The sequence below is a fragment of the Trichosurus vulpecula genome, chromosome 3 (assembly GCF_011100635.1).
Source record: "Trichosurus vulpecula isolate mTriVul1 chromosome 3, mTriVul1.pri, whole genome shotgun sequence".
Lineage (NCBI taxonomy): Eukaryota > Metazoa > Chordata > Mammalia > Diprotodontia > Phalangeridae > Trichosurus > Trichosurus vulpecula.
In genome coordinates, this window is record NC_050575.1 from 419,194,016 (window position 1) to 419,338,194 (window position 144,179).

A 144,179-nucleotide genomic window follows, 5' to 3' on the forward strand; every position below is an offset into this window, starting at 1 on the left:
TAGAAGGTAAGACACAAATTTGTGGAGATAGCTGGACCTTTTGATAAGGACAAACATGCTAAAGACATCTTTCCTGGGCCGAGTTCATTTCTTCCGTTATTTTTGGTTGAGAATTTCTAGCATCATTGCAAAAAGAAACTGCCAATACTTTTGAAAAAGTGTTCTAGTTGGTCTCTTTCAGGTTCTCCCCACTCCAATCCAGCTTTCACTTAGGTGAAAAAATGATTTTTTTTCTAAAATAAAGGTATGACTATGTGACACAATCTCCATCTTCATTCAATAAACTGCAGTGCTTCGCTCTTAATTCTGGAATAAATATATACTACCTGGAACTTCACTTTCTACTTTTCCAGTTTTCTCATGTTTTATTCTCTAATACTCAACCTAAAGTCCAGCCAGATTAGCCTGTTATTCCTCACTCAGGACATTTCATGTCCTCACACTGTGGTTTTCCCCTGCTGTCCTCTGTGTCTACAATGTTTTTTTTTTTTTTCCCTCACTTGAAACTTCTGGCTTCCTAAGCTTCCTCTAAGACTTGACTCAAATCCCATCTCAGCAAGAGGAATTTCCTGGTCTCCACCACTGCTACTATCTTTCCTCAAAGATTAGAAGATCAGTTAGACATTGGTCCTACTTTCCAGTGCAGCACAATGGTGACATACAGATACATCACGGTTACATGCTCCCCCATATTCAGTTCAACTCCTGCTGCTCAGGTCAAAATCTAGATAACCTCACTTGTCCCTCATCCCAACACTCTTACCTTAGCCTCTGGCTAGGATGCTTCCTAGACCCAGGTACTGTTTAACTGGTGGGATTCAAATAAACTAACAACTGGTTCTCCACAGAACCGAGCCAAGGTGCTGCCACCACCGCTGACATGGTGGGTGCAGGCGCTGCTCTGCTAATAACCAATTTGCTGAACTCAACCTAAAATTAGGTACTGGTTGTGCTGAACCAGTGAGAACAGGCTGAATCCCACCACTACTCTGTTTCCTTCTGTATCCCTGGTATATGACAGAGAGCTATGTTTGAGTCCCCTCCAATGTCACAGTCTGCTATTTCAGTTAATCTCCTGGAGCATCCTCACTCCCATTGACATTCCCTTGTACAATTATCTGGGAGGAAGTTGGTGGCCTCAGGACTCAACCCACAGATGGTAATAACCCATCTCCTTGTTCAGCCCTTATGGAATGGAAAAGCTCAGTGGTACATTGCTTTGATTTTGATGAATCTCTTCCACATGCCATACTTCATCATTAAAGATATTCTCAAGAGAACTGGGTTTGGGTTCATTCTTTCATGTTGCTAGCTTTCCCAGAGTAGGTCAATAGATGAAATGTCAAAAAATCTCTTTGAAAGAAAGGATTTTTTCACAGATTTCTTGGGAATGGGTGGGTGAACTAGTATTCTGTAAAGCATCCAGGACAACACCATGAGTATAGACCTGGCCTTAGTCAGGGAAAATCTGGGTTCAAAAATCTTAACTCTGATACATACCGGCTGTAGGACGATTGACAAATCACAATTATCTCTCAGAGCCATTACTGCTTTTTGTAAAACAGAGAAAGGGCTACCCAACACTGATAGGAGAATATCCTCACCAGGACCTTTCTCTTCCCACCAGTGAGACCAGTGGTCCATCCCTAAATCAGACTAGCACATTGATTCTATGTTGTTTGATTGATTAATAAATAGCTCACCTGAATAAAAATAAATAAATAAATAGCTCATATGTTCACTGACATATCACTTCCCTCCCAAGGCCTTTTCCAGGTGTCAAAATTCTCCTGCATTTCAAAGTTACTTTGCATTTACTTTGTTTATTTATTATTTTTATTTCCTTAATTTTACATTTTTGCTACAATCAAATGTAAGCCCCTTGAGGAGAGGGGCAGTTTTTTTGTATCTTTGAAATTTAAAATCAACCTCATATAATTGCTAGCTGTGTAATCTTGAGCAAGTCTCTTAAGCTCTATGTGCCTCAGTCTCTTCATCTGTAAAATGGAGATAAGACTAGTACTTCTTTTCCAGGGTCGTTGTATGCATAAAAATGCGGTTATATTGTGAAGCCTTTCTCAAAGTTTAAGGTACTATATAACTGTCGATTACTACTATTTTTTATTATTATTGTTGTTGTTAGCTGGGAGAAGTTCGAGGTTGTCTCTCTTCAAGCAGGCTGCTTAGCTTAAGGCCAATAAATCAAGCTTCTAAATATTACAAATGCCTTTGCATAATATAAAAGGCACAAGGAAAGGAACAGGAAATGAGAATCCAGGATAAGCAGAATTTTTTCATGTGGGGAAAACAAATTATAACCTTTCATAATTAAATTAATGCTCATCAACTAGAGCATTGCAGTCAAATTTATAAAATAACTTCCATAAAATTGAATACTCCCTATGATGCCTTGGAGTCATTTTCCAATCCTTTGATAATTTCACAGTGATTTGCAAAAGGCTTTTACTCTTTTAATGTGACTATATTTCACATTATATTCCTTGATAAAATACCAGGCATTTCTTCAATTCAATCGATTTGGTGGGCAAAGAATCCTTTGGAATTTTATTGAATTTGACAGTATCTTTGACAGTTCACAACATTCTAAAGTTTTCTGAGTGACACATATGTTGTGTTGTACCTCTCAGAACCATAAAACATCAAACCTGGAAGGAGACAATACAGAACAGACTGGTAGAACTGGGAAGGCCCTTGCAACAGAGGAAAGAGGCTGAAAGAGACATGAGAGCATAGAACAAAGAAGGCCAGAGCTGGAAAGATCCAAAAAGTATAGAATGTGAGAGCTAGAACATACCTTAGAAAATATAACAGAGAATGTCAGAGCCCAGAGTCATTTTAGAATGTGCAACTTAGAATGTCTGAGATAGAAGGTCCCTTAGAAAAGCCAACAGAGAATGATAGAACTTCAAGGGACCTTAGAACAAAAAAAAGCACACAGAATCTCATATCTAGGAGTTTACCTCAAAGCATTTAGCACAGTCCTTTCATTTGGAAGCAGACACGATACTCAGGAGGAATATCCATCTTGCCCACCCTCAGCCCTAATTGGTAATTGTCAGTCAGTTTCAGGGCAGCCCCAATCATCATACTTTGCTTCAGTCTCTCATTCCTTCTCTTCTCTGGCCACCTCTTCCCCAAAGCCTTCTCCTCTCTTCTCAATCTCTGGAGCCTCGAACTTGGATCCAATTCACTCAGTCATTGTCTCTTGATGGAAACTGTCATTTTGCTCCCTTTTGGTCCAACTTAGCATTCCTGTAACTTTTCAGACCAAAGTGACTTTTCCTGGCCACCTTTCTCCTATACAAAAAGGAGAGTCTTTAAGAACAGGAATGTCTTTGCTGTTGAATACTGCCTCCCCTCCCCCCACATAACTGAGTATGTTGCAGAATTCACATAAAAAATTTAAAAATTCTTTTTTATTCATTCATTTGTTGAAACAAGGGAAACTGAGGACCAAGAAGGATTATAAATGTGATTCACATGACAATGTCTTTTCATGACAGATTTGGGACCTAGCCCTAGACTTTTGCACCTTTTGATTCCACCAATGAGAAAACCAAGGAATGTCAAAAATTGCCTTAGATATTCTCTTTAGCTCAGGTTTAAATCAAGGCTGGCATTCATCATCCTTGCAACAGACAAGAGATGTAATATTTATCAATCACCCTCTTTTAGCCTGTTCCTATGATCTTGGCTTTTTGGGGGAGGAGGAGAAAGGTTTTTTGTTTTTTATTTTGATTTTGTGATGTTGCTGTTGTTGTTTTGAGTTGAACTCTCCTGGCGAGTAAGAAGAAGTACAATTTGTCCTAAGATCATTCTGTTTGAATAGACCCAACCTGGCTATGAATAAAATAGCTTCCAATTGTCCAATTCAGCCACTGTGTAGAGGAATAACAAACTGTAATCTCTGAGGCAGACAATGCTTCATGATCACATCAGGGAAGGCCTTTCTGGATGTCCCTCAAACAATCCAAAAGCTCTATGCTCTTTGTTTATCAAATTGTGTGTACTGGGGAAACCCTCCCTGGCTATCTCCATATGCTTGAGGCCCGCTTGCTACTAAGTTGTCCTTAAACATAGTCGGCTGGATTTATTAATACTCTGTACCACACAACAACTCCTATACTGAGAGAATCAGAAAGATAAATGAGTTGCAGTTTCTGCCCTTAAGGAATTTACAATCTAATAGGATAATATGTAGCTTTTCTGTAAGACATGGAGACTGATACATTTGATATGAATTAGAATGCAATAAGTAAAAATTCTGGGAGGTACCCATCAAGGTATACTCCAGAAATTAGTTTCCTCAGGACTAGGTGAGAGAAGGAGGGCAAGACAAAGAATTTCACGAAAAAGACGCTCAGGTTTTAGTAGACTGCAAGGGCAGCTAGGTAGTACAGTGGGCAGAGCCCTGGGCTTGGAATCAGGAAGACCTCCTCATGAGCTCAAATCTCACCTCAGATACTGACTAGCTGTATGGCATTGGGCAAGTCACTTAATCCTGTTTTCCTCAGTTAACAATCTGTAAAAATGAGCTGGAGGAAAAAAATGGCAAACTACTCCATTATCTTTGCTAAGAAAATCCTAAATGGGCTCATGTAGAGTCAGACATGACTGAAATGACTGGACCACAACAACAAAGATCGAAAGAAAGCCATAAGCAGCAAGACTTTTAGCCACATTAAGAAAGTTCAGGTAGGAGGAAATGCTGGCCATGCTTTCCGCAGTTCAGATCTGAGAATATCTGGAGAACTAAATTCAGTTCTGGATACTTTGACTATCTTTTAGGGAATGCATTGATAAGCTGCAGATCATGGAAAGAACTGCAAACTGCCCAATAAGTGGCTTAAATTTGTGCTATATACAGATCTCTTGAAGGAATTTAGAATGTTCAATCTGAAGAAACATAGGGGTAAGACATGGGATTGGTCTTTTAGTATTTAAGACAATATGATGTAGAAAGAGGATTAAAGCCTTCCTCTGTATTGCAGAATTAAGAACAATTGGTCTGACTAGCAGAGACCTAAATGTAGGTTTATGCCTAACAAGCAGGAGTATCTAAATGTGAAAAGAAGCATAGGGAGAAAACATCTCACCTCCACTGTCCCCTTCTCTCCACTACCCTAAAATAGTCGCTTAGCATCTCTCTCCTGGGCTGCCAGCTTTTTAATTGCCCTCCTCTCTCCGCTCCACTCCATCCTTCACTCAGCTATCAAACTGATCATTTTAAATTAAAGTTTTATATCAATCTCTCCACTCCCTGCCCCATTCAATCAACTCTTGTTCTTCTATATTAACTTCTAGTATAAAATTTAAAATCTCTCTGGTCCTTAAATCCTATACAACTTGGCTCTTCCCTAATATTCTAATCTTTTTTTCCACTTTATCCTCCTCCTCTTTCTTTTCCTCAACAAATCACTCTATCTCTGGAGTCCTTGCTGTTGTACTGACTGTTCTCTATGCCTAGAATGTTCTCTCTCTGCACCTCATCCTCCTGATTTCTCTCCTGGCCTCCTTTGATACTCAGCTGAAGTCCTTAAACCCTCTGCCTGATGAAGCCTCTGCTCTAAAACCTCTCTTCTCTCTTAGATGATCTTCCATTTTTCCATTACATATTTCTACTATGGATATCTGATTGGTTCATGGTGGAGGCATATTGCCTTCCCTCATTACAAGTGGAGCTTCTTGAAAGCAGGGACCATGATTTTGCTTTTCTTTGTATTGCCTAACCCTTACTTCAATGACTGATATATAATAAATATTCACAAATGCTGATTGGCTAAGCCCCAGAATCTTTAAACAAAGGCTGAATGACTGCTTGTAGGTATGGTTGGATTCTGTATGATTCAATCATGCCCAACAAATATTTGCTAGATACCTACAATGATTGATTGATTGATTGAATGACTACTATGGGCAGGGAATAGTATTAGACACCAGAAATGTAAAGAAAAAAATGAAGAGTTTCTTAGTGTCAAGGAGATTATATTCCACTTGGGGATATGATATAACCTTTGTTCAGCTATGAAGTGGGCAAGATTACTCCTTAGGTCCTGTCTACCTGGGAGATCATAGTATTCTTCATGAGTTTAGTTGGGAATGTGAAGCTGAAAAGTAGGGTTTGAGCTGAACCTCGGCATATGGTAGTTGTTCAGTCGTTTTAGTTATGCATGAGTCTCTGGGAACACTTGTGGGCAAATTATCTTTGCCAAGAAAGCCCTAATTAGGATCATGAGGAGTTTGACCCAACTGGAAAATGACTGGAAAACAAAAGCTGGAAAAATAGACTGGAGTGGTTTGCCACTTCCTTCCCTAGCCCATTTTACAAATGAGGAAGCTGAGACAGTTCAGTGATTTACCTATGGTCACACAGCTAGTATGTGAGGCAAGATTTGAATTCATGTGTCCTTGATTCCAGTAATTTATGCACTGTACCACCTACCTAGCTGACCAAAATATTGAAAAGGTGACAGTGGAAATAAGGAGGGCAGAGGGCAATCCAAGTAGGGGATATTTGAGCAAAATCATGGCATTTGTGGGATATTTTAGTGTGATGCTTAGCATTTAGTACATTGATTGGTATGTAGTGAACACTTAATAAATTCTTGACTTACTGAGGTTCTGGTTATGTGTATGAATGGAAGTAATCAAAGATATATTAAGAACACTGAGCATTGTGCTAATCTAAAAGGATAGCAAAAAAATCAAAACAAAAAGTGCCCAAAGTCATTAAAAGTCCCAGATGCAAAGAACATCTCAGTGGAAGAAATGTGAGAAAAGTAAGAGGTCACGGCAGTCCTCTGGAAAAAAGAAAAGTACTGAGGGAGGAGAAGGCAGGATAAGAACCCAAAGTTAAGAATTTGTATAGCTTACATGAATGAAATAAATGCATGGCTGTTTTTCACAATATGCTATGTTATTCCATATTCTATTTCAGCTCCATGATCCAGTTCCCACCCTGGTACCTTGGCCTCCTGATTGGGAAAATCTCACCCTATCTAACCCAACTGATAGAGAACTCAGTGCTATCCAGCCATCTCCATGCTGCTGTGGGCCATGTTCACCCTCTACCAATAAGCTCATCCACACTAACTGCTTTCTACCTCAAGCTCTAGGAATGTCAATCAAATCAACACTACCATTCCTGGAAAAGTTGCAACAACCAAGTTTCTTGTGACTCAGCATGTCCAAAAGAGAAGACATTCTTCACACACACACACACACACACACACACACACACACTTCTTACATGCAAAGAAGCCCCAATTCCCTAAGAGTGGGAACACCTCTCAGACCACAAATCCTGGTCCCAGCCCATCCCTTACAAGCATCATTTGCAGAAATAAGTCCTTCCCAAGAAGAATAAGCTGTGACCACTGGATGCAGACCAGCTGACCCCTATGGGGAAGGCAAACCAACACAGTAGAATCAGAAAGCACCTTGCACAAGAGACAAGAAGCGGAGTGGACCAGTCAAGGCAAATCACCTTCCTCACCTCTACCAATGCCTCCTCTTAAGCTGTAATGGAGAAAGTCCAGTATCTTGAAAGCAAGAGCAGTAACAACAGTGTTTCAGGCTCCCAGTCTTGTATCCTGTCATTGTATCCCAGTCTGTCTCCTCACAGTTACAACTGAGGGGACCAATCATCTTGGGAAAAGGGCGCTACCATCCTCATCACCACTAAAGGAAAGTTTTTTCACTGACCCATAAAGCATCACTTTCTACTGTACCATTAGGGCTCTTAAGAGATCAGAACTTACATCCCTGATCTGATATATCCCAGGTGTGCAACCCTGGATAAGCAACTTCTCTAAATCTCAAAGAGGGGGCGGGAGGGAAGAAGTGGGAGGAGAGGAAAGAAGAGAGGGAGGGAGGGAGGAAGAGAGAGAAAGGAAGGAAGAAGGGAGGAATGAAAAAATAAGAGAAATTTCAATTATTTTCATTGAATGCTATCTTATCTATCATGTATTTATATATATATATATATATACATATACATATATATATGCATATGTATATATACATAAAGTTTTAAAAAGTAATTTGATTTGGAAGGGAGGACACTAGCATTGGGGGTAGAGTTGGAGAGATGAGGACTCTGTAAGAAAGAGGGAAAAAGAGATTCTAGGTGTAAGAAATGGGAGGAGGAGTTTTGTATCCACAGAACTAAAGGTGTGCTTCCCCGCCCTCCCCCATGCCAGCTTTAGCAGAGACCAGTCCTCAAGGTAGGTCAGGTGAGAGGTCAGAGGCTTGTACCCATGTGCATACTTTTTGAGAAGGCAGTCTGGGGAATTAGAGAGGCCAAACCCACTTGAACCTGTTCAAGCTTATCTAGGGTCTGGTCTTGGTCAAGAATCCAGGCCTACTGATTTGCATCATTTGCATATGTTAAAGAGGGAAAGTAGGGGAAGTAAAAGAATATAGTTTAATCCTAAACTAAGACAAGTAAAATCTAATTAACTTCACTTTTGCTTCTGTATCCTTATTATCCTATTTATATAAACTATATAACCTAGGAAAACTATGTAAAAAACAAAGATTGTAAACTACCCATGACTCTAGCAGGAGTGGAGGGAATGGTTCCCCTGCTCCTGCAGCTGTATCAGTGTGAGTGTTCCCTCGAGCACTACACCCGCTCTCCCGGGGAGCGTAATAAAATGCCTTCCTTTGCCCACTCTGGTCCTGAGTTCTTTGGGTGTGAATGGGCAAATCACATGGGTTTTCCTAAGGTCAAGTGAAGGGAAGCAACAGGCAGCGGAAACTCGCCAGGCTTACTCCTGGATCTTGTCTTGGGGTGTTCTATGATTCCCACTGTGGTGTTAAGAGGGCTACCACTCTGGATTCCTTTGGGGAACCCTGTGGTCTGCACGGCCTTCTTAAGGGGACATCATTTGGGACTTCCGGCCCTGTCTCGGGAGCCTTGTGATCTTACTGCCATTCTAAGGGGCCATCACTTGGGTCTTCCTTAGGGTCTGACCTCTAGGAGGCCCTGTGATCCCCACAGATTAAGGGATGGCTACCACTTGGTCTTCCTCTGGGAGTCCTGTGGTCTGTACAGCCTTCCCTAGGGATTATCACAGGGTTCTCCTTCAGGACTTTGGCCCTGCCTAGGAAGTCCAGTGATCCCCAAAACCACATTTCTCACATAGGTAATCAGAAAGACCAATCTTTGATGTCTAAATGGTTCTTTGAATGTCTTTCTAGTTAAGGAAGCTGAGGCATGAAAAGCATAACTTAATGTTATAACTTGCCTTTCTACAATAATTTAAACTTCACAAAATTCCTCAATAACACATTGTGGGGGGACATATTACTTTGCTAATTGTATAGTATACAATTTGTGATTCAGAGAATTTGCTTTTCCAAGGTTGCAAAGCTGGGGTACATCAGAGCAGGGATTTAAGTTTAGGTCTCCTAAGAGCCCTTATGGTACGGTAGAAAATGACATCTTATGGGTTAATAGAAAACACATTCCCCTAAAGAACTAGAGTTCAGACCACCCTCTCCCACTCATGACCTGAGTCTGCTTTAGCAAATCCCCTACCTTTCCTGGATCTCAGACTCCTCTTTTCTTAAATGACAGACTGATGATGGCCTCGAAGATGCCTTCCAGGTATAGGTTCTATTGCCCTATGCCACTGTGGTCCATTAAATTGACATCCAGTGGATATGAGGACACAATGAAATGAAAAGACCAAGCAAGTTTGTGACAGATCACAGATGTGAAGATCCTGGTCTATTTGTGAAGCCTAGAACACCTCCTCCCCTCCTTCAGTCCTATGCTCCTTAGCTCTGTACAGAACATCCTTTCTTGTTGAGTGGGAGATGTGAGAAGATTCAAGTTACAAACTTCATATGACAAGTGAAAGTAAGATGGGAGAAATGACTTCATTTTAATCAAAGGGGTGGGAGTGGAGTTGAGTGGCATAAACTGTGTTGCCTTAATTGGCTCTTTATCAGGATTATTCACTAAGATTAATTTATCCAAGTAAGTAATAAAGTGGCCCAGAAGTCTTAATAAATGAAACTGATTAATAGAAAGACTAATGGGCAAAGCCTCATGTTTATCACCATAAGAAAAGTGGCTGATGATTAGAGATTTGTAGAGTCATATAAGGCAATTTCCCAACTGTTCTCACATAGGATTGTAATAGTAATTAAGGTGGGACTTTTTGCTGTTCTCTTAAGTGCCTTTAATGAATCTGGCCTTTGTTTGAATGGGGCAGATAAAGTGGGATCTTTTTGTCTTGGAGTATTTCTCTGCACTGAGACAATTGGGAGTCATTGATTTGTTTATGATGTGATACAGGGGATGGGGAACTTTCCCACACCCAGCCTGGATGAGGTCAGAGCCCTCAGGGCTCTGAACCGGATGTAATTGAGGACAGCTTGGCATTTGACTTTTGAGGGCACATTCATGGAAGGAGACTCTAAGCAAGCCATAATTGCCCCTGGCTTTGTAACCCAGACAGATAAAATGTTGGTGCTTCTCTGGTAACTATGAATTGTGATTTGAATCAGACAAGGTCTGTCTGTTGATGTTTGTAATTTCTATTTGTATTTGCCTTGAAGTTCAGGGCATTGATCTTTACCCCCTGAACTAAGTGAATGATATACATATGTTTGATTAAACTGAGATTAACCCCTTAAAGTTGCTTTCCTCAGAAAAGCAGATCAAAGAACCTGTGTTGGCAGCTTTCTGTGTGCTGGTTGTTGGTGGGTCTTACACCCCTACAGCAGCTGCTAGCAGATTGTTGCTACAGGTCCCTGGTCTACCATTTTGAGTTTGAAAGGGTCAGATCTTAGGATCATAGGTTGAAAACTTATAGGAATGTCAGAGGCCACACTGTCCAATACCCTCATGTTAAAAGTAAGGCTCAGTTAGGTTAAATAATTTGCCCAAGATCATAGAAATAATAAGTAGCAAATTCAAAATTTGAACCCAGGTCTTTTTGGCTCCAAACTTACTTATCTTTCCAGTGTGCCACACTGCCTCCTAGTCTAACACTTCATTTTATAGAAGAGCTGATGTACAATCTCAGAGAATGGGAGGGAGAATTGGCTTTCAAGGTCATCTAGTACACATCATTTTACAGAGGAGGAAACTGAGACTCAGAGAAAGGCAATTACCTCACCAATCCACAGCCACTGATGGGACTGACACTTAAAGCCAGGTCTCCTGCTTGCCCATTCAGGGCTTTTTTACCCCACCAAACCATTCTATCTCTCTCAAAGTCTGTGGGGTCATTTGCTTCAGACTGAATTCAGGGAAAACACTGCCTGCTGAATATTAATAAGGCTAACACTCTATATAAAACTTCTTATTATTTTCCTGGCCAAGAAGTTCCTTTGAGTGACTGCATGGGGAGCTGGGCAGCTTTCCTTTTTATTCTCAGCACATTTCTCAGAGAAGGGATTTAGCCCCTACATAATTAGTCCCTCAAAAGAGAATATTCTGTCCTTTACCTTCACTCCAAATAAAGGCTAGGACTTTGGTCTAAGACTTCCTATCAGGAGGTTTAGAGATCTCCCTAAATGCCTAAAATTTCTGTCCACTTGTCTCTCATCAAGAAACTATTAAGACATATATCCCAGCCTCCTTCCCCCTTATCATGCACGATGTTAAATGATGATTAGCTCTGCCTATAATCTGCCCCTGTATTAATGTGGAGGGCTGACCGTCCCCGGAGAAAAAGGATATTGGGGATTCTTATCACAAAGTCCCAGTGAAGTTGTGGAGGGACATAGAGGTGAGAGTAAATGAAGCCACTTAGAAAGAGGGAAAGAACTGTTTGACCTTGAAGGTTGCTCTAGTTTGAATAATGGTTTATGTCTGCCTGAGGATTGAGTTCTAAAATGACAGTACTGGGGGGCTGGCTTGAACATTTGAAATGAAGATTAAGTTTAAGAACTTTGTCCTGCTCTCATTTCTCTCTCTCTCTCTCTCTCTCTCTCTCTCTCTCTCTCTCCCTCTCTCTCCTACACACACACATACACACACACACACACACACACACATACACACACACACACACACACCTCTGAGAAATTAAGACTTGGAAAGGAAACTTTGAAAACCACTAATTCACATTACAAACTCGTCATTTTATAAAAGTGAAAACTAAATTCAAAGATTCAGCCTATTAATCAATTCATGTTTATTAAGCATGTACTCCGCACACTGTGCTAAGTGCTGAGGCTACAAAGAAGGGCATAAGGCTGTCCTTGCCCTCAAGGAACTTACCATCTAGGCGGAGAGAGAACAAAGAAACAATTCTGTACAAACAAGCTATAGACAAAATGAACAGGAAATAATCAACAAAGGGAAAGAATAGAATTAAGGAAATTAGGAGAGGCAGAAGGTTCAAGTTTATCTGGGACTTGAGGGAAGTCAAGGAGCAAAGGAGGCAGAAATGAGGAAGAAAGAACACAGTTCCAGGCACAGAAGACTTGAAATTAGGGTTCTGAAGAGGCCATATAGTAGAGTAGGAAAAGAGCCTGGGAGAGTCAGTGAAAAGTGTACTGGCTCTGCAATCAGAAGGTCAGAGTTCAAATCCTCTTTTGTCCTTTATTATCCATGTCTCCTTCAGCAAATCATGTATCTTCCCTGGATCTCCAATTCCTCCATCATCAAATGGCCCCATTCGTGGTGTCTCAGTTCCCTCAACATTCTAAATCCGTTGTCTCACCCTTTGCTGACTTTTCTCTTTTCTCCACCTCCCAGGACCTCAGGCTACCACCGTCTTCATAATTCAGGGAAGAGAGAGAGAGAGAGAGAGAGAGAGAGAGAGAGAGAGAGAGAGAGAGAGAGAGCGAGATCAAGCAAAATCTCCACAACGCATTTCAAGGGAGTGCTTATTCAACCTATCCTTGAAACTTTTTGTTGAAGAGAAACTCATCACTGTACAAGGAAGATGATTTCATTGCTGGGGAGCTCTGTCAGAGGCAAAAGTGTGGTTTAACAGCCACTTGAGTCAATATGATCTTGGGCTTCATTGAGAGAGATACAGCTTCCAGGAATAAGGAAGTGATAGTCTCTCTGTCTCTGCTGTACTCAAGTCATATTTGGAGGATCTTGGTATCCTCTGGGCACTTCAGTTTATGAAAACATTAATAATTGCAAAATGTGCAAAAGCAGAAACCAGGATGGTGAAAGGATTTTTTGCAAATAAGCAAGAATAGAAGGAATCATACTTGTTTAGAGAATGTGGTTGCTCTGGGTAAGTAATTACAATTAAAATACTTTAGAGAAGAAAGAGGAAGGGGCAAAGCTAGTTCCTTGCATCAGTTGAAGAGAATATGAAGAGTTAAATCCATAGTCAATCAAGCATCAAATATTGAGGAAGGAAGTGAAAGACATTTAGAAATAGAGCACAGTAGATTTGGGGAACATCATCATATAATTGAACATACTTGCCATGATCATTTCTTATTGTACTAAATTAATATAACTATTGGTTCTTTTGCTACTTGCATCTTTTCATCCGTAAAATGACCAATGCTAATGAAGAGGAAGAAGGTGAAAGTAAGCATGAGAAACTTTACAATGTTCATGATGATATTGTGATAATACTGATGGTGAGGAGGAGGAGAGTGGTAAAGATGATTGCTAAGGATATAGATGTGATGATGTTGTTGGTGATGGTGGTGATGGTGGTGATGGTGATGATGTTGGTGATGAGAAAGTCAAGGATGAGTAGCATGGTAGTGATGGGGAAGGTGATAATGATAATTGTGACAAAATAATGAAGATACAGAATATGATATGAAAGAGAATAGTGATGACTGATGATTTAAAGCATGGTGATGATAGTAATGATAAGGAGAAGAATGGTGAGGATATTGATGGCAAACAGGACAAGGATGAGAATGATGGTAATAATTTTCATGACTTAGGTCATTATTGTGATAGAGATTAGAAGGAGAAAGAGGTAGATGGGGAGCAAAGGAGGAGGTTTCACATCTATGTATATCCAGCCTTAGTATCTCTCCATAGCTTCAGTTGTATATCACCAACTGCCTGTTGCACAGGTCAAACCAAAGATTCCAGAGACATATCAAACTCGATATGTTAAAAACTAAAATCATTATCTGCTCCCTCCCAAACAAACCATCCCTTATAATCTTTCCTATCTGGGCAGAAATTATTACTATCCTTTCAGTTTAAATTGGATAATCTCAGCATTATCCCTGTTTATTTTCCTTCACACCATACATCCAAATCAGTTGCTGAATCTTGTCACTTCTAACGTAATACCTTCTCTCACATGTAACCCTTTCTTCCTATGCACAGAGCTATCACCTTAGGTAAAGCCTTCTCTCATCTAGGGTTTTTAGCTGCATCCTAATTGGTCTTCCTGCCTTCAGTCTTTCCCAATGCAGTCCACCATTCACTCCTGCCAAAGTAATTCTCTTTATCCTCAGATATTATTATGTGATTTCCCCATTCAGACAATTCTAGTAGCTTCCTATTGCCTCTAGTATAAAATATAAACTTCTAGGTTAGGTTTTAAAGCCCTATACAACCCTGCCCCAACATGCATTTCCAGCATCTTTGGATGACATCCTCACTTCTGCACTTTGTAAATCAACAAAACTAGCTTTCTCTCTGTTCCTTAAATTCCACAGTGAAAAGGCAACCAATTAGAATTGATCAGTTTTTTTGATTTTTTTTTATTTTTAAAATTATTTTTTTAATTTTTTTTAAAAATTAAATTTTTAGTTTGATTAAGCTCCTTTCTTTAAAAAAAGTGAGCCAGATTAACATGGATAGTTGTCTCTTAAGTCTAGGTTACTTCTAGATTTAGTGACTAGATTGATAAGACTTTATCGTTTAGTAGAAGATAATTTAGAGGAATAAAATAATCATAAGATTATAAGTTTTTTGGAGAGGTTGTTTCTCTTTCCAGAAGAAAGAGAGGCTTATGAAAAAGTATGTTGCATTTTCTGGCAGCTGGAGAAATATTAGCTAGATGTTAAGTTCCTCTTTCCAATCTTAGTGGATAAATTCCTTTTTTTGAAGTAGATTATAAGTTGAGTAATGGAAACTTCTCAGCTGGAAATTGGTGAGGAGTGGGGGTAACTACTGATTATACTTTTCTCTTTCCCAGTACTCCTTCTGGTTACTATAAGGCAAGAACTGATGGTGTAGAATTAAGAAAGCCCAGGAGGAGCTAACTGGTCAGGTGACTTGTCTTGTCCAACTTAATTACATTCAAAACAAGTTTCCTATTTTTTTATTCCTCTTTTCTATTATAAAAATCAGTTCTGTACATCACTCCTGGATATTGAAGGGGTCAGGTGACCTGATTTGATATGCAAATACTAGCTTTGCGAATTAAATCATAGATACCTCCATAACTTTGTTTATTGTGTTTTCAAATGCTGCAACCCATTTAGAAATGCTTGGGCGATAGATGTATAGCCCATCACAGCATTCCTACAGGAAAGCTTTCTTTCTGGATAGGTAGGACCCGGCCAGAATTTGACCCTAATGGCAGACCCCTCCATAAGCCAGGGTCACCTCCTCACCCAGAGGACAGAGGGAGGAGAATGTAAGGCAAACCCAGCTCTCTAAGGAATATGTTAGCCCCACACTGATAGAACATTCTGATATATCTAGGATCAAAAAGTTAGCTACTTTCTCATTTCCCTCTTTATGTTGCAAAAAGATAAAAAACAGAGATTCATATCTTGGTGAATAAAGCTGAGGCTTTTTTCATTTCATTTTTTTATCTTTGTCTTTCAAAGTAAATAAGATACTTCATTTTATCTTTCTCTTCCCCAGGCCCCCATTTTCCAGTGCAAGGCCCCCAGTTACAAGGCCTTTTCTTTCATTTTCCAGCTTGGCCCCAGCAGAAGAGACCTAATAGCTTTTTCAATTTTCACTTGATAAATTCATAAACCCATACGGACTTAATCATTTCTGCCTATTATTTGAGAATAACACATCCCTTTAAAAGCAAATCTTTAAAATGAGAAATAATCTTCATAAAGGACTTTTCATAAACATTTAACAAGTCTCAGGATTGGAGATAGAAGCCCATAGAGGTTCATTGCCTGATGCAAGGTTGCACAACTAGGACCAAGTGAACCTTGAACTCTGGCCTCTGACCCTGATAAAATCATGATTTTCTCCATTTTGGCATGCCCCTAAGATCGAAGCTTTTCAGAACATAAAACAGGCCAGCTCACATTTCTCTCACAAGACACACAATTGTGTCTCACAAAGGCAGCAAAGTGGTATCATGGGGAAAGCCCCACTTCTGGAGTCCAAAGACCTTGTGTATGTATCTTGCCCTGGGCCTTATTCTCTGTGTGACCTTAGCCACTCACTTTGGCTCATAATTCTAGGAAACATGTACTTGACTTTGGAAAACGGGACAAAATTACTCTCATATCAATGAAATGCCCAAATTCCTACATTATAGCTATTCATTGCTGTCTGTGTCCCTACCCTCACCAGTAAAATCTAAAGACCAGACCTGCAATTGGAGTCATATAGGGAATTCCCAGTTCAGGAGCCCAATGGGGATAGAACTTTATGTACAGTCTTAGAGACTCACCTAGAACACAGAGAGGTCAAGTGACTTGCCAAGGGTCATGTAGTCAGAGGTGGTCTCCAAGGTCAGCTCCCTACAAGTTACATATTTCTATGACTTTTGGCATTTGAAGACTGGTGAATTCATAAATGCTGAAAATGAACCTTTCAGTTGACCTCTGGTTTTCTCAGAAGAGGTGACAATGTTGATATTGATCACGACGTGGGACCTTACATCCTTGTGGAGCTAATGAATCTTGTCCTTTAAAGGTTTTACATAAAATACAAAGCAGTAAAAGAGGAAGTGCTCCATTTAGCTAACTTAGTGAGAAAGAGGGCAGAATCTCTATGAGGAAATAGATACAGATGTAAATACACACATATATGTGTTTTTGTATATATGTGTGTGTATGCTTACATACTTATGTATTTGTTGTTTAGGAAATTTGATAACTTCAAATTGATTTTGAGATTGCATGAATATAGGATTGGGTAGGGGCTACATTTAGTCCCCACCCCACCCCCTTTCTCTTTTATTCTTTAAAAGAAAAAGGATGTGTAGGGTAGCAGAAATATTTAAACTTGTACAAAGACCTGTGTTCTAGTTCTGAATTTGTTCTCAATTACCTTGTGACCTTTGGGAAGCTACCCTTCTGGGCATCTCTTTCCTCATCTATGTGCCTACCCTTTGATCCAGCAATAGCACTGCTAGGTCTATCTATCTATCGATCTCTCTCTCTATCTATCTATCCAAATATCTATCTATATCTATATATCAATATATATCTATATCTACATATCTATCTATACCTATCTATATCTATATCTATCGATCTATGTATATGTGTGTGTGTGTGTGTGTGTGTGTGTGTGTGTGTGTGTGTGTATATGCCAGAGACATCCAAAAAAGGGGAAAGGACCAATTTGCAGAAACATTTTTATAGCAGCCCTTTTTGTGGTGGCTAAACATTCAAAATCAAAGTGCTGCCCATCAATTGGAGATAAACAACCTGTGGTTTATGATTGTGATGGAATATTGTGCCATGAAAATGACAGGCAGGAAGATTTCACAAAAACCTGTAAAGATTTAGATGAACTGAACCACAGTGAAGTGAACAGAACCAGGAGAACTTTGTGCATAGTAACAGCAATATTTTTTGAGGAAGAATTGTGAATGACTTATCAGTTCTCAGAAAAACAATGATCCAACACAGTCCCAAAGAACTCATGATGAAGCATATTATCAACCTCTAGAGAAAGAACTTATATTGAATGAATAGAAGTGGCAGCATGCTTTTTTTTACTTTCTTTCATTTTTTCTTTTATTAAAATCATCTTGTATAAAATGACTAATGTGGAAACGTTTTACATAACTGCACATGTATAACCTATATCTTATTGCTTACCATTTCATGGAGGTCTAAGAGGAGAAAGGGATAAAATTTGAAATTCAAAACTTTAAATTAAAATGTTAAAAATTGGAAAAAATTACACCAGACTACTACTCAAAAAAAATGAAATGAAATAGATCAAGTATTCTCACCTACGGCTCAGGGGAGAATTCTTAATCAAACAAGGGGAAGAGAAAATCACAAAATATTAAATAGATCATTTCAAATTGAAATGAAATTGAAACACATTCTATGAAACAAAATCAATACAACCAAGACAAGAAAGGAAATAGCCAGGTGGGGGAAATATTTGTATTAAATATTTTTGATAAGGGTCTGATACGCAAGATATATAATGAACTAACACAAAATCCATTCCACAATAGACAAGTGATAAAGGATATGAATAAACATTTCACAAAGGATGAATTTCAATTTCTTACCAACTAGTATGAAAGATTGTTCCAAATCGCTGAAAATCGAAATGGAAACCAAACAATGCTCAGGTTCTACTTTTTCTACAACAAACTGACAAAAAAGAGGAGCAAAAATTATACCGACCTATATAGCTACTGTAGAACCAGAGAGGAACAAATATACATGCATATATACACACATATATGCATACACACACACACACACACATATATAAAATTTTATCTCTTTAACCCATTTCTGATGAGAGTAAGCTTCCAGAACTACCAGCCCCACTCCCCCATCTAAATCCTCTTTGTCAGTTCTTTCTCTCACACATCATTTGTATAAGATAACTGCCCTTTTAACCATTTCCTAAATGGTTACTTTTTAGAATCACATAATACTCAGGTCTACCCCAATCTTTCTTTTGAATTATCCCATTATGAATAACAATCTTAGACATATGTTTTACATTTCCTCATATAAAAAAGTAAACAGTCTGCCCTTATTGAATCCCTTGTAATTAGGCTTTGGTGTATGCCTTATATTTCTCTTGGATCTTGTATGTCAAATTTTCTATTGAGTTCAGGTTTCTTTTTTTGTTGTAGTTTCATTTTTGTTTGAGGTGGGGGTGGTTGGCAACAAAATCCTGAAAGTCTGGCAATTTGTTGAATACCTTTTTTGTTTTTACTTCAGAATTTTGCTTAACTTTGCTGGGTATATTTTCAGCCACAACCCCATTTCTTTTGCTCTTCCATATATAATGTCCCAAGACCTGTGGGTTTTTTTTTTTTAGTGTCACTGCTGCTAGATCTTGTGTTATTCTAATTGTGGTCCCACCATATACGAAATGTTTGCTTGCTTGTTTGTTTTTTTTTTTCTCCTTTTTGCTCATAGTATTTTTCACCTTGATCTGGGAGTTTTGGAATTTGACTATAATATTCATACAAGTTTTCCTTATAGTATCTTTTTCAGGTGGTGGTTGGTGGATTTTTTTTCTATTTCTAATTTACATTTTGTTCTAACACCTCAGGACTATTTTCTATAATCATTTCATGTATTATTGTTTCAAGATTCTTTTTTTATTGTAGCTTTTAGGTAGTCCAATTACTCTTATATTTGCTCTTCTTGATCTGTTCTCCAGATCAGCTTTTTTTTTCTTCTGAGATGTTTCACATTCTTTTCTTTTTCTCATTCTTTATATTCTGGTTTATTATTTCTTGCACTCTTATAACTTCCCTAGCTTCTCTATGCCCAATCCTAATTTTCAAGAAGTCATTTTCTTCTTTGAGATTTTGGATGTTTTTTCCAGCTGGTTGACTTTCTTTTCAAAGTCTTGTTGTTTTCCTTAGATTTTTCTTATTTTTTTTCCCTTAACCTCTCTCATTTTATTTTTTAGAGACTTTTTAAATTTCTTCTATTCTTTTTGGTCAGGTAACTATTTGACATTGCTCTTTGGGGTAGAGGAGGCTTTTTTGATCCAGTATGTCATGAAGATGAACTCCCAACTTCTCTATTCCCATAGTACTTTCTATAGTCAAGTTCTTTCCCCTTTGCCCGTTCACCTTTTTTAAAATTATTCATAGCAGCTTATTATTGTCAGAGTCTTTCCAAGATAGGATAGTGACTCAGCAATCACATCCTCTGGTTCCTCCATTACCCTGGTATTTTGTTCATTTGGACTAGGTGATGTCAACCCATTGAGGTATTCTCTTACTATTTTCAAACTTATATTGAGTATTGATTCTCTCTCTTCTCCATCCTTTCTAGTCCAAAAATTATTCTCCTTAGAAGAGGAAATTAAGATTGGATAGTACTAATTTCTCTCTATCAATAGTTATTTTATGTCTTCTACACAAAACAAAAGTCTTATTCTTTCCTTTACCCTTTTATTTCCCTTAATATAGATTTTTTTAAATGATCTTCAGTACCCCATTCCATCCCCATTTAATTATGTGTCTTAGCAATTTTCCAATACTGTTTTTACAGGACAATGTCTGAGGTTGAATAGCTAGCAATTTTAGCAGCCTCACTTTGAAACTAGATCTCCTGAAAATAGGTCCAATATTTTGCCTATCATTCCTCACTACTTGTAAAATCAGATTTAGCTAACATCGACCTCTTAATACCTACACTATATTGAATTCTTCAGATGATATTATTTGGTTACAAATTATGGGATGCTTAAGTTACATCCAAATAAAAATTTCTAGTCACTCCAGGACCAAAGGAAGGATACCTGGTAGGTTTCAGTACGAGGCAGCATACTGAGGTGGAAAGAATGACGGAACTTGGTGGAACATGGCTTTAGTTTTTTTTTTTTGTTTATTTGTTTGTTTTACCACTGGGTCAGAGATTCACTCACTAGGTGCTCATAAGTGATTGTGATTTACTTCAGTTTTCTCATATGTAAAGTAGTAGTAGTAGTAGTAGTAGTAGTAGTAGTAGTAGTAGTAGTAGCAGCAGCAGCAATTGTAGTAGTAGTAGTAACAACTGCAAAAAAAAATAATATGTAAGTTAAGAATTCTTCTGAGGCTAAAATATATACTAATCATTAAACACGAAACTATTGAGGAGAAATCTTTGGCTTTGTATTTCAAGAGAATTAAAATCATCCTGAAATCAAAATTCAATGGAAAACCATGTGGTTAAAGCAATTAACATCAATTATATATCTTAATATAATCTTTCAGAATATTTAAGTGTGTATTGAAAGATTTTGAAAGTATACTAAATATCCTTAAAATATTAATTAACCATAGGGCCCATTAACCTAAAGCAGCTATGGAAAGACAAACACTTATAAAAAAGGAGGAAGAAGATTTATGTTCTCCGAGTTCATGAGAAATGGATTAAACACAGAAATAATGTTAAAACAATTCCAAATGACTTCACCTGTGAAAATCAAAGGACATTAACAGGTACACAGGCTTGAGACGTCACCTATAAGCAAAAAGGGTCTCCTTCATAAAGGAAGCTATGAAGTGGCTCCATAAATAAAAAGTAATTAAAAGTTCCTTACCTCATTTTATTTTCACAAAACAACCTGATAGTTATTATCGCCACTTTATAGGTAAGAAAACTCAATCAAACATCAGACTTACCAAAGGGCATACAAGTGGAAAGTATCTGAGACTGAATTTGAACTCAAGTTTTCATAAAACTAAATCCAGTGCCCAATCCAATACACCACGTAGCTGAATAATAATAATAATAATAATAATAAGGAGGAGGAGGAGGAGGAGGAGGAAAAATCATACATGTTCTTATGTATGATTTCTCTCACTATTGAAATCTTTTGTTTTAAGTTATTTCCTCTACTTACACAGAGAGATGACTGGCAATGTACTGGAATATAAACAGAAAGAGTTACCTACTCCACTGAAAAGTTAAATGGTATCTGAAATATTTAAAGAGGCCACAAAAGAGATCTTCCTTTTACCCAATTCAGGACCAAAATGGCATTGATGATATATGTGGTACCTAGAAATTAGATTAACTTGTATCAAATTTTCCCTCTTTCTTTCATTTTTTTTCCATCTTTCTTTGTTTTTCTCTTCATTTCTTTCTTTCATCGGTTCTCATAAAATTATCCAAAATATGAATACAAGTAGATAGGTAATGTGCATACAAGTGGCAAAGGCCTATTGATCCAAAATTTGGAATACTCCTGTCAGCAAACCAAGCCAAGCCTGAGCCCATTAAATAAGTGGCAGGGCACCAATTCTCCTGTCAGTGGTTTCTTCAATAGACTCACCTTAGTGGAGAAATTAGACCTAAATGACAAATCCCAATCTCACTGTCTTGACCCTTCTGCTAAGCAGACCTTCCATTTTGCCAACTCCTTCCAAGCAAGAAGAAATGGTGGTGACCTTCCTTCCTCTTGAGCTCTGTTTTTTTTCTGGCCAGCACAATGCTGTGGCGTGGCCCTGCAATTAGAAGTAGGAGGAAAAGAAGCATAACAGTGATGTGGGAGGACAGGAACCCTCTATGGAATATATTTTCATGGCCCTGACTATAAAAAACTCAATTGCTAGCTGACCAGGAAAGACAAGATGTCTGCAATTTCAGATACAACAAAGAAATAGGTGAGAAAAAAGAAACTTTCATTATCAGCTGTGGGTTGTTGCTGTTGTTTTCAACTGAGAGAATTTCCCCAAACTTTAAATCACAGAACCATAAATCTTTGGATCTAAAAAGGACTTCTGGATCTAGAAAATGCAAAGTGAGAACTGGGAAGCACTTCAGTATATTGAATGAATGTATACATAAATGCAAAAAAGAGTCCATGAATGAATGGATAAAAAGGGGCTTTAATATGATTTTATGTGCTTTTTAAAGCCTGGGAATACAAGGGATTTTGTTTGTTTTATGAGCCATCCCATTCTCTTGGGAAGCTCGAAATGATTTGAATCCTTTAGATGACAAGGTTCAGCCATCCTTCAGTTTAATTCCAAGATAGATGGTAAGGCTGGTGTCAGAGATGGGATGGTTCTTAGAACCTGGCAAGTCATTTCATTTAAATGTATTTTCAATATCTCCCTGGGCATTTTCTCCTAAATCACAGGTGCCTAGTGAGCTGCCTTGGTGAAGGAAGCTGACTTTGTTGATAGAATCATTGATCTTTGAAGCTTTGTGCACATACAGAAGCACACTTGCCTTACATTCTCCTCCACTAAGTTCTCATGGTGAGAAAGTGACAGGTCTGTGATTAGGGGAGAATTCTGTCCAGGTCATACCTATCAGAAAAGGAAGCTGTCTTGTAGGAATACTGTCATGAGCTAGGTATGTATTGCCTGAGCATTTCTAAATAGTTTGCAGCCTTTGAAAATAAATTTATGCCCAGAGAGATAGAGATGAAGAGAGAGATACAGAAAGAGTGACGACAGAGAGAAGTGGATAGACCCAGAAACAAAGAGTAAGAGACAATTTTATCTCTTAAAATTCTACTTATAAATGGTGTTGAGATAGAAAGTGACTTTCCCCAAGGTTACAGAACTAATAATTGTCAGAGGCAAGGGTGAAAGCTGGGTTGGTCTCTTTGCTAAACTAAGCTGTTCGGATTACTCTTGATAGAATAGATTGGTTGCTTTAGCTCATTTAAATTAAAATTGCCAGGGACATTTGTGTGTGTGTGGATAGTTAGCTGGCACAATGGATATAGTACCAGCCCTGGATTTAGGAGGACCTTCCTTCAAATCTGTTCCTAGACACTTACTGTGTGACACTGGGCAAGTCACTTAACCCTGTTGGCCTCAATTTCCCCATCTGTAAAATGAGCTAGAGAAGGAAATGGCAAATAACTCCAATATTTTGCCAGGAAAACCCCAAATAAGTTCAGGGAGAGTTGACAATGATTGAAATGACTCAACGACAACAACAAATGTTGTGCTTCAACATTTTGAATGCTGCACAGTTCATGGATGTGGTGGCTCTCTCTGTTTTATGACCAAAAATGGACATCACTCAATGTGCCTACATCCAAGCTTAAGTATCCCAGTGCTTGTCAGGCTGGTCCTCAGGAAACAGGCACAAAGCCCATTAAGGGTTTTGAAGCCACAGCCATCTCTGTATCAGTGATTCTAAGATCTTTATTTTTTCACCAGATTGATTCCACAGCACTCCACCTCACCCATTCTTCATTCCCAATAGGCTTCTTTGTTTGCTGTTTTCTCTAGCCAGCATCCCATCACACATCTTTATGCAGCTTGGTGGCCCACTGGAAAGAGCACTGAGCCTGGAGTCTGGAAGAAGAGTTCAGCTCTAGCCTCAGATACTGAATTACTAGTTATGTTACACTAGACAAGTTGCTTCACCTCTGTCTGCCTTTGTTTCCTCAACTGTAAAATGGGTACAATAACTTACATCCCAGTGTCATGAAGATTAAATGAGATAATATCCATATTAGACATTAGCGCAGTGTTTGGAAAACAGTAGGTGTTTAATAAATGTCTCTTTTCTTCCCTTTACACAGGCTGTTCCCACCCCACCCCACCCCATATCTGGGAGACTCATTCCCTTCCCTTCTGTCCCTTGGAACTCCTGGATCCCTTTTAGGACGGCTGCAATAACCACTCCTTAAAGATACTTTTTGTGATTCACTTCACTGTTATTCCATTCCCCACACTCTTCACACTAGGTATTTTGTGTATATATTTTATTTACTTGTCTGCAAAGAGGAAATGGAATGTTTATGTTGAATCTGATGCCACAGTAGAATGTCAACCCTGTACAGCAGAAACTACCTCCCTTTCGTATTGGTATCTCCAGTTCCAAACACTAGATCTGAAATATAGTAGGTGCTTTTTGCTTTAGTTAGTTAATTGATTGTCATATGCGTGTCTTCCGGATTCCAGGGTTAATCATCTATTCATCCCACTGGGCTATTCAGTCTGCAAAGGATGCTGTGGACAGCAGAGCTAGTTGTGATGTCAGTGCCTTGGTTGTGGCACCATCATTTTGAAGCTTCTTGATGTAATGGAAAGAGCACTGGGGTGGTGGACTAGGGCTTGAGACCTGGAACCACTGTTGGCTCATTGTGGGACCATGGGGAAGCAGCTTAAATTCCAAGATCCTCAATTTCCACAGATCTGTAAAATGAGGGGTAAAACTAAGTGATCGTTCAGTCCCCTCCCAGACCAGATGCAGGGGCTTTAAATACTTAGAAAACTTGAGTACAAAACAAAGTGAATTAGAAAGTTGAGTTTTCAGATACAACAAATATTCTCTCTCTCTCTCTCTCTCTCTCTCTCTCTCTCTCTCTCTCTCTCTCTCCTCTATGCCATTCTTTGTTTCTATTTTTCTCCTTGTGTCTCTCTGTGTCTTTCTTTCTGTCTCTCTGTCTTTGCCTGTCTGTCTGTCTGTCTGTGTCTTTGTCTCTGTCTGTCTCAATCTGTCCCTCTGTCTCTATCTCTATTTCTGCTCTCTATTACACTCTCTGTTTCTATTTCTCTCTGTCTCTATTTCACTGTCTGTCTCTATGCTTCTATCTATTATTCTCTGTCTTTGTCTCTCTTTGCCTCTGTCTGATTGTCTCTCTGTGTGTCTTTCTCTCTCTCTCTCTGTCTTTGCCTATCTGTCTCTGTCTCTCTGTGTCTTTCTCTCTCCCTCTGTTTCTGTCTGACTCTGTCTCTGTCTCTGTCTCTGTTTTTGTCTCTATCTCTCTCTGTCTCTGTCTGCCTCTGTCTCTGTCTTTATCTCTGTCTCTCTCTCTGACTCTGTCTTTGTCTCTGTCTTGTGTCTGTCTGCTGTCTCTCTGTATCTTTTGTCTCCCTGTGTGTCTCTGTCTCTTTTTCTCTGTCTCTGTCTCACTGCCCTCACCCTCTACTCTCTCTCCCTTTTTGTCTTTAACTTTATTTATGTCTCTTTTTTCTCTGTTTCTGCTCTCTATGGCACTCTGTTTCTATTTTTCTGTCTCTATCTCACTGTCTCTGTTGCTATATTTCTATTTCCTATATTTGCTATTTTTCTATTCTATGTTTCTGTTTATTCTATCCATCAGTTTCTGCTGTCTTTATCTAACTTTCTGCCTCTCTCTTTGTTTCTGGCTGACTCTCTCTGTCTCTGTTTTTGTCTCTATCTCTCTTTGTGTCTCTGTCTCTGTCTATCTCTCTCTTCCTCTTTCTGTCTCTCTCTCTCTCTCTCTCTCTCTCTCTATCTCTCTGTTTCTCTCTTTGCCTCTGTCTGACTGCCTCTGTTTTTGACTCTCTGCCTATCTCTATCTCTCTGTCTCTTCCCCTCTGTCGTTGTGTCTCTGTCTTTGTCTCTATGTCTCTATGTTGCTGTCTTCATCTCTGTCTCTCTCTGTGGCTCTGCCTCTGTGTGTCTGTCTGTATATCTGTATGTCTGTATATCTGTCTCTCTGTCTCTGTCTCAGTCTGTTTGTTTCTATCCATCAATTTCTGTCTTTGTCTCTGTCCTGTCTCTGTCTCCTTATCTCTCTTTCTCTGTCTGTCTCTGTCTCTCTGTCTTTCTCTCTGTCTCTCTGTCTCTCTCTGACTCTATCTCTCTTTCTCTCTCTCTCTCACACACACGCGCACACACACACACACACACACACACACACACACACACACACACAGAATTAGTTCTCTATGGCTATAATCCATTTCTTTCTTCTCACCATAATGGGACACGGTAGCATCATCAAACAGGAGAATGAACATTGTGAATGATTTGAAATCAGAGTTCGTAATGAAAGTACCATCTCATCCTTAACCAATATGACATGGGATTTTTCATGTTTAAGACAATAGTTAATGGGGCAAATCAGAGGTGTCAAACTGTCCAGAATAGATTGACCAACTTGAACATAAACATGCCTGAGATTAGTATGTAATTGAATCCCAACGATGTATTTTTATGACTCCAAATGCATGTGTATTTTTCATAATAAGATTACATTATATCCTGTCAGATTCTGTTAGATTCTGTCCCATACAATTTTTTTTTTTGAAAATCCCTTGGAAAGGCTGAATGATTCTGCGTCAGCCAAGTGTTACAAATGGCTGAGGTGTGCCTGTGGGGGAACAATAAGCGGTGCCACCAGCCAGCACCTGATACATGATGAATGGCTCTTGTGGTCAATGCAGAATGGCCCCAGAGGCCTGGCTAAAGTACTCCTGGACTAGAAAAGTCAGTCCCCGCAGCCTCCAAACAAGGCACCTGGAGAAATGGAGATAGCAATGGATACGGGATCCAGAGGACCCTGGCACAAAACCTGACTCTGCCAGTTAGTAGCTTTGTAACATGGGACAAATCACTAAACTTCTCTGGGCCTCAGTTTCCCCCCTATAAAAGGGAAGAGTTATATTCTATGATTTCTAAAATCTTTGCCAGGTCTAATTTCATGAGTCTAATATCTTTAGGTTCGCATAATAGTTTCTTCAAAGAAGAGGGGAAAAAGAATTCTGAGAGGTAGTTAACATATTGTTATCTTTATTTCAAAGAAGAGGAAATGTGTAGAGAAGTGCCCTGATTTTGCCGTTGGTGGACATTTGAAAGATGCCAAAGTCAAGCCTCTGGTCCCTCCAAGGCCGTTGTTTTTCTCACTCTATTATCCTGGTGTGTCAAAGTTGTAAGACGACTGAGAAATAATTTAGTTTATCCAATACTTGGACTGAGATCCTTGCTCCAGCATCCTGGAAGAACACACATTTTTATTTAAAAACTTCTGTTGCTGTTCAGTTGTTTCAGTTATGTATGGCCCTTTGTGATTCCACTTGGGGTTTTCCTGACAAAGATACTGGAGCGGTTTGCCATTTCCTTCTCCAGTACTTTTTGCAGATGAGGAAACTGAGGCAAACAGGGTTAAGTGACTTGACCAGGGTCACACAGAGAGCAAGTGTCTGAGGCCAGATTTGAACTCAGGTCTTCCTGACTCCAGGCCAAGCACTTTATCCATTGCACCTCCTGGCTGCCCAAAAGACTTCTGGGTTAGGGCTTTTGTTGATAAGTTGTATCAGAGAAGTCTAAGGAGAGAAGTTGTGACTACATTTATAATTGAATACACATCTTCAAAGAGTTCAAGGAAATCGCTTTTAGATCTTTGTCCTCTGATACATTTTCTTAGAGCCTAAGCCAGATGTTACAGAGAAATTAGAGGTACATGGAGTATTTGGGAATTTGTTTCCTATAAAATGTAATACAAATTAATTACTGCTCTAAATTATTTTGCTCGTAGCATATATCCTTCCTCTGAAATCCTTTTAATCCTTTCGTCTCAAATGTGGGTCTCAGCCAGTTAGCATTAGAAAGAGATGCCTTTGCATAACCTTGGACAAGTCTCTTTTTTCCAAGTGCTAAAAATTAAACCAAGCAGCTTAAGTAAAATAGACAATATTTTAAGACTTTAAGTTCAAATGAAGTTGCTGACTTGTAAAGGAAGTTTCCTTACAGGAGTGTTCTTCATAACCATGAAATCACAGATCTAATCTTTATCCTCCAGGAGCTCCCTTGTATCATTCACTAAATCATTCATCTCGCCAAGCAGAAAGTAAGTTTACTGGGCGTCTTGGACAATAGATATGAAGCACAAACCTCTAATAAATAGTTCATAAAATAGCAGAGTCTTCTTTGGTGCTACCATGAGCAAAGTCATCCTTTCTCAAGAGACGGCATTGTAGAAGGCAATATTTATAGACTGGAGGAGGCCAAAGGGTCAGCTCCAGAGCACGAACCAGTGCCAAGAAAGTTCTGGAGTGGCAGAGGTACCCACTAGAGGATCTCTGTGATCTGTGATGAGGAGAAACAATAGTGAGGATCCAGAGAATAGGAAACTGACCTATAAACTGAGACATCAAGGAAAAGGTGTGGCATCAATCATTGGGACACAATAATGGATGGTAGATAATAAGATCAATACTATAACTACTAATACCAGTATTAACTATTATTGTATATATAATTAACTATTATTAAATAGTTCAACTTTCTACTGAAATGCAACCAATCATGACATAGTGGATAGAGAATTATTTTCAGAGTAAGAAAGACCTGGGTCCGAGTCCTTTCTCTGAGACACCCTGACTGTGTGACCCTGGACAAATCAATTAACCTCTCAGTGCCCCCAGGCAACTCTCAAAGAGTATAATTTGCAAATCAGGGGCCAAGCTGAAGAGATAGAGGGAGTTTCTCCATTTGGAGATTTTCTATACCAAGGTAATCATAAATTTAGTCTAGTTATTTAGAAAAATAAAAACAAATTTTTCTTCACATTAACCATGAGACATAGTCAATCAAAAGATGATTATGCCTCTTTTGAGGATGAAGAAACCACAGCTCAGAGAAAAGTGATTTTAATTTAGGTATTTGTCATCCCCTCCTCAAAAGTCTTTTCTGGCTACCTATTGCCTATGAGATAACATACAGGTCTTCAGTCTAGGACTTTAAGACTGCCATTATCTAGCTCTCATCGACCTACTTAGTCTTAGGATATATTATTATCCTTCATTGGATTTTCCATTCCTGTCGATGTGGCCTAATAGCCACTTTCTATGATGGTTTGTGTCTTTGCCAAGATCGGCATAATATATACTTACTGAATGACTGACTTATTGACTGTCCCTCAGGCATAGAGTCTACTCCCTCTGATTTCTACCTCTTAAAAACTGTAAGTTCTTTTCATGTGCAGCTTATGATGCAATCTCCATGAGGCCTTTTCTGATCTCCACCAATGCTAACGTCTGCTCCTTCAAATTTCATTTTGTTCCATGAATATAATTTCTGTTTCCTTGACTGGGCACAGGAGGCTGCCTTCCACTAAAAAGCAGGGACATGGTGACTTTGTTTTGTATCTTCACCACCTTGGAGAGACCCCAGGGTTCTCTTCATTCCTCTACTTGTTCAACTAAATAAAGAAAGTGGTAAGTACTCTCCCTGCTGACTAAATGTGTACAATCTTAAAAGGTTTGACATGGAACACCACACTTATAAAAAACTATAGCAAGTACCCTAGACATATTATGTGAATAGGGAGGACAAAATCAGATAATTTGATTTAACCACTTAATAGGGGATGTGAAAGGGAACACTGGAAGCTAAGATTGAAATACTAGGTTAGAATAAGAGCTGAGTCAGCTCTAAATGCTAAAAATTTAAGGAGCTTTTACTATAACCTATTGGCAATGGAAAGTCAGTGGAGATTTGTGAGAAGAGTCTGATATTTTTAGAGGCAACTGGGTGGAACACGGGGATAGAATGGACCTCTTCAACTCAGCAAGACCCGAGTTTAAGTCCTGCATTACACACTTCCTAATTGTTTGACTCTGGACAAGTCATTTAACCCCTCTTTATCTCTTTCATCATCTGTAAAGTAGGGACAACAGAAGCATCTGCCTCACACTGTATAGTATTTGACAAGCTTAAAGCACTACATAACTTCTTGATTATTATTATCATCATTATTGTTATTAATATTAATATTATAAAATAGTAGGATCTGTATATTAGGAAGAATAATTTGAGATATGGAAGGGGTGCCTTAAGAAGTGAAGTCATCTGCTAGGGGTGGGAATAGGGTATAGCATGTTCAGTTGGTCATAGAGGAAGAATAGAAAGTAGCTAATAATTGTTAAAGTAGCTAATACTTTCTCAAGTAATAGAGGAGAAATTTTCCAATAGCTAGAGATTTCTTAGAATATTATGGGATACTTCAGTAGATGGTAGATTCCCCCTTCTTGGTGCTATTTAAACAATGGTAGGTGATTCTCTGAGGATATTATAAAAGGGTCTTTTTCATTGTTTCTTATAAATTTGTTTTCAGAAGATGGTGGCTGGAAAGCAGGGACTTGCCTAAGGCTCTCCCCCACGACACCCCAAACACCTATAAAATGGCTCTGAACAAATTCTAGAACTGCAGAACCCATGGAATAGCAGAGGGAAGCAGGGTTCCAGCCCAGGACAGCCTGGATGGATGCTGGGTAAGATCTATCTCACCTTGCTGGGAGCAGAGCAGCAGAGCAGAGCCCAGAGTGGGCTACGCCCAGACCAAACAGAGTGGAAACTGAGTGGAACAGGCTGTAGCACCCGGAATCAGTGAGCTGTGGCAGTTGTCAGACTTCTCAAGCCACAAACACCAAAGACAACAGAGAAGGTTAGTGGGAAAAACTCCTGGGACAGAGTGAAAGGAGTGTGCAGTGGGCCACCACCCCAGGGGCAGTTGATGAGGTGCAGGTCTGAGGCTGCTTACAGAGCTACAGCTGCAGTTGCTTCCAGCCGCAGGGCCAGCTGCTGGGAGGAATTAAGTGAAAGATCAGAGCAGGAGTGCATAGCCTGCTTAGATCTGAGTCACAGTCCAGGTTGGTGGTTCTTGGGGGAGAAGAAGCGCTGGTGTGGCAGAGCTTGCTGCGTAGGAATAGCTCCGAAAACAACAGCACAGTCCCTCAAGTTTGGGATAAAGTAATTTCTACTCCACAAGCAGTCATACCCTGACAAAAAGCTCAAGGGTGAAGTAGTTGGTTGGCAACATGGCCAGGCAGTGAAAACTCACTCATATTCAGACTCAGACTTTGGAATCTTTCTTTGGTGACAAAGAAGACCAAAACATACAGACAGAAGAAGTCAACAAAGTCAAAGAGCCAACATCAAAAGCCTCCAAGAAAAATATCAATTGGTCTTAGGCCATAGAAGAGCTCAAAAAGAATTTGAAAAAGCAAGTAAGAGAAGTAGAGGAAAAATTGGGAAGAGAAACGAGAATGATCTGAGAAAACCATGAAAAACAAGTCAATGACTTGCTAAAGGAGACCCAAAAAGTACTGAAGAAAATAACACCTTAAAAAAATAGACTAACTCAAATGGCAAAAGAGCTCCAAAAAGCCAATGAGGAGAAGAATGACTTGAAAGGCAGAATTAGCCAAATGGAAAAAGGAGGTCCAAAAGACCACTGAAGAAAATACCACCTTAAAAATGAGATTGGAGCAGGTGGAAGCTAATGACTTTGTGAGAAATCAAGATATTATAAAACAGAAACTAAGGAATGAAAAAATGGAAGACAATATGAAATATCTCATTGGAATAACCACTGACCTGGAAAATAGATCCATGAGAGATAATTTAAAAATTATTGGACTACCTGAAAGCAATGATCAAAAAAAGAGCCTAGATATCATTTTCAAGAAATTATCAAGGAGAACTGCCCTGATATTCTAGAGCCAGAAGGTAAAATGGAAACTCGAAGAATCCACAGATCACCTCCTGAAAAAGATCCCAAAAAGAAAACTCCTGGGAATATTGTCACCAAATTCCAGAACTCCCAGATCAAAGAGATAATACTGCAAGCAGCCAGAAACAATTTAAGTATTGTGGGAACGCAATCAACATAACACAAGATCTAGTAGATTCTACATTAAGGGATCAAAAGGCTTGGAATATGATATTCTTGAGGTCAATGGAGCTAGGATTAAAACCAAGAATCACCTACTCAGCAAACCTGAGTATCATGCCCCAAGGCAAAATATGGATTTTCAATAAAACAGAGGACTTTCAAGCTTTCTTAGTGAAAAGACCAGAGCTGAATAGAAAACTGGACTTTCAAACACAAGTATCAAGAGAGGCATGAAAAAGTAAACAACTAAGATAAATCATAAGGGACTTACTAAAGTTGAACTGTTTGATTTACATTCCTACATGGAAAGATGATGTGTATAATTCATGAGACCTCAGTATTAGGGTAGCTGAAGGGAATATAGATATATAGGGAGACAGAGGGCACAGGGTGAGCTGAATATGAAGGGATGATATCTATAAAAAATCAAATTAAGGAAGGAGAGAGAAATATATTGTGAGAGGGAGAAAGGGAGAGATAGAATGGGGTAAATTATCTTGCACAAATATTTTCAGTATTTCTAATTTTTATTTAATTGGGGATTTTCAATGTGTTCTTTTTCTAGCTTTTTCAGGTGCATGCCCAGTTCATTGATCTCCTTCTTTATTTTATTCATATAAACATTCAGAGATGTAAAACTTTCCCTAAGAACTGCTTTTACCACTTCTCATAAGTTTTAGTCTGTTGTCTCATTGTTGTCATTCTCTTGAATTCAGTTATTGATTGTTTCTATGATTTGTTGTCCGACCACTAATTCTTTAAGCTTAGATTATTTAGATTCCAATTAGCTTTTAGTCTATCTTTCTATGGCCTTTTATTACAAATAACTTTTTATTGCATCATGGTCTGAAAAAGATACATTGACTATTTTTGCCTTTCTACGCTGGATTGTGACATTTTTATGCCCCGGTAAGTGGACAATTTTGTGTATATGCTATGTGCCACTGAGAAAAAGGTATATTCTTTTCTATCCTTATTCGGTTTTCTCCAGAGGTTTTCTAAAATTCTAGTCACCTCCTTAACTTCTTTCTTGTTTATTCTGGGGTTAGATTTATCAAGTTCAGAGAGGGGGAGGTTTATGTTTGCTGTCTATTTCTTCCTGTAAATCCTTTAACTTCTCCTCTAAGAATTTGCATATTATACCACTTGTTGGACTTATGTTAAGTAATGATATTGCTTCTTTGTCTATGGTGCCTTTTAGCAGGATATAATTTCCCTCCTTATCTCTTTTAATTAGATCTATCTTTGCTTTTTCTTTGTCTGAGATTAGGATTGTTATCCCTTTTTCTTTTTTTTTTTCAGCTGAATCATAATATATTCTGCTCCAGCCTTTTACATTTACTCTGTGTGTATCCCCTGTCTCATATGTGTTTCTTTTAAACAACATATTGTAGGATTATGGTTTTTAATCCTTTCTTATATTCACTTCTGTTTTATGGGAGAGTCCATCCCTTTCACATTCTGAGTTATGATTAGTATCTGTCTCTTTTTTCCATCCTATCCCCCATTTATGTTTTTATTTTTCCTTTCTCCCTTACCCAGCTCAAAAGGGTTTTGCTTTTGACCACGCCTCCCTCTATATTCCATTTCAGAACCCCCTTATCTTACCCTTTTCCCCTTGATACTTCTTCCCTCCCTTCTAACTACCCCCTTTTTTCTTTCTCTTTCCCTCCTCATGCCTTTAGGACAAGTTTGATTTCTATGCTTATCAGAGTATGGTATTCCCTCCTTAAACCAAATCCAATGAGAGTAAACGTCAAAGATTGCTCTCGTTCCTCTTTTCTTTCCCTCAACTATAATATGTTTTTGTGCCTCTTCATGTGATGTAATTTACCCTTTTTTTGATCATCACATCAGTTAATTTATACTCACACCCTCTGTCCATGTATATCCCTTTTGATTGTGGTAATAACTATAATATTCTCAAGATTAATGTATATAGGTAGATAGATATAGATACATAACATATACAAAACAAGATAATCACATATAATAATGTAAACAATTTGTCCTTATTGAATAACAAAGTTTTTTTCTCCATTTATGTTTTTATGTCTCTCATGAATTTTGTATTTAAAGATGAAATTTCCCATTGAGCTCTGGCCTTTTCATCAGGAATTTCCTTATTTTATTGAATACCCATCTTTTTGCCTGAAAAATGACACTCAATTTTGCTGGGTAGTTGATCCTTGGTTGTAGGCCAAGCTCTTTTGTCTTACAGAATATTATATTCCAATTCCTTCAGTCTTTAATGCAGAAGCTGCCAGGTCGTGTGGGATCCTGACTGTAGTTCTGTGATATTTGAATTGTTTATTTCTGGTGGCTTGCAGTATTTTCTCCCTGACCTGATAGTTCTGGAATATGGCTACAATATTCCTTGGAGTTTTGAATTTTGGACCTCTTTCAGGGGGTGATGGGTAGATTCTTTCAATGACTATTTTGCCCTCTGGTTCTAGGACCTCCAGGCAATTTCCCTTGGTGATTTCTTAGAAAATACTGTGCAGGCTTTTTTTTTTATCATCACTTTTAGATAGACCAATAATTCTTAGATTATCTCTTCTGGATCTATTTCCCAAATCAGTTGTTTTTCCAATGATATATTGTATGCTTTCTTCTATTTTTTTCATTCTTCAGATTTTGTTTGATTGATTCTTGATGCCTCACACAGTCATTAGTTTCTACTTTCTCAATTCTAATTTTTAATGAATTGGTTTCTTCATTTAGCTTGTGTGCCATTTGGCTGATTTCACTTTTCAAGGAGTCATTTTCTCCAATTGAATTCAGAACCTCCTGAACCATTTTGCCAATTTTATTTTTTAAAGATTAGTTCTCATCAGTGATTTTTTTTTCATTTTTTCTTCAACCTCTCTTAATTGGTTTTTTGAATCCTCCTTGAGCTCATCTGTGAAAGGTTTTTGGGCTTGAGACCAGTTCATAGTCCCTTTTGAGCTTTCAGATGTGGGTATAGAATCAATGTTTTCCTCTTCTGAATTCATATTTTGATCTTCTCTGTTCACATAATATGATCCAATGGTCTTCTTTTTTACTTTTCTAGTTTACCTCTTCATGGTGGTTGCATTTTTACTGGCTTTTTAAGTAGATCTCTGCTTCTGGGGCACAGGAGGCTCTGACCCAAGCTTCTTGAACAGGGAACTGGGGGCCAGGTGACTGGCTTTGTGTACTGTGGCCTCTGGTTATGTCAGCTCGAGGCTATATAATGCTGCCACTCACCTAGTGCTGAGCTGGAGCTGGCTGGTGTGTGCCAAGGTCAAGGCCAGGAGGTGTCTTTCTGAATTGTCCCAAGATTGCACTGAAGCTCCCAGTGTGAGGTGTGGGGGAGGGGTGATCTGGCTGCTTGAAGTCTCCTCTTCCCCTAGGGCTGCGTTATTGCAAGGATGGTCTCAGCCATTGTCTGTCCTGGTGTCTGCCAATTCCCCTGGCTGTGTGAAGAAACATCTGGGGTTCTAGTGTTGGCACTTGTTAGCTCCACCCCTTTGGGGCTCAGGAGCACCCACTAGTCTGCTGAGATGGGGCCTGCTGGGACATTTTTCTTCTTGCACTGGTCTCCTTCCTCCACCACAGGAGGGGCCATCTTCCCAGCCTCCCAATCTATAAGACTACTGACCCCCCACTTGTGGCTCTTCTATTCCAGGGTTTTCCCCAGGTCAGTATTCTCTGGGTGAGGAAGGGAGGGATGAGAGCCATTTCACTCAGTCATCATGGATCCCAGAAGTTCAAGAAGATGAGTTTCAAACCTTTAGACTGTGGTCCAAAAGCCTCAGGAGTAGCTGCTGGCCCCTCAGGCTCTGTGCTGCTGTCTAACCTACCTCTGACAGACTCCCATCTTTTGCTGAGAGGCCTGAGGATCTCCTCTGCAGCTGGTAATTCAGCCCCTGACTTGCTCCTGCTCCCACTCTAATATGGTTTAGTTCCACGTGCCCAGCACTTTCCCAGCCTGGTCCCCTCTATTTTATTTTCTAATTCCACTTTCAGTTATGATACTCTTGATTCCCTTGACTCTAAGTCAGCTGGCTTTTATGCCTCATTTGAAAACAGTCCATGATGATGGGGCTATTTGACAAGAGAACATTTAAATTCTTTTGAAATGATTTCCTTTATTTTATTTTATTTTTAGTTCTGGAGCAAGAAAATTATATCCTTGATCTCATTTACACACAATGGTGCAATGTAATGCTATGTCATTAAAATTCTAATAATCCTAAATAATAAGAATTGGTTTTATGAGCTCATTAATTCCCCACAGCTCATTTATATGTACTCTGAAATTTCTGGTTGCAAGTTGGGGCCATGGAGTCATTGATTTTTCTAACTTCACTACTGATATTGAGGGCATAACCATCCTCCCAGTCACTCTGGTTCCCCATTTTGGTGACATCTTCAGATCCTCACTCTCCATCACCCCCATATCCAATCTGTTGTGAAATCATGTCATTTTACATCCACAACATTTCATATCAACCCCTTCTCTCCACTCACACTACCACCACCTTGGTGAAGGTCCTATTCATCTTATGCTTGGATTATTACAATCGCCTTCTTGGTGCCTACCTGGACAAGTCTCTCCTCACTCTGGTCCTCCTCCACCCAGCTGCCAAAGTTATCTTCCTAGAGTACAAGCTTGATCATGTCACTTCCTTACTCAGCAAATTACAGTGGCTCTCTATTACCTCCAAGATCAAATATCAAATCATCTATTTGAAGTTCATAGCCCTTCACAGTTGGCCCCACCCCAACCTTGACAGTCTTCTGACATTTTACTCTCTTCCATGGATAAAATAATACAAATCTTCTTGCTGCTCACCCACAATATCAACTTCCTATGTCCATGTGTTTGCACTGACTTCCCCATGCCTTAAATGGGTTTCCTCCTCACCTCCCCTTATTAAAGCACCTAACTTCCTTTAAGACTCAATTCAAAATTCATCTTCTGCAAGAGATCTTTTGTTCTCATTCAATTGCTTCTCTTTTCTCAGTTCAAATCACCTTCCATCTATTCTGCACAAGTTTTGTACGTCAAATGGGGCTTTAGCACACAGGTACAAACACCATTGATGTGCTAAGATTACATCTTCCACCTGGATATTTTGGGAGCTCTTTTACTGAATATGTAGAAATGGTACTGATCCACCATGTGGTTGAAAGCAGTCTCTTTTATTGGCTGCACAGTCTTCAAAGGGACTGAATCAGCACCAGTCAGGTGTTTTACTTTACTTATTCAAGGGAGGAAAGGAAACAACTCCTTCACTCATAGTTAATGAGAATATGAGATCAGGAAAGATCTTAGATGCTCTTCCTCCCCTCCTCCCAAGACGATCTGGCCCTGGAGAAAGAGAACTGCACCTTTGACTTTTTTTTTCATATTTGATTTAATTTGTCTTTTGCTGTTGTTATTTTTGTTTCAGTACAGGGAGTGGAGTCTCCAATCTAGCCTGAAGGCTTAAGACACTGTAAATAGGGAATCCATTGCTGTAGATCTGGAGTTGCAATAAGGCCGGCAATGGAGCCAGACTCTGGTAATCTGATATGACCAGCTCATGCAAAAATAAAAAGGGAGGTCATGAAATGTTCTGTGCGGGTAAAAGCAAATAAATCATTTTTTTCCTTTTCTTTAGGGAAAACAGAAATCATTAAGAAGAGTAATTTGCATTAAACTTGGGCAGGTAGGCTGGAGCCAGATGTTCAGGACTTTAAATAACAGACAGAGGCCTTCAAATTTAATACTGTAGACAAAAGCGAGACACCAGAACTTTTTCAGCAGAGGACTGACACCATTTCAGAATGACAATTTGAAGTCTGTGAAGTGGCTAGATCAATTGTTGTTGTTCAGTCATTTCAGTCATGTCTAACTCTTTGTGATTCCATTTGAAGTTCTCTGGGCAAAGATATTGGAGTTTTATTGCTGTTCTCGTTTGTTCTTGTTTTTTGTTTGATTGTTTGTTTTTCCCATTTCCCTCTCAAGCTCATTTTACAGAGAGGAAACTGAGGTAGAGTTATGTGACTTGCCCAGACTCACATAGCTAATGAGTATCTGAGACTGAATTTGAATTCAGGTCTTCCTTCCTCCAGGCCCTGCACTCTGTCCACTGTGCCACCTATTGAAAGAAATTGGAGACAAGAGGATTATCTCAGACTCTTCAAATAGTTCATGTGAGAAGCAATGAGGACCTGAATTAGGACAATGACTATGTGAGAACAGGAGATAGATGTGGGTAATGAAATAAATTATAAACTTGCCAATTAGAGGGAATGTGAGGTTGTTGTTTGTCCTTCATTTTTGAAGAGGACCAATGACAACACAGGGTGATGTCTTGACTTGTGCATGAATTGGATTTAAGTGAGGCTGAATTGCACAGTGTCATCAGCTTCACTCTGTCCTTCAGCATCACTGAAGTTTCATGGCAAAACAAAACTCAAGATGACTGGTGATGATCCGGGCTGCAGTGGATAACCTTGGCATCCCTGACGTCTGATCAAGCTTTACAGCACCTACTTCAGCCACTTTAATGATGGTTGGAAAAAAATTGTTCTCATTCACCCATTCTGCCAGAGAAGTCTTCACATGCTTGGGCTATGCATTCCCTTAACTCACCAACAGATTTGAGACCCCTTGGTTACCCTCAATCTGGTTAGCTCATCTGCCAAAGATTGTTTACTAGGGTGTGGCTGCTATGCATGCTACAGCTTCATGGAGCCACAGGTGAGAAGTGAGTGTCAGGTAGACACTGTAGGTAAATGAACATCCCTGAAAAGGGCTCAGTAAGCCTTCACACTGGAGGTGTTAGACTTCCTTGAACACCTTACACATCCCTGGATAGGAGGTGCAGAGAAAATGTATGAGAAGGAAGAATAGATCACACTTAGGTTGCAAGCTTGGTTGACTAGGAGAAGAGTGGTAATTTGAACATTAATAAGTAGCTTCAAAAGAGAGGAGGGTTTTAGGGGAAAGACAATTCTTTATTGTATTGTATTGTATTGTATCACATCACATTGCATTGTATCACATCATACCATATTATAGTATAAGATATCATATTATGGTATAGGATGACCCAGGATGCGATGGGAGACCTTGGCCCTTTTAGGTTAAGGCCTTTTCAGATGCTCACTTAGAGTGAGGTAATGCCCATTCCGTGAATAGGCCTCTTTATAAGTGAGTCAAGGGATGGCCCCTTTAATTAGAAAAAAGAAAAATAAGTCAAGTTGGGAGGGGAAGACCCTCAGGGTTGCTGTTCCAAAGAGAAACAGTTACCATTGACATTCACTCTAAGCCATGAGGGCTCAAAAATACAGCCATTCAATGGAGCTTGGGCAGGGAGACATTGTGGTCATTCTGATGAATATCTGGTCACTGGATCCAGATGGTTCTGGAGGAGAAAGTGAGGCTGATGACCTTGCACAGCACTCCATCACTCAAATCAAAGTCAGCTGCGAGTCATGTCATCATTTCCCTGATGTAGTGGCCCTCTTTGAGAACAAATGACAAACACAACAATGGTATGGGGTATCATATGTTATAATATCATATCATATCATATTCTATTCTATTCTATTATAGGATATGTATTTAATTATGTAATATAAGCATTTCATATTGATCTAGGGAAAAATACCATTATTAGTTCATTTGTTACATCAGCTTTTAATAATTGTGTTTTGTAATTAATATAGTATTTAGAGAAAGAAGAGAAACATCTCTAACTGCTTTTTGGTAAAGGGATGCAACTTTTTGACACTGACTGGAAGCTGAATCAAACAGAGTTATATGGAAGGAAAAAAAGGTAATGTGGTAACAGAATTTTCAGGAGCCTTCTATAATTTGACATTGACCTTGGTAAGGAAGAATAGCATTGAGCTTTGGACCTGAAATATGTGCTGATCTAATCTCCCTTCCTCATTCTCTTCTCATCCATGAACTTCTCTGTTCCATGCTCTAAGGTCCTACTAACTTTGGCATTCCATGTTTTATGTTTTATGGCCCCTCCCAATTCTTACAGTCTGTGTTCAAAATCTACTTCTTTATCTGATAGTCTATGTTCTATATTCCAAGATCCCTCCAAACTCTTGACATTTATTGTTCTATGTTCTAAGTCCATCCACCCACTTCCATTCTGAGATTCTGTGCTCTATGTTCTAAGGTCCCTTCAAACTGACATTTTATGATTTAGATCTAACTGTGTGCATGTGTGTGTGTGTGTGTGTGTGTGTGTATGATAGACTCCTTTGGCCACTTGTTGAAGCCTTTGAAATGATTCTCAAAAAAATATTTTGAATGAATTAAATAAAATACATAGGACTACAGAAGTAAACATTTTTATCGAAATAAGATTTTCATTTTTTTAAATCATGAACCCCAAGTTAAGACCCTCAGGCTTCTTCCTACTCTGAAATTCTCTGATCTATGCTCTCATACTGTTTAATCTAAACTCTACATTTTCCACCTCCCCTGGTACTAAATAAAATAAATGCTTTGCACAAAATATATTTTTAATGAATTTTCAATGGATTAATTTGAGTTAAATTGTATTGGACTGGGTGGGAAGGGAGGGTGAATTTTACAATTGAAGGGATATTACCAAAAGGAAAGAGTCAGTCTAGTGCAAAAGAAAGCACACTGGATTTGGAGTCAGAGAACTTGAGTTTGAATCTCTGCTTTACCACTTCTTATCTGGATGACCTTGGGTAAGTCATTTTGCTTTTGTAAGCCTCATTTCCATTTTTTTTTCTAAATGAAGGCTCTGAAGTTGATGACTTAAGACCCTCTGGGTTCACATCCTATAGGGAAATACCCCAAGAGAAGATTCTGATCATGAAATAAACCTCCCTTTAACCTGCCAGAGGGAATGAAACCTTGGTTGCCTCAGTACAGTCGATCCTGTTGATTAATTAAGAAGTCAATGTTCACCCTCGAGCAATTTGCCTTTTATGTCTGTTCTGCATCATTTCAGTTGTTTAACCCTCATAATTGTCAGCAGTGAAGAGAAGCAAGGAGTGGGAGCTTAGCAAAGCTGGCCCTTAATTCTGCAAATCGTGTTTTAATTAGACGTCACAGGAAATAAACGCTCGGGGACAACAAAGCATCAATCTACAGGAAGCTCCTGAACAGCCTGAGCTAACCCACGGTGTTTTGCTCATTACCCAGCACACTGGCCCATTTATAATCCCCATCAGATGCAGTATCAAGTCCATTTCATTAACAGGGGTCCTTTTTATTTTTCTGCGTGATAAATATCACCCTGTTGCATGTGTATGTATGGAAAACAAATGACTTTCACACTAAGCTCTATTGATTGCTTCCTGGAAGCATCTGTGCTGAGATTTTTTTAAATCAAGTTCTTTGAGATGAGGAGAATTGAATAATTGTCATACATATAACATTCGACAAATTCTAGCTCTTGGATCTGGGCAGTATTTTAAACTGCCTTTCCTTTCCCCTCCACTCAGTTGTCAAGTACCTCATTTATTTTTCTGCCTTCATTCTCTCTACTTTTCAACTTCTGAAGCCACACAGCTACTAAAAAACAGAGCCAAACCATCATAATCCCTCACTCTAAAGTAATCAGTGGTTCCCTTTCATCTCTAGGATAGGATACTAAATCTTCATCCTCTCATGTATAGGCCTCCAAAAAGAGGACTGTCACCTACCTTTCCAATTCATGTGATTCACCTTCATGAAGTCTCCCTTTGAGTTTACCTGGCCTGCTGGCCATTACCATACTCCACCTGCTTCCACATCTTTGCACAAGGAGTCCTCCATGTCTGGAGTGCAGAATGCATTCTCCTGCCCTGTATTTTTTTTAATCATCTCTAGCTTCTTTTAAAGTCCAATTCAGGCAATGCCTTATTTACTCTAGTCCTTTCCTGATAGCTCTGTAGCTATAAACAATCTTTAATTCTTTAAATTACTTTGTTTTATTTTTGATTGTTTGTCAACTCATTTTTGTACATTTTTGTTTCTTCCTAGTGAAGTAAGAAAATAAACACATGTTTATTAAACACTTATTTTGTTGCAGTTGATGTATTAAGCAATCAGGATATCAGGACAAGGAAAAATAAAGCTCCTTTCCCTAAGAAACTTACATTCAAATGCAAGAAGACAACACAAAAAAGGGAGCTGAATATTCAAGGGGGAGGAAGGTAGGACATGAAGATACCTTGCATGGAGGCCGTGGTTTTAGAACCTGGAAAGTCAGCTACCTCAGAAGAAGGAAATGAAGCCTGGCAGTTCTGGGGCTCTCCACAAAATTGAGGTCCCAGAAGGAAATGACCAATGGGAGAAAAGATTCAATCTGACAGAAAGAAAATCCAGGGGAAGAAGGTTCCTGGGATGTTTGGATGTCCCAGGATCAGGAGACCACAAATACTGAGGAATCCTCTAGGATGAAGTAGCTGAGGCCATGACCTGGAACCTCTATGAGGAAAGCATCAGAATGAAGATAATGATAGCAGCTACATCCCAGGATTGTGGCAGGGATCAAATGAGATTGTCTAAGCTTGGAGCTAGTAATGGGCAGCTAGGTGATACATTGGGTAGTACGTTGGGACTGGAGTCAGGAAGAACTGATTTCAAATGCAAACTAAGACATTTCCTAGATGTGTGGCCTTGAATAAGTTACTTAAACTCCATTTGTCTTACTTTCTTCATCTGTAAAATAGGGATAATATAGCACTGTTGTCCCAAGGTAGCTGTAAGCACCAAATGAGAGAATGTTTGTAAAGCACTTGGCACAATGTCTGGCACAAAGTAGGCACTTAATAAATTCTTGTTCTTCTCTTTCAGGGGGGAGGGGGATAAGGGATTCTTTTAGCTTTTCTTCATATCCCTAGCTTTCTGTATCCCGATAGACTGCCTTTAGGAGGCAGTGATGGAGGTGAACCTTAAAGGAAAAAAGGAATTTTATGAGACAGAGGTCAGAAAACAAGACTCACACGGGGCCAACAATTCATTGAAATGAAGAGAATTTAATAATTATGTGTACAGTGATTGACTAATTATTGCAATTGAATTAGTCTCAAAATACTGTATAATCTCTAGTTATTACAATTATGAGATATGTAATGATTAAAAGTGCTTTGCAAAAATGAAAATGTTAGAGAATGTCAGTTGGACCTTTATCACCACCATGACCCTCTACTCCCATCTTCCTCACCATAATCTTTTCAGTGAAATTTCCCACCGTTGTACAGCATAGATCCTTCTATCTAGTCAATCCGCTCTCTAAGCATACAGTTTTCACCCCAATACTGCATCCTGGTTGTTCCTTTGCTTCTGCATTGGCTCAGCATGGACAAAGTGGCAAAGAGGTCCCTGATAAGCTTACTTTCTATTATTCTAAGTCTTCTAACCATTTCATTTCTCCAGAGAGAAAACTGAAGCCCAGAGAGGGAAAGTCACTTCCTCCCATTCTCACAGTCAGTTAATGCCAGAGCTTGGATCTCAAGTTCAGGAATTTCTGGTTCCTAATTCAAGTTCTTCTTACCACTGCATTTCTTTACTACCTTAAAAGTCCTCACTAGACTCTACTTTCCTTCATCCAGTCAACTAGCAAAGCAGACTGCATGCCTTGCAAAAATCCATATTTAAATGTTTAGTCGAATCACTTTTCATTTTCTTTCTTTGCTAATAATTAAGTCATCCAAGTATTTTTGAACAATGGGGAGAAATAAGACATGGAACCAGGAAGACAGCACCTCAAAAGCTACCTCAGAAAAGAGATATATGACCCTGGGCAAAATATTTACTGTTTCTGTGTCTCTGTTTCCTCATGCACAAAATAAGAGAGTTGGATTTATTTACCTTTAAATTCCCTTAGGGTCCCTGCCACAATCCTGGAGTGTAGGTGCTATCATTGTCTTCCTTCTGCTGCTTTCCTTGTAGAGGCTCCAGGTCATGGTTGCAGCTACTTCATTCTAGAGCAGGGACTCACTTTAACAAAGATAGGATTCTAGGCATCAACTATTGGGTAGCAGAGAACTTAGGTTTAGGGAAGCACTTAGGAATAACAAAGGCATTGTTAGTTCCTTTGACCCACAATGGCAAGAAGAATATAGATGGGAGCAGGATACATACAAACAAAGACTTTAGTGGACAGAGCATAAGATTTGGAGTTAGAGGACATAGACTTGAATCCCAGATGCATCATGACCCCTGTGTGCTAGTATGTAATTCACTCCCTTTCTTGCCCTTGCAAAATACAACTCTGCTGTACAGTGGAGACTAGCCTAAGAGAGGCTCCTCAGATATTGAATCAACTTTCAATCCTGGTGGCTTTTCACTCCAAAAAGAATTTGCTTGTAATTGAGTTTTAAATATGGAAATTAATACAGTGTGTTAGTAATTGTACAATGAAGTTCCAAGTGCTGATTTAGTTCTGTGAGAGCATAAAGTGACAGCACTGTTATTATCAGAATGAAACCTGGGGAAATTGAAATTTGAAATTCTGTCTGACTCAGCATTAAACCCTGAACGAGTCTGTTTGGGGAAGTCACCTTGTCTTGGCTGGCTGAAGATTCTCCTTGACTAGTTGGCTTCTGAACAGGTGTAGTGGCTGAGCCAACTGAGCCTCCCAGTTCTGAGTGCAGGAGTATAGTCTTTGTACTTGGCATGTGTGTTGGTAACCAAAAATGGGCTCCTTAGCACTTAGTCAGCAAGTGCCCTTGACTAGTTTGGCTTTTTCCCCTGAACTGAATGCTGTTTGTATGTTGGACTGGAGTGATCTTGTCGGCCCCTTCACCTTGCTTCGCTTGCTTAAGCTGATCGAAAGAACCTGTGCTTTCCCGGTCAACCCCTTACCTTGCTTAAGCAGATTGAAAGAACCTGTGCTTTCCCCGGCGTACCTTACACCCCTGCAGAAGCTGGATGGTTAAAAAAAGCTTCCGTTGGAGCCATAGGCTGCTACAGCTACGGCCACAGCAGAAGCTGAAGCAGGAGCTGCCAGTAGCAGAGCTGACCTACGGGAGGAAGTTGAACAAGGACTTGAGGCCAGTGGGTAATCTTTTTACCATAGGGGGGAAGCATGATTTTGCTTTACACCATCATGCTTCTCTGCAGCCTCCTGGTTACTCTTGTGAGGCGTACTTATTGGGCCTGGAAGCTTTTGATCAATATGTCAAAATGGGGATATTGGTTCATGGGTTGGTTACTGTGGAGCCTAAATATATGCTTTGATTCTTCTGCCTCCTACTTTGAGAGTTTCTTATATCCAGCAGTTCCGAACCTTTCAGATATATATATGATCCTCTTTGAGATTATAAACTCTGCCCTCCTAATACAGCATGTCATTAAGGGTAGGCAGATAGCATAAGGAACACAAAGCCTTGGCCAAGGGCTGGGCACTGTAATTCCCAGAGGTCTTAGTGTAGTGTGACCCATAGCATAGTAAAATATGTTCCTTTAGGTTCTAAAGGTCCTAAAATTGATTTGTGATGTCAAGTCAAGTGGAAAAAATAGAATCTTTGATCTGGAAGAGACCTCAGAGGCTCCCTTGTGTCACCCTCCCATTCACATCTATTTTACAGATGAGGAAAATGAGGCCCATAGAGGTGACTTGCCTGAGGTTATACAAGTAGTGAACATCAGGGACAAGATTTTAATCCAGGTCCTCTATTTGCTACTCTATCATTTCTTCCAAAAAGCAGAAGTCCTTTTATAACACCCTGAGACAAGTGATCATAACGTTAGAGCCAAAAGGAAGGGGAGGCATCCAAGGCTCTTTCCCAGGGTGGCAACATCCTAGATGGACATTTTCTCCCAGCAGTGTCCTCATACCTAATGAGGTGTTCAGATAGCTTGCCCCATTGGCCTGTAATGTTATTCACAATATTCTGTTATCCTGTAGCCCTCTCCTAGCTAAGGTCTGTCTTTGCTACTACCACATTAAGAGTATGGGTCATGCTCTCTTTGGAATGTGTCACCTCCTCTATCACAGTGACATAGACAGCTATTTGCTTTATGGAACCAACATCCTCCAACTCCCTTCTCGCAAAACTATAATGGTGCTTTGCATTCCACATTCCTCCAGAAAAAATAATTCTTAGTTAAAAGAAACATAGATTTAGAAATGAAATGGATTTTAAAAGTCACCTAGGCCAACCCTTTCATTTATTTGCCAAAGTTCACATAGAAAGTCAGGACTACAGGCAGGATCAAAGGTAGGACTTCCAAATAGAGAAACAGATGTTGTTATCACTGCCACTGTTTGACTCGTTTTTTGTTTTTTTTTTTTCTCATTATACTCATTTATCCCAGCCACATTTTTACATCTAACCCCCTCCAATGAAAAGCTTCTTACAATCCCCAGGGCAACCATTTTGGTGTTTTGTTTGTTTTTAAGATAGTTATAATTATTTCATTACCTAATTCCCAATTACATGAAAAATTAGCGTTCTTCTCTTTAAATTTTGAGTTCCATCAGCAGCTAGGTGATGCAGTGTGTAGAGAACCAGTCCTGGAGTCAGGAGGACCTGAGTTCAAATCCAGCCTCAGACACTTGACATACTTACTAGTTGTGTAACCTTGGGCAAGTCACTTAACCCCAATTGCCCTGCCTTCTCCCCTCAAAAAAAAGATTAAAAAAAAATTTGAGTTCCACATTCTCTCCCTCCCTCCTGACCCTCCTCTACACCTTCAGAAGGTAAGCAATTTGACACTAGGTAAATACATGCTAAGTCATGCAAAACACTTCCATGTTGGTCATGTTGCAAAAAACAAAAAAGGAAAGAAAAAGAAAGTTTTAAAAAGCATGCTTCACTTAGTATTAAGAGTCCATCGGTTCTCTAGAGTTGGATAATATTTTTCATTACAGGTGCTTTGGAAGTGATTTGAATCATTGTCTTGATCAGAATACTTAAGTCTTTCCCAGCTCATCATCCTTACAATTACTCTTGTTGTATACAGTGTTTTCCTGCATCACAATCATATATCAGTCTTGTTCAGCCATTCCCCTGAGCAGCTCTTCAATTTTCAATTCTTTGCCACAACAAAAAAGAGCTGCTTGAAATGTTTTGGGGGCAAATAGGTCCTTTTTCCCTTCTTTGATCACTTTGGGATACAGATCCAGTAGTGGTATCATTGAGTCAAAGGGTATTCACAGTTTGGTAGCTTTTTGGGCAGAGTTCCAAGTTTTTCAGAATGAATGGACCAGTTCACAACTCCACCAACAATGCATTAATGTCCCAAATCTTCCACATACCCTACAGCATTTGTCATGTTCCTTTTCTGTCATGGTAGCAAATTTAATAAGTATAAGATTATATCTCCAATTTGTTTTCATTTGTATTTCTCTAACTAGTAATTATTTGGAGCATTTTATATTGCTATTGACAGTTTTTATTTCTTCTTCTGAAGACTACCAAGATAACCACTTTGTGAAAGTTTTCATGATAGGAAAGTTAGCTGTCATCTGAAATCTGTTTCCTGGTAACTTCTGCCTCCCCCCCCATTTTGTATTCAGTAGAATCCAAGCCCCCTTTTGTCTTAAGTCCCCAGTACCTCATACAGTGCTTTGCCAATATTTAGTGCACGAGTGTGCAAAATTAAATTGTTCATGGTTCTGTTCTCTGAGCCTTCTTCAAGAACAACAGCTTGTATTTTTATAGTTCTTTAAGACTTACAAAATGATTTATAAATTTCTCATTCAATATCATAACTTTTGTGACATAGGTATTATTTGTATCCCCATTTTATAGATATGTAAACTGATACAGATGGCAGTTAAGTGACTTTATCAGGATCACATAGCTAATATGTACCAGAGAATGGATTTGAACTCAGGTCTTCTTTACTCCAAGTCCAGTGCTCTATTCACTGTGCCTCCTAGCTACCATATAGCAAGCTCTTTGAATCTTTGATATCAGTGAGCAGTACAGTAATCAAAGATAATGTGATATAAAGAAAAAGCTCAAAGTAGTAGCAAGGTCCCAGTCTGGCTGTTCAGCATCAGAGACCTCATCCCCCAGGGAACATCGTTCACTAGTACTAAGCCATAGAAAGTTCCCACGTTTACCAGTTGCAGGATTTTCCCTGTACAATTGAGATAAACTTCTCTGATCCAAGGAGATGGTTTGCCCTCTGGGCTGTGGCCTTGAAAGAAGATGCATGTGGGTCTGGAGGGGGAAATTGAGGAAGAATTGTTTCCCCCCTCCCCCCATTCTCAGCATTTTCCTTCCCATAGGAAAAAAAAAAAAACAGATCATCTGGGCAGTCTTGTTCAAGGAACAGCAATGAAGTCAGTATCACTCTACCAAAGATTACAGGGGAATGGAAGCTGCAAGAAAAATGGAAATGTTGGGGGGAGGGAAGGGTGGTAGTCCTTATTATGAAGGACTTTGAATTCCAAAGAAAGGAGACGGAAGCATCTTCCAGAGTGAAACTAGCACAGTCAGCAGAGATGCAAAGTTGCAGAGGAAATGCATCTGTTGTCAAGGAAGATACATTTTACTCACATAGAGGAGGGAAAGAAGATACAGGTGGCAGCAAAGCAGAAGGAGGGGGAGGAGGGAAGAGAAACAAACCCTGATTATCAGGAAGAAGTAAAAAAATATAATAACCAGCATAATAACTATTAATTTTCTGTATAACCATAGGATTAAGAAATTTGCTCTCAATGTGTTAGAAAACTTAATTTTCATAGCAGCTCGGGGAGGTAAGGAGAAAGGGGATTAGAATTTCCATTTGGCAAATACTACTTCTTAGAAATGCAAATACTATTTCCTACTAAGGGAAGAGAAGGATCCGGAGAACATTGAAGAATAGAGAAGGAAGAGACATTTTGGAGGAAATATAGAACATTTTACAATGGTAAAAGCTCAAGATTGAATTTAGGGAGGAGGAATCTCAAAGAACTTGTGGAAAGAAAAGATGGAGGGGATGAAGAAGAAAGAAAAGAACTTGAGCATATAAAAAGAATAAGTATTGAAAGGACTAAAATAAAAGGAGAAGAGGAAAAGGAGGATACAAGAGAAGGAACAAAAGAAGAAGATAGGGAGGAGGTCATAGTTGTAACAAGGTGATATGGAAGACTGAGAAGCCTGCAGAAAGGAATTTAGAGTAACTTTCTTGATAATAACCAGATAAAAAAGATTCTAGAAAGGTAAGAAGGGAAGTGCCAACCAACTTGCCTACCTACCTATCTAACATTTGGTATATTCCACATCCTCGTGACTAGAGTGGATCACTTGAGTTTAGGAGTTCTGAGCGGCAGTAGGGCTAAACCCAATCAATTGCCTGCACACAATCTGGCACCAATATCATAAGTTCCCATGAGCATAGAAGCCATCAGGCAACCTAAAGAGGGGTGAACAGAGCAGGTCAAAGCTTCCTTAATGATTGATAATAGGATCGAACTTAAGAATAGATACTGCCCTTCCAATGAAAGAAGGGAAGGGAGGGAGGAAGGAAGGGAGGAAGGAAGGAGAGAGGGAGAAAGGAGAAAGGGAGGAAGGAGAGAGGGAGGAAGGGAAGGAGGGGGAGGAACAAAGGGAAAGAAGAAAAGTACAGGGAAAGGAAAGGAAGGAAAAAAAATCTGAAGTAGTTTTCCACCTACAGGAGAATCACTAAGAAGGGGAATGATTGTAACCTGATATAAAGTAATGAATTCTGGATCTGGAAGAAGAAAAACTGTACTCATTCTCACCTTCTGGTATTTAAGTGTCTTTGTGAACTGGAGCAAGACGTGGAATCCTTTTAGTCCTCATCTGTAAATAAACATCTGTCCATTTTTCAATGGACATAATAGGAGCCTTTGACCCTATGCATGCGAAATTCAATTCTAACAATAATGAAGAGCAGATTGAAATGTCTGGTGACTGAGAGTCCTGTGTTTGTATTTCTGAATGCAAACTTTGAAAACTATTCTTTCAAAGTCTAGGGTGCATATCAAATTCTGTCTGGTTTTCCTCTCTTCAATGCCTAAATCTAAGAAGGAATGGTCTTCCTTCCCCAAGTTTCAATCCTTTCCACCCCAGAAACTACTTCTTCCCTGCTATTAAGGATCAAATCCACCATCAAATTTCCTATTATTGGTTCTTCCATCTTTTGAAGGATTAAATTACCATTTAGGCATGTTGAGTTATTAACTAATCTGCCTTGATCAGAGAGAGAAATCTCCCACCACAACTACACCGTGCCTCATAATACTGTCAGAAGAAAGGAGCCAAGCATTGACAAAATATATATATATATATATATATATATATATATATATATATATATATATATATATATATATATATATATAAAGCCTCAGGCAATAAAATCAAAACCTTAGAGATGTAGCTAGTACTGTCATTGGTACTACTCTTTGAGGGCAAGGGATTCAGTAGATAAAGTAGAATTAAGAAAGTTAGCAGCTATCTGAGTAGATAACTCTTAAGAAAAAAGATTCAGATTTCTCAACCATGGCTTAAAATATAACAATGACAATGTTTGGTCCAGAAATGAAATATGCTGAATAAAGATTTTTAATAATGTATTTGACAATCTAATCAGAAGGCTTTACATTGTAAGGGAAAGGGAGAGACACACACAGAGAAAGAGAGAGAGAGAGAGAGAGAGAGGGAGGGAGAGAGAGAGAGAGATTATATGGCTATAGATATATTTCAAAACCAATTCATTTAATGAAATAGCCTAGGAAGAAAGGGGCATGGATCAGGAATCAACCTCTGATTTCACTGGCATGGAGAACTTCTTGATGAAGAAACTCTCTACCAATGCATGCAGATTGACACACGATCTGCAATTTATAGTCTTAGAGTATCACCTGTATCACCAAGAGATTACACGATTTAATCAGGTTGCACGATTAAGCATGAGCTGGTTAAATCTGTCAGAGGTGATTGATGTTGCTGTTCAATTTTTTCAGTCATGTCTGACTCTTCATGACATCATTTGGGGTTTCCTTTGCAAAGATGCTAGAGTAGCTTGCAATTTCCTTCAGCTAATTTTACAGATGAGAAGACTGAGGCAAACGGTTATTTTTTCTAGCTGGACATTGTTGGTAATATATAGACGTGATGATGATTTGTGTGGGTTTATTTTATATCGTGCAACTTTGCTAAGTTGTTAATTATTTCAAGTAGTTTTTTTAGTTGATATTCTAGGATTCTCAAAGTATATCATCATATCATCTGCAAAGAGTGAGAGTTTTATTTTCTTAATATTTATTGTTGTTCCTTCAATTTCTTTTTCTTCTTTTTTTTTCTATTTCTAGAATTTCTAGACTAATATTGAATAACAGTAGTGATGATAGGCACCCTTGCTTCACCCCTGATTTTATAGGGAAAGCTTCTAATTTATCCCCATTTCTGTTAATGCTTTTTGATGGTTTCAGGTAAATACTACTTATCATTTTAAGGGAAACTCCATGTATTCCTATGCTCTCCAGTATTTTCAGTAGGAATGTGCATTGTATTTTGTCAAAATTGTTTATCCTAATAATGCTGAGAACCAGGTACCATTGTTACTGTGAGGTAGGCACTTGCAGGGGTATTCCTTTTCAAATATGAGAGTATTACCTAGTCCACAACTATGAAGTAGGGCTCATAAACTGTATCATGTAGCAGTTCGTCCTCATTTATATCATCAGTTGGATATTAATGTGAGAAAAGGCTACCAAGAAATGAACTTTGTTGTCAGTCCTGTGATTGCAAAAGTGAAAGCTGTGGTCTTGACCAATCCCTGTCACCGCAGTGCCAGTTCTCGTACATGGTGGACGCCGTGGTCCCAGATCTGCTGGAAACTTGCTATTTATCATAACTAATATGATTGCTACTCTGAATTAAAGACAGAACCACTGGGCTGAGGTAGAAACTGCAAACGAAAGATGTATAGCTATCATTTTACGAGAGTGTACATGAGATGACTGCATGGTATCCAATGGAGAATGATATTCATGTACCATGGAGGCATATAGCATATCCCAATGGTGAAATGATTCTTGTTTCTTCCTCCATTGACTTTCACTTAAATGTTCTCTTGAATGCTTCCCCTCTCTAATTCCTGGACTTATAATATGTACAACTATCTCATCATATCCTTAGAATTTATTCAATCTTGTTTCTTTTAAAGCTTTACCCATCCAAGACTATATAAATAGATTAGCCATAAATTTCATCCTATCATATCTCAGTGAAAGCCGTGTAGTCAAATTTACCTTCTTGTATTAGGACATCTAGTTCATCTTGTCTGTTGCTTAATTTGAGCATTTGTGTACAAGCACTTGAGGACACGGATTTCATGACTGGCTCTATCCCTCTTCCTTCCTTTGCAGTGTTCTTACTTCTTACACCATACCCTACTATTCCGTGACAAAGTGACACTGGACTTATTGATGTTGCCAGCTCAAGGGACTCTGTCTCCTGACTTTACCTGTTTTTACCTCCTATCCCTCCATTCATGGAATGCTCTCCCTCCTCATTCCCACTTTCTAGTTTCCCTGGCTTCAGGGCTCAGCTAAAGTTCTACCTTCTTCAAGAAACATTTACTGAGCATTCTCAAATTGAGAGTTTCTCCTCTTTTGATAGATAGATATAGACATAGATACGATATAGATGTATATATGCATGCATATGATTTGCTTTGATTTTGCAGATGAGGAAACTGAGACAAATAGAAATCATATTGTTTGGAATCATACAACTAGTAAGTGTCTGAGGTAGAATTTAATCTCAAGTGATTCGTGGCCAACAAGGTTGTGAAATGAAATAGAGAAGTAGGCCTAGAGTCAGGAAGACCTGACTAATCACTTGACTTTGTTTGCCTTGTCTTCCTCATTTGAAAAATGAGCTGGAGAAGGACAAAACACTCCAATATCTTTGCCAAGAAGTGTGACCCCCAAATGTAGTCACAGAGTCAGACACAACTGAACATGAGTAAATAACACGACACTCCTGATTCCATGGCCAGTGCTCTATCTACTATGTCACTTAGCTACATAGATATTAAAATACATAATCATCGTGTAGAAAGCAGGGTTGTGTCTTATTTAAATTTATATTCCACATGGCACATTCCACAGTTTCTTGAACATAAGATCAGAGATTTGGAGCTAAAAAGGAGGCTTCCTCTATCTTCCTCTCTTTATATATATAATGTAATGTCCCACCCTTCACCAAAGACTGTGAGCAGGAGCTTAGCTTGCTGGTTGCTCATCAGCCCTTAACTCCACCTCTCTGGAGTTGCTTTACTGGTCTGCCTTTGGTTATCTCTATGACTGATGATTCATGCTCTCCCAATGCAGTCACCTGGCTCATTGTCTCCATCTGCTGAGCCAATTCCCTTCCTTTGCTCTAGGACTCATTTGGTTGATGCATCCTCAAGATTTAATTGATAAAATATTTAATCAAATTAAGAAGAAATAATCAAAGGCATAGATTTATTTACCTATTGACCTAGGATGGGCACAGCATTTAGCATTCAATCTCCAAAGGCAACTTCTTAGGAAAGTAATGCGATAACCTATTCTGGGCAATTTGTTGTGGTTTTTTCTCCTAACCTCAAGTAGCACCACCTGTGTGGCAGCCTGGGCCAAGGGATGATATGGATCATTATGTATTCATAAGCATTTGAGATTCCAATAAAACAGAAGCTGAGGGCAAGCGGCAAACTCAGAGCTTGTTAAGAGGGTTGAAAAAATGCAGGGTGCCCTTTCTGGTCACAGCTTCATGGGCAAAAAAAGACACTAGATACCACAGGACCCCCAAGCAGCAGGTGGGGCTAGGTTTCCATCTTTTCTCTCTCTCCCTTTCTTTCACTCTCCTCATTTTCCATTGGAACAAAAGTTGGTATATCTCCACAGGAAGGTAGCCACTGTCTGCTATCAGCACCTTCAATGCAAATAGCTTGCAGAAATAAAAAAAGGTTGCTCTGTGGTTGGTAAGCATTGATCCCCTCCCTCTCCCAACAATCTTCTTGAAGAGCTCCATGTCCAGTAAGATTATGAGCTGACCACAGTATAGCTGCCTACCCTGCTTGCTGCATAAGCAAGAGAAAACTGAGACTTAAAGAAGAAATGACTTCCCCAAGATCACATAGGCCCAGGAACTATACTAGGCTATTCCTGAATTCAGACTCAGGTGCTCGAATACAAAATCGAACAAATCTTCCTTTCCCACTTCACAGCAGCCACGTTAAAACTGGTAGGTAAATTGAGGAGACCGAATGAATGCATGTTTAAATCGAGGATTTTTTTTTTCTTAAGGACTTACTCTCTAGGAAGACTTAGAATAACTAAGGCACAGAGAGAAGGCTTGACCAGATTCATAAAGCTGGTATGTGGGAGAGCCAGAGAGAACCCTATTGACTGACAGTGCCTGATACATAGGAAAATGTCCATTAACTAATTATCTATTTAGTTCAACCCTCCCATTCTACAGATGAAGAGGCTGAGTCCCAGAAAATGGAAGTTAGTTGCCCAAGACCAAACAGCTGAGTGATAAGGCTGAGATTCAGCCACCTCCTCAGTCATGATCTCCCTACTTGCCCCCTCCTTTACCCTGCATTGTGCCTTCAAAGTTCAAAGGTCTATTAGTTTATAGAAAGCTCAGATTGTAGTTCAAGTTCCAACAGATCGATTTTTATGGGTGAGAAGAACATGAGCATTGCTCACGGTCTTCATCACTTAATAAACTGGTACATTATCGGGGTAAGCTCCCAGGCGCAGCAGTACCCAAGTCATGGGATTGATGGAAAAATCAATGGACAGAAAAAGAGACAAAACCATGATGTCCAGGTAGGTGTCCTGAAACATGTCTTGCCAATTCATTTGGTGGTGGTATATATTGTGTGAATTACTAGATTCTTTGGCTAACAAGAGTGTCTGTAAGCTTTGATGGCAGTGAAGAATAAATAGCTTTGGCCTTCGAGATGGTTGTCATCAAGCTGCTTTCTCTGCTCTGGTGTCTGAAACAGTAACTATCATCTCTGTTCTCAGCTCAGTCTGACTCAGACTCAGCTCTTACAGATCAAGGGCAGTCACGTTAAAACTCTGCCAGTCAAAAGGGTGATACGCCAAAGCTCTTTAAAAACAATGATTTTACTATGACATAAAAACTCCAATAAAAAACTTTTAAATAACTTCCCTCCCCCTGCAAAATTATATATGCATATATTTGTATATATACACATACATGTTTGTTTTTAAACATATGCATATACATGTGTGCATGTGCATGTTTGTATATCTATATGCATATATAGATGTAAATATATAGATAGATATATCTATCCATCTATCTCTATATACTTATATCTGTATCTATAAATCTATAGATCTACCTACATATCTATATCATTCTATCTATATAGATATTGGTATATATGTATGTATATATATATATGTATGTGTATGGATATGTATGTATGTACATGTGTATATTACATATATATATAAACACACACATATGTGTATATAAACAAACACAAGATAGGGGGGCTGTGTGATTAAACAATACTTCATATGTAAAACATATAGGAGTTGGAGTGGGCCAACAACTCAACCGAAGTCAATCTTAATTCAATTATATAGTAGTGGTTGGCATGGTAGGCACTTAATAAATGCTTGTTAACTTGTTGACTTGAAAGTGACCTATGGCAGTCAAGAATGTTAAGATTTTCTTGGCCTAGATGGAAAGAGGCATAGCATTGGGGAGTAACTAGTCAATGGTACTCATATCTGGTCATCCCATACCAGGAAGAATCTCTTCAGTTTTAGATGGGATATTTTAGGGTGGACATTAATAAACCATAGAATATTCAGAAGATAGCAGCCAGGATGGCAGAGGGTATCAAGTTCTTGTCATACCAAAATGGGTTAAAGGAACTGCATCTATGTTACCTAGGAAACAGAAGACTTAGGAGGACATAGGCTAAATGATATAGAACTGGATGGAACTTTGAGATCATCTAGTCAAATGCCCATGTACATTTTATAAAGTTGGCCTTGTCTTGCCAGGTTACAGTGTTCAACAGTAGTTTCCAGGCCATGGCATTGTGAATCCATCCTCTACTCTAAACCTGTTCCAGCAGAGATTGTTGTTTACCTTCTTTGTAGCTTTAGGCACTTAATAAATGCTTACTGACTGACTGTCTTCCCTACTAAAATGTAATATCACTGAAAGCAGGAAATGTCTTTGCTTGGTTGTATTTGTATCCTTTACACTTAGAATGGGGCTCAACATAGAGTGCTTTTGATATGCTCTATTTATATATTTATATCTGTTTATCTAGATAGGACTTTGCCTGGACTGTTACATATCTATCTTTCTATCTATCTGTCTATCTATCTATCTATCTCTCCATCTATCTGGAAATTGAGGCCAACTGTAGTTGAGTGACTTTCCTGAGATCCTACTGGTAGTAATAAGGGGAAGAGGCAGGATTTGAATGCAAGTTCCACTGCTCTAAGTCCAACGTACTTTCTACTTTATGCTATTGCTTCTGTAATGATTATCATCTTTTAGTAGTTGAAGGATTATGGAAGAGGATGAGGAATTGTTCCATTTGGAATAAGATGCCAAAACAGAGACACATGTTTTCCAGAAAGGCAGGTTTGGACTCAATATAAGAAATCACTTCTGGAAAAACTGAAGTAGCAATAGTATAGGCTGCCTTGAGAGATAATGCATTCTCTGTTAGTGGAAGACTTCAAATGGAGAATTAGAGAGTTGGGTTTGGGTCTGAGACATGACAGATGGAATTGGCAAGAGCAAGACCACAGATGAATACCATATTTCATTCTCAGACACCACACCTGCAACCAGAAATAGATAGAAGCTCAGGATAAGTCCTAGGGCTGCTTTGACTGGATCCTACACAATATGCATAGAGGTGGAAAGACTGGGTCTCAATCAAATACCTCATACTGTCCTCAGGCCTGGCATCAGACACTTTGAAGCCAGAAAGGCTGGAACCACATGCAATGGCCAAGTGCCACTACAATAAGATTTAGACATCTGACTGAACAATAAAAAGCCCAGAAGCCTAGCATCTGATGTGACCCAAAGCCAAGTGCATGATGATCCACAAGATTTATATCTTCTGGGCCTCCTGCATCCCCTCACTTGGGTTATAACTAAGGAACTAGTGCCATAAACCAGTTGAATCTGGCAACCAAGGTTGGAGATACCTTGCCAGAACTTGCTAACCATCCCACTCCCCCTCATCTTCCAGGTGTTGGGAGAGTGATCCCAGCACTCATTCAAACTCCATCATCACAGGCCCTTGAAAGGTTGGGGCCCAACTAGTTGATACATTGGCTTGTCAAATTCCACCTCCTGCAATCCCAATGATGCAGAGTAGACATCTCCCAGGACAAAAACCTTTCCTCTGCTGTCCCCATCTATCTCAGTCCCAACACAACCTGGTCTTTTTTTCTCCATTCTTTTGTTTTCTTCCATTGTCCTCCATTGTGTGCTTTATAACTCCACCCATTCTTCCTCTGAGATATTTCCCCCATTTCTCATATCAGTTGCTCCAAATACACGCTGTTGCAATTTATGAGCTTCTAGGATGCCCTCCCTTCATCATCATGGAGTTCAGTACCCGAATCACAGCCTTTCTCTTCGACTCAATTGTCCAATTCATACCTGGGGGCATCAAGTTATCAACTGATACCTTCTCAAACACACTGGGCTACCATTCCATCCACCCCTCAACTCCCATAATGGGCAGCTTAACTGCCTACAGAGATTGGCATTGCTAAATTCGCACAATATTTTATTTCCCATAATTAATTTGGACTTTCCTGATTTTGAATGCTGAAATCCCAATCTCCAGTCATAGTCATGTGTATCCTTATGTGCCTTAGTTTCACCCCTTCAGGAATCTTTTTTTAACATCGGATGGCAACTTCCAACCTCTCCATTCCTCTTTTTTCCCCTCTGAGTGCATTACTTGGGCTTCAGCCTCATTTCCCTTTCTTAACAGTCTATAGTTGACTAGTTAAACAATGAACTATTCTCTGTTGGATTCCCTGTCCAACTTACGCTGCAGTCATTAAAGCTCTTCTAATTCTCTTCCCTGAATCTCTGCCCTTCCCACCCTTTCCAGAACTATCCGCATTTTGTGTTTATATCCCTAAGCTCAAGTGCTGCTAAAGAAAATCCCTGCTATCCAAACTCACCTGAGCCTTCATAGGCGCTGAACAAAATTCAGACTTCTTTGATTGCCTCAATGCCTTACTCATGTGAGTAATTCCTTTTGAACTAACATTCCCAAGTAGCATATACATTACCCCACACTACACACACACATACATACACACACAATTTATCTAGAAGATTTTCTTGTCTCCTAAATACTAAGGAAATAGAAGCTATGAGATGTAGCTCCCACTGTTTTTCACTCTGTAAATGAGTTGCTCTCAATCTTCACCAGCAGTCTCTTCTTTACTCCTTTCTCTGACTAAGAAATGGTTAGAATATTTGAAAAGACCACCCACTCTTTTTGGGCCCTTGATCCCATCCCTTTTTATCTCTTCCAGAAGTTTGCCCTATTCATCATTCTTTCTGTCTCTGCCTATTTCTATCTTTGTTGTCTGTCTCTCTCTATTTCTCTCTCTCTCTCTCTCTCTCCTCTCTCTCTCTCTCTCTCTCTCTCTCTCTCTCTCTCTCTCTCCATATATACATATCTATATATGTATATGTATATATGCACACAAACATATATATTACACACATGTGTAGATATAGATGTACATAGATCTATATCTATATATCTATGCATACATATCTATCCATCTTAATCTCTCTAATCATTAAACCTGCCATCCCTCTAAAGCTATCATAGTTTTCTTTCTTTTTGCCACTAAAATCCTGAGAAAGATCCTCTACACTTTTTGCCTCCAAGTCCTCACCACCCACTTACATCTCATCCTTTGCCATTCAGGCTCCTGACATCACTGGACAGAAAGTTCTGTCTCCAGGGTTACCAATGATGTGTAAACTGCTGAATTCATTGTTCTTTTCTTCACTGTTCTTTCTTCTTGACTTTTGTTCACCTTTTAATAGCATTGACATCTCCTCACTCAAGACATTGTCTTCCTTCACTTCCTTGATGCTGCTTTCTCCTTGTTCTTCTCCTACTTATCTGGCTGCTTCTCACTTTTCTTTATTACTTTATCATCCTTGCCTCACCTCTCAAATCTGTGTGTTTTCCACAGTTTCCCCCACCTACGGCCCTTCTACTAATTTCCTCCTCTAATTTCACTGAGTTCTTTCAAATTGTTATCCTTTTCCTCCCTCCTCAATCAGCACATTTATATTTTATCCTCAAATTAAGTCACATTTGCTTATCTTTTTACAATTAAAAGAGATCTAAGTGACCATAGAGTCTACAACCTCATGTTACAGGTGAAGAAAGTGGCGTATATAGGTTAAATGATTCTCTCAAGACCACATCGCACATAAGGATCTGAGGTGAGATTTCAACCAAGGTTTTATCCTCACGTCAATTCCACAGTCCTATACCATACTGCCTTTCTCAATACATGTTATGTTCCCCTAAATAGAATGCCATCTCCTTAAGGGCAGAGAGTGTCTTATTTTCACATTTGTTTCCTGGATGCATAGCGCAATGCATGACATATAGGAAAAACTTGGTATATACTTACAAAACTGAAGCTTGATGCCACTTTATCTCTTCCAACACTATTTGTCTATAACTCTATGAATCTGTGTATAGGAGAAATCATCATCTAACCCCATTCCAGAATGGTTGCCTCAAATGAGATGTTATATGTAAAAAGCTTAGCACAGTGCCCAGTGCATAGTAGGTATTCTATAAAGGCTTCTTCCTCCTCTTTCCTTTTGCTTGTATTTCCTAAGCCACCACTTCAAACACTGAGAATGTTCTTCAAGGGATATGCAAATGCCATTTCACTTCCTTAACAAACAATTTTCACTAAATAGCATAAAGAGCAGATTCTTCTTTTTTTCTTCCAATGGACAATGTTCACTAAGGAAACTTTTTTTTCTTCGCTAAAATAGAAGTACATAGGATGTAGACAGCCCATAAATATTCAATGCCTATTTTTTTTCAAAAGCTGGCAAAATTGTTTCTATAAAAAATACATCACAAGAGTGAAATAGAAGCTGCTTGAGTGGTATATTCTTTTGTACTTTCATACCAACCACCTCGTGCCAAATGGAAACTGCAAATCCATGTTTGTACGGTGAGAGCAATAGGAAGTCTAATCCAGAGCAAAGAATATACTCCACCCAAATGTTATGGGCCAAGGAGAAGCCATGTAGTGCTGAAAATGTGCCTTAAAATAATACAAGCGTTTAATAATTTCATCTTTGACAAAGCAGTTCAGATCTCAGGCTGGTAGAATGGGAAACAAGCATAGACTTTAGAACTGGAAGGATGATTAAAGATCAATTAGCCCAACCTCCCAATTTTATAAAAGGTGAGACTGAGGCCAAAAGAAGTTGTGTTATGTGCTCAAGATCACATAGCTTGGAACTGGCAGGGCTGGGATTGGAACTCAAGTCATAGAACAGCAGAATTTAAAAGTTGGAGAGTAATTTGTCAGGGTACCCTAAGCAACATAGGGTCAGAGAATCAGAGGATTATAAATTTAGAGCTGGGGGTAATTTGAAATCATGGAGTCTATTCCAGTCATTTTAAAGATGAGGAAACTGAGGCTCAGAGAAACCCAAAGAAATAGGAGAAAAGTGTCACACACACTTCAGATTCTCAAGAAAAGGGAAGCCATATCACTTTAAGACATCCCATTTGATTGTAAGATAGTTGTCATTGTGAAAAAGTATTGTTTTATGACAAGCCTAAATTGGTGTCTTTGCAATTTCCACTCACTGCTCCTAGTTCTGGCTCTCTGGAGCCAGGAGAAGAAGCTTATCCCATTTTCTACACGACAGTCCTTCGCATTCTTGAAGATTCCTAGCAAATTCCATGTAATTTGTCTCCATGCTAAACATGAATGGTTCACTTCAATCCAAGCAATATCCTATATGTGTCTACCTTATTCTAAATACTGTGCTAAGACTGTAAAGGAAAAAAAGAAACAATCTATACCTTCAAGTAGCTTTCATTACACTCCAAAGAATCAATACGGACACAAAAAATAAATAGTAAAATATATACAAAATAATATCTTGGGGCAAAGCCAGTGGTGACGTGTGGTGAGGGTAAAGGGAGCCAGAGGTGGGATCAGAATCGGATTCCTGAATGACATGGAACTTCTTGAGCAGAACTGGGGAGGAACCTTGGGATTCTCTGAGGAAGAGGTGAGGAAGGAAGAAATTCCAGGCATGAAGATGGGAAGTGCAGACAGGAGGTGAAGAAGGGTAATGTGCCCTTCTCTGGAAAGGTAGACTAGAGCCACTTGAGAAGGGCTTTAAAAACCAAAACAGGAGTTTCTGGGCATTTTATACTAGAGGCAAAAGGGAGCCATGATCACTTTTTAAACAAGGGAATGACATTTTCTGCCCTATGCTCTGGGAGTGTAAATTGAAAAGCTCCAAGGGGTACAATAGACAGAGATTCAAGAGGGGAAACCAAATTAGAAAGCTGTTGCAGTATTCCAGGTAAGAGCCGACAAGGGTGAATAGCATCAGTCATTCAGAGGGGAGAAAAGGGGACAGGTATAAAAGGTGTTGGAGGGGGGCAGAGCCAAGATGGCCACGTGAAGGCAGCATCTTACCGGAGCTCTCTCGCAAGGTCTGTCAGATTCCCCTAAAAAAGTGAATTTGAACAGATTTGAGAGAGTCAGAAACCGCGAGCAGTCTGTGCAGGGCAAATTTCTGAGCCGGGAGAGTGAGAAAGGCTGAAGACACGAACCTGCAGGCTCGGAGAGTACTCGGTGCGGAGCTGCTCCAGACCAAAGCGGAAGCGGCTGGCGGGGAAATCCACGTGGGAGACGGGCTGGGAGAAAGCTGGGCGCCCGAAACCGGTGGAGATTCCCAGGCCTCCCAACACAGGATGGCAGTCTGTGGGAGCGACAAGAGGCAGCGCAACGCCACCAGCCGTGAAAACACCCACGCCTGACACTTGCAAAACCCAGGAACTCGGCTTCTTGAACTTCCAGAAGACTCAATGGCCAAGTAAAAGGCTCTAATCCCTCCCCTCCCCACCCAGAGAATCCCTCGGGAAAAAAAAAAAAGAACACTGGAACTGAGCAAAAAGCAGTGGGGCTTCAGTGGTTAAATAGCAGAAGTTCATTAGTCCCATAGGGGCAGAGTTGGCAGGGGTCAACGCCAGGAGCCCAGACGTAATCTTGCTCCCCCAGGGGAAGTTCCAGACATCAGTTCAAACAACAAACAGCTGAGACCATTGCTGAAAAGCAAGTGCTGGAGAGCACCCACAGGGAGTGATACGCCAGGGAGCCAGACCCCTCCCCCACACCTCAGGAGACTGAAGGTTATAATTCTAGACTCACAACCCCCAGAATAAGAAAGCTGGGACAGAAAGCCCTGAGACTCACAGATAGAAATTCGTTGTAAAGCCAGCAAAAGGCAAACCAACATGAAGGAGAACACAAAAAACCGAGGACAATAGATTCTTTTATGGAGACAGGCAGGATCAAAATATCAACATAGAAGAGGATAGCAATGACACGGTAGATACATCAGATACCTCAAAAGCTAATATGAACTGGTCTCCAGCCCAAAAAGCACTGCTGGAAGAGCTAAAAGAGGATTTTAAAATCCAAATTAGGGAGCTAAAAGAAAATATGGAAAAAATGGCAAAAAGGGAGAAAAAATCCACTGATGAAATCAAGTCCCTAAAGAATAAGATTGGCGAAATGGCTACGGAGATTCAGAATCTAGAGAGAGAAAAGGACACTCTGAGAGGTGAAATCAACCAATTGAAAATGGAGGCTCAAAAGCAAAATGTAAACATTAACTCATTCAAAATTAGACTTGAGCAAGTGGAAGCTAATGAATCTATGAGGCATCAAGAAGTAATAAAACAAAACGTAAAGAATGAAAAAATAGAAAAAAAATGTGAAATATCTGATTAGCAAAACAACTGACCTGGAAAATAGATCCAGGAGAGACAATTTGAGAGTTATTGGTCTACCAGAAATCCACGATGAAAAAAGGAGCCTTGACAGTATTTTCGAAGAAATTATCAAAGACAACTGCCCAGAGGTCCTAGAACCAGAGGGCAAAATAGTCATTGAAAGAATTCACCGATCACCTCCTGAAAGAGATCCCACACTGAAAACACCAAGAAATATTATAGCCAAATTTCAGAGCTATAAACTCAAGGAGAAAATACTGCAAGCAGCCAAAAAGAAGCAATTCAAATATCGTGGAACTACAGTCAGGATCACGCAGGATCTCTCAGCTTCCACCTTAAAAGACAGGAGAAATTGGAATATGATATTCCGAAGAGCAAAGGAGCTGGGACTACAACCAAGGATCAACTACCCAGCAAAACTAAGCATAATTTTCCAGGCAAGGCGATGGACATTCAATGAAATAAGGGAATTCCAGACCTTCCTGATGAAAAGGCCAGAACTCAATGGAAAATTTGATCTCCAAATACAAAACTCAAGAGAGACATAAAAAGGTAACCAGGGGGAAAAACCCCACAAACCTTATTAACCAATAAGGGCAGGTTGTTTACATCTTTATGTGGGATTATATCATCTTATGTATGTTTTTTATGTGTATATATATATATATATATATATATATATATATACATATGTGTGTGTGTGTGTATGTGCATATATATATATATATATATATACACATATATAATTCATTCTTGTGAATGGTACAACTATTATGACAAATGAAAGGGATATACATAGGTTGTGAATGCCTGTATAAATTAACTGATGTAAAGATATAAAATATAAATAAGAGATATAAAGGGAGGGCTATGAGGGAAGTGGTAAGGAGGTAGTAGAAAAGGGTAAATTACACCAAATGAAGTGGCACAAAAACATATTATAGTAGAGGGAAAGAAGGGAGGGAGAAGAGCAGTATTTGAGCTTTACTGTCATCTGATCTAGTTCAAGAAGGGAATAACATACTCTGATAAGTTTAGAAATCTAACTTGTCCTACGGGAAGTGGGAGGGTAAGGGGGGAAAAAGGGAGGGGGGAGGGCAGAAGGGAGAGGAGAAGTAGCAAGTGGGTAATGGTAAAATAAGGGAGGGGAATAAGAGGGAGGGTTAACTGAGGAAAGCGGCGGTCAAAGCAAAACTTTGTTGAGGAGGAGAAGGGGAAAGGGAGAAATAAAAGCATAAACAGGGGGAATTAGGATGGAGAAAAAGACACAGATAGAAATCATAACCCTGAACGTGCAGGGGATGAACATTCTCACAAAACAGAAGCAGATAGCAGAATGGATAAAAACCCATAATCCTACAATATGCTGTTTACAAGAAACGCATCTGAAACAGGGGGATACACATAGGGTTAAGGTAAAAGGCTGGAGTAAAATATATTGTGCCTCAGCTAAAGTAAAAAAAAGCAGGTGTAGCAATCCTAATCTCAGACAAAGCAAAAGTAAAGATAGATCTAATTAAAAGAGATAAGGAAGGACATTATATCCTGCTAAAAGGCACCATAAACAATGAAGCAATATCATTGCTTAACATATATGCACCAAATGGTAAGGCATACAATTTCTTAGAGGAGAGGTTAAGGGAGTTACAGGAAGAAATAGACAGCAAAACTATAATATTGGGAGACCTCAACCTCCCCCTTTCTGAACTTGATAAATCTAACCTCAAAATAAATAAGAAAAAAGTTAAGGAGGTAAACCGAATTTTAGAAAAGGCACATGTGATAGACCTCTGGAGAAAACTGAATGGGGATAAAAAGGAATATACTTTCTTCTCAAAAGTACATGGCACATACTCAAAAATTGACCATGTACTAGGGCATAAAAACCTCACAATCCAGTGCAGAAAAGCAGAAGTAGTCAATGCATCCTTTTCAGATCATGATGCAATAAGAATCATTTTTAATAAAGTACCATGGAAAAATAAGCTAAAAACTAATTGGAAACTAAATAATTTAATTCTAAAGAATGAGTGGGCCAAAGAACAAATCAGAGAAACAATTAATAATTTCATTCAAGAGAATGACAATAATGAAACAACATACCAAAACTTATGGGATGCAGCAAAAGCAGTTCTTAGGGGAAGTTTTATATCTCTAAATGCCTACATGAATAAATAGGGAAAGAGGAGATCAATGATCTGGGCATACAGCTGAAAAAGCTAGAAAAAGAGCAAATTGAAAACCCCCAATTAAATAGGCAAATTAGAAATACTGAAAATCAAAGGAGAGATTAATAAAATTGAAACCAAGAAAACTATTGAATTAATAAATAAAACAAAGAGCTGGTTTTATGAAAAAACCAATAAAATTGATAAACCTTTGGCCAATTTGATTAAAAAAAAGAAAGAAGAAAATCAAATTACCAGTATAAAAAATGAAAAGGGTGAGGTCACCTCTAATGAAGAGGAAATCAAAACAATAATTAGGAATTATTTTGCCCAACTGTATGCCCATAAATTTGACAACCTTAGAGATATGGATGAATATCTACAAAAACATAAACTGCCCAGACTAACAGAGAAGGAAGTGAAATTTCTTAATGACCCCATATCAGAAAAAGAAATTGAGCAGGCCATCAACGAACTGCCTAGGAAAAAATCTCCAGGGCCAGATTGTTTTACATGTGAATTCTATCAAACATTTAAAGAACAACTAATTCCAATACTTTGTAGACTATTGGGGAAAATAGGTGAAGAAGGAGTCCTACCAAATTCTTTTTATGACACAAATATGGTACTAATACCCAAACCAGGTAGAGTTAAAACAGAGAAAGAAAATTATAGACCAATTTCTCTAATGAATATTGATGCAAAAATTTTAAATAAAATATTAGCAAAAAGATTGCAGCAACTCATTACGAGAATAATACACTATGACCAGGTAGGATTTATTCCAGGAATGCAAGGCTGGTTCAATATTAGGAAAACTATTAGCATAATTGACCATATCAACAACAAAACTAGCAGAAACCATATGATCATCTCAATAGACGCAGAAAAAGCCTTTGACAAAGTACAAGCACCCATTCCTATTAAAAACACTAGAAAGCATAGGAATAAGTGGAACCTTCCTCAAAATTATAAATAGCATCTACCTAAAACCATCGACAAGCATTATTTGTAATGGGGATAAACTAGATGCATTCCCAATAAGATCAGGGGTGAAACAAGGATGTCCATTATCACCCCTATTATTCAATTTGGTACTAGAAACATTAGCTGTAGCAATAAGAGAAGAAAAAGAAATTGAAGGAATTAGTATAGGAAAAGAAGAAACTAAATTATCACTTTTTGCAGATGATATGATGATTTAATCTAGAGAATCCTAGAGAATCAAGTAAAAAACTACTTGAAATAATAAACAACTTTAGCAAAGTTGCAAGATATAAAATAAACCCACATAAATCCTCAGCATTCCTATACATTACTGAGCAAAGCCCAACAGCAAGAGATAGAAAGAGAAATTCCATTCAAAGTTACTGAAGGCACTATAAAATATTTGGGAGTCTATTTGCCAAGACAAACCCAGGGCCTATATGAACATAACTATGAAACACTTTTCACGCGAATAAAATCAGATCTAAATAAATGGAGAAATATCAGTTGCTCATGGTTAGGCCGAGCTAATATAATAAAATGACAATTTTACCTAAATTATCTATCTATTCAGTGCCATACCAATCGAACTACCAAAAAATTTTTTACTGAGCTGGACAAAATAATAACAAAATTCATTTGGAAAAACAAGAGGTCTAGAGTATCTAGGATATTAATGAAAAGACATGCTAGAGATGGTGGCTTAGCCACACTGGATATTAAACTGTACTACACAGCAGCAATCATCAAAACTGCCTGGTACTGGTTAAGAAACAGGGGTGTGGATCAGTGGAATAGGATAGGTACACAAGTAGGTGAAATCAACAAGTTTAGCAATCTACTCTTTGATAAACCCAAAGAGGCCAGCTTCTGGGCTAATAATTCACTATTTCACAAAAACTGTTGGGAAAATTGGAAAATGGTAGGGCAAAAACTGGGCATAGACCAATATCTTACACCATATACCAAAATAAAGTCAAAATGGGTTCATGATTTAGGAGTAAAAGTTGATACTCTAAGTAATTTGGGAAAGCAAGGAATAGTTTACTTATCAGATTTGTGGAAAAGTAAAGAATTCATGACCCAACAAGAGATAGAGAGCATTACAAAATGCAAAATGGATAATTTTGATTATGTCAAATTGAAATGTTTTTGTACAAAAAAAGCCAATGCAACAAGAATTAGGAGGGAAGCAGAAAATTGGGAGAAAATCTTTGCAACTAGTATCTCTGATAAAGGCCTCATCTCTAAAATATACAGGGAGCTGAGCCAAATATATAGGAATACAAGCCATTCCCCAATTGAGAAATGGTCAAAGGATATGAACAGGCAGTTTTCAGAGGAAGAAATTAAAGCTATCTACAGGCATATGAAAAAATGCTCTGGATCACTACTGATTAGAGAAATGCAAATCAAAACAACTCTTAGATACCACATCTCTCCTGTCAGATTGGCTAAAATAACAAAACAGGAAAATGATAAATGCTGGAAAGGATGTGGGGAAATTGGAACATTGTTGCATTGCTGGTGGAGTTGTGAGCTGATCCAGCCATTTTGGAGAGCAGTTTGGAACTATGCCCAAAGGGCTATAGAAATGTTCATACCCTTTGACCCAGCAATACCACTTCTAGGGTTGTATCCCAAAGAAATCACGCAAGCGGGAAAAGGACCCATATGTACAAGAATATTTATAGCAGCTCTCTTTGTGGTAGCCAAGAATTGGAAATCAAAGGGATGCCCATCAATTGGGGAATGGCTGAACAAGCTGTGGTATATGAAGGTGATGGAATACTATTGTGACATAAGAAATGGAGATGATGCAGACTTCATAACAACCTGGAAAAACCTACACGACATAATGCTGAGTGAGCGGAGCAGAGCCAGGAGAACGCTGTGCACAGCCACAGATATATGGATTCCGTGAGGACCAACCCTGACATACTGCTGCTTTTCTCAGCAACCTAAGGGGCAAGGACAACTCCAGGGGACTCACGATGGAGAATGCTATCTTCATCGAGACAAAGAACTGCGAAGTTTGAATACAGACTGAGGCACACTACATGCTCGCCTTTTTTGCTTCTCTTTGTTTGTTTTGGGTTTGTTTTTTTTTTTTTTTGGTTCTGTTTCTTCTTTCTCATGATTCATTCCATTGGTCAAAATTCTTCTCCACGACTTGACTAGTGCATAAATTAATTCAATGCAAAGTCATACATGACAGTTATATGAGACTCCATGCCGTCTTGGGGAGGGAGGGGGGAGGGAGGGGAGAATAAGTGGAAGTCAAAACTATGTAGAACCGTGTGTGGTAAACTAAAAATAAATAAAGAAATTTATAAAAAAATAAAAATAAAAAAAAATAAAAAAAAATAAAAGGTGTTGGAAGGGTGAGGTCAACAAGATTTGGAAACTGATTGGATATGAAGAGCTGAGAGAAGATGAGGATGGATCTGAAGTTGTGAATCTGGGTGCTTGGAGAGATGGCAGAGGCCCCAACAGTAATTTAAAGTTCTTCCAAGCTAGCTATACATGACATGGTTTTTCAGCCCTTTCCCATCTTGGCTACCCTTCTCCAAAATCTCTCAACCTTCTGAATGTCTTAATCAAACATGGCACCCAGGCCCAAACTTAATAATTCTGATGTGATCTGACCAAGGCAGAATTCATTGAGGCAAATGCCTGCTCACTCCTTATTGCTCTGGCTCTCTTTATCTTCAAGGGTGCATTAAGTCTATTGGTGGCGCTATCACTGGATCTTATTATGGTCCACTAAAAATCAGGTCCCTTTCACACACATTGTTGTTAAGCCTTACTCAAACTCCTCTGATTCCATATTAGTCCTTTTAATAGCCTATTCAAGCCCAACCTGCTTATTTTATAGAGGAGTGAACAAAGGGCTAGGGACAGGAATTTGCTTGTCTGGGTTATCATGGGAAGGTGGAGGGAGAGTCTAAAATGCAGCTAGGTAGCACAGCTGCTAGAGAAATGGGTCTAGAGGCAGGGAGATCTAAGTTTCCTATTGCCTTAGAGGCTCAACTAGCTTTGTGATCTTGGCCAAGGGGCATTGAATCTCTCAGTTGCCCCATTGGTATGATGGAGATAATAGCACTTAACTCAATGGATTGTTGGAAGGTCCAGTGAGATGATAAATGTGAATCACTTGGCAAACCTTAGCCCACTGTAGGAGTATTTGCTCTTATCATTTCCTGGAATTCTAGCCTGCTTTCCTTGCCTTGACACCTGAACATTGGTGCTCTTGATATCTTGGGGGTCACTCAGATAATGTTCGATGATGGCTAAAGAATGGGGGGCACAAATGGGGGCACAAATATATTGAAAAAAGTTGCAGTTTGAATTCACTTCTTGCTGCTGACTTTAAGCATTATCTTTATTAATGCCTCAAGATCCTGGTGAAAAATATCATGATTTTTCACAGATGTTAGATATCTTTGCCTCTTGCTGAAAGTATTTTTTAAAGTAAAAGTACTAATTTTTGAAACTATATAATTTTGTAGTGTAGTAGTAATTGTGCAATTGTGATTTAAATTCATCATCTCACTGGTGTGAACACAGCTCAGTGTTCCAGTGGTCTGAAAGTTAACTAGGAGTCAGCAATGGAAAGGAGCAGCTGAAAAAAGTGGTAAAAACAGCCTAGGCAGAAGCAGGGCGGTTATTGTCACTCTTTTGCTCATGTTAGACCACATCTAGAAAGTTGTATTTAGTTCTATGTGATATGTGAAAAAGAGTACTCACTGAGAAGCAGGGCTCTGTCTAGGGGAGGGGGAGGGACAGAGGATGCCACATGTCCCAAATCACCTCTCCCTGTCCCAGGACATTCTTCTTCTAAAATAGAATCAAGGAAGTCTTCAGTTTCCTATATTATTAACATCTACATAATACTTTATTGGTTTATTTATTTTTAGTTTTCAACATTTACTTGCATAAATTTTAAATTTTCTCCCCCTCCCTCCGCTTTCCTTCCTCAAGATGGCCTGCAATCAGATATAGGCTCTACATATACATTCTTATTAAACATATTTTCACATTAGTCATGTTGTATAGAAGAATTGTACTGAATGGGAAAAACCATGAGAAAGAAAAACAGAATCAAAACAAAAAAAAGAAAATGTCTGCTTTGCTCTGCATTCAGACTCTATAGTTCTTTCTCTGGATGTGGATGGCTTTTTGCATTATGAGTCCTTTGGAGTTGTTTTAGGTCCTCACATTGCTGAGAAGGGCCAGGTCTGTCAAAATTAGTCATCATATACTATGGCTGTTACTGTGTACAATGTTCTGCTGGTTCTCCTCAGGTCACTCAGCATCAGTTCAAATAAGTCTTTCAGGTTTTTTTTTTCCCCGAAGTCCACGTATTCATCATTTCTTATAGTACAAAAGTAGTTTATTATATTCATATACCACAACTTGTTCAGCTATTCCCCAATTGATGGTCATCCCCTCAATTTCCAGTTCTTGGCCACCACAAAAAAAGTTGCTATAAATATTTTTCTACATGTGGGTCCTTTTCCCATTTTTATGAACTCTTTAGAATATGGCACTAGAAGTAGTATTGCTGGGTCAATATACACATTTTGTAGCCCTTTGGGCATAGTTCCAAATTGTTCTCCAAAATGTTTGGATCAGCCCACAGCTCCACCAACAATGAATTAGTGTTCCAACTTTCCCACGTCTTCTCCAACATTTATCATTTTCCTGTTCTGTTATGTTAGCCAATCTGGTAGATTTGATGTGGTAGCTCAGAGTTGTTTTCATTGGCATTTCCCTAATCAATAGTGATTTAGAGCATTTTTTCATATGATTATAGATAGCTTTTGTTTCTTCCTTTGAAAACTACTTGTTCATATCCTTTGACCATTTATCAATTGGATAATGACTTGTATTCTTGTAAATGTGACTCATCAGTTCTCTATATATTTTAGAAATAAGGTCTTTATCAGAGACACCAGTTACAAAAATTTTTTTCCCAGTTTTCTGTTTTACATATTTTAAATGTGAAAGCCTACTTTGCCTTTGTGAGTTAATTTGATCCTCATGAAATTTCTAGAAGGGAAACACCATAGTTTTTTTCACTCCTGTTTTATAGATGATGAAGCTGGGGCTCAGAGCTTTTAAGTCACTTTTCCAGGGTCAAAAAGGCATTAAAAAGACAGAGGTAGAAATTGACCCCCCAGCTTCTTGACTAATACCACATTCTGCCATCAAATCAACTGAAGTAATCTGTTCTTTAAAATGCCCATCATGCTGAGTATCTGAGATTCCTTTAGAAGTGAGCTAAGTCCTCTCAGTCTGAAAAATATCAGGATACCTCCCTTTTACCAGAAGGGCCGCTACTCTGATAAGAGAAGTCATGATCTAAATTGATCATTTCATAGGCACAAACACAGCTCAGAATAGGAAGCCAATTTTCCCTGAGGAGGATAGGGCCTGGAAACTTCTGTGTTGGTAACCAAAAATGGGCTCCTTAGCATTTAGTCAACAAGTGTCCTTGAATAGTTTGGCTTTTCCCCCTGAACTAACTGAATGCTGTTTGTATGTTGGATTGGAGTAAGCTTGTCGGCCCCTTCACCTTGCTTCCCTTGCTTAAGCAGATCGAAAGAACCTGTGCTTTCCCCGGCGTACCTTATCCCATCCTCGTCACCAAATGTAGTATGAGGGCAGAATTTATAATTTCAAAAAGAATCATATATATGTCTGAAAGGTTCAGAACCGCTGGATATAAGAAATTCTCAAAGTAGGAGGCAGAAGAATCAAAGCATACATTTAGGCTCCACAGTAACCAACCCACAAACCAGCATCCCCATTTTGATATTTTGATCAAAAGCTTCCAGGCCCAATAAGTCTGCCTCACAAGAGTAACCAGGAGGCCACAGAGAAGCATGATGGTATAAAGCAAAATCATATACATGCTTCCCCTCTATGGTAAAAAGATTACCCACTGGCCTCAAGTCCTTGTTCAGCACTCCTCAATCCACACATAGCTCAGCTCTGCTACCGGCAGCTCCTGCTTCAGCTTCGGCTGTGGCTGTGGCTGTAGCTATAGCAGCCTCTGGCTCCAATGGAAGCTGTTTTTAACCATCCGGCTTCTGTTGGGGTGTAAGGTATGCCGGGGATAGCACAGGTTCTTTCGATCTGCTTAAGCAAGGTGAAGGGGTTGACTGGGAAAGCACAGGTTCTTTTGATCTGCTTAAGCAAGGGAAGCAAGGTGAAGGGGCCAACAAGCTTGCTCCAATCCAACATACAAGCAGCATTCACTTAGTTCAGGGGAAAAAGCCAAACTATTCAAGGGCACTTGTTGACTAAGTGCTAAGGAGCCCATTTTTGGTTACCAACACAACTTCCAAAGCAAAGAATTGGAGAAACAGAATGTGAAAGTATGCCAATTCATACCTTGCTACCTTCTGAGCAGGGGTAGGGGACTATGAGGCAGGATAGAATATTCTGCTCGGGGCTGACCTTGGTTCTCCTCTCTCTCTCTCTCTCTCTCTCTCTCTCTCTCTCTCTCTCTCTCTCTCTCTCTCTCTCTCTCTCTCTCCCCCCCCTCTCTCTCTCTGTCTCTCTCTCTCTCTCTCTCTCCCCCCCCCCTCTCTCTGTCTCTCCCTCTTTCTCCCTCTTCTTCTCCCTCTCCCTCCCTACTTCTCTCTTTTTCCTGTGTCACAAGAGATGGCTCTCCAGAAGTTGCACATTGGGAAATGAAGCTAACGTAGAAACAAAAGATAGCACTGAATTTTAAAAACACAAAAACCTGCATTTCCCTCTAGAACTTTCCCATCTTGGTGCCTAACACTCACCCCTCCCCAACCCCACCAAAAAGTATACCCAGAAATTTATTTGACAGTATAGTGTCATACATTAGCAAAAAGTGAATTATTCCAAGGGAAAGAACCTTCATTCTTCAGTCAGAGGCCATGAGTTCAAACCCTGCCTTTACTGATATTTGTGTGATTTTGGCCCAATGGCTTCATCTCTGTGGCCCTGATCATCCCCCTGGTCCTGATCATCTACTTGGCCCTGAGCTTCATTATCTATAAAATGAAGCTATTTGATCAGATCACCTCTGAAGTCCCTTCCATTCTGAAGAACAATTTAGAACTATGTGTAAAGGGCTATAAAACTGTTCACATACCCTTTGACCCAGCATACCTTGTTTAGGTCTGTATTCCAAAAGATAACAAAGGAAAAAGACCTACATGTATGAAAATATGGATTGTAGCTCTTTTTTTGGAGTAGCAAAGATTTAGAAATTGATGTATGGTCATCAATTGGTGAATGTATGAACAAGTTCTGGTATATGATTATGGTGGAGTACAATTGTGCTAAAGAAAAGACTAGAGGAGTAGTTTCATTAAAGATTTTTTAAAAAAAAAAATGGCACCCTATATGAACTGATGCAAAGAGAAGTGAGAAGAACTGGGAGGTGATTGTGCACAGTCACAGCAATGCTATAATGATGATCAACTATGAAGACGTAGCTACTCTGATTGATACAGTGATTCTAGACAATCCCAAAGTACTCATGATGAAAAAATACTATGCAACCCCAGAGACAGAACTGACGAACTCTGAGTGCAAAGATAGATAGAAAGATATAGATAGATAGATCGATAGATATAATATATTCTATTATATATAATGTAATAAATATATACATACATAATATATACATACAAACACACTATGTGATACATGTATGTGTATAGACACACGTATGTATACATGCATCTATATGTAGGTATGCGTATATGTGTGCATATATGCATGTATATTGTATGCACATATACATACACACACATATATACATACACATATGCATGCGTATGTACATACATTGTGTATGTATACACAGATTTATGTACATACATATATACATATATATGTGTATATGTATGTATGCATATGCATGTATTATAGTTTTTAATGTAGCTAATAAAGAAATATCTTATGCATGATTTCACATTCATAATTTATATATTGCTCATATTCTCAGTGGGTATGGTAGGGGGTGTGAAGGAAGAAAAAAATTTAGAACTCAATATTTAAAAAGAAAAATGTTTACAATAAATAAAAATGAAAATGTTAACAAAAATGATCAGGCCAGTTCCCTACATCAACTGTAGTACCTTCCTGTGTTCAGTCAGCTAGTCTCAATCCCTGTCAATTCCTCCACTCCATCATCCTGTCTATTGTCTTATGTGGTCTCAATTTCTGTAAACTACTTTTCTCTGCATCTATTCAGTATTTTTACTCATCTTCTGATTTGGCTTCTAATGCCTCAACTCAGAACCTTCACTTTTGTATTCACCCATGTCTATTTTACCTTGAGCAACTCCAAATTGTCTGAGCAAGATGGTATATTCTGTAATCCCTGCTGGCTAGGAGGTGGAAGCTGGAAGATCAAACTGAGCCTAGGAGTTCTGAGATTTAAGTGAGTCATTCTAATCTGGTGCCCACGCTAATTTTGACATCAGTGAAGTGGGAGCAACCAGAGGGGTGAACTGACCTGGGTCAGAAAAGGAAGAGCTCAAAATTCCCAAACTCATGAGAGTTGGATCAAGCCACATACTTTGAGCTTGGGAAAGATAGAAATACAGAGTCAGACAGACAAAGACAGAGAAAGACAGACAAAAAAAGAGAGACAGATGGATACAGAGAGAAATAAAAAGGGACAAAGACAGAGACAGAAAGAGACAGACAGATACACAGAGACAAAAAACACAGAGAGATATAGAACAAGAGGAAGGAAGGGAGGGAGGAAGGAAGGAAGGAAGAGAGACAGCCCGAACCTATATTCGTCACAAGTGACATAAATAATTAACTTATACAAATCTATTCTCTGAACAATTCTTTGATTTCAAGTTTTGTTCCATTATTTGCTTGCAAGTCCTAGAAATAGACACATGTAAATCACCTGTTGGATAAAATATGTAAAACTACAATAAAACATTTTAAAATTATTCAGCCTGTAGTTTTGCCTCTGAGGGAGGCCTTGTCACCTGTGACCTCTCAGCATCCTGTTATTTATCTTCAAGCATTTTTATCTTTTGAGCATCTTTTCTCTCAGTTGTCTCAGAACTTCCTGTTTCTCCCACTATCGATTTCTTGGTGTTTCTCACACACAAACAAGACTTTTTTGGTCCCTTCAGGAAATGAATTATACATATAAGTAAGGGACAATACCTTGTATTTTTGTTCAGTACTCATATTTATAAGGCACTTCACAAGTGTTATTCTCATTTAATTCTCTAACAACCCTATAAGGTAGCCATTTGCATTATTCCCATTTTACAGTTGAGGAAACTGAGGCTGAGCAAGGTTAAGCAACTTGAGTAGGGTCACAGAGCTCATAAACAACAAAAATTATTATTTGTAATATTGTGGTCCATGTTTTTGCAGTGATACTATGTGAAAGGCAATGTGTAAAGCATGTTACAAATATTATCCCATCTGATCCTCATAAAAACCTGGGAGGTAGATGCCATTATAGTCTTAATTTTTCAGATGAGGAAACTGGGACAGTAAGTGACTTGGCCAACATCACATAGCTAGTAAATATCTAAGGTGGTATTTAAATACAGCTCTCTCTGATTCCCAGCCTAGCATTCTACCTACTCTGACACCTAGATGCCTAATTTCTTTACTTTATGGAAGAGAAAACCGAAGGCAGGAAATGTGGAACTTGTCAAAGCTAGCTGAGGTAAAGTAAAAGAGTCAGAATTAGAAATCATGTGCACTGACTCCACACGCAGTGATCCAGAAAGCTACATTGTTTCCTCATCACATGGCCCGAGTATCTCTCTAGCAATGATTCTTCATTCTGCTTCTGGCAGAGTCAAATATTGCTCTCTCAAATGAAAGGGAGAAATCATAAGCACCTGCCATTAAGACATTTTTCAAGTAGCCTGTTAACGAAGAGAATAGGGGAAGAATTAAAGATTCCCTAATAATGGCACCACATTTAAGCCATCTCAGCCTCTAGAGATCTCTTTCTTTCCTTAAAGAACTTGTGAATTCCACAGCTAGAAGTCCCCTTATGGTTGGTTCATCTAGCACAATCTGCTAGTACATTGCCTAACTTAGAGAAAACAGAGGAAGGACTAGAAAGGGAAGATGACTTGCTGATGGTCATGCAGTGAATCACCTGGGACAGCTGGGAAAAGAATGCATATGGCCAGGTGCTCAATTCAGTCAGGAAGCTTAAGGTGCTGCCTCTGTAAAAACAGATTGATTCCACTGACTTCCCCCCTCATTTGAACATGCAGTGCCTCTCAATAACATCTAGATTCTTCTGCTGGCCTAGGGTTTATAGGCTTTTTCTCCCACAGTGACCTCCAACGATACATGCAGACTAGGAAATCATTATTATATTTTCAGTAGTAGTGACCTCATTAAAATTGTGCAGCAGTCTCTCCCTTTTCAATGAGTCTCATGTTGATACTAGAGTCCTCATTAACACTGATGAATGAAATATTTCATGATGTATTCATAAAAAACAACTACAATAAGGTTTTGGTCAAAAACTATATTATCTGTCTATCTACCATTATAAAACAAAGATAAATGGATAGGCAACTAGGTAGATTATACACACACAAACACACACATGCACATACATATGTGTGTGTGTGTGTGTGTGTGTGTGTGTGTGATGGAGGATAATCTAGAGAGATAAAAAAGAAGAAAGAGGAAGAAAGAAGAAAGAAAGGAAGGAAGGAAGAAAAAGAGAAAGAAAGAAGAAAGAAAGAAAGAAAGAAAGAAAGAAAGAAAGAAGAAAGAAAGAAAGAAAGAAAGAAAGAAGAAAGAAAGAAATAAAGGAGGGAAGGAAGAAAGAAAGGAAGGAAGGAAGGAAGGAAGAAAGAAAGAAAGAAAGAAAGAAAGAAAGAAAGAAAGAAAGAAAGAAAGAGAAAGAAAGAAAGGAAGGAAGGAAGGAGAGAGAGAAAGAAAGAGGAAAGGAAAGGAGAGAGAGAAAGAGATTTATGGATAAATAATCTATCATCCAAAGCTGTAACATATCCCTAGTTTCCTGCTCGCTATTCCACATGACAATCCTAGAAACCCTTGAAGGCATCTTTCATGTTCCCCTGAGTGAAGAGTTTAGAGCCCTTCTAAACATCCCCAGTACTTTCAATTGATACTTATTTGTCAGATACTACAGTTTTCATCATCTCAGTCACTTTTCTCTGAATGAAAATCAGACATTTTTTGTGAATGCTAAGTGGATATCTATCTATCTATCTATCTATCTATCTGTCTGTCTGTCTGTCTGTCTGTCTGTCTATCTATCTGTTTTGATAATCTGTCTCCTCATTCATTGATTAACCTATTTATTTATTTATCCATTTGTCTATCATCAATCATTTATTTCATAATTTATTGATTAATTTTGTTGTATCAAGGCCATAAGCCCAACAGGCCACTGACACTTAAATATAGTAAAGGCAGTAGGACATTCCTAATAATTTTGATCTAGTTGCATATTGTAATATCAGTGGTTATATGTGTGCTTTTACTGACATTAGGCTGACTCAGAATATCTGACCTCAGCCAGATAAAATCATATCGAACTGGTTTCTCTACCTTCACTTAGTTCTTTTTTTTATTAGAGCATTAAATTGTATGTCAGATGTTTCATTAGATTCTCTTCTAATGTATTTTTAATTATTTGTTTCGCTTTTTAAATGGATATTTTCCTAAATAAACATGTAAATGTGTAGCTTTTAAAGTGCATACTTCAAGACTATTAAAGACAATGAAGCAGCCATTGATTTGTGGAAGTCAGTCCTATTAAAGGATAATTGAAATCCACAAGATCATCTGCACCAAAGCACAAAAGAAAATGCAGGAGAAAACAAAAACAAAATAATAAACAAAAAATAACAAAGCAATAAATTCCAAGAATTTTCTAATTGGTGTTGCAAAAAACCGAATCAATTTTCAGAAAACAAACAAAAATACTCAAAAGAGACCTGGCATTTAAAGCGCTAAGTCTTTATTCTCCTGCCATGTGGCATTGGCTTTCTTGAACTAGCATGAATCAGTTTAAAAATCAAATAGCTGCTTACTATTGCTGTGTAGGATGATAACACAATTGTCATAGGCAAAGCAATATAAAAACTGAAGCACTGAAGATGAGGGGAAAGGTATTTTTTTAACTTATGAAAGCCACATTTTTTTTCATTTATGGCTACATTGACAACAACAGCCATCCCGGTTTTCTGGGCGTCATTTTAGGTATGACCATCTTTAAAAAACTGTAAAATAATCCCCCCCAAAAAAAGTTTTCTAAATTTTCTCTTCATTGATAGAAGAGTAATTTCTGGCATACACATATACACATATGTGTATGTATGTATACATTTGTGTATTCATGTATCTATGCATATGTGTATATGCGTGCATATATACGCACCCATGTATGTGTACACATAAGCATACATACAGAAATTATTTTTAAACTATTTTGGAATTACCAAAAATGAGGACAGAATAATACAATGTAACTCTGAAACATAGGTAAGCATCATGAAAAGTTAAGAAAATTTACCCAAGAGATGGAGATAAATATATTTCAATGACCTGGGAACTAAAGCAATCAATTAACAAGTCTTTTAAAGTGGTTACTATGGGCCTGGGCACAGGGTTTGGTTCTAGGGATACAAATACAAAGAACAAGATAATCCTCACGGAGCTTACATTCTAATGGGAAAGCCAACAATCATGTATGAAATACATATAACAAAAATAATGTTAACTACAAACATTTATATAGTATTTATATACAGTATAGTTTGGGGGAGGGGCATCTGCAGTTGGGTGAAGAAGGAAGGTTTATATGGAAAATGGTGCTTGGATTGGCTCTTAAATGAAGAAAAGGTTTCCAAGAAGTGTTGAAAAGGAAGTGCATTCCAGGCATGTGGAAAGCAAGGAAAACAGCAAAGAAACCAGAAATAGATGTGGTGTGTTAGGGAAGAAGAGGAGGCCAGTGCGGCTGAATTACAGAGTTTGTGGAAGGAAATTATGATCAACGAAGCTTGAAAAATGGACTGGAGACAGGTTGTTTAGGACATTAAAATCTAAACAGAGGAGTTCATATTTTATTCTAAAAACATTGAGAAGTCATTGGAGTTGATTTAGTAGGGAGCCACATGATCAGATCTACACTTAAAGAAAATTACTTTGGCAACCATATGGCAGACTACACTGATGAGAGACTTGAGGTAGAGAAAGCAATTAGAAGGCTTTTGGAATAATATGGGTGAAAAGTGAGGAGGACTGGACATAAGGGGGTAGCTGAAATAAGTGATGAGATACCAGAAATGTTGTGGAAATAGAAATTATAAAACTTGGAAATTAATTGGATATATGGAGTGAAGACAAGTGTGTGATAACAAGGTCATGACTCTTAGGGAACAGAGGAATGTTCATGCCATTGACAGAAATAATGAACTTTGGAGGAGAGAAAACAGTTTTTTGGGAAAATAATGAGTTCAGTTTGGGGCATATTGTATGTAAAATTTCCCTTGCAAATCCAGTTTAAAATAGCCAAAGGCAATCAGCAGTTGAAAATAGCCAAAAGGCTAAGAAGAGAGAATGGTGTTGCAGTTCTGAATTTCTGGATAGGCTGTCATGCCTCACTTGAAGTCTCACATGGTAACCTCCCTCAGTGTCTGGGGCCTCCTTACCCAGGAACATCCCTCTGCCATGCCAGCCTTCTTCTCCCATTGGTGAGGTCTAGGGCTTTTGTCTTTCCCCACTTCAACACTATTCCCTCTCCTTGTCTCCATTTTCAGTTCTATTTTTTGTGTAAGCTCATTGAGGACAGAAGCTGTCTTTCTTTTTGCTTGTATTTGTATTCCCAGCACTTAGTGCAGTACCCGGCATATAATCAGTGCTAAATAAATGATCACTGATTGCACGCTGCTACATACCTACACCTGAAAGTCATTTTCATAGAGAGGATAATTAATCCCGTGGGAGGAAATGCATTTACAAATGGTGAAAGTGTGGAAGAAGAAGAGATTTTTAGGGCTCACATTTAGAAGGTGGCAGATAGTTGATGAGTCAGCAAAGGTGACTGCACAAAAGTGAACAGGTAGAAGGAGAAGAAGGAGAGTATCACAAAAACCCAAAGAGAGAATAATATTCTGATTTAAATTCCATTGGAGCCTATAGTTTATAATTAAAGCAATACTTCAATAAAGGACTGTTTATGAAAGCTGTATCCTATAACATAAATATGGTTCCATGTTGAATAATTTTAAAATATGTATCAAAATCTTGTGAGCTCAATGACAAAAAGGTGATTTCAGAAAACAGAATATGTTGTAAATTATTTTTGATTGTTTTTAAAGATGTAAAAAGTGATTAGGTTAGAATAAAGATTAATAAATTTATTTATTTATTATTATGTCTCAGTTAATTCATGCATGGCTCTAGGGTATCCAGAAGAGGACAACTAGGATGGTGAAAGACTTCGCCTACATAGAATCTAAACTGGTTAAAGGAATTGGAGATAGCTGGCCAGAGAAAAACATTCCTAGGGAGAAATCATAGTCAAGCTCATAGAATTGATGCGCTGTCATGTGAAAGAGGGATTTGGCTTGTTTTATTTAACCCCAGAGGGAAAAACCAGACTCAGTGAGAGGAAATGATACCAAAAGTCAAATTGAAGCCTGGTGTAATTGTGTGCGTGTCTGTGTGTGTCTATGTGTGTCTGTGTGTGTGTCTGCCTTGTGTGTCTATGTGAGTGTCTGTGTGTGTGTTTATGTGTCTGTGTGTGTATCTGCCTTGTGTGTCTGTATGAGTGTCTGTGTGTGCTTGTGTGTCTGTTTGTCTGCCTTGTGTGTCTATGTGAGTGTCTGTGTGTGTAGGGATCTTTACTAAGGCAGGCTGTTCTAAAGTGGACTAAACCACCTAGGGAGGTGGGAGCTCCCTGCCCCCAACCTTGGAGGTCCAGTTGAACTCTTGCAACAGGTGAGATTTCTTTGTGGTATGGCTCATACTGCGTGGAAATCCAGGCTCCTTCTAACTTTCAAATTCTGTGGGAATGAAATTCACACCAATTAAATACGTATGCTTAGTTGGAGTGGATAATTATTGGATTTGAAGAGAGAGATACTTGGGTTTGAATTCTGACTCAGTTACTAACTTGCTATGTGACTATGGAGAAGTCACTTACTCCTTCAGCCTCTGTTCCCTCATATGTAAAATGGAATTAATAAAATAGCACCTACCTCCTAGGGTTCTTGTAAGGATAAAATAAAATAAATGCACATGAAGTGCTTTACAAACCATATAAATTCTGGCCAAGATGATGATAAAGAAGGGGATTATTAAGTTGCTTGGGCAACAGACAGTGAAGAGGACTAAGTGTTGTGATATCAGATCAAGGAGAGACAATTTCAGTTGCAGATGTGGTGCTAGAGAGAATTCAAGAAGACTTCAAGGCATGGGTAACTTTGGAGCTGAACTTGGAACAACAGGTAAGAAATAGAATAAGAAATAGAAATTCATTTTTCCTCACCTGTATTTCTCTTACCGGTAAGTTCAAAGAATGTGAAGAAATGTGCCCTTCAGTTGGCCTTTTAGAGAGAGGATGCAGAATAGAAATCCAGCCGGTGGCATCTGATTTGGGACTATATAGTGAGGGAAATTGAGACACTTTATTTTTCAGGCATAATGGCCTGGGAAGCCATCACGCTGTTGAACCCATGTGCAATAGAGGAAGGGGCCATCCTGAGAAAGCACCCCATTAATGAGCACACTGACATTTGATGTAGGACATTAGAAATGCTTGATTTGCAGAGACTAAATGTCAACTGAGATATTCAGAAAGATCATTTCTGGGCACTCACCAAGAGGGAGCTGTCCCTCTCATATCTAGCAGTCAGACAATCAGGCAAGAGAAGTACTGGTGCTTGGTGAGTTTATGACACCATCATAAGACACCTTAATGTTAAGTGTCTACAATAATATGGTGATGCTTCCAATAAGAATGAACATTATGCCATTTCCCTTCCCCAGTTCAAAAATCAAGGTTGAGTTTTATGACTCTAAAAGAAGCAAAATATCACTCCAGAACTGCTCCTGAACTGTGACTTCCTTCTGCATTTATTTTAGCATTTGGATTTTGACTTAAGTAACTATTATAGGCATGTCATTGCAATGCATTCTTTTCCGCATCTTAGTCATTTTCTTTGTCTTTGAAACTTGCCCCTGTCTGTCCATGTACTTCTATACCTGCTTTGGATTCATAGTGTATTTCAGGACCAGGATTCTAGGGGAATACAATGCAACCTCTCCCTACTGGAAGAGCATCCAGCTGTACGACCTTGGGCAAGTCAGCTAACCTCACTAGATTTCTATTTCCTCAACTATAAAATGAAGGGATTGGATGAGATGATGTCTAAAGGCTAAAAATGATACATTTTTATTTCTGTAATATTCAAATATGATTCCACAATTCATAGGTAAGTCAGTTTGACTCAGTGGGGAAAAGTACTGACTTAGGAGTCAGAGGACCTGAGTTTAAGTTTGGCCTCTGGTCTGAACTACTGGGTGACCTTAGGTAATCATTCAGTTAACCAATGTTTAGTAAGTGTTTATCGCAGGCTGGGCAGTGGGTTCATGTGGGACATACAAAAAAAAGCAAAAACAGTCCCAGACCACAAAGCACGTAAATTTTAGGGGGCTTGGGATATATACATATAAGATAAAGACTATGATTCTTGGCCTCTGTGGGTCTCATTTTCCTCAACAACAAAACGACGAGTTTGTATTATCACACTGGAAAGGTCCATTCCCCTCTAAATCTAGGACCCTGTAACTTGACATGAATCTCAGTATGCATCACTATCTGTTAATAAAAGAGGATTTAATTACATTTAAATAATTATATTTAATGAATATATAAGAGACTGCTAAATCCTTAAGGCAAAGGGTGTTACTCTAGATAAACTTCCTATCTTTCCCAGGACCTGCTAACAGAACATGCTTAGGAAATATGGGTCATCTTAAATATCATTGTTCATTTTCACAAAAATGCAAAAGATTCACCAAATACAGATGTGACCCTTGCTTGGATCATGTCTTTCATGCTTCTTGGCACTGTCTGCAGCTTAACAAAGACATCCAAAGTGTCCAGCTGACTCTCCTCAGGGGAAAGCAGTATATGAAGTAAGAGTGAAAAAAGTGGTCCCACAAGATGTGGGACTGGGACTTTGAAAAGGACAATTAGAGTTTGGATTTCTCTTTCTCTCTCCCCTTTCCCCTCCTTTCTCTCTCCTATCATAGCCCAACTTCTCTCCTTCTTTACCTGTTTTCGTCTGTATACTTTTGTCTCTGTCCCTTTGTCTATATTTTTATTTCAGTCTCTATTTCTATTTCCTTCTTTTTCTTTCTGATTCTACCTGTCTCTGCCTTTGTGTTTTCTATCTCTGTCTTTCCATCTGTATCTGTTTGTCTGTTTATCTCTCTGTGTCTTTGTCTATCTATCCATCTCTCTATGTCTGTCTGTCTCTCTGACATTGTCTCTGTCTATCTGTCTGGTTCTCTGTCTCCCTCTCTATCATTCCCTGTCTCTCTCTATGGTTGTGCATGCGCGTGTGTGTATCTCTGTGTGTGTCTGTCTGTCTCTCTGTCTCTGTCTCTCTCTGTCTGTCTCTCTCTCTATCTCTCTGGCTCTCTCTCTGTCTCTCTCTATGTCTCTCTCTCTCTCTCTGTCTCTCTGCCTCTCTCCCTCACACACACACACACACACACACATTTTTCCATTGTTTAACCTGGCAGAGGAGCCTCAGTATCAAGTAACTCATGCAGTCTGGAGGGGATATCAACTGAGGATGACAAGAAAAAAGGTACCTGCTGGACACATTGGAGAAATCTCAAAGCACTATTAATATGCTGAGTAAACATCCAAGGCCTTGCTGGGATCAAGCCTTGTCTCACTTTTGTTTTTTAATGGTCTCATTTTGCCCTGTTTGGCCCTTAATAAGCACTTGTCTTTTCTTCTCAGATCCTTTTTCATTCTCTCATGTTTACTGAGATGTGACTTTCACCCAAAGACCCCACATCTCTTGAACCCTATCCAAGGGAGGTTCTCTCATACCCTGTAACCTAGAGGATAAGCAGGAAGATTTGAGATGTCATTAGCTCTGTCTCCCCACTGTCACTTTCAGAGTCCTCTTCTGGAAGCTCAGTACCTGGTTTACAGTTGTTTTCCCTGACTCGTGTTCAGAATGGAACCTAGAATTCTAGATAAGGGCAGACTCCAGAAGGCTAACACCTCCTTGGTACTGGACGAGCCAAGCCTCTCTAGTGGTCCAAGCAGGATTAGATTATTGTAGATGCTACATCTCACTGATGATTAATACTGACCTCCCTTTTAAGATCCTTTCTCTTACAGGTCCTTCTCCATCTTATACTAGAAACGTTGTCTTTTTTTGAACCCCTATGTGTGATATTACTTTTATCTGTATCAACTTTTATATGATTAGATTCAACTCAATGCTCTTGTCTCAGTGATCAAATGTGTTAGATATTCCTCTCACCTTTGGGTCAATTGTAAATGTAGTAAGTGTGCCATCTACTCATGCATTCAAATAAAAAAAAGAAAAGTTAAACAACACAGGATGGAGTAGAGATGCCTAAGGAGTTCCAGTGGAGAGTTCTTTTCCAAGGTGACATTGATCATCATTGACTACTCTCAAAGGGCAGTCATTCAAACAGTCCTGAATCAGTCAACAAATCAATCAACAAACATTTGTTAGGTTTACTCTATGGCAGGCACCATACAATGACAAAAGGGAGACTCCCTGCCCTCAAGGGGCTGACTTGCAACTATAGGGATACAGCACGTTCCTAAATAAATAAATACAGGGTATTGAATGAATGGATTCAGCCTGTGATTTTACCCGTGAAAGGAGCTCACTTGGGAAGAAACCATTTCTACCAATGAAACCAGTTGTTCTGCAACACATAAACTCAGAAAGAGCTACCTAGAGCACTGAGAAGTTAAGAGACTTGCCCAGGGTCACACAGCCAGTATATATCTGAGGGGTGACTTGAATCCATATTGTTTTGACTCAGAGCCCCTCTTTATCTGCTAGTCCATAAACAATATAAATATTTAATGGTTGAACATAGCCCACAATGGAGTAATCAGCACGAGCCTCTTCTAGGAGGTGGCTAGTGAGCTGGGCTTTGAAAGAGCCAGGGATCCCAATAGAATGAATAAACAAGAAGAGTATGCAAAATATAAGATAGGGGATAGAGTGGAATGGTTTGAATCCTTCTTCTTATGCTCTTGACTAATCTGTCTATCTTAAAAAAATAATATCAAAAGCAGTAACAGCAGCGGCAGCAGCCAGTAATTCTATCGTATTTTAAGGTCTGCAAATCACTTGACAGATATTTCTTTTTATCCTCAAAATAATCTGAACTTCTAGTTTTGCTTGTGGCTCTAAAACAATGATGCTAAGAAATGCATTTATAAAACCAAAGTACACTCTATGTACACCATTACCTTGATCTAGCAGTTCAGTAAGTGCTTTCTAAAAAAGACAGAAGGAAGCATTGTTAGTGTGGCATGACCTCTCCTTGGTGAAGCCATGCTGGTTATAGAGAAAGAAACAATAAATGTCCAACTAGGGAACCTGGATATATGGGATACCCTTAGGATAAAGTAGGTCAGAAACATTTTGGAACAAAATAATAGGAAATTTATCCTATTTTCAAGCAGAGAAAAATGACAGAAGTGTTGACGCTTTACACACATACACATACACACTACATATATATATATGTGTGTGTGTGTGTGTATGTGTGTGTGTGCTATACATACATACATATATAATCGATTTAATATTTCAGTGTATAATAATGCTAAATACCAACTTTTTTCTCTTTTATGGAATCCCTCATTCACAGCATTCCAAATACCAAAATCCAGAAAAAAAGTTTAGGAAATACTGATACACAGGGCAGATATGCATGTTGAATATGGGTCAAGTTCATAGATGTGTTTATCAGTGTGTGTGTACAAACAGGAGCATTTAAAATAGAGATGGAAACGGGAGATATGTATGTATAATCTGTGCATTTTTATCTGTGTAAATAATGTATAATGGGCAGCTAGGTACTGCAATGGTCAGAGTTCCAGGTCTGGAGTCAGGAAGATCTGAGTTCACATCCAGCCTCAGATATTTACTAGCTGTATGACCCTGGGCAAGTCACTTAATCCCATTTACTTTAGCTTCCTCATCTGTAAAATGAGCTGGCAAAGGAAACAGCAAACCAATTGAGCATCTCTAGCGTGAGGAGTTAGACATGACTGAAAAAATTGAAATGACTTTCCATAATAGATAATGATCATACATAATGATAATAGCATATGTGTATTTGCATGTTTGTGTTTGTTTAGGGAACTAGATTGCACAGTGGGGAGAGTGCCAGGGCTGGAGTCAGGAAGATTCAGCTTTCTGACTTCAAATTGAGCCTCATACTTTCTAGCTAGGTGACTCTGCGAAAGTCACTTAACCCTATTTGCCTCAGTTTCCCCATCTGTAAAATGAGCTGGAAAAGGAAATGGAAAACCACTCCAGTACCTTTTCCAAGAAAACTTGAAATGGGTTCATGAAGAATTGGACTTGACTGAAAGAGGATTGAAAAACAACATACACTTTATGTGTGTATACATGTATTGTGTATATATGAATATGTGCACCTATATACACTCATGCATGCATACATCCATTGTATATACATATCTATTTATCTGCTTATTCATGTATGCACACACACATATATACATATATATGAACACACATCTATGTGTATGTATATATACATATATATATACATATATATATACATATATCCATTCACATCTATCTATCTGTATGTCTGCCTACATTTGCAGTAAAGTAGTATAGTTTCCCCCAGAATCAGAAAAGCTTGGTTTGTTGCATATGCATATGTTTATATGTATATATGTATATAGACAGATAGCACACATGTATGTTTACCTGCATGCATATGTAACATTATATACATACACTGCACAATGCTGTTTATAATGTCTTTGCATGTGCATGTATTTGTATTTGCATGTTGCATGCATGCATGTTCACGTACACATGTGCATCTATATATAACAACCTTCATTGGAATAGGAAGCTCTCACTAGGTGAGCTCCTTACCCCAAGCAAACCCCAGAGCCAGCCCTGCTCCCCAGACTCTGTACTAACACAGAACCCTAAGTTATTCACAGTACTTTATGGACAACACGTCCTCTGATACTTACAGTGATGCTGAAATAGTTGTTCTTATTAACCCTATTTCTTCTAATGAGGAAACTAAGGCTGGGAGAAGCCAGAGGACCTAGTCATGGTCATAAAGCTAATGTATATCTAAGACAGGATTCAGACCTAATTGCTCCTCCCTCCAAGACTAGCACCTATCCACTATTCCATATCTATGTTGCCTGACTAAAATAATTTCACAATACCAAAAATTAATTTTGACATTGCTCCTCTGTTAGTCAGTAAGATCCATAGACTCATGGAATTTTAGCTTTGTAGAATACTTAATCCTTGTCCTCTTTTTGCAAATGAGGAAACCAAGGCCCAAAGCTAGTCATGTACAATAAGCATACACGCTCCAGACTGAGAAGGTTGATAGAAACCTTGAAATGATGAGACATATAACAAAGACACATGATATTTAAGCATTCCTCAGACTTTAAAATGATCCAATGACATTTCCTTCTCAGAAAAAGCGGACCATACAACAGAGAAACCCCTTCCATCCCCGCCCCTCAGCAAATAGTTATAAGTCCTACCAGCCCACAAATATACAGAGAAATTTATCACCTCTGGAGGTTAAATGGGAATTTTATTTGTCTCATTACTCATGACTTGTAGCGCTGTCATTGGTGAATAATTTAGAATTTGAATAATGTGGTATATACAGTAGCTACTGTATTATTCATTTTCCATGGTCCCAGTGCTGTAGCTCATCGATTTGTCATTTGGGGGTTCAGAGGAACGGGGACATAATTGCACTTCAGAAGAGAACATGCTGTTCAGAAAGCAGAAGAGAGCAGGCCAGGCAGAGTAACGTTCCCACCTGTCTTTAGCAGCTGCAAGTCTCAGAGCAATGCAAACCCATTTGAGTTTGGGGCATTGAGATTATTTGGGGAGTTTCCCAACTTCTTCATTTAATGTATAAGATGCTGAATCTGGTTTTTAAGGTTTTTGAATATTTTAAAAATAAAAGTAGACTCAACATAGTGACAGAAAGTGTCAGTTAAAAATCAAATTAGTTTCTGTTTATTAAACAAATATTTTATTAGTTGTCTACCAGGTCCTGGTCTTGGCACCATGGGCAACTACAAGGTGAACATCAGATGAGATGGTGGAGCAGAAACCTTTGAAGCAATAGGCTTGAGCTGGGAGCTAGTCCCTTAACACATACTAGCTGTGTGACTTTAAATGACTCGTTTTCACTCCCTGAGCCTCAGTTATAAAATGAGCTGATACAACTACACAACTTCTCAAATGCCTTCCAGTTCTAAAACCCTAGAGGATAGGATCCTTGTCTCAAAACAGATTTCAATTGAGTAGGGAACTAACATGCATATGCATAAAAGATGTTATAAAGTTGGAGAGCATCTGAGCATGGCAACTTGGATGGTAAGTGACTTCTAGTTCATGTCATGTAAGGAATATTTGAAGGAAAGAGGGATTGTTATTAGAGACTTGATTAACTAGGGGGAGCATGTAGCTGCCTATAAGTATTCAAAGCATTGACACACAAAAGAGGGATTCGATTCATTGTTTGGTTGCACTGGGTGGAGCCAGGTGCAATGAGTTGCAAAGAGGTGGAACCCTGATTAATATAAGGCAAAATTTCCTAGTGATAAGAGTTCTAGAACAGAATGTCCTGCCTTGGTAGGTACTGAGCTCCCCAACACTGGAGGTTCTTCAAGAAACATGATTATTTGCCAGGGATCTGAAAATCTTAAATCTAGATCTGGAAGGTTCTATAAAGACCATATACTTTAACCTCCACATTTTGCAGATGAGGGAACGGAGGCCCATGAACTTCAACACTTTATCCAAAGTTGTACAAACAATAATTCACAAAGCTAAGATTTTCATTTTAACTCCTGTTCTTTGACTCCAAGTTCAGCACACCCAATTCCTTCCAACTCTGAAATTCTGTGATAACTGAAAAGATGACTTGTGATTATGAAAGGGAGATCTAGAAAGCAACAGTGGGCACACTAGTGTCAGGAAGACATCACTTCAGTTCCTACTTCTAACACACACTGACTGTGACCTTCACTGGACCTCACAGTGCCTCAGGAAACTGCCTATGACTATGATTTATAGAGCAGTTGCTGATCTCTATTGGTAGACGGAGTTTCTATAATATGAAGTCCACATATAAATAAAATCACAAATCTGAACAAAAAATATAAATGAAAATGGACATTAGTATAAAGGGTGAATGAATGGAAATGTTTTGTCCCATTTGGAATTCTGTAGGTTATCACAATATAGATTAAGAACCAAAATAGATGATCTGAAAATATTTTTAGTCACAGAAGGCTCCTATGTAGTCCAACCCTTATGCTAACCAAAATTTATACGAAAGCTGAAATTTATCAAACAAGAGCTTCAAATCCATTTTCTAGGGCATGTTAGTACCAACCTTGGGAGGAAGGGAAGTGATTTTTAATCCCTGTTTTGTTTATGGTGAAACTGAAGGTCACAGAGTCAACATGTTTTGCAAAAAGTCTTTCAAGACTCAAATCTGAACCTTCTAAATCTATCCCCCCAATATGCTTCCAGATTTCAAGATCAGTATTAGAGACATCATATATAGGAATGGAAGGATATTCAGAAATTATCTAAGAAATCTCTCTCATTTTACATTTGAGGAAACAGAGGCTGAGAAAAGCTAGGTGATTTTCTCAAAATCACAAAAGTAGTAAGTGGCTGAGCTAGGATTTAAACAAAAATTTTTTTAACCAAATACAACAATCTTTCTGCTGGCTCTGAAAATGTATTCACTCTCAGGTCATAACAATGGAACTTGTTATAAGAAATAATACTTAACAATGTTAAGGACTAACCCTGCTTGGTAGGAATTAAAATTAGTTCTATTCAATAAGTATTTCTTGGGTGTCTGTTATATACTAGCCACTATATTAAACTCTGGAATAAATAAACGAACATAGGAGTGAATTAACATATAAGTGAATGAACGAATGAATAGTGAGTTAATGAATGGTGAGATAGATAGACAGACAGACAGGTAGATAGATAGATACATAGATACATAAATAGATACATAGATAGGTCCATGGAATATGTATATGTGAAATATGTATTTCCTATATTTGTGTATATGAAATAATCCGTTCCCTCAAGGACCCTCTAATCTGCTTTAATTGTAACCATAGACTGCACAAAACCAAATAATTCATTCTTCATTCATTCGACAAACTTTTTTAAAGCCCTTATTATTTTCCAGGTACCGTAGTAGGTGCTAGCATACTCATATGAAAGTGATGCTAGGGCCCTCAAGGAAATTTGTTTTACAAAGGAAAAACAACATACACCAAAAGAAGTGAATACGGCTCTCCAAGAGCAAGGCCAATGACATCTCTACTTCAGAAGTCTAGGGGTATGAATGAGGATTTGAGGGTATCTTTTTTCTAATACTCTGGGCTTAATCCCCCATTCTGAATACATTTCCTTCTACTGTTAGGTACCAAGAACTAGTGATATAATAATATTTAATCAACTAACATGATTTAAATTTTGAAATGCAATATTTATTTTAAAGATATATGAATAATGGAAGTATAAGCATTTTGCCTCAAAACATAGAGGACATACTCTCTAGCACTGAGGAAGCTCAGCATTTTTACAATATAACATTTTACACTAATATTTTAAAGTATTAATATTTTACATTATTTTTACATATTATTAGCATTTTTATGTACTATCGGTCCCACTTCTAAGTTCATTTCCAAATGGAGCATCACTACTGGAAGAGTCCTTTTCTCAGACAGTGAGAGGTTTGTTCCAAAAATTATTGGTCCCTTTGGGTTTCACTACGATTTTGGCTAGTTACAAACCCAGGAATATACTATATTCCAAGATCTGTTGGTGGCTCACTTTCCTGATTTCTCAAAATTCACAAAGTTACAGACTCCAATCACCTTTGCTTTAAAAAATTGTTCAGGCTAAAAATAGAGGCCTTGTTCTTGTATAGGGAAGATGTGAGGCTGGTCCCCTTAAAGAATTGCCTTTCATTGGAATCCCTCTATACTGGTAGGAACCAATCAGTGTGAAAGGACATGTTTGACTAGGGCTTTTTCAATATCTCCCTCAGTTCCACAGTTCTAGCTATAGAGGCATAGTCACCCAACATGTTCCTATTGACCACGTGCTCAGTAGACTTGAACACATGCTCCAAATATATCCAAAGTACTTCCATTACACATCGTCATTATTCTCCTGGAAAGCAGGCTCCCTATAATCTTCGTAATGTAAAATTGTACCAGCAGAATTCTGCACATGCCCATTGGGTCTGGGCTCAATGGCTAGTCCCCCATTACATAAAATATGTACAAAGTGAATACCAAGTATTTTCTAGGAGGGTAGTAATTTGGGGGCCCTAGAAACTAGGGGGTAGGGTGAGGATCATAATAAGGGGCAATGGAACTGGGCTGAGCTGAGCCTTTAAATAAGACTGGGATTCCTGGGGCCAAAGATGAGGAGTCAGGGCATTCCACATATAGGATACACATACATGCATGTGCACGCACATGCACGCACATACACACACACACACGCGCGCTACATCTCTCTCTCTCTCTCTCTCTCTCTCTATATATATATATATATATATATATATAAAATTTCCATTGGATATAATATATGAGAAACAGCTAGAAGCCCATTAATTAAGGTGCAATACTAATTACACCTTTCTTAATTTAGATTTCATAGCTACTTCAAATGGTCCCTCTTGCCGTCTGTGCTTTATGACTACTGAATGTCAGAGAACATGTAAGATTTGAAAGACATTAGATAATTAGCCCAGGTCCTAATGCAGTAATTACAGAAAATTCCTCTCATTTGGGGATTTGTGATTTATAGTATCTAATGTTTGCAAGACTGAGAGTTGCTAAGGGATGTTAGAACAAATGGAATGTTAGATCTATAAGGGGCCTTAGAGATTATCTAATTCCATATTCTTTTATACAGGAGGGAATTAGGGATGTCACAAAGCAGAGTAAACATTTGAGATAACACAGCCATGGCCATAAAGTACTTGGACATGTCACAATTTTGTCCTGGAACAAATGAGATGAAGTTAACAAGGGATACATGTAAATTCTTACACTTGAGTCCAAAAGAATCAACTCCACAAACGTAAGGTTAGATCCATATACTGAGCCAATCGTTCTTCTAAAAAAAGTTAGAGAAATTCAGTCTACAGCTCATTATGACTGAGGAGTGTGCCATATGGTGGGCAAATGTTAATGGAATCTTGGGGGAGGGAAGTGCTCAAAGAAGCCAAGCCTCCAGTGATAATCCTTCTGCCCTGTGCCTTGCATTGTGACCATGTCAGAACTATTGTGTCTTCCCTCTGTTAAGAATCTCCATTGTTTTCTGTGTCTATCTTTTTTCAACATAATTACTTTCCCTTTCCCTTTCTACTGTGAGCTCCTTGAAAGCAGACACCATATTGCACCTTCCTTTGTATACCTGGTGCTTAGCATGGTGCCTCATACATAACAGGTACTTTAATAAATATTTGTTGAATTACTGACCTAGTCCAGACTTCATTCAATAGATAATTTCAATTAACATTTAGTAATCACCTACTATGTGTCAGGCACTGCACTAAACATTGGGGATACAAAACGAGGTAAGTGATGATTGCTACTCTTAAGGAGGTTACAATCTGATGATGGGAAACAACATATAAACACATATATGCAAAGCAAGCTATATATATATAGGTTAAATAGGAAATAATTAATAGAGGGAAAGCACTGAAACTAAGAGGGGTTGGGGAAAGCTTCCTCTAAAAAGTGGAATTTTAGTTGGGAGTCAAAGGAAATCAAAGGGGTCAACAGTCAGAGAAGAAGAGGGTGAATATTCCAAGCATGAGGAAAAACAGAGAAAATGCTTAGGGCCAAGAGATGATTGTCTAATTCATAGGACAGCCAGGAAGCCGGTGTCACTGGATGGAAGAGTATATGTTGGAGAGTAAGGTGTAAGAAGACTGAAATGGTAGGAGGTGGATAGGTTATGGAGTGGTCTGAATGCCAAACAGAGCATGTTATATTTGCTCCTTGAGGCAATAGGGAGCCACCGGAGTTTATTGAGTGAAAGTAGGGGTAACATGATCAGATCTACATTTTAGGAAAATTACTCTAGTGGCTGAATGGAGGAGAGATTGGATTGGGGAAAGACTTGAGGCAGGCCAACCAAACAGCAGGCTATTTCTATAACCAAGGCATGAGGTGAGGAGGACCTGTGATGGCAGCGTCAGAGCAGCGAAAGGGGTATATCCAAGAGATGTTGCAAAGGTGAAATCAACAGGCCTTTTTCTGGAACATAAAATTTGTAACCAGTCTGATACCAAATTGTGAAGGACTTTAAATGTCAAAGAAAAAAGTTTTTATTTTGTACTATAGGAGAGAACCACTGAGGTTCCTTCAGCAGGGGAGGGATGTGGTGATATCTATAGTTTAGGAATATCAAACATCTATGGGGAGGGAGGATTGACGAGGTACAAAGCTCGATGAAGGGAAATCAATCAGAAGCCCATCTAATAGCCATAGTAACAGTATTATGGGTCTAAAGGGGATGTGGTGGTCTGTTATCAAGCATAAATGAAAGCTAGCTTCTTAAGGGATTATTATTTGGTTTGAAGTAGAAGCTACCCATCACTCTGCCTTAAGCCTCCATGTAGCAACATTTCTACGCTGGTCATACAAGCACAGAACCATGAAAATCAATGTTCAGGTCCTTACTACAGCCATACTGACTACTGAACAGCTCCTCCCCACCTCTGAAATGATTGTGCTCCCCCCTCATGGGAATGATTTGGGCTATTTATCCTTTATCATGCTCAGCTCCAGCTTTGATGGTAGGATCTTTACAGAGCTCCCTTCTTTGGTTGTCATGACCCTGACAATGTCTGCTGGGTCAGTTCCTTTGAGGACCCATGCCTCTGTAGTGTCCCATGTCTCCCCTTGCCTTTGTTTGTATTTTAAGGGTGCTTGTTTCATTCTATGTCTTGGACATTGCTCTATAAGAGGCGATATAACATCATAGGTGCAGAATTTCAGAGTTCCAACTGATTTCAATGACCCAACTACTCTAAACTCTACATGATAAAAGGTACAATGAACAACACAACTGCCATGCTCTTCTAAATGATCTCTAAGACAGAAGAATCCACTACTTCCAAACGTGATCCATTCCACTTGGTGAAAGCTTCAATTGTCAGGAGCCCATCCCTTAAAAAAAGTCAAAAAAAGTATTTTCAGCTTCTGCCTCTGACTCTTCATTATGCCAACTTTATTGAGCTGAACAATTGTAATTGAATCCTTCTCAGGTCACAGACCTTCAATTCATGAAAACAAAACAGCCGGTACATCTCAGCTGAATCTTCTTATATAATAGGCATCTAGGTGGCACAGTGGATAAAGGGTTCAACTTTAATGTAAGGAGACCAGAGTTCAAATATTTCCTCAGACACCAGCTGCATGACCCTGAGCAAGTCAGCTAATCCCTATGTTCCTCAGTTTCTTTACCTGTAAAATGGAGATAATAAGGGCACCTACCTCTCAAGTTTATAGTGAAGACTAAATGAGCTAACATGTATAAAACACTTTGCAGACCTTAAGCACTATACAAGTGCTAGACATCATCATCGTCATCATCATCATCTTCATCATCGTCATCATCACTATGTGAGTTGTTCTGAGTATCACATGAAATATTTAAAGTGTTCTATAGCACTTAAGTGGGCAGCTAGGTGGCACAGAGGATACAGTGCCAGTCCTGGAGTCAGGAAGACTCATCTTCGGGACGTCAAACACTTACTAGCCATGTGACCCTGGGCAAGCCACTTAACCCTGTTTGCTTCAGTATCCTCATGTGCAAAATGAGCTGGAGAAGGAAATGGCACACCACTCCAGTGCCTTTGCTAAGAAAACCCTAAATGGGGTCACAAAGAATCAGACATGACTGAAACAACAGCAACAACCCTAAAAATGCCTCTGTCAATTTTATTCATTTCTTTGTGTTGTTGTTGATATGTTGTGTCCTGGGGGAGGGGGGCAGGGATCCCTTCAATATACTTCTCATTGGGAATGCTTTAATAACGGCAAGAGGGACTTCAGGGATGGATCAGATTAGAGACAGAATGATGACATGGAAAGAAGATACAATTAAGTATCTTGAAATATATTCAAACACCTGCTTTTCTGATAACCCTAAGATCATGGTGTTGTTTTTCTTTCTCAGACATAAGCTTCTCCATCTATGATTTACGGAGGATGCACTAGATGTTGTTATCTTAGACATCTTCCACTCCTACAAGTCTAATATTTGAAGTTACTATGGTCTGTGGTTACTTATGAGAATAGGCTTCAACGTAGCCTCAGTAGACCAGTGTTTGGCTCAGACTCCACCGGCTTTCAACAATAAAGCATAATGCTGGAGAGCAAGCCAAATATTTTAATTAATTTAACTTAATAAAATTAGCCACTTGCTTTTTGCTTTGATTGTGGTTTTGAAAAGAACAACCTTTGGTATCAATGGAAAAGCCTGACTGGGTTATTTGCAGGTCAGATCAATCTTCATCTCTCTTCCTTGGCTCCTTAAATTATAAGATACAGGCAAATGTGCCATCCCATTTTGTGAGGATTTGACAGAAAGTATAGACAGTCACCAAATCACTCTAAAATATTTTGAGTACATTTAACTCAGTGAAAATGAAGTTTAACATTTTAGAATTTTGGGGCGAAAGGTGAATGATAGTTACTTTTAACATCTCACGGGATACAGTCATTTAATAGCCCACAAACACTTCAGACTCCTACATACTTGATGAACTTTCAACTTGGTTTCTGTAAATGTTGAAAATATCAGATTCAACCACTTAAAACCAGCCTTTCAACTCAGATTTCCACCTTAACTGGAAGTGAGGCATGAAAGCCCATTTAGCGGCTACTGACCAGCAGGTCCTTTAGAAACACTGCATTGAGTAATTGACATGAACTTCTTTCAGAGGGAACCATCCGCATGTTCCCATCTTGTCTATTTAACCATCTCCTCCTTGGAGCACTGATTATGACTCTGGAATTGTGTCCTATGCAGTTACCAAGTCAGCTGTTTTGTCTAAATTAGCAGAGATTTAGAGTATACAGTAAATAATTGCCGCAAACACAGAATCACCAAATTGTAGGCTTGGAAGAGAACTCCCAGGGAATCTCGCAGTTCCCATTCAGTACAAATGACTCTATTCTGCATCCCCAATTAACTTGTTATATTTCTTCTGCTTGAATCCTTCCTGTCAGAGAACTCAGTACTCACCTCTTGACTACTTTTCCCATTTGTATATAACGTTAATTACTACTAAAGAACACTCTTCAAAATAGAAACACTCAACATTCCTACGAGAGCTGTCTGTTGGTCTGATAACTATATGAATACATTCAGTCCTCCACGGTCTGTCCTCCACCCAACTTCCTAAACTAATTTTTATTTGCCTCTTATGCATTCCATGTTCAGAAGAACTGATCCACTTGATCCACTTTCTGCATCACAGCCTATGTCACGTCCCCATGCATTGTCACAGAACATCACCTCTGTCTAGATTAACCCCCCTCCTAAAATTAGCCTCTTATTATCCTTCAGCATAGCCCAAGTGCAACCTTATATATGAGGCCCTGCCTGAGCCCTGTCTCTTCTTCTGTCATTGCCTTCTTTATAAATAAGCTGTGCAACTTATATAGGTCAGTCAATAAACATCCATTATCATGTGCACACTTATTGGTATGTGTACATTTAGTTTCCTATGAAACAATTGTAATCAATAATGGCCGAACGCTATCTGGTTTCTTAATTTGCATTTCTGGTGCCTAGTGTGGTGCTTAGAACATGGTAAGTAATTAATAATATTAATTGCTGAATAAATGAGCTTAGTTGTGGTTCAGCCATGTCTGCCCCTTTGTGACCCCTTTTGGGGTTGTTTTGGCAGAGATACTGGAATGGTTTGCCATTTCCTTCTTTAGTGGATCCATTTTATCAGGCAGAGGTGAGGTGCCAAGGGTCACACTGCTAGGAAGTATCTGAGGAGAGATTTACACTTAGGTCTTCTTGACTCCAAGCTCTGTGCTCTATCCACTGAGTCACCAACTGCTTCAAAAAATGAGCCTAGACTCAGGCAGTAGATGTGAGGAAGTAGAGACCCAGCCTCAGATTGGGTGTTTCCTCAACTGTCCTTTACAATGTTGCTACCCATCACATTGTTTTTACAGAAGGTGAGAGATGTAGGAAGACTTCTTCTTGTCCAAGCAGCATGGCACTTGGAACCTACTCCCATGGGCAGGCTTCCTTGTGCTATATGACAAAGTAAAGTTTTTGTAGATTATGAGGCCATTTTGTGTGCTTGCCTGAGATGTTTGTCTTGGAGAATGCCAGAGACCTGGGGTGGGGATGATGACAGTAAAGCACATTTTGAGAACTTAGCAATTCAACTAGGAGCACCTGTTTATAAGGTATTTGACCCCAAATGCCAGAGGTCACAGAGCATAACATCCAAACAGGAGAAGAGTTCCCTAGAAAAAAGAGCCATCAAGTGGACTAAAATGTGATCTCTTGTCTCTTTCATCTTGAAGATGGTAGAGTACCCTATATAACTTTATCTGGGACATTTTAGGGGTATACATTTGATGAGATATTAAACTGAGAATGGGGAAACTAGGTGGAGTAATGCATAGTGTGCTGGGCCTGGAGTCAGGATAACTCATCATCTTGTGTTCGAATCTGTCTTCAGACACTTCCTAGCCATGTGACCCTGGGCAAATCACTTAACCCTCTTTGCCTCCATTTCCCATTCATAAAATGAGCTGGAGAAAGAAATGGCAAACCACTTCAGTATCTTTGTCAAGAAAACCCCAAATGGGTCATGAAGAGTCAGGCACAACTAAAATATATGTATATATTTGTATATATAATATATATGTATGTATATATTTGTGTATATGTATATATTTGTATATATGTGTATATATATGTGTGTATATATATGTATATGTATATATATATTCATATATATATATATATATATATATGAATCATAAATTTTGAGGTGGAGGAGAATCTCAAGGCTTTTTGTTCCAACCCCTTCACTTCTCACAGATGAAGAAATGAAGGCCCAAAGATGTTAAGTCACATATGAAAGATCACAGAGATATAAATGACAGGGCCAGCATTTGAATTCAGTTTCTTCAAGCCCAAAGCCAATATTCTTTCTATTTTACTATACAGCAGAGGTGTCAAGCACACAGTCTATGGGCCACATGCTCCTGGGCAAGTGCAATCCAGATTTAAACAGTATTGAGAAATGTATGACAAATTAAAAAATATATAGTAAAACAGATCATATTACATTTTGAAACTAAATCAACACGTGGCCCCCAAAGAGTCTTATGTATGGTTTAGTGGCCCCCATTTATTTGAATTTGATATTCCTGTTCTGGAGCAAAGAAACCTGCCTCCCATTCCTGAGATCACTAGGTAACCTCAGGCAATTCAGGTTCTCCCAAAAATCTCAAAGGCTTTTGGATGGCTCTCATTTTTTAATCCCATCTATAAAATAGCCTCTCTGACACTGAAGGAGGTGAAAAGAACGTTTAAATCCCAAGCTGAAAGGCCAAAGTTCAAGTAGCGACTCTGGCCCTCCCTAGCTTTGTGAATGTAAGCAATTCTCCTGACTTCTCTGAGCCTTTCCTCCTCCATAAATTCACTCTAAAGCCATGTGTTCCATAAACCTTAAAATATCCCAGTCACAGAGTGATCATTGTGAATACAGCTTTAGGGTCATGTGATAGCTAGGTGCTTAATATACAGAGAGCTTGACTTGGAGTCAGGAAGACCCAAGTTCAAATCCCACCTCACACGTTTACTAGTTATGTGACCCTGGACAAGTCACAATCTCTCTTAGCCTCGGCTCAGTTTTTTTTAATTGTAAAATGGAAATAGTAACGGAACCCACTTGATGGGTATCAAATGAGATAACATATAATACGAGCTTTGCAAAATCTAAAGCATCATAGAAATGCTCATATTTTCACGCCTTCTTGCTCCTACCAGAATGTAAGTTCCTTGTGGAGATATCAGTGTTTTAACTCATTCCTCTCTCTTTCCCAGAATCAGTCTGCATGCTTTCAATAAACTATCTGCACTTAGTAGAGGCTTCATAATTCATAACACAGTGTGTGTGTGCGTGTGTGTGTGTGTGTGTGTGTGTGTGTGCATGCAAAATGAATGAACAAGTGAAAGAATGACTGGACATATAAATGAACTGAATGAATGAACTCATGAAGCTTAATTTCTCTGTGCAATGTATAAAAAGTGCCAATGGCTATGCACCTGCCCTGCTTTCCTCCTCGAACCCTGATGGGGACTCTAAGGAAATTATATCCATGCACACATCCATTTTCACATTTATGCCCACATCCATATCTTTATCCCTATACATCATATACCTACAAATATATACATGTATGTATATGTATGTGTAGGTACATGATATAGATATATATATTTTCATATAACAATTGAAATTTAAATAGCACTTTACAATTTACAAGTGCTTTGCATGTACTATCTTAGTAAATCTTCATAACAAGCCTGCGTAAATATGGGGACTGTTATTATCCTCACTTTGCAGATGAGGACAAATGAGGCTCAGGAGGTCATGACTTGTCCAAGGTCACACACCTACTAAATGTCTGTGGGGGCCTGAATGCAGATTGTTCTGACTCTATGTTTAACACTCTAACCACTCTGGCAGGCTGCCTCTTTGAAAATGCTCGGTAAATTATATAAACAATGAACACTAATGGCAGTTAGTCAGGTAGATAATGATATGGTGAGTCTCAGCAAAAGAATGAATCATTCTTCCCTTGCCACCTTCTCTAGGGAGCTTTTAAACCCATGGCACCTACACTGGTTATGTCTCGTTTCCTCAATGAATGTGTCTTCATCATGGAAGTGATTCTGGAATTCTGAAGGCTCTGTCTGCATAACAGTATAGTGGCTGAAAGGTCCCACTGAACTCCTTAGCCTTCGAGGCCCAGGAAAATGTTGGAGAGTAGTTTTTGGTTTTGGTTTTCTTTCTTGTACGAGCATCAATCTAGCTGAAAGTTCGGAGGTCTGATCTGAGTCTTTCTCCAGTGTAATGATGTTCAGAGAAGGGGACAGGGAGGATATAAACTAGAGAAAATGGTCTGCCAAATCTTGGAGAGGGAATCACAGATCATTGAACAGTAATAATAACAGATATTTATATAGCATTTTAAAATGTGTAAAGTCCTTTACATGCACCATTGCCTTTGGCATTCCCTACAGTATTCCAGTGAGGTAGATATCAAAGGAGCCTACGTCTAAGTTGTGCCTGCTATGTGACTAGAGGAAGGTCAATAAAATTTTTTGAACCTCAATGTGCTCATTTGTGAAATGAAGCCACTCCTTATAATGCTCAGTGAGAAGGTTCAAATGAGCTAATGCATATAAATGGGTTTACAAATTTTGGAGAATGACGCAAATGGTGTCTATTGCTATTTCTGCTGCTGTTGTAGCTATTAATAACCATATTTTACATATAGGGAAGTTGAGGCTGAGATTACCCCAAATTACATGAGATCTAGGCCTTCTTGGCTACCAATTCAACACCCTGCCACTATGCCATGTTCTCTGAAGTTCTGCCTGATTGGTCTTTCTGACTATTGCAAAAATATAGACACAATCATAAGAAGATATTATATAGTATTTTCCTCATAATCACCTTGTGGGATAAATAGTGTATCAATACCTCTACTCCACAGATGTGGGATCCGAGGCTCACAGAGGAGAGATGTTTTTCCAATATCACACACCTAGAAATTGTGGGAGGTGTGATTTGAACCTTGGTTCCCAGACTGCTAGACAAAATCTCTTTTTGTGCACCAAGTGAGCAAAGTTGTCCATTTCTAATGTTGGTACACTGACTCCCTGAGCAGGAGAGACCTGGGGTTTCTATCACTCTTTTAATTTGGAACCCAGGCAGATCCTTTGTAATAACACATGGGTGATGAGCCATAAAATGACCAGCTGTGAGATAAGATGAACATGGGGATTTGGGGTGGGGAGGGATAATCTAATAATTCTGTACAGGGAAAGAATTGTTTTTGCATCTCTTGATGGCTGCATGACAAGATTTGTTTCCACCTTTCATAATAAACATTCTCCAAACTTGTCTTCTCCACTTATCCATTCTTTCTTAGAGAAAGCTGCAGTCAGCCCATGAGTAATGTTCAGGAACTATGCCTTCTGGAGTGGGGATGGAGAGGGTGGGGGCAGAGATAGGAAGAGATAATCAACTGTCTCCATTTCTCTCAAATTACACTTCATTTGACCAGCTTACCAGCTTAGAAATGGTCTATTGAGAACCCAGTTGGTGGGCACCTTGGTTGGTTTGAACAGCAGCAATTTCACGAGCGCTTTCAGCAGGCGTCATGTCTGCGTGCACCAAGTGCATGCCTTCCCTATCTGTTGAAAGAAGCCCTGGTAATTTTGCCATTCAGGTTAAGAGACACCAGCCTTAAAGACAAGAGCCTTCACAAGTCCTCCGAGGATGAGCTGCAGGTGCCAGTGATTTGAAACATCAATTTGCAAGGACAAACATAGGAGCTGTTTGTGAAAATTGCCACTTCTGGCCTTGGGGAAGATGCTGCTCAGAGACGATTCTTCAGAAAATCATTTTCTCAGACAGAAGGGTTAAGTTTTGATTTCTGAAATTTCCTCTCATCATTCTTTTTTATATTCACCTAGAAAATGCTGAATGCTATGAGCTCACCTTTCTCTGGACTTTGTGTAAGGGGGTGGAGGTTAAGAGACATCATGGGAAGGAGGGCAAGTAGCTGTCAACTGGTTCTCTGAAGTCCTGGGTTCTTTTTATGACATTGACTAGAATAGATAACTTTGTGCAGTCATATCTCTTCATGGGATGTTACTTTCTTCCTAGAAAATAAGAGGATTGAATTAGATCCTTTGTTCAAAAGTCTCTTCAAGCTTTGTCATACTTTGTTTTATGTTTTAAGGTCCATTCCATCTGTGATCTAAAGTTTCTCCCAGTTCTAATATTGTATATTTTAGGGTCTATCTTACCAGCTACTATAGTTACTGCTTCTACTACTATTACTACTACTACTGAAGGAAAATATCCAAGCCAGTCATGTTTTCATTCCTCAGTCTAAGCTAAAGTGCTTAGAACAATGCTTGGCCCATGGTAAATGCTTCATAAATTCCTGTTCCCTTCCCTGCTCTGAGCTCTGCTCTTGACTTTCCAGGCTTTCTCTGCTATGCCCCAATGTGGGTAATTCCCCACTGCTTGTCAATTTCCTTTTAGGAATTATCTTCCCCATTAGAATGTGAGCTCCTTGAGAGCAACAGCTATCTTTCTTTCTGCACAGTAAATGCTTAATAAATGTTTGTTGATTTGGTATATTGATTGACTGAATTTAGCATTATTTGCTATATATTCTACATTCCCTTCCAATTTTGATATTCTGTATTTAAGGTCCCTTCCAGATATGGTATTCTATGATATAATAATCAAATTAAATATGTAAATCACTTTATAAACCTGAAAGGTTTATTTATTATTTTATTTTTTATTTAATTTTTTAAATTTTTTAATTTATTTTTTTAACATATTTAGTTTTTAGCATTGATTTTCACAAGTTTGAATTAAAAATTTTCTCCCCATTTCTACCCTCCCCCCACTCCAAGATGGTGTATCTTCTGGTTGCCCTGTTACCCAGTCAGCCCTCCCTTCTGTCATCCCACTCCCCTCCCATTCCCTTTTCCCTTCCTTTCTAGTAGGGCAAGATAAATTTCTAAACCCCATTGCCTGTGTATCTTATTTTCTAGTTGCATGCAAAAACTTTTTTTTTGTTTTTGAACATCTGTTTTTAAACCTTTGAGTTCCAAATTCTCCACCCTCCTCCCTTCCCACACACCCTCTCTAAGAAGTCAAGCAATTCAACACAGGCCACATGCGTATCATGATGTATAACTCTTCCACAATACTCATGTTGTGAAAGAGTAACTATGTTTTGCTCCTTCCCAACCCATCCCCCTTTATTGAATTTTCTCCCTTGACCTTGTCCCCTTTCGATAGTGTTTGTTTTTGATTACCTCCACCCCCATCTGCCCTCCCCTCCATCATCCCCCCCTTATTTTATCTTCTTCCCTCTTCTTTCCTGTGGGGTAAGATACTCAATTGAGTTTGTATGGTATTCCCTCCTCAAGCCAAATCTCATGAGAGCAAGATTCACTCATTCCCCCCTCACCTGCCCTCTCCCTTCCTCCCACAGAACTGCTTCCTCTTGCCACCTTTATGCAAAGTAATCCACCCCATTCTATCTCCCCCTCTCTCAATGTATTCCTCTCTCATCCCTTAATTTGATTTTATTTCTTTTAGATATCTTCCCTTCATCTTCAACTCACCCTGTGTCTGCTCTCTCTCTCTCTCTCTCTCTCTCTCTCTCTCTATATATATATATATATATATGTATATATATATGTATATATACACATACATACATATATACATACATGCACATTCACTTATATATATATATACACACACACATAAAAAAAATATCTATCTATATATATATATATATATATATATATATATATATATATGCATATTCCGTTCAGCTAGCCTAATACTGAGGTCTCATGAATCATACACGTCATCTTTCCATATAGGAATGTAAACAAAACAGTTCAACTTTACTAAGTCCCTTGCAATTTCTTTTTCTTGTTCTTTTTCTTGATTACCTTTTCATGCTTCTCTTGATTCTTGTGTTTGAAAGTCAAATTTTCTGTTCAACTCTGGTCTTTTCACTGAGAAAGCTTGAAAGTCCTCTATTTTATTGAAAATCTATATTTTGCCTTGGAGCATGATATTCAGCTTTACTGGGTATGTGATTCTAGGTTTTAATCCCAGCTCCATTGGCCTCCGGAATATAGTATTCCAAGCCCTTTGATCTCTTAATGTAGAAGCTGCCAGATCTGGGGTTATTCTGATTATGTTTACACAATACTCAAATTGTTTCTTTCTGGCTGCTTGCAGTATTTTCTCCTTGATCTGGGAGCTCTGGAATTTGGCAACAATATTCTTAGGAGATTTCTTTTTGGGATCTATTTGAGGAGGCAATCGATGGATTCTTTCAATTGCTGTTTTCCCTGTAGCTCTAGAATATCAGGGCAGTTCTCCTTGATAATTTCTTGAAAGATGATATCTAGGCTCTTTTTTTGATCATGGCTTTCAGGTAGTCCAATAATTTTTAAATTATCTCTCCTGGATCTATTTTCCAGGTCAGTGGTTTTTCCAATGAAATATTTCAAATTGTCTTCCATTTTTTCATTCCTTTGGTTCTGTTTTATAATATCTTGCTTTCTCACAAAGTCACTAGCTTCCACTTGCTCCAATCTAATTTTTAAGGTAGCATTTTCTTCAGTGGTCTTTTGGATCTCCTTTTCCATTTGGCTAATTCTGCCTTTCAAGGCATTCTTCTCCTCATTGGCTTTTTGGAGCTCTTTTGCCATTTGAGTTAGTCTATTTTTTAAGGTGTTGTTTTCTTCAGTGTATTTTTCAGTATTTTTTTGGGTCTCCTTTAGCAAGTCATTGACTTGTTTTTCATGGTTTTCTCACATCCTTCTAATTTCTCTTCCCAATTTTTTCTCTACTTCTCTAACTTGCTTTTCCAAATCCTTTTTGAGCTCTTCCATGGCCTGGGACCAGTTCATGTTTTTCTTGGAGGCTTCTGTTGTAGGCTTTTTGACTTTGTTAACTTCTTCTGTCTGTATGTTTTGGTCCTCTTTGTCTCCAAAGAAAGAATCCAATATCTGTGACTGAATCCGGGTGCATTTTCACTGCCTGGCCATATTCCCACCCAACTAACTTGACCCTTGAGTTTTTCAGTGGGGTAAGACTACTTGTACACTAAAGAATTCTATGTTTCACGTTTGGGGGGGGGGGGGTGCCAGCTCTGCCACACCAGCACTCCTTCCCCAAAAACCCCCAACCTGCACTGGGCTTAAATCTTCAGCAGGCTGTGCACTCCTGCTCTGATCCACCACTTAATTCCTCCCACCAGGTGGGCCTGGGGCCAGAAGCAACTGCAGCTGTAGCTGCCCCACCTCCGCTGCCCTGGCAGCAGTGGCCGAACCACGAACTCCTTCCACTCCCACAGCTTTTTCCACTAACCTTCTCAGCTGTCTTTGGTGTTTGTGGGTTGAGAAGTCTGGTAACTACCACAGCTCACTGATTCAGGGCGCTAGGGCACACTCTGCCCGGCTCCTGGTCTGGTTGGTCCACACTGCTCACGCTGGGCTCTGCTCCACTCTGCTTCCAGCTCCTAGCTCCCAGCTCCGTGTAGGATAGACCTCACCCAGAGACCATCCAGGCTGTCCTGGGCTGGAGCCCTGCCTCCCTCTGCTGTTCTGTGGGTTCTGCAGTTCTAGAATTGGTTCAGAGCCATTTTTTATAGGCTTTTGGAGGGACTCGGTGGGGAGCTCATGCTAGTCCCTGCTTTCCAGCTGCCATCTTGGCTCTGCCCCCGAAAAGCTTTATTTTGATGTTGTTTATTATTAGCATTATAATTATGTCCTAAGGCCCTTCCCAGATTTGTCATTCTATGGTCTAAGTTCTATCAGAGCCCTGACAGTCTATAATCTCTGTTCTAAAGTCAATCCTAGTTCAGATGTTCTGTGTTCTAAGGCTGCATCTAATTCTATCACAGAACATTTTTCTTTGGAAAGAGTGAAATGATTCCCCTGTAATTTACGCAACTTCTTATATATACTCTCATAGATAGATAGATATTTTATAGATGAGGAAATAGAGGTTCAGAGAAGTTAGTCAAATTACTTGTCCTTATAGCTGCTAATCATTACTGTGGGCAAATAAACTGAAAATAGTGAGGTGGCTAGAGAATGCACCCTGCTAAATTTAATTGGAGGGAATGGCAATTTTGGCCTTGAGAAGAAAAAGCTTAGGGAGTTTATGAAAGCTGAATGTATTTGAAGAATCTATTTGAATACTATTTGAAGATCTGACATGTGGAAAACCTGTTAGATTGTTTGTGTTTGGTCTTAAGGTTCAGAACTAAAATTGATGAAGGGAGCAGGTGTAGAGGGGCAAAATTCCCCTCAATATGAAAAGAGAGCCTCACACTTGGAATACCTCAAAAGTGTAATGGATAAAGTTAGGACATAATGTGATCCTGAACAATGGATTTCCTCATGTAATGCCTAGATAAATACTTTTCATGGGTGCTTGTAGAGGGGATTTGAGAGAATAAAAATTCAAGCCTGCAAAAGCTTGTTATAGACTCTCTCAGGCACTCTACCCTTTAGTTTTGTAGATGATAAAACTAAGGTCCAGAATGTGAAGTCATTTGGCCAAGTTCACAGTTGGTAAATGGCAAAGCTGTGATTCAAACCTAGGTCCTAGGACTCTAAGTCCAGTGTTCTTTCAACTTCACCATTCTTCACCCTTGCTCATCACTAGATCACCTATTAGATTCCGTGATTCTTAACCTAGTGAGTTTTTGGTTTTGCTGTTACACAACTTCCTTTGGGATAATTATTAAAGGTGATGATGATGACTATGATGAGTAATATAGCAACTAAAATTTGTTTCATACATTTTCCTACTTTATCTGCACACCCAGTATGTGCCATTTTTTATTCCCATTTTGTTGATGAGATGAAGGAATGAAGTTTGAGAGAGGGCAAGCAACTAGTCACCCTTTGGAAACATGTAATTTGAGCTTAAGCCCCACCATCCCCTGGATTCTGTCTGTACTTATGAGGAAATGAGGTTCAGAGTTTTTGAGGAAAGGTTTTATACCAACTTTTCTTACTGTACTACTTTAGTAAATGCCTTTTTTGAGAAATTAATTGTCTGTATAGCTAATTAATATCATTTGAGGGGAAAGCACAGAGATGTGGCCTTTTGAACTATAGTTCTAAAAAGCCAATTTTCCCCCCCCCACACACATACACACACATTCAAACTCCTCAAGGTTTTCTCCAGCCCTGGGAAGAAGTAGTTACCATTCTCTGGTGGTCCCCAATTGCCATTTCAAGTGAGGTCTGGAAAAGTAGTGCCATTTTTCATTATACCTAGCTTCCAGATTAAATGACAGCCAGTATGATTTCATAGTGTTTGGCTGGGAATTAGAATCTTTTAAAAGTTAAAAATGTGTGGCCAATGATTGGAACTCTGAATGTACAGAACCAGCCAGCTACAACTGATCAGTGGCCTGGGTAGGCTAGTTTTGAAGTAACACCTAACAGGAAGTAAAACATGAGGGGCTGGTGAGGGCCAGGTAAGGAAACATTTTGGGAAGCTGGTGTCCAAGAGGACTAGCAGACTGATGTAAGCAGTATGAGAATGGGCAGCCTGAAGAGAGAAGCAGGTATGGGGAGGCCAACAAGGACCAGAGCCACTAAAGAGCAATCCTCTGGTGAGGGGCAGAGCAGGAAAATATATAATGTAGTGATGTAACCAAGATCCCTCAAGTCCAAGATGAGGCTTGTGATAAAAACTAGGGGAGTTAAAACAGATGATCACGAAGAACCCAGGAAGCTCAAGTTACCTCTAATTCTCTGATCTAAGATGTTTAAACAATGCCACAGAATGATGCCTGTAATCTAGAACACTGACTGCTGAAGCTGGGAGGGCCCTTAGAACAGAAAACAAAAAAAGGTAAGAGCTGGGGTAGATCTGAAAGCATAGAATTCATTATCTAGAAAAAACCTTAGAACAGAGAATAAAAGATACCAGGGTTTGAAGGGCCTTACCAATAATTCATTTTAACCCGTTTCTGGAAAGAAAATGAGTTGCTGAAATGCCTTGACTAAGGTTGCCCTATTAGTCAGTGGAAGAGCCCAGCTGCCCTGATTCTGGCTTCCTTGCCCCTGTCTATCCACCACATGTAGATTACACTGGGTTCTAGTCTTTTTCAGAGATCCTTACTTTGCATGTTTTATTTTACTTGCAGAATGAAACCCTCTCATAGTTTTAATAGGATTTGAAAAGTTTCTTAGATTATATCCCTCATCTTCCTTTTAATTCCAAAAAGGAAATAAACAAAGCAGCTCATCCCAGGCCTTATCAGCCCTCATTTCCAGTGTAGGCCTCTGTGAATCATCCATATTTATCATCTCAATCCTCCATCTCGTTCAAGCAGCCTGTCTTGAGCTGCAGATCTGATCAGAAGATTTGAATGATACACTTTGGTTTTCTCAGTATTTCTATGCAGCGATAGCAATTGATTTAGCAAATTTAAAAGCTTGTGATGTGAATCATTGAAATCTGCTGCTTTTGTTATCTGACAGCTGTTGCCTGAGCTGGATTCTATCAGATAGGTTGGTGTTTTCATGTCAAACTCTTGCTTGGGTTTGGGCCCAGGGATGGATGGTGTGGTGAGCAGTTCCTTGGCAAACAAACTGACATACCAGAGGTACTCTTCATGGGCTTGGCTGCAGGGGAACAATTCATGAGGGCCACCTTGTATGGCACAGTGGACACGGAATAGACCTTCAGTCAGAGGACCTGGATTCAAATCCTAACTCTGCTCCTTATTACCTCTACAATTTGGACAAGTCATTAATCCTGTTAACATCCCTGTTCACTCAAAGAGCTTATTGACTGACTAATTGATGTAAAACAACAATAACACCATGACAATGACTTCATCTTGCTAATTAACAGAGGGTTTTTCTCAATTTTTTTGGAGAGAATGAAGAGTCAATATCTTTTTCAGCCATTTTAGTGGCAAGGCTATAATCAAGAAGCCAGACACTCCACAAACTCGATTTCAAGTAATTATGAATAAATGTGAGTAAGGACAGTGAAAGTGTCATGTAAATAAGTGAAATGAATGATCATGTTATCCCAAATGGGGAATATAGGTCATACCTTATGTTGGAGGGAGGACGGGTCATCATCCCACCTGACATTTGGAAGTCTCAGGAAAGATATTTTTAGTGCAAAATAAGGAGAGATTGCCCTACACAGAAAGTTATCTAAACATAGAATGGGCTGTTTCAATCCTTTGATCTCTATCACCGGAGGTATTCATGCTACAGTTGGATGCCCACTTGCTAGGGAAGAGGCAGTGGGGAGTGGAGGCGGATTCATGCATCAAATGGCATGGATTAGATGAGCTTTGAGGTCTCTTCAAACTCTATAATGATAGTATTCTAAATGTATTTTCTCTTCCATATAACAAGGACGTATGTCATCCTTATTGGGAATAAGCCCTTTTATAGACCAGTTCCAATCTCTTACCTGCCATTTAGAAGATCATCTGCTCATGGGAGATGGACTGCTTCTATTCCTGGAGAGGGCCATTTTATGACTTCTTTTAAAATGAGATATTAATTTGGGGGAAGATTAATCCAGGTTCTGTTCTATCATCAGTTATACTTCAGGATGTGCCCAAATGTTCCATTATGGCTAGACAAAGGACCTGTCTAGAATTTAAAAGAACAACCAAGAACACAGTTCATTACAGAAGAAAAGTTTAGTGAGGCACACAGACAGAAGAGGGATACCATGCCCATTTTGATGGGTTAATTGAATTAGTTAAAGCAACAGTCAGTCCGTGCTGAGAATTAATATCATATATCCAGAATTGTGCAAGTATTAATAGAAGTCGATGTTTCAGAGAACTATAGTTTATAAAATAATACTTTTATCAAGGGATTGCTATGTGCTTAGGACTGTGGTAGGTACAGAACATATAAAGAAAAGGGGTAACAGTTTTTTTTTTCTATCACGGGGCTTATATTCTTTGAGGGAAACAACATGCACACAGATGGATACACAATTTGTGCAATTTACCTGTGGCAAGAATCCCCTGACCAGCTGTCACAGAACCAGGCCTTCTATTTTTCCTCCTCAACATTCTAGAGTTATTCTAATGGGTTTGGGAGTGTCTCTCCTCAGTTTCCTCATCTGTAAAACAGGGATAATAATAGCACCTATCTCCAAGGTTCTTTTGAGGATAAAATGAGATATTTGTAAAGTGTTTTGCAAATCTTCAAAGCGTTCTATAAATGCTAGCTATTATCACCTAGTACCCCTCCCCCTTCCCCTCCCCCATTAGGTACTTAGATACTGGTAATAAGTGCCACAGTTACATTTACAATCTTAACGTAGATTAACTTTAATACACACACACACACACACACACACACACACACACACACACATAATCTTGAAAATGCAGCAAGAATGAAAGTACAAATATCCCTCTCTCTCTTCATAAACATATTTTAAGGGTATACTTCTAATTCAATTTCTATATAACACTGGCTTTATCAAATTCAGGACCAAAAATGACGTAACTGCAGTATGAATCTTGTAAAAGGAGGATGCAGAGCTATGTAGACATTAGAACATACAGATGCTTGCTCCTTTGACATTTCAAAATCCTCCAGGTTGTGATCTTCAATCTCTTCACCTAAAACAGGAGAAAACAAACACCAGGACACACAAAGGAATGACAGTTTTCAGAGGGGTGCATGACCTTGATTTTTTTAAATTAATTATTTTTCTTAACTTTTGACTAGGTAAAGAGGCCATTCTTTGCCTCAATTCCTATTAACCCTTAATCACTGAATGGGTGTTGCCTCAGTCAAACTGAGACCTGTTAAAGACCTTAGCTTGAAAAGGACAAGGTCATCCACTGCATCCTGGCCATCTCTAGTTGTCCTGATCTATATCTGGTCACTGGATCCAGATGGCTCTGGAGGTGAAAGTGAGGCTGGGACTCTGCACATCCCTCCCTCACTTAAATCCAATTCACTTGCATGTCTTGGCATCACCTTCCTGAAGCTATGGTTCTATTAGAAAAGGAAGGACAAAAAACAGCAACAACAACAACAACCTGTCCCTAAAAGGGAGAAGATCCAAGAGTTCTTCCCTTATAGTGTGCTCTCTCACTGGCCATGATCAGTGAAGGAATGAAACCAAGGGAGATACACAAAACAGAAAGAATGTATGAGTCTCATCATCAGGGTCTTTTCAAATGCATTTTCCATTCAAGGTATATTAACAACTGAAAAGGCTTCTCTTAACCTAGAGCTTAGAAGACTGAAACTAGGTCCATAATGTCTATTATACATACTCAAGTCTGTCCAGAGCACTTTTATTTTCATGTAATTTATTGCACCCCCAGAAGAAGGCTCCTCAAAGTTCTTGCGTAAGGGGAGGGAGACACTGTCAGATTTTAATGACCTTTATAACCTCCCAAACCCACTAAAAAAAGAAACCATTGATAGGAAGGCTCAAAAACTGTTCAGTTACCCTATCGGAGTAAGCCCCAGCCACAATGGTTCAATGATCCCTTTCCTATGGTTGAAAATTTTGAATGTAATTTTCCTAAGTCTTTCCTGACCACACTAACACTAACATCTCTCTCTCTCCCTCCCTCCCTCCCTCTCTCTCTCTCTCTCTTTCTTCTTCCTACTAGATACAGAAAAATAATCCTCTCCAAAAGGATATCACATTATCACATTACTTCTAGGGCCCAATTCCACCAGGTTCCAAGCAAACCTGATTTGTTGCTATTATCCTCCCTGACTACCCTTTGTATTGTAAATATGACCCCTACATAAAGTTATCTTGCTTTTCTTCCTTATTGTATGCTCCATGTTTTCTTACTGAACCTTGGTGTTCTAAACCTTCTTAAGTTTTCAATAAGACAAATAATCTTCACAGATGCTGTATACCCTTATCAAAATATTAAATAATTATAACTTTCATGTAAAACACTAATTATTAGGATGATGAAGACACACCCACTTAAGTAGGACTGGGCATTGGAAATGAACCTTGAATTGGGTATTCTAAGGGAAAGAGGTGAGAAGGGAAAGCATCCTGGTTATGATAGATAGCCTGTTCAAACGTTAGACATAAAGGATGGAATGACACTCATCAAGAAACAGGAATGAGTCCAATCTTGCTAGAATATAATGACCCACTAGAGTTGAGTGCTTGGAGGAGTGGGGAAGAAGGATGCTGTACTTTTGTAAAGATTACTTTGGCAGCTGAAGGGAGAATAGTTTGACACCGAGGGAGACCTGAGACAGGAAAACCAAGCAGAAAGTGATTGCAGTCATCTAGGTGAATGGTATCAAGGGCTAATACCAGAGTAGGATATGTGGGTAGAAAAGGGCACATGCACCAGACTTCTGTGAAGGTAGACCTCATAAGACTTGGCAACAAAGTATGCATGTAGGCTAATTTGGAGTAAGGAATCCAGGATAATGAAGCTGAGAGCCTGGATGACTGGGAGGAAGGCAGTACTCTGAATAACAATAGCAACATTGAAACAAGGGACAGTTTGGGGAGAAAGATGGTAAGATCTGTTTTGGACATTGTGAGGTTTTAGATACTAAATGTGACATATCCAAAAGGTAGTTGCTAAATATCACTGAAGACCAAGAGAGAGATGATGGTCAGATATATGGATCTGGGAATCGCCTGCAGAGCTGATGAGATCAACAAGTCAGTCATTAAACTGTATTAAATACCTAGCATGTACCAGGCTTAGTGCTAAGCCTTGGGGATACAAATATTAAAAAAAGAAAGTCCTTGACATCAAGGTGCTTACAATATGAGTGAAGACGACACACAAAAGGAAGCTGAAAAGTTGGTTAGTGGAAAGTATCTGATGCAGGGGCATGATGGAGATATTCAACAAAAGATAACCTTGTGGGAAATGAAGCATCAACTGGCCTAGGTGTGACTCTGAAATGGAAGTGTAGGGAAGAGCTCTTCACTTTAACCTCCACTCAGAAGGGCAGAGTTTATTGATGGTACTTATGAGGACTGAGTACAGAATCTGTACTCGTGCAACTTTGCCTGATAATGAGGTCTTTGGAAATAAGGTTCCTGGGGCCATGACAGAGAAGTCCAAAGGAGTGAAGACAGGTGGCAAATGATGGACATAACAGAGAGAGAAATTATATAGAATGAAAAAGTATACAGGGGAATGAGAAGAGAGTCAAAGAGTCTTCCCCTTACGGAATAAAGGCAAAGCTTTGGGGATATTCAGAGTTACTATAACAGCTCGGATAAAAATCCAACAAGGGAGTTTGACAAGCAGTAGGAGATCTAGATGAGATCGGTGTCATTAAAAAAACAGAGTGTATTTCAGAGAAGGCACTGATTAATGGTGTCAAAGTCTTCATAGAAGTCAAGTAGAATTGAAAAATAGCTATTAGATCAGACAGTTAATAGATCATTGGCAACTTTTGAGAGAACAGTCTCAGTTGAACGAAGAGGGTTGAGAGCCAGATTACAGAGAATCTGGAAGAGAGTGAGAGGAGAGAAATTGGAGACAAAAATAATAAGAGGCTTTCTCAAATCTTTTAGCTAATAAGAGAAGGAGAGATATAGAAAAAAATAGCTACTCAAGATGGTAAAATCAAGGGAGAATTTTTAAAGCTGGAGTAAAAATAGGCCTATCTGTAGGCAGTAAAACGTGAATCAGGAGAAAGAGACAGAGACAGAGAGACACACAGAGACAGAGAGATAGACACACAGAGAGAGACACAGAGACAGAGAAAGAGACACAGATAGAGACAGAGAGACCCACCCAGAGATAATGAAGATTGATGAGGCAATAGGAAGAGTAAAAGTCAATCTCCTGGAAAATGTGGCAAGAGAAGGAATCAAGGATGCATGGAAGGGAGTTGACCTTAACAAGGAGAAGAACCATTTGTTCATTTGAGAGTGAATAAAGGAGAAGATAGTGGGGGGAGACACCTGAGTGATGTGAGATGGGGAGGGAGAAGGAGATTTCAGTTAATGGTCTCTGGGAAGTAGGAAGTGGTGTTCTCAACTGAGAGGGTGGAAAGAATGAAAGCCATGGGATGTTTAAAGAGAGATGAAAGGGTTTGAAAAAAATTACTGTGATGACTAGGATAGTAATTGATTCAGGAGGATTTCCTTGCCACTGTGAGGGACTGGTTAAGATTATACAAAACAACTTTATTGTGGACCCACTTGGCATCATTTCATGGTTTCCTCCAACTTCCTTCAGTAGTGCAAGAATAGAGAAAAGTCAGAGGATAGCGGGAGCAATCCAAGGTTGGGATTTGGCAAGGCAAGATTGGTGATAGGATAAGAAGACAAGGACTCAAAGTAGGGTAGATTGTAAAATTGAGATGAGAAGGGGCAGAGTATAACCAGTGTAGAGGCAATAGTTTGGTCGAGAACTGAGTACTGAAGGGATTGTACGCATATCTGAAATACTGTAGCTTTTTTGCATTGAATATGGCAATTTTATTGAAGGAACATGATATAGGATTCTAGGCTTCTCCCTCCTACAAGAGTGCTTGGGACATGGATGTGAATGGGGCATGGGATCCCGTTTATAGGAACATACATTAGGAATGTTGGCTCCCCAGTGGCAGAACAGGTCCAAGCAATTGGTAGTACAGGAGGCAGGAGGCATTACAGATAATATTAAGGGAACTGTAATATTTCTCATGGTTCACTCCCATCATGAACACTGGAGCATGTGCAGAAGGAGCATAGAGAATGACCCACTTGGCTCCACCCTTCAAGTGAGTTCCAGCCTTTTCCATGATGGTAAAGACACCAGTGGATTCTATAACATGCTCAACTCCAACAGCTCCCTTTTTAATATTTGTGGGATCCTCCTGGAAGATGGTAATGGCTTTTCCCTCGATCACTAGCTTTTCATTCTCAGTCTTGACAGTGCTCTTGAACTTGCCGGGGGAGGGGGGATCATATTGGACCATATAAACCATGTAGTTGAGGCCAATGAAGGAGTCATTGATGGTCACAATGTCTACTCTACCTGAGATGAATGGGGCCCTGGTCACCAGGCCCCCAATAAGGCCAAATCTGTTGATCCCAACCTTCACTTTCTTGTTTTAGGGATGTGACTGAAGAAGCAGATACCGGCACCAAGCTTGGTTGAAGAGCTGAGAACTGTAGCTTCTTTTTTTTTAACCTCTGTGTCATATTTCACCATTGTGAAAGCCTCCAACCTACTAGTGAGGAATCTTCTCTATATTTACCTAGACCACTCCCGTAGTGAAATGAAATCTCTCTGTCTCCCTGTCTCTGTCTCTGCCTCTGTCTCTCTATCTCTCCCTCTTTCTCTTACACACACATAAATGCACACACGCTCGCACGCGCGCGCGCGCGCGCGCGCACACACACACACACACACACACACACACAAGCATCCCCCAGACTAAGGATGAAATCATTCTAGTTTGGTAACACTTTCCAAAGCTAAATCTTCTAAAATTCAGATTCATTATCGTGGAATTATGAAACATCGAAGAGTAAATCCCTATGAAAATACTTTGAAACTTCCTGTCTTGTATTGCTTTGCTCTATACATATTTAAGAAGATCCAGTGATCATCATCAGGATGACAATTAATGGTGTATATAGGGATCAATTGTCCTGTGATCAAATTAGATTTTTCCGTACCAAAGGTACAAAAAAAGTAATGTGTTTTCCTTCCTTGGCAAGGAAAAATAAAAACGTGTCAGTTTGCTAATTGCTAGTATTGCTACCCCTGGAAAGGAACAAAAGGCATTAAGTTCCAAGAAAAAATGAAGTAAAGAAAGAATTAAAAATCTGACTGACTCTGCTTATTGACAAGCTTAAGTAAGGCTCTCTGTCTCTGTCTGTCGTTGTCTTTCCCTCCATTTTTTCTATAGTCTGAGGCTTTTCACGCTGTCTGCCCAATTTCCCAGACCATTACTTGACTTTTGAGCTCTTCGTCAAGGTATGACTGCTTCCAGAGTGGACAGTGTTCTATTCTAAGCTTCAGGGCTTTTTAGTGGCTGTTTTCCAAGCTACTTTTAGGCACCTGTAAATTTCAGTTCTCGTTATGTGGTATGATCCAAGTAGAGATGTTTACTTTTCTGGCCAGTGCTCTGGTCTGTGAATGATCTCAAGCACTCTTTTTTGCCTTGGAACTTCCAGGAGGACTCCCTCTCCACAGCCACCACAAGCTCTGCCACACCAGTGCTCCTCCTCACCCCAGGACCACCACCCAGGACTGTGACCCAGATCCAAACAGGGCAAAGCAAGAGAACCCTGCCTCAACTCCAGTAAAGAGATCCCTACACTCCCACTCTTATCAGCCACTTGATTCGTCCCACTGTCTGTGGGCCTAGAGCTCTGGAGCTGCTGCAGCCACCTCTGCTGCCCAAGGTCTGGGGCCTCACTGAACCCTTCACTCACCCAGGTCAAACAGTTTTCCCACTGACCTGCTACGTCATCTTTGGCATTTGTGGGTTGAGGAGTCTGGAAAGAGCCACAGCTCAGTTCCCTGAGGCCTGCTCCACCCAGTCTGCTCTGGCCTGGTCTGTCCTGGTGCAGTCCATGCTGAGCTGCACTCTGCTCCCAGCCCATTACAATAGACCTTTCCCAGCGACCATCCAGGCCATCTTGGGCTGGAGACTTGTTTCATTCTGTCATTTTGTGGGTTCTGTAGCTCTAGAATTTTTTAGTCATTTTTTACAGGTGTTTGGAGGGATTTGGGGGAAAGCTCAAGCAAGTCCCTGTTTTTACTCTTCTATCGTGACCTCTCCCTTTTTTCATCCCTCCCTCACCCTCTCTTTCCGTGTTTTGTGCTTACAATACTGTTTACTCTCTCCAATTACTTAAACAGCTTTTATGTGGGTCACTAGGTGGACTTGGCATTGAAAAGCACGAGTTCAAATCCTGCCTCAGTCACTTACTAGCTGTTTGACCTTGAGTAAGTCACTTAACCTCTATCAGCCTCCATTTCCTCATTTGTAAAATTGGATATAATAATAGGATATACTAAATAGAGTTGTTGTGCTGCTCAAAAGAGGTAATGCTTAAAATAGTTTCATTTAAAACACTATTCACATATTTGCTGTTTGACTGTGCTAGCAATATAAGATTCAAAATGGCTATGTGAGGTCCCTGGAAGAAAAACACACACATAGGAGGAGGAGGAGGAGTAGCAGCAGCAGCAGTAGTAGTAAAGTGTAGACATGTGGTTGAAATTATACCATCGCTTCCTAGCTCTGATAATTTAATTAGGTGAAATTATAACCCAATCAATAAATCAAAAGATAGTTAAAAGTCTTTGAGAAATAAGAAAAAAGAATCTTCGGAAGCCATATTTGCAATGAAATAACAGCAGATAAGTTATCTATTTCATTTGGCTGGGGGATTTCCTTGTACCCTCTAGATCATGCATATTAGAATAAATCTAACTTAGAATGAGCAGGAATTCCAGAAATTAAAACATGTTGCTTTGTAGCACATAGTGAAGAAACAGAAGTAAAAGTGAATTATGATAGAGAAGGGATGTATCAAGAATGATCGTTGGATCCACAGATATCTCAGAGCAGAAGCTTCAGGCTTAGGGAAGTCTCCCCTCCTATTGCCTGTTTGTCCAAAATGCTACATTATAATCTACTTTTGATTACTAAAATGCTCTCAATAAACTAAAGTTTGTCTCACCTACCAAAACTCTAGGTTTTAACTAGATTTGGTGGAGACCAAAACCTATGTCTAAATGTTAGGATTTTTCCTGACTGGGGGCTCAGAGTGATTGTAATTTAACTCATTACTGTTGGTCTAAAATAAACTCCCTAAAACCAAAGATGAAGGAATGTCAGTGGGCCTTAAGGGCCATTCTTCTGCATCTGGCTTTAAAATGACCTAATTATTATGATAGGCTGTTATAAGAATATGTTTAAATTTCTCCGTGGATACCAGAACTACCAAAAAAAGGGTTTGGGGGTTCAACTTTCATAGTCTTCATGAAGTCATAAAACCTCATAACTTACCTGCTCAAGCAGAGTAGCTCAGTAAATTACGTCTTTGGAGCCATGTGGACATTTGTGCTTGAAGGCAAATATGGATTCCTTCTATCACTTTTTAAAAAATATTTAGCTTTGATAATGAAACAACAACTGTATTATAAAATGTTTACTCTGGTGCAATTTGTTTTGTTTTAAGAGAAATTAGTTCTTTCATGTAATAATGTCCTGGGGAGGAAAGGGGAGAGATTATCACTAACTACTTGGAGGAGGTCCAATTTCTTGTCCCAACTCCACCACTCATTAGTTGGGTGACCTTGGGCAAAACTCTTCATCTCTTTCAGATTCATGTTCTTCATCAGACCAACTGCACCGCTGGTTTTTGTGAGGATTAAATGGGACTGTGTATACAATTTTGCTGTTCTTCAGTCATTGCAATCTTCATGTTCAACTCTTCATGATCCCATTCAGAGTTTTCTTGGTAGACACCAGTGTAGTTGGACCTTTCCTTCTCCAGGTCATTTTACAAATGAAGAAACTGAAGCAAACAGGGTTAAATAACTTGTCCAGGTTCATACAGCTAGTAAATGTCTGGGGTCAAATTTGAACTCAGGTCTTCCTGACTCCAGGGCCAGTGCTCTATCCATTGCACCACTTAGCTACCCTCAATGAATACAGTATGCTCTCTATAAAGAAGGATTTATGAAAATGATTAGAAGTAGTAAAAATTGTCCTTCCCCACAATCTCTTATTTTTGGTCAAATTACTGCTAAGGAAGCTGGAAAGATGCTTGGAAAAATATGTTTAGATGAATATCTTGCACCATATGTCATAATATGCTCAAAATGGATAGATATCATGAATATTAATGGTCACATTTTTTAAGATAGTATAATGGAACCAGATGAGACAATTTTCACAGTTATGGCTAGGATAAATTTCCTTAAACAAAGAATGAGACAGAGACATAATAAAAAATAAAATAGATTATATCCATTTCAGGAAATTTAAAAACTTTTTTTCATGAGCAAAATTAATGCAACTAAAAAAAGAAGAGAATTTTCTGAACAGAAAACACATATGCACCAAATATCTCCAATAAATGTTTGAAATCCAAGATACATTGAGGGGGAAAAATATAAATATGTAAGATAAAGAGGCATTACATACATACATATATAGTGTGTGTATACATACACACACAAATATATATTATATACACTAAATTATCAATAAAAACTTGAGAATTATCAATGAACAAATGAAAGAACAGCCAATGAAAAAGCATTGATTAATCTCTTACAATGTGTCAAACACTGTGTTATGCACTGGAGGTCCAAGCAGGAGCAAGTAACGTAGTCCTGGCCTTGAAGTACTTTGTATTCTAATAAGAGGAGATGCTATTTGTAGGGGAGTGTTGGTCATGAAGGGATGTTTAGACTGTGAAGTCAGAGGCATGATGATTGAGATCCCATGGGGCAATTGACTAGCACACCCTTTCTAGGAATGGCATCGTTGGTTTTGTTACTCATCTCAGAAACTGTGTTGGAAGACAGTTGCAGGTTGTATGCTTACAAGGAAGGTGGCATGGGGTGGGTCAGAAAATGGTGTGGTGGGTCTAGATCTTGGCGACCAATCAGAAGCTTGGATTCTTGGTTTGATGGGGAGACTGAAGAACAGGAAAAAGACAGTTTGAAGCTGGTCGGAAAATAGCAATTGCAATAAACAATAATTAATAATAATTATCAATGTTAGAGGGAGCACAGAAAGACAGAAATGTTTGTACCCTGTTGGGGCATTTGATAATGAATTAGTGCAACCAGTCACCATTCTAGAGTGAAACTTGTAATTAACAAAATGGGACAAAATGCCTATGCCCTTAAACATGGAGATTCTATGGCAAGGAACACTTTGTATCTCAATGAAATCAAAGCTAGACACAAAGTTCCCATATAATGACAAAACTATTGATAGCAGCATCTATTACGGTGGTAGAGACCAGAACTAAGTTATATGCCCATTGACTGGGAAATGGCTAAATGATTTATGTTACATAATTTCAATCAACTCTTACAAAGCTGTACTAAATAATGAAGGGCAACTAGCTGGTGGAGTGGATAGAGTTCTGAATTTGGAGTCAGGAAGACTCATCTTCCTAAGCTCAAATCTGGGCTCAGACACTAGCTGTGTGGCTCTGGGCAAGTCACATGACCTTTAGCCTCAGTTTCCTCATTTGTAAAATGAGCTAGAGAAAAGCAAACATTAAAGCCATTCTAGTATCTTTGCGAAGAAAACCCTAACTTGGGTAATGAAGAGTCGGATACAACGGAAGTAATTTAACAAAAGCAACAGAAAGCCATTAGATTGTGAGCTTGCGTCAGTAAGGTGAATTTTAGTGTCAGTAAGGTAGATTTTAGCGTGTGTAAACTGGATTTTTGTTATTATTTCTTAAAGTTCGGTTTTCCAGAATCTGTGGCCATAACAATCTCTGTTTTCCAGGTATTAGATACGAGTTCCCAGGCTCATGGTTCAAAACATCTCCACCACGCTTGCGCAGCATTATATAAGGATAAATAATATAAACATGTGTGCTGAAACTGTAAACATCCACTGGGACTGCGCAGTGAGCTATAGGGATGAGGTGATGTAAACTTGTGAGACTATTGGCGCAATATGCCTTCTTTGACTGATACCCTATAAAACAGGTGGCCATTGGTCAGTGAGTTGGGGAACCTTCATGGGTAAATGCACAAGCTGAGATGCTGTGTGCCTTGTCAGGGCCCCAACAAGGCTTGGGAGGGGGGAATCTGTGTTTACCTCAACTGACCCCCCCTGGAGGTTTGAGGGGATGTATAATTTGTGCCTATCTCAATTCACCCCACCAAGACATAGGGGTAGTTGCTGTAAGAGTTTGTGGTGCTTCTGTTATAAGCAATACTGTGTTAGAGAAGACTATACTAGAATAAAACTTATTATTAACTCCTTTGAAGTTCTTTCCTGTCCGACCAGATCAAGAATGAATCTGTTAGAGGCTGGAGTCCAAACCTCCAGTGCCTCCTGTGTGTTATCTGTCTAACAGCTTGTCAGGAGCAGGAGCTATTTATTCTCCTTTCTTTCTATTCCCATTTCTTAGCATGGTGTCTGGCACATGGTAGGCACTCAGTAAATGTTTATTTATTGGCTCTGTCTTTCTGGTGGCAATTCATGAAGAAGGCATTTTTTGTCTTTTTTTGTTGTTGTTATGAAGGACAGATGTTTAGGGAGGTTAGGGGAAGGAGCAAGATAAATACGGATGTAAAAAGGAGGAGGCAAGTAAAACTCAGCCGCAAGCTAGCCATTAATGAACCACAAAAATTATCCATTTTATGATGTAAAAGCAGTACTGATTTTAACAAGGATAATTATAATATTAAAAGTATAGCTGACATTCACTTTACATAAATTTTCTCATTGATTTACATGATAAAATGCTGATTTATAGGTAATGTTATACACTAGGAAACAGACTCAAAAATAATATTTCTTTTCTGCCATTCCAGAGGTTTAAAGTAACTTGAAGTTTTCATCATCTTAATTTCAATGTTATAGCCGTTAGGATACATTTAGGATAATATTTTGATTTTATTTCAAATGATGACCTTTAAATTAAGAAGGCTATTTTTATACCAAGTCATTGTTAAAAATAATTTTGTTTATATGACCTACTTTTCTTATCTCCCTTTCCATTCTTTTCCTTCTATCCCATCACAGTGCCCCCCTTCCATTTTAATAATCCTTTGCAGGTATCAGGGCTTCTTTAAGATCTCTCCTTCATTCTTTCTCTTATTTCTAAGTCTGAGCATCAAAGGTGAGAACCTTCTGGCCTACTAGTCTTGGTGATCATGGTCTCTTATTTTTCTGTTATTTTCACTTCCACTCTGAATAACCTGCTGTCATTGAGTAACCTGCTACCTGCTTGGAGGTGCTTGAGCGCACATGCACGCGTGCGCATGCACACACACACACACACACACACACACAGAATTATTGCCAAGGTGATGCTTTTCATCAGGCATCATTTGTCAGGGAAGGTCACTGCCAGGTCAATGCCCAATGTAGAACAGAGGGTTAAATATTACCTGGTGTTTGGCTAGGAACAGAATTTCATTGCAGCTGGTCCCCTGTAGGGTAAGATTAGGGAGACGTTGGCCATCATCCATCAATCAGATTGCTTACAAATATGGCTAATGACATCAATTCTAGTACTTGGCTTAAGGTCAAAGCCCAATTTCTGCCTTTCATTCTGAGCCTCCCTTTTGTTGTTCCTCTTGAGTCTCCTGATCTGCAAACACTCTGGGGTCCTTTTTCATGTCCCAAGGGTGATGTGTGTATATCCAGTTTAATAGCTCTCATCATCCACTGTGATGTATATGTGTGTGAAGATTTATGGAGACGCTGGAATGTCTCCACAATGAACTCCTAAGGACACCCATTTCCTTCTGTGGTTGCTGATGTTTGTTAAAATGAATATAAATCCTCAGGCTGAAAGAAATAGGGAGAAAAGAAGATCTCTGTTGTTAAAAAAAATAGTAGAAGAAACAAAGTGAAAGAACATACATTCAACCCTTCTCCTTTCTTAATCCTATACCCGGATGCTTATATGCCAAGCCCTGTCTAGGCTGGGGTAAGGAGAGCTTTGGATCATGCTACCATCCTCCTGAGAGAAAAAGGAGGAATTTCCTCCTTGTCATCATTCCAACACCCTAAGGTCCTCTGGGGGCTTTGGACCAAACAGCACCTCATCCACCCTATTACTACTATGTTCCCCCATAGTCCTTCAGACATTGGCAACTGTGACTTTTCCCAGTTAATCTCTGAGGGAGCCTCTTCACCCCTTATAAATATCAAGGTGTTCTTGATTTCTTGGCATGCCCACTTTATCCATGATGAGGGCTATCTATTCCTCTGCCTGCCTAAAATTTCTCCTAGGGATTTCTCAATTGGTCCACTTGCCTTCTGCTTCTTCTAAGGGATTTACAGGTAGGTTAAAATGCAAAGACTCTGCCCCTTCTCTGAACCCAACTTTCTATCAGGGAACCTCCCAATTCACCCCTCATCCTTCTTTACCACTCTCCAACCTCTAACCTGTCTGGGGGGTTGTCTCCTAGAAGTATCCTGTGAGGTTCTCAGTCCTCTCCTGCTTCACAACCAAGCCCCAACTGACCTTCTGTCTTGCCTGCCAAATCTGCTCTCCTCAATCCATTTCAATCCAACCCTCGACGACTAATATTTATGAAATGACAAAAACAAAATAGTCTCTTCTTCTAAAAGCTTTGTTCCCCAGGGAAGAAAAGCAGACACACACATACATACACACACACACAGTATTTGCATGCATGTGTGCATTTATGTGTGTATACATGTAAATATACTTGTATTTGTACATTTAAACAAAGCAATTGAAGGGACACTCACAATTGGGGAATAGAGAAAGGAATTTGGGAGGAATGGACCCATTAGCTGAGGCGAAAAGGATCCAAGAGTTCCAAGAGGCAGAAGTGAGAAAATAGAGCATCCAAGGCATATGAGATATCTTGGACAAAGGCTTTGTCAACAACGATAGGAATTATAACATTGACAGCAATAACTATTTCTTTTTGTCTTTGTATCTCTCAACACACACAGACACACACATACAGACACGTAGGTAGAAAGAGATATACATATACATACATACGTATATAGTTTTTTACTCACCTTCATTTTTCTGAATCATCCCAAATTCAATCTGTCCAAAAACTGAACTCATTATCTTTCCTTCTAAATTTACCCCTTCACTGAACGTTGATCTTTCTCTTGAGGACATCACCATCCTTTTAATCACTCAGGTTCCCAACCCTTGAGTTACCCTTGACTCTATCCTCTTTCTTACCCTACATATCCAGTCAGTTGTCAAATATTATCTATTTTATTTCCACGACATCTCTTCTGTCTGTCCCTTTCTCTCCACTGAGACCACCACCTCAGGCCCTCACCAGTTCTCACCTGGATCATTGCAATGACCTCTAATTGGTCTCTCTACATGCAGCCTCCCCACATCAATCAATCAATGGTCAATACCAGTGGCTTCAACTACAAATAGAAATGAGACCACTAACCCATACATAAAGATCCCTATGATCCACATATTGACTTGGGAAACCACATATGTTTATGTATCTCTTTTTTATTAATACATTAACCCATTACACTTAGACATGGACTACATTTCAATCATGTGTGGGTTATACTTGGGAGTTGTGTGGGCAGTGTGTGGCTATGGACCCTGGGTTTGACATGTCTATTCCATACAGCTGCTGAAACGATATCCCTAAAATCCAAGTCTGGACATTCTACTACTGTGCTCAAGAAGCTTCAATGGCTCCTTGTTTCTTCTGGGAGAAAAGTTTTGACTCCTCTGTTTGTCATTTGAAGCCCTTTACAATGTAATAAAAGAATGAGTGATAAATCATTTATTAAGCATTTAGTATGTGCAATACTCCGTGGTAAGTCCAAAAAGAAGAGTAAGAATGGTGGAGACAACACATTTGGGAGGTTTCACTGCAGGTCAGATGAAAGGCACCATGTACCCTAGTATGCTACAGAGAAACATCCTAATGACTCTTTTTATGTCATTTCTACTGATAAACAGCATGGATTTTTAATGTTGAATCGTTTGATGCTGCCAAAGATTTTGGTGGCAAGAACTCTCTGGATTCTTAGTAGCTCTGTCTGTAACATCTACATGTGCTGCATCTCCAATAGATTGCTTCCTAGGATGATTTCTGAAGGCCCGTGGCTGGGAGCACTGATATTCTCAAGGCTCTCTGGTTAAAGGTCTTGAACTGTCTTCATCTAGGTATGAGGGGTAAATGGTGGTCAAGGGTGGGCGGGGGAGTGGTAGTTTGACCCTCGTGGCCCATGCTTCTTCCTGTCCCTCCTTCAGGATGATCTGCTGTTCCAGCTAGGCCACTTGCCTCCTCTGTGGGAGGCAGTTAGGTGGCAGTTTGTGCAGATGGCTGTCCCCTTCTCCACAGAAGCCACCTCCACAGATGGTTTGCTGTGAGCGTTAAGCTGGAAGCAAGAGTGTTGGCCTAGGGTGAGATTGCTATCACCCTTAGGGCCTTCTTTCTAGCTGCCTGTTTGCACTGTAGGTGATGCTAGCGTTTCTGAGGAAGGGGAGCCCCTTTTGCATGAAGATTCCTCTCCGCAGGGGTGGCTGTGGGGCCTGAGCTAGAAGGCAGTCTAGTGTTTTGGGTGGGGTGCTGCTTTTCCCAAAGTTCTTAGGTTCAGGCTTCTGGGCAATCTCCATCAGGATCTGAGGATAAATAGTGGCCAAGGACACAGTGGTGGTTTGGCTTGACTGCTGCATACTGCCTTCCATTTCTCCTTCAGCAGGCTTTGCTGCTCCAACTGGTTGTTGGTGGCTAAAACACATCATGTTTAGTCTCATTACACATTACTCTTCCCTACTCTCTACATTGCAAACAAACCATCCTAATCGCTGTTACTCACACAACCTCCTGGCTCAGTCTTTGCCCAGGCTGTGCCCTCTGCCTGAAAGACCATGTAATGTTAAGCAGGGTGGGGCATTTATTTTTTGTTTTCTTCCCAGAAAACTAAAGCCTTTTGAGGCCGGGGACTATTTCTTTGTCTTTCAGCCCCTGTCCTAGCTTGATTACCGGATCACAGCGGACATTGCATAAATGCTTATTGAATTGAATTGAAGGAGATGGGCCGCTCATGGGAGTCAATACTGACGTGCGTCCATCGAGAGAGATACCTTGCTGTCTGCAGGAGACGAAAGGAACCAGAGAAAGGACGCCATGACTTTTGCTGGGCTCCTAATGGAGGGTTAATAGAAAGTTCCTAACTAGATTCATGCAGAGGATGAGGAAAGGTCAAAATCTGCTTCCATGCCACTGATACCAAGGTGTTCACAGATTAACCAAAATAAGGAGATATCCGGCGTAAAGGGACTCACTAGCTTTGCACATAAAACTAGCTCCCCCTAGTCCTTCATTGTCTATCCTGTTTTCACAAAATCATTACATCTCAGAGTCAGAAGAGGCTTCAGCATTTAATAGGTTAGATAGTAATACCCTCAGCCAAATGCATGATAATTTAGCATCTTTCCTTGCTTCCAGTCCTCAAGTAACAGAGAACTTACGATTGATCCAAACCCCCAGGAACCCATCTCCTTACTGGATGTCTCTAATGGTCAGGAAGTTCTACTATGTAAGATATGCGTTATCTTGGACAAGTCACTGGGCCTCATTTTTCTTATCTATGGGCTTGAACAAACAAGACTGCTGATGTCCCCTTGGTGTTTTCATGTTGTACCCTCCCATTATACAGTGAGCCTTCTGAGAGAGGACTGTTATTTTTTATTTCCTTGGGTTGTATTCCTAGCACTTACCCCAGGGCTGAGTACATAATAAGCACTTAATAAATGCTTGGTGATTGAGTGATAGTTGTGTATGCCTGTGGCATTCTCCTTTATGTTGACCCAGAAAAAAAAAAGCCTTCTTTCAGTCAGTATTTTTAATAGTACTTTTTTGGTTTAATGAGACATTCTAATAAAATCTATTGTTCCCTCTACGTAGATAGATGGATAGATAGACAGATAGATAGATAGATAGACAGATAGATAGATAGATAGACAGAGAGATAGATAGAAGACAGAAATAAAAATCTGAAGTCCTTTGTTTCACACATTGACACATGTTGAAAAGCTATTTCCTTCCCATATGTTTGGTATTTTCTGTCGTATTTTTAAAAGAGGTTTATTTTTGGTTGTTATTGTTTCACTGCTAAACACATCTTTGGATAAACATTACAAAATTCGGAATCTTTATTGAGTAGTAAAGCTGCTTAGAATTCTGAAGGTCTATGTGAAATTAATCCAATACACCCCTCCCTCTTCCCCCCTCCCCTAAAATATCCCTCCAGGGTAAGGATTTATTTATGGTTACTCTGGAGCCAGAAAAAGCTGGCTTTTCAAATCGTAGGTGACACCATGATAGGGCCACAATGACTATGATTGCTCTTAGCATCAATTATGTATTAACTATTGAGTATTCATGTCTGATTAAGCTTAATAGCCTAAAATCGCCATTCTTGATTTCGCTGCGAGAGGCCTTGTGAGTCATTTGGATTCATCAACCAAATCCAAGTTGTGTCATGTCTGGTTAGGATCAGGGTATAATGCTCGTTAAAGAAACACCAATTGATAATGTCAGCATTAATCCTGGCAAGCAGCCCAGGGAAAACCTCTATTCTAACCCTAGGATCTAATGTGGCCACACATGAATCCTGGTTATGACAGGGAATAACAAAGGCAGCCTTCTATAATTGTCCCCTAAAACTCTCCGAAATTGCTACGAAAACCCTAAATTTTGGAACTATTTTCACATGATGCTGTTATCAGCAAGAAAGGCTGTAATTTGGTCACATGACCATTCTTTAGCCACGGAGTAGGCTAGAACTCTACAGGCGGCAATGTCAGATTCATAGAATTGATTTGAAAAAATTTTAATAGTAAATGGGGGAGAGGATGGTGAGGTGAAAAAGGGCATGACTGGACTTAGACTATGAGTTCAAATCTAACTTCAGATGCTATTTGTGTGACACTGGACCAATTAACTTTCCTATGAGCAGTGCCTGGCACATGGTAAGTACTTAAGGCTTGTTGCCTAACTGTCCTCAGTTTCCTTATTTGACCATCAAGACCCCTTGCAGTTCCAAATCTATGAGCCTGTGAAAAACATCAAAGGGCTAGGTTATGCAAGTAAGCTCAGTCTTGGGAGATGGAATATTCTCATTTCTCCTACAGTTTGGCTTGTACTAACCCACAAGTTGTTTAAACCATTCTGATCCTAAGAATGTCAAAATAGAGCTTGTATTTGGATCTTTACAGAAAAGATAAAATGAATCCCAACTCCCATTCAAGCCCTCAGAACAACAGTATATTCTGTCTTTAAATCAGGAATGAATATAAAGGAGAAAGGATTTTCACTTGAATATGTATACATACATACACACATACACACGTATACATGTATGCATATATGCACATATACGCATATATATATATATATATATATAATATGTGTGTACCCATATATGTAATTACGTGCCTTTTATATATGTACACACTTCCCTTCCAGTCAGATCCAACTGCTCAGTATCCCTTCCCCATAGCACCCCATTTCCCACCTGTATACAGTTGTTCTTTCTGACCTCCATGGCTCAGATGCCACCTAAACCTACCTCTTAGAATCCCTAGTTGTCTTAACGAGACCTTCCTTGATCCCCTCTCCATTCCTTTTTATCCACTCTAAAAAAATCTCCTATCCAGTTTGTACGTGTTTTCTATCTATCCATTGACAAGCAATTATGTACCTGTAAGCATGCGCTTCTCTCCTGGCTAGATCAGAACCTACTCAAGGGCAAGTATTCTTTCCTTTGTTTCTTTGTATCACTCTTCAGCACCTGACACCTGTTGCATTTGTGGCCGGTGCTCATTAAATGTTTCTTGATTGATTCCTAGGCTCAGGAGCTGAAGTGAGGGCTCTTGCAAGGGCAAAGACCTGTGGTCACTAAAGAGTTAATTTCTTCTACATACTCATTTTCTACCTACTTCACAGTGTTAGCAAAGAGCAAAGTCTGAGTTTTCTCCCTCATGTCATGGTTCTAACCCTTACTATTTGTTCTGCAGCTGGGGGTTTTGTGAGTTCAAGAACTCCTCAGATTGATTTAGGGACTTGAGTTCAAGCCTTTCTCTCCCTCTAGATGCAGCACAGTCGATAAGACACTGAATCTGGAATCAGGAAAACATGAGTTCAAATCCAGCCTCATGCACTTACTAGCTGAGCAAGTCCCTTAACCACTGTTTGCCTCAGTTTCTTTATGGGTAATATGAAGGTAATAAAAACACCTACATTACAGGGTTGCTGAGGCTCAACTGAAATAATATTTGGAAAGCACTTAGTACAGTGCCTGGCACATAGCAGGTGCAAAATAAATGCTTGTTCACTTCCTCTGATCATCCCAGCTTGCCCCAAATGTTCTTTGACACTGTACTGGTGCCATATCTTCTACTGAAGCCACTTAAGTCTGTGGAAGGACATTGGAGAATCTGCTTTCAGGGACCTGAGCAGGAATGTCTGTGTAACCCCACCCTTCTGTGTCTCTCAGCTTGGATCCCTTAGCATGTGATTGGGCCTCTGCATTTCTTTGTTTCACATCCTGTGGCTCCTTTAGCATGGTCTGTAGCTTCGTACTGACTCTCCGCTAGGGGCTACAGCCACCATGGACTGAAGCTTGATCCTTCTCACTGCCCTGTCTTAGAACTTGGCATCTGTTGCTTCTGTGGTAACTCCATCATTTCCTCTAGCTGCTCTTTCCTCCCAGTGGCTTTTTTTGAGGGGTGTGGCGGGGGGTAGGTCAGAGATAATGACACAGGACAGCACACCCTGGCTTAGTAGCATATTTTCTAAGGATCTTCCCAGTTCTAGTGTTCTAGGTTCTAAGATCGTATTTAAGTCTTACATTTGATGTTCTTTTTAATTCTAATTTCACTTTCAGCTCTGAATTTCAGTATTCTAAGTTTCCATCCAGTTCTGATCTCTGGTCCATGATTTAAGCCTTGCCCTGCATTCTGGTATCCTATGTTCTAAGATCCCTTCCAGTTCTGACATGTATTAGATCTATGAGAGTCAGGAGATTATTATTGCCTCCTGATCTTCAGCCATTGAAGAAAATGATAACTAACAGCTACTCCTCTCTACACCTCCCACCATGCTGGCCTTTGGCTGTTCCACAAATACATCATCCTATTTTCTCCCTTCTTGCCTTTGAATTAGCTCCCCTTTGTACTTGGAATGCTGACCCCCTCCCCTAGCCCATGCTTCTTGGAGGCCCTGACTTCCTTCAAAACTCAGCTAAGGGACCACTTTCTGCAGGAAGTCTTTTCTGTTATTTCCAGCTCTTGGTGCCTTCTTCCCAAGCCGAAAGTTTCCTTTCCTTGTGTCTGGCTCACTTCTGTTTTGTATGAACCTAGAATGTAGTAAAACAATTCCTGCCTCCCTTCTGTTTCTCTGTCTGTCTCTCTGTCTCTGTGTGTGTGTGTCTGTCTTTCTGTCTCTCTCTCCCCTTCTCCTCCTCCCTTTCTACTTCTTTCCGTATGTTCACTTCCTTCTTTATATCCTCGGTGCTTAGGTTGGTTCCTAACTTATTTTAAGCTCCTAATAAATGACTATTGATTGATTGAGCCCCTGATAAAACTTATGAGTGCCCCCAAGTGACAAAATCAACTAGTAGTACGATTACTACATAAGATATCAGACTTGCAGACTAACGAGCAGGGATATAAAAGAAGCTCTGGAAATATTTGATAGATGTTAAAGTTAGCCATGCCACAATCAGTCAACCCATCTATTAGACATGTAAATAAGCCCCCAAATACGGAGAGAATAAGAGAATTGAAAAGGTGTCTTTGAGATCCTGACGAAAATAACACATACTTCCAAAGGGATGGATATAAAGTACTACAATTAAGGTTTTTTTAATTACCTTAGAAATTAACGATAGTCAAACAATCAAGGGGAACTTTTTAATTGCCTGGTATGTGTCAGATACTATACTCAATACATAAAAAGAAAAGTGAAAACATGCCCTTACCTCAAGGAGGCCAGAGTATAAATTGGGGAGACAATGTTATTTGGAAAATAAATATGACTAACAAGGCAGCTGTGGAGATCAGGAAGTACCTCATAAAGAAGAGGGTCTTTGAATTTAGTTTTGGAGGAAATTAGGGACTGCGAGAGATGGAAGAAATCAGGAAATTCACTTCCTGAATTTCTGTCAAGGTGGACACCCCAGACAAAGCCTAGTGACAAGAGATGAACCACAAGTTAGATACCAATCAAAATTGAAACATGTCAACTAGGAAAGTTACTGCGACCTTATTCTGTATTAAGAGATGCAATTTTTCAAACGAATGCATCTGTAATCCTACCTAGTATTCTGACTTAGACAACACCTGGCCTGTCATGTTCAATTCTGGGCTACACATATTAATCCATCAACAAGTATTTATCAAGCATTTACTGTGTGCGAACGATTGTTTTAGATGTTGGGGATACAAGTACAAAAATTTCAATAATCATTACTGGAAAAAAATAATAAGTCTGAAGGGGAAACAGCAAATACATATAAAAATGTATATAACTGAAATATAAAGTGAATAAATACAAATATTTAGAGAGAAGATCCACACAATTCAGTGTGGTAGGGGAGCAGTAATTGAAAGGAAAAATCAGGAAAGGCTGCAGACAGTGCTTGAGCTGTATCAAAAAAAGTGATATACTATGAGTTAGTGGTGGGAAGGATATTGCTGGCATAGGAGACACAGCCAGTATAAAAGCACAGAGTGGTGTGTGTGTGTGTGTGTGTGAAAGAGAGAAGACCAACTTGGCTGGAATACACAGGGTGGGAGGGAAAGTAAAATGTAATGACATTTCAAATATAGGTGGAGACAAAGTAATATAGGGCCTTAAGAACTAAATAGAGGAGTTTATATTTGATCCAAGAGGCATTAGGGCGCAGCTGATGTTAATCACGCAGAAGAGTGACTCATTCAGATCAACACTTAAGGAAAATCATTTTATTCAGCAATGTGTAGACTATGGAGTTTGGAGAGACATAAAGCAGGAAGATGGATCAGTGGCATGACTTCGTATTGTTACAATAATCCAGGTGAGAGGTGATAAGACCATAAACAAAGGTAGTAACTATAAATGGAAGTGAGAAGTTGGACAACAGAGATGGTGGGGAGTAAGAAATGACAAGACGCACTAATGGAATGGGGTGGAGTCTATAGCAGTACTTGTAAAACCAGGGTAGTCAGCACCAGTTCAGCAAGAAGTGTCTGCAAGGGGATGTATTGAACATCTAGGAGCTGATATTTGCATATATTTCCTTTTGCTTTGCCGGACAGTATAATTCCTCCCTCCCCACTCCCCACTAGGAGAGCATTCTTTGGTGGTTAACATTGCAGTGGGATCAGATAGGTAGGTCTGAAGTAGGTACAAAGGCCACACAGTCTGTTTCAGAATACTAGGGAGGAAAGAAACCTCTGCTATCACTTCAGCCAAATGATAAAGTGTTTGAGGGTCCAGTCATTTCAGTTATGTCTGATGCTTTGTGACCCCTTTTGGGCTTTTCTTGGCAAAGATATTGGAATGGTTTGCCATTTCCTTCTCCAGCTCATTTTACAGATGAGAAAACTGAGGCAAACACTCATAGAGGTTAAGCGATTTGTTCAGGGTCACACAACTAGTAAATGTCTGAGACTGGATTTGAACTCAGGAAGATGAGTCTTCCTGGTTGCAAGTCCAGTGCTCTATCCACTGTGCCACCTAATGACCAAAAAGAAATGTTAGCTAGTATTATTGTAGAGAGGCCAACATATCGTAAAGGTAATTCCTCTACATGTAGCAGAGGGGTATTGTGTGGCTCAAAAGGAGGCAGAATAGGCACCATTATCCTCTTCTTCCCCCATGTAGCCAGAATGGACTTTGTTTTCTTTGAATGACTCAGCTCGCCTCGTTGAGCTTCCCTGGATGCTGGGGCTTGCTCTTCCGGGGCAGGACCAGAGCTTCCTGTGTGATGAGTTGTGGCGCTGGCTGAGGGGAGGTGTGTTAACGTGGTCTATGCTGGGGGAGGGGCCAAGTCAAGAACCAATTGGCCCTGGTCGTTCAGGCAGCGCTTGATGATGTCAAAAACTCTATAAGAGGGGAGAGGACAGCTTGAAGATCCTCCTTTCCTTTTCCGGTTGGAGCCAGAGACACCTACAGCCGAAGCTGAGCTGCCAGTAGCAGAGCTGACTAGAGGCTAGTGGGTAATCTTCTTACTGTAGAGGGGAAGCATGTATACAATTTTGCCTTATACCATCTCGCTTCTCTGTGGCCTTTTGGTTACCCTTATAAGGCAGACTTATTGGGCCTGGAAGCTTTTGATGAAAATATCAAAATGGGGACACTGGTTTGTGGGCTTGTTATTGTGGAGTGTAAATACATGCTTTAGTTCTCCTGCCTTCTGCCTAGAGAATTCCTTATATCTTGCGGTTCCGGACCTTTTAGGCACATATGAGATTCTCTTTGAAATCATAAATTCTGCCTTCCTAATATACCCCACCCTTTTCCAAAGGACATTTTAATACCTGCCAGAAGGGGAAGCAGGAAGTTGGGTCTGGAAGCTACTTTGCTGTCTTTAGAAGAAGGTATGCTGGGCTAGAATTGCATCAATGTGCTCCCTTAAATATTATTAGACTAGGGGATGGAAGCAAGCTAATTTCTAATTGATGTATCATTACTTGAAGGAGCAGGAGGACCCCAAGCTTTATATTCAAGGTGTGAATCCCTTCTCACCAAGTAGCAGTTCCATGATTGACACATAGAGCACTCAGCCAAGAAAAGCAACTTATCCAAATTGATAGCAAAACAGAAATGAGAGGAGATATACATAGAAGATGATATACAGACAACACAGAGTGAAGGAGCTCTCCTTCTGAGAGTGGGGTGACTCAGCTCATTCAAGAGACAGCCCCAGATCTCACCTAAGGGCAGGTTCTTGGCAATCTAGAATGTAGCAAGCTGGGGATAGGGGCATGATGGAGAATGCCAGCTCCTTTCCTCTCTTGGCATAGTTTTGTTCTTCTGCAACCTACAGTGGGTTTGGTCTCCTTCTTCTTTCCTCTAGAAGCTATAAGTCAGAAGTACCAAAAGTTACTGCTGGGCCAGAAGGCTGAAGAGATTCCAGGAATACAGAGGCTGAAGCTCCCTTGCCTTTGCCAACTCTGCCTCACTCCTCTTACAGGGTAGAACATTTATCTCCACAAATGAAGAGAGAGTCTCTTACCAATGGGCTTTGAGACTGGACCTGCATTATTATTATTATTGTTTATCGTCATCATCATAAAACAATACATCACACTGATGATTTGTATTGAACTTGCAGTTTGATAAAAGCTTTGTTTTTGTATTTGATTTTCATTTGGAGGTTTTTATTTTCTTTTTTTTTTCAAAAAAAGAAATTGTCTTATATTCTCTTATAAGGCACTTGAAAATGCTGTTCTTTGAACCCATGTGTGTTGAGGCGTGCCGCTTATGTCATCTTAGTGGTCCAAAATTCTTGAAATAGGAACAATTGAAGGATTGGAATATTACTGCCAAGACCAGATATTGGAGGAGGGAGGGGCAGAATTGAGGAATGACCAACTCAGGTCCTAGGATAAGCCCCTCAATAATATTCAGAAATAACCTTGCTAAGTGCCACATTATCTTTAGGAAGGTAGACTGTTGTTTGTAGAAGCATGTTATCTCAACAGTTAGAGCGGGGACAAGAAAGGACAAAGTCTGAAAGATGGAGATAAGCAGAATTCATCCATCACAAATAGGCTGAGAAGAAATTACCAAAATGGCCCCAGGAATGCCAAACAAGCCCAGTCAAGGTCACCAGAACACTCAGAGATTCTCTTATATGCATCTAACAAGATTATTGCTAGGAGGAAAGACATACAACACCCTGGCTGGTGGAGTGTACGCTGATGCCATACTGTACTACGCCAATGTTTGCCAAATATCATCTGATAAAAAAGCATTTATTAAGTACCCACAATGTACTAGGCACTGGTCTGGACACCATGACTACGAAGACAAAAGTGAACAAATCCTCAACTTTGATAAACCTAAAAGAATGAGGATACAACATAGACATAAATAAGTGTAAATATATGTACAAAGTGAATACAATTTATTTTGGTGAGAAAGAGTCCTGGCACCTGGAAGTATCAAGAAAGGTTTCATATAGACAGCTACAGTGGAAGGCTACAGTGGTGGCACAGTGGATAAAGTTCTGGGCCTGGAGTCACGAAGACTTGAGTTCAAATCCAACTTCAGACACAATAGCCATGTAACTCTGGCCAACTAATTTAACCCTATTTGCCTCAGTTTTCTCATCTGTAAAATGAGCCAGAAAGGGGGAAAAACAGCAAATCACTCCAGTACCTTTGCCAAGAAAACCCTAAAAGGGGTCATGAAGAGTCAGACAAGACTGAAATGACTGAACCAAAACAACAGAAGGCTACGCTTTGTTAGTCTCGAGTCATTTAACAAGCATTTATTAAACACTATGTGTCAGGCATCATAGGGCTACAGGGAATCAGGGTGGGGGGTAGGTATTCCCTCAAGGAGGGATGGGATATTTCTTAAAGGATACCAGAAAATCCAAGAAGTAAAAATAAGGAGAGAATGCATTCCACATGTAAGGGTTAACCACTCCAAAGACACAAAGACAGAAAATGGAACATTGTGTGTGAGAAACAGTAGGCTAGTTTGAAGGAATCACAGCCTGTCTTATCTTCAGGGGGGGTAATGTGTAATATGATTAGCAACATAAGAACAAGCCAGCTTATGAAGGTATTAAATGCCCCCAAAAGTAGAGATAAAGATGAGTAAGCCGTGGACCTTTCCATCAAATTGTTCCTGCTCTAGGGGGAGAAACAGCAGAGTGTACTCGAGCTGTCTAGGGAGTGTTAACAACTACACCTACCAGAATACAGAGGTCATTGCTGTGTAGGAGTGTTCACTGAAGACTCTTGAGGGAGACGGAACCAGATCAGTGCCTTGTAGGCTGGAGAGGAAGATGACAAGATTCACTGCAAAGAAATGGAATGAGGAAAGGGAAGCTGACTGGGCCCAGACAGCATGAGCCAGCTGCTCTGTATGTAGATTCTTCTTTCTTTAAAACATCTGCAGCTTCATGATGGTGGAGGCTCCACCTACTGATGCAACTGTTCCCTGTTTCATGAGTTATGGTGGGGGAGGGGAAATGAAACAAAACAGAACCTCGCCAACCTAAAATGCAGCCACTGATGCCAAGCATCCCAGCACTTTGGTGGAGGGTGTTTTATATGTCCACCTCTTTCTCTGCATTGATAGCCTCTCATGATCAGAATGTGCTCCTTTTCTTCCTGATAGAAACTCCAGTGTTCTTCAATGCTACCTTCCACAAGAGGCCTTTGCTAACCTTACCCTGAGGCCTCCTGGTTCCTTCCCTCCCTCGCAAAACTACCTATTCATTTTTCACATAGATGTACGTATTTTGTCTCTCCTAAGAGAATGTAAGCTTCTTGAGGGGGCACTTTTGTTTTTGTACCCCAAATGCCTGGCACTTACAAGAATCCTTTATGCATTTGATGGAGTAGCCAGGCTAGTCCTTAGCCTCTGTTTAATAATATCTGGTTCGTCTTGTACTCCTCTGGTATAGTATTACAGAACACAAGATTCCCTTTAATCTAAGATGAAGGATCAGAGATGGATTGCAGAGAAAGGGTAAACTGTCAATGGAGCAGCTAGGTGGTGCAGTGGTTGGTTCAACTGCAATACATACATATGTACACACATATATACATATGTATGTATGTATATACATACATATATATATATATATATATATATATATATATATATATATATATATATATATATAATTGGCTTAGAATTAAGGTCAGAGACACTGTACTCAGTGCTATGAATTTTGAGGGGCAGAGGGAATCCCATCCTCAAGCAATCAATCAATATGTATTAAGCCCTACTATGTGCCAGGCACCATTCTAAGTGTTTATATTGTTGTTGAAGCTGTGCCATGTGGATAAATGAGTATTAAACAAATACAATCTGAGGAGGGAGAAAGTTTTAATAATGGTGGAGGAAGAGGAAGGCAGGAGAGGGTTAAAAATAGGAAACACCTTCTGAACCTTCTTGAAGGAAGCCAAGAAGTCCTTATGGTGGAGCTGAGAAGGGCTCACAATTCAGGAATGAGGGCTAGACTAAGAAAAAGCTTGGAGAAGACAGGAATTTGCTATTATTTGTTCATTTGAAATTTTTTAGAAACATTAATGAGTGAATAAATTAGAGAAAGGAAAGGGGGGAAAGCATTCTTTAAGTGCCTACTACGGACAGCAGTGGGTGGTGCTGTGAATAGTGTGCTGGAATCAGGAAATCCTGAGTTCAAATTTGACCTTGAACACCTACTCCATGTGTGACCCTGGGCAAGTCACTTAACCCTGTTTGTTTCAGTTTCCTCATCTATGAAATGAGCTGGAGAAGGAAATGGCAAACCACTTGTGTTGACAATCAAAATGGGCTCTTAGCACTCAGTTCAACCAAGTGCCCTTGAAGAGTTTGGCCATTATTTTCTTGATTAACTTAGGAATCCTTGATGACCTCCTTGCCTCAAGGGAAAGCCTGGTTTACATGGGTCTGAGTGACATGTTTGTGACATCAGAGACTTTTAGACCACGTGGGTTTAAGTGGCAACTTTGTGATGATTTTAGGTCACGTGGCTGAGTCGCATGTGTGACTCAGCCTTGACCCTGAAAAATATATAGAACCAGGGGTTGGCTTTCTCTTTTTTGGAGCTCTGACCCACAAGCAGTGGTGGTACGCATGACTCTAGGCTAGACCTTGTTATGAGTTCCCGTGCTGAATTTAGATGTTGGTAACTATGAATTGTATTTTGTCTGTCTGTCGATGTTTGTAATTTGTTTGTATTTGCTCTGAAGTTCAGGGTGCTGGCTTTTTCCCCTCAACTAAGTGAATGGTATTTGTAGGATGAATTAAAGTAAGCTTGTTAACCCCTTAATGTTGCTTTCCTTAGTAAAGCAGATCAAAAGAATCTGGGCTTGCAGCATTCTGTGAGCTGGTTGTTGTTGATTTTACACCCCCCACAGCAGCTACTAGCCAGATTGTTGAAACACCACTCCAGGATCTTTGCCAAGAAAACCCCAAATGGGGTCACAGAGTCAGGTATGACGAGCCTGCTACACGGCAAAGTGGATAAAGAACCAGGCTTAGAGTCAAAAAGATTTGAGTTCAAACCTGGCGTCAGAAACCTACTAGCTGAGCAATGCTGGACAAGTCAATTAACTCTCTTTTCCTCAGTTTTTCTATCTGCAAAATGAGCTGGAGAAGGAAATGGCAAACCACTCCAGTATCTGTCTTAGCCAAGGAAACCGAAAAGGGGGTCAGAAAGAATGGGATACGCCTGAAATGACTGAACAACAGCAACATTAAATGTGCGAAGCATTGCACAGTGAGTAGATCAGCTTGCTCTAACCTAGAGTATGTGAAGAGGACCAGTGTAAGATATAGATGGAAATGTAGATTGGAGCCAGACGGGGGACTGAGGGCAGGCTTCCATACACAGATGGTTGGTTCTCTCTCTCTCGAGGTCTTCAAGTAGGGACAATGGCTTGCTGAACATTCTATAGTTGGGGCTCCTTTGTGATGTCCAGCAATGTCCCTTTCAACTCTCCACATCTGTGATAATTTCTTTAGAGTTAATAAGAAGCCACTGAAAATATTTAAGCATAGTAGTGACATGTTTAGACCTATGCTTAAGATGATTTTAGCAAGCGACTGGAGGAGAGAATAGAAAGGAGAGTAGCAGGAAGCAGGTAAATCAATTTAGAAGCTATTTCAATAGTCCAGGCAAGAAGTGATGAGAGCCAATCAATCAATAAACATTTATATGTGCCAGGCACTGTGCTAACTGCTGGGGAATATAAAAAGAGGCAAAAATCCCTGCCTTCAAGGAGCTTACAATTTAATGTGGGAGACAAGATCCAAATAAATGTATACCTAGTGACCTACATGCAGAATAGAAGCAGCTAGGTGGTGCCAAAGTGAACAGAGTTCTGGGCCTGAAGTCAAGAAGATTCATCTTCCTGAGTTCAAATCCAGCCTTAGACACTTCCTAATTGTGTGACCCTAGCATCTTTGTCAAGAAAACCACAAATGGGGTCATGAAGAATTGGACAGGACTGAAAACATCTCAATAACAATATACAGGATAAAGAGTAGATAATTAAAAGAGGAAAGAATTAAGAGGGACTGGGAAGACTTCTTGTAGAAGGTGAGATTTTAGTTGGAACTTTTATAAAAAGCCACGGAGGTCAGTTGTCAGAGGGGAGTAGGCATTCCTAGAATGAGGGACAATCAAAGAGAATACCAGGAATTAAGACATGGAGTTTCTTATTCATGAAACAACTAGGAGGCCAATGTTACTGGGCAAAAGAAAACATAGCAGGAAGTAAGGTATAAGAAGAGTAGAGATGCAGAAGAGGGATAGACTATGAAGCGCTTTGAATGTCAGAGTATTTTATACTTGATATTAAAGGCAACAGAAAGTCATTAGAGCGAGTTTTTCAAATAGGGTGGTGATATGGACAAACTTGCACTTCAGGCAGTGGTGTAGTGGCTGAATTTTAGATGGATTGGAAGGGAGAGAAACTTGAGGCAGGCAGACCCACCAGCAGACTATTGAAACAATGAAGGTATGAAATATCAAGGGCCTGCACCAGAGCAGGGTAGTGTCAGAGGAGAGAAGGGGGTGTAATCAAGAGATGTTGCAGAGGTGAAGTCAATAAGCCTTAGCAGCAGCTTGAATACAGGAGGAGGGAGGTGAGAGAGAAGGGTCCAGGATGAATCCATGTCAATCATTCCTTGGCCCTTTCCAAAATCACACTGGCTCTTGAGTAGATGACCTTCTTTTGAGTGAAAGATTTGTCTACTTTGGAGGAATCTGGCAAGAATCTTGACAGCAATGACTAAGAGAGACCCCCCTCACATACACACATACACACACACACACACACACACACACACAAACACACACACATATACACACCTGTGATTGTCTCAGGACAACCTATTTCCTTTTCCTTTATAAAGATGAACTGGAGGCATCCTTCATCTCCTCTTGCCATATAGCCTGGAAGATTTCAGTCAGCTTTTGTATGATCGGTGAACCCTCTGCCTTAATCTCTGCTGGGAGAGAATCAGCACCACATACTTTGTCACAAGAGAGAAGCTTAATGGAATTCAATACCTCTTCTTTACTTGGAATTTTGGCTAGAGGGAGATTGACTTCAACCTGAGGTATACGGTCAGTAACTTCAGCATCAGTTGATGATGGTCTGTTGAGAGCATTATGGAAGTGTTCAGGCCATTTCTCCAGGATCATGTCTTTATCACTGATCAATGTGGCTCCATCAGTGCTGAGGACTTAAAATGCATCATGGGTCTTTGGTCCATATGTAGTCTTTAGGGCATTGTAGAAGCACTTTGGACTGTTGCTAATAGTGTAAAACTGAATTTCATTTGCTTTGTTACTGAGCCAAGAATCCTACATCTCTCTAAGCTTAACTTGTACTTTACTTTTGATGGAGTTAAATCCTGCCTTCTTAGAGATAGATGAACCATCCTGCTGCTAATCCCCATGGAGCCCACATTTTTCATTTAGCAGCTTCTGAATTTCCTCATCATTTTCTTCAAATGAATCCCGATATTTGTGGATGTTCTGGCACAGATGATTACATGCGATGCTGTCCCTCTGAAGTCTCTGAAAGCTGTCCACTCCTTTCTGTTCTACTGTATGCTGTATGCTGACTCAGCTTTCCCTCCAGGTCAGCAATAAACTATTCACACATGAAGAAGCATTCTAATCTATTCACATTGAGTTTCCCAACAATCGTCTTGTCTTAGCGCCACCATTTTTGTTGAATGCTAATGTTTAGTTTGAAGAGGATAAGTCTATGATGAGTCCAGTACTTTGCATCACACATCAACTTCCTCACTTTTACATCCTGCCTGTCTCTTCTCTTTACAGTGACATAATCTATTAAATTCTAATGTTTGCTACAGGAGTGCATCCATGACATTTCATTGTGTTTAGGTAAAAGGAAGACAGTGTTGGATGAGAAGGTCATGAGACATACAAGTCTTCGGTAGTAAGTGGCCATTGCTGTTGCTGCTTCCAACTATATCCCTCCCAAAGACGCCCTGCCGTGTCTGGTAATCTGAGGCTCCTCTAGCATTAAAGTCACCCAGAATTATAATGGTGTGGGTCTCTTTTCTTTGACCTCATCAGGGCTTGTCATGGTGGAGCATATGCTCTGTCGATGGAGCTTTCTTGCAAGTGGCAATTTCATTGTCATGAGCCTGTTGTTCCCTCATTTTGAGAGACATACAAGCTGGCTGACTAAAGTAGATCTGATTGTGAAACCTAGGTCAGAGTCAGTCATAGCACTCTTCATCACAGAAAACACAACAAAGCAAAACAAAAATGTGTATCCAGCTCCAATTTCAGCAACCTGGCTTTCATTTGCCAGCCTGGTTTTACTCAGGGAGGCTAGTTGGATTCATTACCTGCTGAGTTCTCTTGCAACAAGAGCTCTCCACTATTCAAGTCCCCTGGATTTCATGTTATCCATGAGTGTGCACACATTCTACATACCAGTGGTGAGTGAAATCATCTTCACCATTTTTTGGTACACTTTTTGATGGTCTCAGCTGCAGGGTGGTATCCCTGCCTGCTGCAGGTTGGGTAAAGCAGACAGTTATTTAGGGCACCTTTTCTAGCCCCCTTCTCATACCAGAGGTAAGCAGGATGGTCCTTTAAAAAGCTGCTCAGACAGCCAGGGGACCACTGAATCCCATGGCTGCTTCAGTCCAGTGAGAAGATGACCCTCTGGCCTGGGCTGCCTGTGTACAGGCTTGTGAGTACAGCTTTCCTTGTATCCATACTTGCTGCTTCCTTATTTGCCAGTCATCACGGTTTTTTAAGATAAGTAAAATAGAAAGACAGTAAAATAATAACATAATTAAATAATAACATAGTGAAATAATGGATGATAGGTGATTATAATTTATTCATTAATTAAATTTAAGTGAGGCAGAATTACATACAATCATTACCCTCACTCTCTCTTCTAGTGTCCTTGAAGTCCAGGTATAAGACAAAGGTCAAGATGACTGGTGATGACCAAGGTTAAAATGGATAACCACGATCTCTTCACGATGTCTGACCAAGCTCTAAGTGCTCCACAGCACCTGCTTCTGCTGCCTTCATGGCCCATTGGAACAAATTGCTCTCATTCTCCCATTACAGTCTCCAAAGGCTTGGGGTAGACACCCCCCTAACTCACTGATGGGTTGGAGACCTGTCAGCTACCCTCATCCTGGTTTGGCTCGTCTGCTGAGATGGTTTTACCAGAGTGTGATGGCTACACGTGCTACAGCTTCTTGGAGCCACAGATGAGAGTTGCCTTTTAGAGTAACAGGGAAGGTAGAAAGGAAAGCAGGTTTAAGGGTAAAGTTCTGCTTTAGTCAAATTTAGTTTAAGATGACTACTGGATATTCTAATTGTCTGAAAGGCAGAAAGGCAGAATTTAGTTCTCCACACTTGACCACATGAAGCTACCTCCAATCCTTCTCTTCCGCCTTCCCCATCAGTGAGTTCTTCCCAGAACCTCTATTTTGAGGAGGGCCCAAAGACCACCATCTTTCATTCTACAAACTGTATCACAGTGACTCAGGTGTCTTCTTGCTCTATCCCTGTGGGCCCCTCCTATTTAATGTTTAGTTCATCATAGGATCTCCACATTGATGACTCTCCCTTCTCCCTGACTTTCATTTTTTTTTTTTGATTTGCTGCTTTCCTTCATTGGAATGTAAGCATCTTGAGGGCAAGGACTGTCTTTCTTTTTTTTGTATCTGTATCCTCAGCATTTAGCACAGGGCCTGGCACATAGTAAACGTTTAATAAATGCCTTTTGCCCAAATGACCATAGAGATGGATAGCAGGAAAAAGAAATGACAAATTGTGTGGAAGTAGAGTACATAAACTTGGCAGTTGGCTGAATGTGATGGAAGTCTGGGAAAGGGTCTGGAGAATGACTCAAAAGTTCCACAGTTGAATGACTGGAAGGATGGTTGTTTCCTAGAAAGTGATAAGGATGTAGGGAAAAGAAGTGAGTTGAATATACTATCACAAAATATGAGAGCTTAACAGGACCTCCTCCATTACCTAGTCCTAGCCCCTTATTTTGCAGAGGAGGGGGCCTAGAGAAGAGGGGTAACCTGCTTAGGGTGACAATTTAATAAATAAAAAAGCACAGACTCAAACCCACATCTCCACCACACCATAGCTGTTTTTTATACCACGCGAAGTATATTTACCTATTCATAATTTATACCCCTCAAATACTTTTGTTAGATGTTCTTTCTTCTGTGTAATTTTATAAACTCCATGCACAATCCTAACCTTTCACGCACCGCTCACTCTCATCAAAAGACTAGAAATTGATGTACCCAATCTGGAACCCAGCACACACTAGACCTTCCTTCAGTCAGTGTTATTGATGTGGATGAGAAAAATGCAGAGACATGTAGGTCTGCAGCTCTGATGGAAATGGAAAGCTGGTGCTCAACACCAGGACTCACATTTTGCCAAGCTACTCACCGTCCTTTAAGGTGGATTCCAAACACAGGGGCCAGTCCTTATTGGAGTAACTATGCCTAGGCCTTCACTGCTGACTCCCATAACCATTGCGAAGTCCTCCCATTGCCTGTTTCATGGTCAATGGGGCAGTATGAAATAATGGATGAAAAGGCTCGAATTTGAATCATGGATTTAGATGTGAACTCTTTCTATCAGAAAACCTCATATTGTCTGTGTTGATCATCCTT